This window comes from Maylandia zebra, linkage group LG10, assembly GCF_041146795.1.
Source record: "Maylandia zebra isolate NMK-2024a linkage group LG10, Mzebra_GT3a, whole genome shotgun sequence".
Classification (NCBI taxonomy): domain Eukaryota; kingdom Metazoa; phylum Chordata; class Actinopteri; order Cichliformes; family Cichlidae; genus Maylandia; species Maylandia zebra.
The window spans coordinates 3,114,866-3,257,730 of record NC_135176.1 but is presented as its reverse complement, the minus strand read 5'-3'; the positions used below and the strand labels follow the sequence as shown (position 1 = coordinate 3,257,730).

The 142,865-nt window shown below is 40.9% G+C and overlaps 6 protein-coding genes across 11 annotated transcripts; 5 read left to right on the top strand and 1 right to left on the bottom strand.

The window, feature by feature from the left end:
* The first annotated feature begins 38,284 nt into the window (after window positions 1-38,284).
* Window positions 38,285-52,941, top strand: samsn1b (SAM domain, SH3 domain and nuclear localisation signals 1b). 3 transcript variants are annotated; one of them, XM_012921963.3, is made up of 16 exons: window positions 38,285-38,555; window positions 39,397-39,680; window positions 40,762-40,896; window positions 41,059-41,102; window positions 41,192-41,232; window positions 41,349-41,429; window positions 41,758-41,834; window positions 45,258-45,375; window positions 45,459-45,844; window positions 49,321-49,398; window positions 49,525-49,650; window positions 51,026-51,158; window positions 51,405-51,556; window positions 51,855-52,043; window positions 52,151-52,301; window positions 52,622-52,941. In XM_012921963.3, exons 2-16 carry the CDS (start codon window positions 39,657-39,659, stop codon window positions 52,810-52,812), a joined length of 1,926 nt encoding a protein of 641 aa, XP_012777417.3. In that variant the 5' UTR covers window positions 38,285-38,555; window positions 39,397-39,656; the 3' UTR covers window positions 52,813-52,941. The 3 variants fall into 3 exon arrangements, with proteins under 3 accessions (XP_012777417.3, XP_076745017.1, XP_012777416.3); XM_076888902.1 differs by having other exon boundaries at window positions 45,456-45,844; XM_012921962.3 differs by lacking the exon at window positions 38,285-38,555 and having other exon boundaries at window positions 39,246-39,680; window positions 45,456-45,844.
* Window positions 52,942-53,325: 384 nt separating this feature from the next.
* gdpd5a (glycerophosphodiester phosphodiesterase domain containing 5a) lies at window positions 53,326-94,322 on the bottom strand. Of its 4 annotated transcripts, none has more exons than XM_012921964.4 (17): window positions 94,014-94,322; window positions 84,599-84,772; window positions 67,043-67,146; window positions 66,586-66,679; window positions 66,447-66,506; window positions 66,257-66,355; window positions 65,327-65,420; window positions 64,902-65,047; window positions 61,510-61,592; window positions 61,123-61,273; window positions 60,611-60,841; window positions 60,167-60,312; window positions 59,072-59,219; window positions 58,748-58,830; window positions 57,335-57,349; window positions 55,791-55,903; window positions 53,326-55,066 (listed from the first exon to the last, which is right to left on the bottom strand). In XM_012921964.4, the coding sequence occupies exons 2-17, from the start codon at window positions 84,713-84,715 to the stop codon at window positions 54,975-54,977; spliced, it is 1,776 nt and encodes a 591-aa protein (XP_012777418.2). In that variant the 5' UTR covers window positions 84,716-84,772; window positions 94,014-94,322; the 3' UTR covers window positions 53,326-54,974. The 4 variants fall into 4 exon arrangements, with proteins under 4 accessions (XP_012777418.2, XP_012777419.2, XP_012777420.2 ...); XM_012921965.4 differs by having other exon boundaries at window positions 60,620-60,841; XM_012921966.4 differs by lacking the exon at window positions 57,335-57,349.
* Window positions 94,323-97,761: 3,439 nt separating this feature from the next.
* On the top strand, window positions 97,762-101,647 carry serpinh1a (serpin peptidase inhibitor, clade H (heat shock protein 47), member 1a). Its single transcript, XM_004561601.4, has 5 exons — window positions 97,762-97,950; window positions 98,789-99,412; window positions 99,500-99,598; window positions 100,474-100,706; window positions 100,787-101,647. Exons 2-5 carry the CDS (start codon window positions 98,815-98,817, stop codon window positions 101,087-101,089), a joined length of 1,233 nt encoding a protein of 410 aa, XP_004561658.1. The 5' UTR covers window positions 97,762-97,950; window positions 98,789-98,814; the 3' UTR covers window positions 101,090-101,647.
* A 1,307-nt stretch (window positions 101,648-102,954) lies between these two features.
* On the top strand, window positions 102,955-112,006 carry acer3 (alkaline ceramidase 3). Its single transcript, XM_004561602.4, has 11 exons — window positions 102,955-103,079; window positions 105,036-105,146; window positions 105,306-105,358; window positions 105,496-105,548; window positions 105,795-105,876; window positions 105,975-106,010; window positions 108,273-108,331; window positions 108,462-108,563; window positions 108,873-108,977; window positions 109,060-109,105; window positions 109,219-112,006. The coding sequence occupies exons 1-11, from the start codon at window positions 102,977-102,979 to the stop codon at window positions 109,270-109,272; spliced, it is 804 nt and encodes a 267-aa protein (XP_004561659.1). The 5' UTR covers window positions 102,955-102,976; the 3' UTR covers window positions 109,273-112,006.
* A 16,758-nt stretch (window positions 112,007-128,764) lies between these two features.
* On the top strand, window positions 128,765-130,877 carry LOC143420757 (matrix metalloproteinase-18-like). Its single transcript, XM_076888905.1, has 4 exons — window positions 128,765-128,830; window positions 128,940-129,099; window positions 130,025-130,125; window positions 130,498-130,877. Exons 2-4 carry the CDS (start codon window positions 128,954-128,956, stop codon window positions 130,635-130,637), a joined length of 387 nt encoding a protein of 128 aa, XP_076745020.1. The 5' UTR covers window positions 128,765-128,830; window positions 128,940-128,953; the 3' UTR covers window positions 130,638-130,877.
* A 1,528-nt stretch (window positions 130,878-132,405) lies between these two features.
* Window positions 132,406-135,288, top strand: LOC106674904 (collagenase 3). The gene is made up of 10 exons (XM_024804021.2): window positions 132,406-132,536; window positions 132,700-132,947; window positions 133,036-133,184; window positions 133,340-133,468; window positions 133,579-133,740; window positions 133,870-133,993; window positions 134,085-134,218; window positions 134,322-134,481; window positions 134,590-134,693; window positions 134,867-135,288. The coding sequence occupies exons 1-10, from the start codon at window positions 132,438-132,440 to the stop codon at window positions 134,974-134,976; spliced, it is 1,419 nt and encodes a 472-aa protein (XP_024659789.2). The 5' UTR covers window positions 132,406-132,437; the 3' UTR covers window positions 134,977-135,288.
* The last annotated feature ends 7,577 nt before the right edge of the window (window positions 135,289-142,865 follow it).

Here is a 142,865-nt window from a genome sequence, read left to right as displayed (position 1 = left end):
CTGACATGCTGTCTTTTTCTATATGTGGGTGATCCAATTACTCATTGGCTCTTCTCACACACTCATTCACTCAGTATGGGCCATTTGCAACAGTAATGAGTCACAGATATGCTATCAGTCCACACACTTTCAGAATGATCTCAAGCCAGGAGTGAAAGTGCAAAAAAAGGCCTAATTTTAATGCCAGGACAAAGTTCCTGCCACTGTTTTATGATATGTATGTATGTGTATGTTTGCTAACATTTGTGTGACAAATGTAGCAGCAGAGCTGCCACTAATCCTTAGTCAAAGCTGCTGCGATGATGTTAGTTTTGGGCTGGACAAGCTGCTTTGTTTGAATGAGGCTTTGCTGGGAAGGCACAGTGGGGGCAGAGCTAAAGAGTCAGATATCAGGGACAGAGGCACCTTACTGTCCCCGCCGCACTCGCGCACACAGATGGTGGCGAGTGAGGACAGTGAAAACAGCTCTGTGTCCCTGGGCCCTCGTCCTTGCTCCACCCATCCACCACCAGCCAGTTGTTCCCACGGGGCTGTTAACATCCTATTGACCCTGCTCACTCATTATCAGATCAGCACAGAACACACTGGGGCGCTTTAGCCGCCCCATACGCGCACACACAAACACCCTCAAACTCCACGCTGGTCTCACGACGTTATTTGGGCCCGCTGCTTCGCAGCAACCCTATCGTCAAGCCCGCAGCAGGACCCTGAGCTGGTTTCAGTGATCGTTCCTTCTTGTTGTTGTGTTTCTACAGAGCGATCCACCAGGAGCTCAACACCCACCGGTAAGTCTCCTCCACAGATGCTGGCAGGCCCCGTGGGATGGCCACTGTTTCCCTCCATACCACGCTGATTGTCAGTTAATGTGTCGACATAAATGTAGTGTGGCTACTAATGAGCTGGCAACCAGCAGCCACTGTCAGCTTCTTAAGACCTGTCAATACAAAACGGAGGCTGATTTTAGCTCATTACACAAGGATGTCTAACAATAGATTAAAGCTCACAGTATTGTATTCATCTGAAGGCCACATCATTAGCTAGGAAACCATCTTAAAGGCATTAGAATGCAGTGTGGTCGTGTGGAGTCTGTGACGGCCCCCTTCCAGCAATTGAAATTCATGACAGGTCCGAGGTAGTGTGATACTCATGTAGGCACAAAGCCTGCACATGTTTATTGATAGCAAAGCCTACATAGGCTGTTATTATTTCAAGGCAAGTATGGGAAGGCTTAGTGTCAGTGTCTGCATGCATGCATGTGTGTGTGCGTGTGTCTATGTACGTGTACACGGGCTCAGTGTTTGTTTGTGTCACACAAAAAACAGATTAGTGAAAACACTGAGGTAAAATAAGCAGCCTGACCTTGCTCTGAAACTGAAAGGCAATCCTCTGAATGATCCGCGGGTCAGTAGCTTTGTCCTTCAGACAGTTAAAGTCTATCCTTCCCATCCCCTCCCTCCCTCCCTCACTCCCACCTGCCTGCCTCACTCTTTCCTTCCTCTCTCCCTCTCTTTCTTTCCCTTTCTTCTACAACACTTGTATTCACATTAAATCCCTTATTTTCTGCACCTTATGCAGAACTTATTCTCTATATTGTCTGTGCCTGCACATCTGCTCGTCTTAAAGTGACACACACACACATATAGGCACGCTCTCTTTCTCTCTCTCTTGCTCACACACACACACACACACACACACACACACACACACACACACACACACACACACACACACACACACACACACACACACAAAGGCATTCAGAACTCTTGATATGCATGTCATCTTTTCATGTCTGCTCTTTGAACATGGCTGTTTGTGTTTTTTCAAGACGTGATTGTTCCTCATGACAAGCAACGATGGCACTGATGTGTCTGATCCGCCGCTACGCCTCAAAGGCAGACGAGCAAGACGCAAAGGCGGCAGCAGCAGATACTACCAGCCATATTAAAGACTTCCCCCGCAAACTCTTTGAGCTGTGAAATGTTTGACGCTTTAAGAGAGCAGCCAAAGCAGGTTGCCAGGTGAGAGCTGGCAACCCCCTCTCATCCCTATCTGCGCCCCCTCCCGTTTCTTATATAGGATGCTTCGCTCGCTGCTGCAGTCACTGGAAATTGCAACTGTGTCAGCAAGTTCCAGATGTCAGTTATGCAATGATGTTTAATTACAGCAAGCGTTACGTAGATGATGCGTGTGCTCCCGTGTGCACATGTGCTCCTTTAAATGGCGGGTCACTGAAGTTTGCATTTCAAATAGACAGGGTGCCTTTTGAATTCTGTTGGTCTCTTTTGCATTTTAAATCTGCTACAAGTACACATTGAATTCACGAGAATTTTGGAAGTCATTGTCTCAGCCCACAGCTTCGTTCACTCTAAAAGTAAAGCGCGCATTTTACCGATTATGTTCTGGAACTGCAAAAACCCAACGAGGGATTCATGATGGTGAATTTGCACTGATATTTTCACACTTTTAACATTTGTCAGGGCCATAAAACTGAATGGAAAGATTTGCAAGCCAACCAGCAGCTGTGCAACAGTTATTTTTCTCTGAGCTGCTGAATAAATAACAGGATATACGGTGCAAGATTTATCACAGCATCTGAGGTTAACTGGGGTGAATAAAGCAGTGAGAGGTTAATCCCCAGATCTCTAAGGCCTATTAGCATACCTTACTTATAGCTTATCGGTATCTTGTTATAAAGCCTATTAGATAAAAAGATACAGTACTGTACACTTTTTCAAAGGTAGATAATCTCTATTTACCGTTTTCCTTAGGAAGATGACAGTCGGTTGTATTTGTATTAACAGTTACTCCTAACAGCACAGAGCATGTCACATTGTAGATCTCTTTAAAACTGAACGGGCGAGTAATATTTAGAAAGTATATGACAACAATGGCAAGGGGTATTTGAAGTTTAATAGCATTGCCATTAGGACTAAAACAAAAAGTACGCCTCCTGTCATAAAAGGCACTTCCTGATTTAAAGAACTGCAGTTGTTGAGACATTAAAATATTCCTGTGATGCATTTTTACTTTGATCTTCTGATTTCTTTATCTGTCAAAATGTGCAATCAGCCTAAAAATGTCTCAGCAACCACTGCGTGAACTGAGCTATAATTTTAAGCAGACATGTTTCATATAATTAGTCAAATAAATATATGTATTTTTGCATTTACATAGAAGCAAAGCACACTGAATAAAGATGCTAAGCATTAGCATGCTAGCGGTATTGTAAGCACTTTGCTTGACATCTAGCTTTAAAAATGTCTGAGTACGCAGCTGTAGACTCTTGGTCTTGATCCACATTAAGAATAAGAATTAATTGTATTTTAAGCTTACTAGTGTATCACAAGCACTCTGAGGGAGTACTGATACAAATTTAACTTATTTTGTAAAATTGTTTTTACCTTCTCATGAAAGGACCAATGAGCTCACGCTGTTGTGAGGTGTTGGTTCGTCCAGCTGTGGTTCACCAGAATCATTACTCAGAATTTAACCAGTCTTAAAAACACTGATCACCTAATGAGCCTTCATCCAAAATCTGCTTAAGACCAAGGTCAAAGTCACTTTTATGAATTTAGTGGCTAACCTAACATGCTTCATAGTGATACATTTTGTATACACAAAATGACACAAAAGAAAAATCTTCATTAAATGTGGAAAAATTTAAAAGCTTGGGCTATCGCTCTGACAAACATGTTGCATGCCACTTATATCCTGTTACATGGTGATAAATGATTAAATGGTCATGATCATGGAAGCAGAGATTGTGCTGTCTGCCTCCCACATTACAAAGGTGTAATTAGGGCCTCCTATCACCATTATTTTAATATCAGTAATACGCTGTGACACCCTGACATGTTCAAATATTTTCATGCCATTTTTATTCATGGGTACTACTGACCATGTGATCATACTACTCCTAAACTTAAATACCTTCATATGCTGTTGATTAATTTGCCCTGAATGTGACTGTTTGTGAGCCTTCTTGACTCCTCGTTGGGATTTGGTTCTCATTAGTTCGTGGAATACAGCCAACCGCTGAGTCACTTTCCTTCTGTACTTTACACACTACACTAACCTGCGGAGTGTGATTAATGGTGAACCGGATGAGTTACTATGCCACTGTCGTTCTGGTTTCTGTGAACCACATCGCTTCACTTTAAATAGTTGAATCAACACAAGCACAAAGCAGAAAGTGAAATTGTTGATGAAAAACAAATTTGAATCCAATTTTTTTTTAAAAGGAACCCCGACTATTATGACAAATTACTCTAAATATGTAACAAATGATCTCCACTACATAAAAACATACTTGAGAATAACTACAATTTTTTGGAGCCGTGGGAGTGGCCATGTTTTTTTGCACACAATGCATTCTGGGACGATGACATGTATTTGTTGTCAGCAGTATAGGTGCTTTCGTTCAGCTAACCTGTTTTGTTTTTTATAGTGTAGCAACGATATTAATTAATTTGCCTATTAGTGACCTGGTTACGACTTGGTAGACCAGCACTATACCGGTCATGGAGGCTAACAAGGGCTGCCCGAAGAACATCTGGATTAAGACATACGGCTTCAAAGTTTGGTGCACTGTGTTGCATGGAGAATCTGTAAAAATGACGATATCGTAATTTCACTGTATAATAAAAATCAGAATTCTATTAATGTTGTTATCATGCGGTTATGTGATACCATGGATAGCTGCTGCCATAAAATTGAGCTCTTTACAACAGATGCTCTCAGTAGCCGCATAGACACCAGTAGTTTTCCCTCACTCTCGCGTCCTCGTGTGACGGATTGTTTTCATCTTTATCTAAACTAAGTACTGGTTGACTATTTTCATCCTTTCCCTCAGATTGCTCTGGTTCAAACTGGAACGGTTCAACAGAAGCCAACTGTGAACTCGATGCGGTGCAACCGTATGACGTCACTACCCAGAGTGCATTGAGAAGTAAAAACAAAAAAGTGCTTAAAAGGAAAACATTTGGCGTATTTTAATACCACATATATATTACTGAAAGCACAGTGCATATTTTAGCGCAAACATGTCTTAATAGGCGGGGTTCCTTTTAAATTCTTGGCAAAAAATGAAAAGTTAAACAAAATCACAAGACCTTTACTGATATAGCTGATAACAAAGTTTGATTAGGTCATCACTTCAGACACGTGGTGTCACAAAGTTCATTCAAGCTGAAAAGCAGTGTGGTCCGTTCTAATTTTATTTGGTGTGTGTGTGTACATGTTTAGACATCTTTGTGAGGACAGAAAATTGGCATGCTACTATACTTGTGGGGACCAACAGTCACTTATGCCGTCCCCACGGCTTTGAAGGCTCAATATGTGGTTTTAGTGTCAGGGTTACTTTTAGGTTATGGTTAGGGCTAGGCATTTATTTTTGATGGTTAGGGTAAGCGGCTAGGGAAAGATGTGAAAACGTGTGTGTGTGTGTGTGTGTGTGTGTGTGTGTGTGTGTGTGTGTGTGTGTGTGTGTGAGCGTGCACTTGCACATTTATTTTAAAGAGTTGACCTTTTTGACCTCGATTGGCTCAAATATGCCATCACAGGTTTGCACTCGGTGTCACTGAGCCACTCACTGGCTGTAGACCTGTTTTACTAGCTAAAGCTGTCTTGGTTGCAGTAGTCTGTGTACTACTACTTCTGTTAGATCTAAGCATCGAATTTATTTCCAGTGCATATGCACATGTCCACTACTGCCAGGGGGGTATCACAGGATCATTTCCATGTAAATATAAAATCTAGAAGATATTCCTGATATTTACAGAGAACGGGGCTTTTTTAAAAACAGATTTGCAGTATTTTTGAATTCTATGATGTCACCGATTAAACATCAGCACACTCTTTTTGTAGCCTTGCAATCGAGGCATTTATTTTTCAAGCTGTGACCTTTACATGTGTCATATTGGCACATATACCACAAAAAGAAGACTCCTGTCACTCTGAAATGCATAAAACAAACTAGAATTATCACATTGCAGTTGCATGTGTGTGCCATGTGTATGTGTATGACTTGAATTGTGCTGTGTGCCCATTGTACTAGCGTTTAGGATCACTAAGACTTGAAGAGCAAAACAAGCTAAATTGCTTGGATGTGCTCACATACTTAGCCAGTAAAGCTGGTTCTAACGAATACAAGGTTGTAGTTATGGCAGTACAGGAAACACTGTAAAACATGACTGCTTCACACAAACCTTGAGTGGCAGAGAAGATCTACACAATCAGCACATTTTCAAGGTGGGTGCACAAGATTAGCGATTCAGTATCGAGCCTTACATGAAATATGGCCACAGTCTCTGTTTCGGAGTTATATCATCGTAGGACGGCCAGATTTGTTTTGTTTGGGAACACGATGATGTCACAGTGTGTCACAAGATGACCTTTACCTTTTGAATATGAAACGTCCTCATTTTTTATTTATTATTGTGAAATGTCATTATAATTAACAAAAATGTACTTTGTGAATCCCAACAATCAACGACCTTTGACCAACAAATTTAAGCAACATATGCTCAGCTGGAGGATCCAGATGAGCATTCTACTGGTAGCTATGTCCATCTTTTCTAACCGCTGTGGTTCCACCGTGACTTCAACAGGGCATATGTGCCAGACATAATTACATTCCTTCCATGTGTGCTTGATAAATATTTTAACCACAACAAAAGAGAGATGAAATTTGTAACATTTAACTTAAAGTTGCTCCATGACAGCAGCAACCACTAAAACGTGATCAGTTCATCCTTGAGTCAAATGAATATTTATGCTAAATTTAAAGAAATTCCTACTAGGCATTCTTGACATCTTGCAGTCATGAGCTGCGATCAACAGTCTGTAAATATAATGCCTGTGGCCACAGATATAGACGGTGCAGACACATAAAAAACAAAGCAACACCTCAGCAGAGATGAGATACTTTTTCTTTCTTATTTTCTGGAGGGCTCTTCTGACTAAACTAAAGTAAGCAAAGGGCCACAGGCTGGACTGATTTAATCACTAATAAAACACACTCTATGTTTTGAAATAGACAAATAGCCAAAATGTCTACTGTTTTATAGTAAAACATAATAATAATGTTACATTCATGAATATATTCTATTATTGCTTCAGAGACTATGTTTACTTGTATAGCTAAATCAAACTGTCAGGGCCACTATTATTGTTATTGTTATTATTATTATTATTGTTATTGTTATTGTTATTGTTATTGTTATTATTATTATTATTATTATTATTATTGTTATTGTTATTATTATTATTATTATTATCATTATTATTATTATTATTATTATTATTATTATTATCATTATTATTATTATTATTATTATTATTATTATTATTATTATTATTATTATCATTATTCCATTGCTATAATGGTCCTGCGATACCAGCAATTTTTGAAGAAACCCTGGAAAGGTACACATAATACAACAGAAGTTGAATAAAACATAAGAAATGTCACTAAAACACACAATAAATAGTTTTTTTAAAATCAACTTTGTGCTGTGGCCATTGGCTGAATAGCAAAGGTGGACCCAAAAGCAGAACCAGTGGAGACAAAAAAGGTGGAGGTGAGTACAGGGAGGTTGCTTGGGTTTTTTTTTTCCAAGTAAGATATCTACTGAAAGGAGACAAGTGTTAAATCCAGATCTATAGTAATCACAGAGGTTGGTTAGTGAGGAACAGAATTACTTTACTTTGAGAAGGGGAAGGCTTTCCAGAGAGGGAAACGTGTTACTTTAAGAGGGTAAGCAGGCAGGTGGAGAAGTTGTGGAGGATGATCCAGGTTGGTTTGATGGGTGAAGCAGCTTGCTTGCTCGCAATGGCAAAGACTGAAGACAGGAGGCATTTGAGCCGGGAGGAGGAACACTAAGAACAGGGAGAGGCACATAAGAGCAAAAACACAAGGTAGCCAGAACAAGCTTTTGGCTGTTTACCACTCACTGGAAGCAGACTATCTGGCAGAGACTGGCTGATAAAGCTGATACTTTCATATTGACATTGATGAAGTGGAGGACAATGAGATGTGTGCTGCTGAAGAGCTCGACTGAAAGGAGAGGAAGGAGCAGAGAGAGAGTAGGATGGTCAAGTTGGAGGAGAGAGGAACTCAAAACAAACCAATGCCCACTATGATACTTCCACTCTGGTTTGTGTGCTTTTGCAGCAGATTTCTTTTTGCCAGTGGGTTTTTAAGAAAAAGTTGTAATGCATTTGAGCTCTCGGAGCCACCGTGCATTACAGTGCAGACCTACATCACAATTAAATAAAGTTCTTAAGTATTTACTGTGTTGAATGTCTTAATGAGACTATAAATGACTGTTTGCAAGAGCTTCAAAGTCTAGTGTAAAGTCTGATGTTAAGATCTTAAATTAAGCAGCACAGTACAGAGGATACACTTCTATCCATCAGGTTTTGTAGGAACTCCGTCTTTTGGAATCAACCCATGTAGCCATACAGACTAATTACAGTCCTTCTCCTTGAGAGTCACTAACATAATGCTGCCTTTTATTGATTTTTCAGGGCTTGTCTCGGTACTTTGTAGGTGGACTGAGGTGTTCATCCCAGTTTTGGCCTCAGGTCACATTATGCTCGAGTGTGATCATGCTACACTGATGGCCAGATTTTGTAGTCAGAAATATTCAGCCTCATCTCTTGGCCACATACAGGTTTTTCAATTATTGAAATAAAATTTGTGGAAAATAAAGGTTTTGGATATTTTGAATTGCCAAAACTAAAACACTGATGTCAGGATGTCATAGTTATACAGCTTCAGTGGAACCACCTCTAAGCTCCTGTGTTGATCGTTACATGTTCTTCATAACATCTTTTAGCCACTTGTTAGCAAATGTCTTTGTTGGACTCTAAAAAACAGTCCGGATTCCCAAGGGAGCTATTTACTTAGGTTTTTTGACAAACAACTTTGTGTATACATGAAGCCAGATAACACACACCTATTAGTTAAACTGCAGACAAAGACATAAAGACCTGGATGACCTCCTAAATTCCTGCTTCTAAATTCAGATACAATGAGGTTATTGTACTCGGCCCTGAAAATCTTAGAAATATGCTATCTAAGCAGATTCTTACTCTTACCTTGGCCTCCAATAACACTGTGAGGAACCTTGGAGTCCTTTCTGACAGACATCATCGCTACTTTTAAGATCAGGCTTCAAACTTTCCTCTTTGCTTATACATATAGTTCAGGCTGGATCAGGTGACCCTGAATCCTCCCTTAGTTAAGCAGCAATAGGTGTAGGCTGCTGGGGGATTCCCATGATGCATTGAGTGTTTCTTCTTCAGTCACCTTTCTCACTCACTATGTGTTAACAGACCTCTCTGCACTGAATCATATCTGTTATTAACCTCTGTCTCTCTTCCACAGCATGTCTTATCCTGTCTTCCTTCTCTCACCCCAACCGGTCGCAGCAGATGGCCCCGCCCCTCCCTGAGCCTGGTTCTGCTGGAGGTTTCTTCCTGTCAAAAGGGAGTTTTTCCTTCCCACTGTCGCCAAAGTGCTTGCTCATAGGGGGTCATATAATTGTTGGTTTTTGTCTGTATGTATTATTGTAGATACAGGAGCCAGAAGTGCAAAAATACTAACTCATTTCCAGGTTTTACCTCATGCACCACTGTGAAAAGCTGCATGAGGTGTATGTTGAGCAGGAAATAGCATTGGATAGCCAAACAGCTTTTCCCTATAGATTTCTGCAGACATGGTTAAAGCAAAGATCAATTAGCTACAGATTTTCAGTGTGGTTATAAATAGAGCGCTGTGTGTTATGTTAAAAAAGCCCATCATATTATTAGACATCACTGACCCCCCACTAACTCCTGGCCAACCCCCACCAGCTCTCCCACTGCCACAGAATGACGGATCGATTGAAGAGTGACAGCAGTGAGGAAATAGAGAGAGATTCGGGATTTACATTGTCCTCTGACACGCTCATATAAACGCCCCCCATGATAAAGAGACTAGACTCTGACAAGGACAGCGGTCCTCGTTTAGCTGCTCACAAGTTAAAAGATTTGCCATCTCCCCTCCCTCTTCCCCTCTTTCTCTCTGTCTCTCTCTTTTAGCAGATTTCAGTGCAAAGCATATAACCTTTGTGAATTATTTAGTTTATTGACCTCTGTGGGGATTTAATATGAAGGTCGTTTCCTGCTGGCAGAGCAAGTGCCGGCGGGGTCCTCAGGTGACACGGCCAAGGTCACTCGTCTCCCTCCAGTTAATAATATATTTGTCACACGCAGTGTGTTAGCCCCCGACACAGCACTACTGCCTTCCACTTGATTAGTGCAACCAATAAGGACTGCCAAAGATAATAAAGTAGACATTGGCTTAAGGAGATGTGTCAAATGTCCACAGCATCTCTCCCTATCTCCTCCCACACATTCTCTGAGCACGAACACACACACACACAAATTCACACCCTCTCTTTCCCTCCTCCTCTTCCTCCTCCACTCTGTTCTTGTTTTATTGTTTCCTAGATGAAGGTTAAAGGGAGATGCTGAACAGACAGAACAGCCTCAGGGCCTTGGAGGGCCTGGCTGTAGCAGGCAGTGCATTGGGCACCAGTAGCAGCCAACCTCTGCACCTCTTCTGCCCCTACACAAGCCTATGTGGTGCACTGGTGTGTCAGGCAAGAGGCAAGAGGGTGAGTAGGCCAGAGCCAAAGGGGCAAGTGGCCTACAGCGTCTGATGTAGATCGGGGGCAGTAGAGAGCTGCTGTAGCCTGGCCGTGCCTGTCACTGATAATAATCACAGAGAGCTATGGAGCCTTATTAGCGCTGCCGTTTGGCTGAGACAAAATGGCGCCCCATAGGTGAAACCCAGGTGAATTACGGCAGGAGGACAGAAAGCATTACAGCAGTGGTCGCAGATATATTCTGGCATGGTGCTGTAATGAAGCTGCCAGAGTCTGTGTGAATAAAAAGCACAGAATTTAAATCTTCAAGGGCTGAAGAAGCCTTAAGTGCAGAATTATTGATTGGATTGTATGTGTGCTGGTGATAATGGAGAATCCAGGAGGCAAAGCAATGACAGGCAGATGAGGGTGGCAGAAAAGGTGCCGTAGTCAAGGGTGAGCTGCAGTCTGTTTCACGCTTATCCTTTTCCTGGAATAGTTTGCATGAGGAGGGTCACTACAAGGTGAGTCTGAAAACCACACAGGGCCTACGCTTGTCAGACGCTGGAGACAGCTAATGACAGGGTTATCAGTCATGTATTACAGGTCCGATATCCATGTAGATATTCAGTGGTTGCAAAATATATCATCCTTCTACAAAATAATGCAAAAATGGCATTATTAACAAACAAACACCAAGTGTTCAATAGATAACACACTAGCCTTTATTAAAGAAATAACTACTAGAAAACTAAGAAATAGATATCAATGTCACATGTGTTCATTTTGAACTAAAATGTGAGTTATCCACATGCTGTGTGACCAGTTATATTACCAGCTGTCATCTTCAGAATCTGTTAAAAATATCAAACACCTGAAAAACTTCCAATATGCTGCATTTTACCATTTAGGCCCCAAAATGACAAAAATGTTTGAATGTGCATTTTTACGTTTGTACAGTGTTTTCAATCATCAATTAACAATCAAACTTAGATGGGACAGTGTTAGACTTCAGCATGTGGCGCAGCCTCTCCTCCACACAGTCCTCATTTATAAAGTACTCTGCAAACTCAAGCATTATGGCGAACAAGTGTATCTTCCCTTTCAGTTTCCTTGTTTTCCACTGGGTTATTGGCTCTATCACTAGCTAACCAACCAGTAAACACAGTGACATCACATTCTGCACTGAAACGTACAGGGTTGGTGCTACGCATGCTCTAATAAGATAAGATAAGATAAGATAAGATAAGATAACCTTTATTAGTCCCACACGTGGGAAATTTGTTTTGTCACAGCAGGTAGTGGACAGTGCAAAAGTTATGACGCAAAAATTAGAATACAATAAGAATAAATACAGTACACAGCTGTACAGAATAGCATAAAATAATATACTATATACAGTAGAATAAAATAGAATAAAAATATACAATAAGATAAAAGTAGAATACGAATGCTTTAAAGTTAATCAGGTTAACTTTAAACACTTATTTCTTAAATCCAGTTTTAGAGTAGGGTTCCATGGTTAAACTTAGCTTTAATACAAGCAGACTGGTACATTGGCCGTGATGGAAAAATTCCCCATAACAAAACTTTTGGTGGTTGGCAGGCGCTCTAATGCAGACAGCTGTAACTAATATTTTTTCTGCTAGGCCTCCCCTCCACTAGGAGGTGCTAAACAGGAGTTCTCCACCGTGAATACTACTGGTGCCTTTAAGAAGAGTATTTCTAATGGAATTACCTTAGACATGGGCTGGTGTGTGGTGTGGTCCAAACACGTTTTTACTTTATTTTTTGTTAGTGAAATTCTAGTATTATTAGCCTGTTATGTAGCACTAAATGGCAGCTATGTTTGTCTATGCATTGCACCCACAAAGTTTACTGATGGCTCTTGTTAGTCAAGCTAACGTTGGCTGATAACTTGGCACTTCCCGCTTTGGTCTTATTGTGGCTCCAAAACAATATAAGGGCAGCAGTCAAAGCACAAACACTTCGAAATTTAGAGCCAAACGACGTGTTGACATAATCATGGCTGCATCTGTGCTTTGTACACAGGTTATGTGTCATACAACCATCAACCTACTTAGCCATTAAGCTAGGGTTCGGATTAAGCTATAGTTCTAAGATTACAGCAACGTGCGCTCAGCCTTGATGGCGAAGAAGACCATTATCTCACATTATTTTATTAAAGTAAGTTTTACTATTGTTTCGATTCAGAGACCCCTAGTGGATTAAATATTGCAGTTTAAAAAAAATAATTCTGCATTTCCACCAAGTCCAAACAAACAAACCAGGAAAAAAACACTTTTAAATCAGATTCTTAGGTTAGCACACAATGATAATAACATACGCACTGACACAGTTTTTGTGATATTGCTCAGGCACTGCCCATGAAAGAAGCTTCCGCCACCATTTAATTGTAGCTGAATGAGAAAAAACCCACAGAAACAATGTTGCTTTGAAATCAGCATATGTAAGAGTGCGTCAGGGGGAGCTGATGAAGCTGATATCATCCAAAATTAAACAGCAGAGAGCAAATCATGAAAGGAGGTGAAATCTGCCAGGGCATTAGCATGATCTATGATTGGACTGGTGGAAGGACACGGCACTTTTTCTCTGAATGAACAGATTTGTTGAGTCTGTTAATGACCTTCTATTCTAGACCTCTTTCCCTATTATCTGAACTGTCCAGAGCCATCCATAACCTGGCTGATTCCTATCTTATAAATCATTGTTCCTCTCTTTCATCTTTGCACTATCGTGACAATTAGGTTCAATGCTAGGATCCATGTTTGCTTAATCCAGATTAACTCACATATAGCACATATGAGGAGGATTAATGGTTACAATACCATCCATTACTTGAGACTGTGTTGTGGTGCTTTTTCATCCCTGACATTACACAAATGGGACTTCCTGCTCCTCTATATGTGTTGCACAGATGCCATAAAATGCAAAAAGTGACTATGTGCAAGGATACAATGCTTTGCAAGTCTCATAAACCCATAGTAGTTATTATACAATATAGTACAAAACATAGCAACTAGCTCTAATAAAACAAATGGCACTAATATATAAATATACCATTATATTATACAAAACTGAAATATGAAATAAAGCTGATAGAGGTTCCCCTCTTGTCACACTGACACCAGATGTTTATTAATTCAAAAATTATTTTGAATTTGATGGCGGCAACGATGGAAAAAGATGGCTTGTGGCCAACTAAAGGCTGGAAAAATAAGAGGTACCAAAAAGGAACAAGTGGAGAAACAAGGTTCTAGACAACAGGTCAGTAACATGATTGGGTATGAAAAGAGCATCTTAGAGAGGCAGAGTTAGGAGTAAAGACGAGGAGGGTTTTACGAATCTGCAAAAAACTGTGAGGACCATTGAGCTTGTTATCAGCACCTGCTTAAAAAGCCTGCATTTACAGTGGGATGAGGCCTATGGGACTCCCAGGAAATGCTTTCTGTGTTTTGTTTGTAATAAAAAATGCGTTTATGAGCAAATCATTGCATTTAGTTTTTTATTTATTTATTTTTACCGTTTTTGAGCTGAGGTTTGTGTGTGTACAGATGATGACATCCTCCTTGGTGGATTTCTCCTTTAGGACTTCACCCATGCATATGACCGAAGAGGTCACCAGTGCAGCCTTTTATTGGCCTATTCATTAAGGAGCACTGGGCCAGAAGTCTAGGGTAAGGTCTCCATTTCCAAAGTAACTCTGCGGCTCAGAGCTCATTTGCAACCAGACAAGCCCATTGTAACAGCAAATAAAACAATATTGATTTTGCAAGTGGCAACGGGGCTGTGCATCTTATTGATCAGGATCAAGCACTTATCACTCTCCAGACCCAGAGTGTGGCAGTGTTAAGCGCAGGTCTCAGGTCTTAATTACGATAGTGGCCTTTACATGGTTCCTTGTCTAATGATGCTCCAATAACATTGCTACGTTTGACCTTCCCTGTGAGCTGGTGTGGAAAAGGTGCCGTTCTTGCAACAAAATTAAATTTTCTGTTCAGCGATTCCAGTCTTTGTTATACTTTTCATATTTGTGCCCTCTCTACTTCTGCTGTGTACACCCAGATCCAAAACACCTGAGAACACGGAGCGTTTACACACATGATCTGCTGTTATAAATGATCATTTGTTACCAATAGACTACATTGTCCACTGCTTAATAACGTCACTACAATAAACTCCAAAATAATTGTAATAAGTGTTAATGTACTGCTAACAATATTCAAATAAAGTGACATGTACTACAGTTAAAAAGGCAGTTCCATATAAACCAAACTTTAGATATTTCAGGCATATTTTAACGATAAAAGCTTTGCACATGTATTTATCAAGCTATTTTTAATCTATTTTAATTGTAACTTTTATTTTATTAATCTTTACATTGCATATGGGAAAATAAGGAACATATTAGAGGTAAGAGTGAAGGCAGACTGTTTGTGATTAAGCCTTGATCCACCATAGTATACATTATATTCATTATTGCAAAATTCCACAAACTAAAGAAACTAAAAAGTTGATCAAATCCTGAAGTGACACCTTTATATTAATAAGTAATATATTTCAGTGCAAGTGTTTAATAAAACTAATATGCATCTTCAAACACTCAATGATGTATATACAGTAGAAGCAGTTCAATCATTTCATAATCATTGTCGTCTTTTGTGTTGGTGTTGGTTGACTAGGAGAATATTACAGAATGTTACCGGACAAGCAGACTTGCAGATTTTAGAAACAGTAAGATGTAATTAAAGTGGCTCATAGCCTCACACTGCACATTGCACTCCCTAGAAAAGTGTTTTTGACTCTGTCTGCTTTGTCTGCTGTGTCAACCTGTGTCAACATTACAGACTCTTCAACTTCACCTCTGCTCAGACTGATACCTTGGCAGAAGATGCCCCTCCCCCTAGACTCAATTAAACACAATTATCAAATTAAATGCATCCATCTTTTAATGCACACAAAGTTTATTTATTGCACTTTTATCTTTATTTCTTTTCTGACTGTCAAAAGAACTTCGCTGCACTAATTTTCCTACTTTTTTATAACCTTGCCTGTGTAATTGCCAATTAACAAACTAACAGTTAACGCTTTGTCTTCTTCGATATGAGCACGACTTCCAAACCAGCTAAACGGGGCACAGGTTTATTACCACAAACCTGCCTGGAAAGTGAGTAAGACACAGCCCAAAGTTTATGTTTCACATAAAATGTATTTATTTATGTTAATCCCTCAAGCTTCTTCATGTTTCATGCATCTTTAGTTGCATTCAGAGGGGCTTGTAGAACTTTGGTCCTGTTACTTGGTACTGGACTCATCACATGATTGCTGTCACATCACTTAGTGCACTAAATTAGAACAAATGTACATATTGTCACTCCTTAAACGTTGGCGATTATTCTCCAGTATGAACTGAGATCTCAGGATGTTTGTGCATGAAACGAGCCATTTTTAAATGCATTCCAAGAGCATTTAAAAGAAGGTATTTACATTTTTTAAAGAAAAGTAGCCCCTGACAAACATTAAAAGCATTGGGAAGTGACCGCATGGAAACCAATACATAATGAACCAGATATAAGCATAAATGTGGCTCTGCAGATGTTCCACACTGAAGTCTAACTGCATTCGTTTCTTCTTCACTCATCTCTTTTTACTCTCAGCATGTTTACACACCACTGCTGTATTTAATCATTAGTGATGATTAAGACGCTTGCCACTCCCTGAGCCTCGTTCTGCTGGCGATTCCTTCTTCCTGTTAAAAGGGAGTTTTTCCTTCCCACTGTTGCCAAGTGCTTACTCATAGCTGGTCATGCGATTGTTGGGGCTTCTTTCTATTATTGCAGGGGTTTTACCTTACAAAGTGCCTTGAGGCAACTGTTGCTGTGATTTGGTGTTATATAAAGAAAAGTAAATTGAATTGAATTAAATTGAAAGACTGCATGTAGTCTAAGCCATGTGACTTTAATTGAATTTAGTAAAATATGTTTTATTAACGCATATGTGATTACAGTGACGCAGTTATGTAATGTTTATACCCATCACTGGCCATCACATGGCCTGACATGCTCATTTTGCATATATGTTCATGCTATCTGTCTTATGTGAAAATGAAGAATGGTTTAGATACCTGGAGATGACGTGCTGTCTCAGAGATGCACTGCAAGATGAAAATAAAATAAACATTTCAAAAACTCATGAATATATTTCCTCAGTGCTGTCAGGTCAACACAGATAAGACTGTGAAAGAAAGAAACTATAATGTGCAGTAAATGCAACCTTCTCCCAAGACCATGTGATGGAGATGCGTTTATCAAATACAGCTTCATTTTTCTGCACCTCAACATGTTTGGATATGAAAGGTTTGGCCTCCATCTGTAAGGATTTCCAAACACGACTTGTGAGTGCAGCAGGGATCTCAGGTTCTGCTCTCAGTCGTTGAATTTTGCTACTAGGTCACTCAGTCCCCCCCCCCCCCCCCCCCCCCCCTCCCATCCCGTCTCTCTGCCTAACTCTCTTTCCAGTGATCTTCTCAGATCAGTGGAGGAGGAAGAAAAATCAATGGAGTAAAGTAATCACTTGGCGGAAGATACAGCGAAGGCCCGAGGCCCGCCCAGCTACCTGAGTTCCATTTCACGCATCAGCAGCTGCAACACAAACACACAGTACTAGCCTGTACTCCCATCTTAAACAACATGAGCAGCCTGAAGCTCTGTACCCCATGTGACCTATTCCTCCCCAGAGGAAACTCCCAGATTGCACCACAGTGCACTGCCACTGTCTACCCAATAGCTGTGCTATTGATCCGCAGTCCCACGCACTCGGGCCGTGACAGCATTAGCCGTACGGCGTTTCCAAAATGCCAAGTGGCAAAAACACGTTTCCCTGTCCGTGACATCATCGCCCAATGTGTCATGTCAAACCCACACGGCCCCTGCTCGATACTGCAATAGTTTAACAGGTCCATGTCTGCAGTGCTGCAGTGAGCTCTTTAATAAATGAAACAACATGACTCCATGTCATTTGAGTCATTTGCTGTCAAGTTGAGGACTCTGGCAAGTTGGTGATGCTGGATAGCTTCTTCAACCCTTCCCTTATGTTGAGTATTTCTTTCTTTTACCGGTACTCATACAAATTATTCAGCCGCTGACTCCACTCCCTCTGACTAACATTTGGAGCAGCCCTCCCTCATCTCACAGCACCATATGATTGCATTACCTTTGGCCGGCTTGAGAAGAGTGTGGGTGGAGGGTCACAGTGGGTGACAGGGAGAAGGAGCCATGGGTGGGTATTTGTTTAACAACTCTAAAATGCAAATGACTGTATACACTCAAGAGCTGCTGTACTAACAAAGGACCTAAGGGAGAGGTCAGCAGTGTTTCAGAGAGGTCAGGCAAAGGAGGGATGGCCGCCGCATTAAATCCTAACTAGACAGATTTCAGCATGTCCCCAGGTCTCAGCACCCATGTTGTTTATGTATCAGGTCAGTATGGGCCAGTCATTTCTGCTGGGGTTATCCGTTTTAAGCCGCCCTTGTTTGGCTTTAGCAGCTTTATTAGTTTGCATAGGAGCAGAGGGAGGGTACTGCAGAGGTGAACTATGAAGTATATGAGATTATGTTTTGGAAGACAGTCAGCTTTTAATCCATTTATCAGACATTGTGTAAAAAAAAACTTTAAAGAGCAGCATAAATATGCAACAGTTCGAAGAAGTGGGCTAAAAGAGCATTTCAAATAATCAGATGCAACTTCAAATACTGAATTTAAATTAAAAGAGATCTGACAGGGAGAGGTAAGGACTATGGGATGTTCACAATGCAGTGGAAAGGATAGACAGCTGGATGCTTTATAGCTTAAAACAGCATGCCAAGATTCCAGTTTCAATCTTAGATATGCTTCTATTTATAGAAAACAAAATGTCCAATCCAACATCGACTGTATATATAACAGACTTGTGTAGTGACGGAGGGCATGGAACCTAATTAGGATTACGTCATCAGATTAGAAAAATACAAGTAACTATAATCATCATTTACAATCAGGTTAGAGCTGAAAAGACTGTATTTAATAACACCCAGTGGTATTAACTCATGAAAATCACTTATTGGAATGATTTTTTAAAATGTGTGATTTATAGAAGTCTTTTTTTAGTATAATCTTCAATCATTTCAGCTCTTTAAAAACACAGTGGAGGAAATCCAAATGTATCAGGATGAAAGTACATATTTAAAAAATGTTGTCAGTAACTATAGGTGATTGAATGATCGACTGATTTGATTACTGTGCCATGCATAAAACATCACCTTACAAAACATCATTAAAAAGAAACAAGTTTTAAATTATAATACTGAAGAATCCAACCTGAAGTCCTTTAAGCTTTGAAAAACAAAGGCAGCTCATCAAAATCACTAAAACGGTTTGGAATTTTTAAAAGACATTTTAGAAAATATTCTTATTTCATCACAATAAGGAAAATAAAAGAAAATCTGACTATTTTTCTCCTTTTTTTGTTCACATAATTCACACAACCTGATGTCCTTGATGTTTGCAAGTCTGCCTGTTTCCAGGGCATCAGGAAGGGTTTCACATTTATTCAACTCCTCGATACAATTTGGCTCTAACAAGGTTCAAGATTAAAGACTCGATTTGATTATGTGTTCATAATATTGGTTTTATTAAAACATGTTTCAAACACTTTTCTTTGTAATCTTCTTGTAATTCTGTCCATCTTGCATAATGTCGTAGTTCAGCTTCCTCCAGAGCAGCATGAAGGTCTGCACCCCTGAAGAATTTTAGATTTTGCTTTACAGACAAATCATCATATTTAACCTGTTTTCTTACATTAAGCAAATGATTCCAGTCTTGTCATGTCAAATTTTCACCTTCGTCTTTAGGCCATGAATCCATCCCATAACAGCCAAAGTATGTCTTTTTTCTCTGTGTTATAGAGATCCGTCGTGGTCCAAACACAATTCCAGACTTTTTAAATTTTATTTTAATATAGCCATACAGTCTCTCCTTATGTGGTTAATCGTGAAACTAAAGGTAGCACCTATAAAAATGATACAAAATCAAACAAACCACAGCGTTTGCAAAATGGGAAAGGATGAACCCATCATCTGAAACATGTAAACATCACTCAAAGTGAACTCTGAATGTTACTTTAGGCTGAATTTCTTCATAATTTGTTAACACTGCTATTGTGACCATATACAGCTCCCTCCCTGTAGATCTTGGTGAGGTATATTCAACCTGGCAGATAGACTTTATTAAACCTGACACACCTATATACAAGCAAACATTGTTTGCAGTGATGTTGTGTAGGCTTCTTAATCTCCCTGTGCTCTGACACCACCATAGAAATATTAGTTTTGAGATATCGTCAGCCTGTGGTGACTTTAATAACACCCTTATGTATGTGTGTCTAGTCTCTCCTGTCAGGTCACAGAGACGTGACTAAACATTTCTGCCAAAACATGCTTCACTCATGGCAGGAAGAGTTTTGAGAGGAGTGTGGCCCTGTGCTGCTGGGACACTGTCAAGGCCGAATCTCCGGGACACTGACAGTGGAGAGATTACTCGGTGGCAAACTTCGGGCCTCTCCCTTAGCTTATAGGCAGAACATGTTCCTGAGTGGCGCAGGGTCACCCTGATCTCTGATGACTCTCCTCCTCCTCCTCCTGCTCTTGCCTGCGTTCTCCCTCTTCTTGTCTGTATTTTTTTTTTTTTTTTTTGTGATGTTATCTTGTCACTCTCCCCCCACTCACTGCTGTTCCCTGAAGCTGTCTCGGGGATGAACGCCTCATTGTTTTTGTCCTTGCACCGCTTTCCAAAAGTGCGTTCCTGGATGTGAACTTTGAGCAGCTTTGCACTCTGTTTGACCTTTTTGTTTTCAAGGGAGGGGAGGTCGTGTCTAGGCCAATTACACTTTATGCAATTATATATTTGCCTGTAAACATGGATAAATTCACTTACAGTCATGAGGCTTATTACTGGAGACTGGTTGTCCCATGTTCCCAGTTGTTTTTCCTTCTTTTTTTAACCAGCTGTCCAAATGTAATTATACAGAATTTTAAATGGTGTCAAAAACTCACTTTTTTTACTTAAAGTTTAGCTTTACGCAGTGCAGCTGGGGACTGGCTTATCTGTGTTTCCCCCTCAGGGCTTCCTGTAGCTGTACGAGCTGCCTGCTTGTACTGCAAACCCTTACAAACAAGTGTACTTGACTTGACACAGCTGATGCTGATACAAGCTCGTACTACACCAAAACCCACTGCAAATATTAAAAGTAATTTAATTAGTTTTGACTCAGTCGTTATATATAACACCCTGGCAGTGCTCAACAAACCTTTTTGCTGTTTTGCCGTCTTTTTGTCTCGATGACATAAAGACTTAAACACGCTTTTGTTCTGATAACTGAACTATCGCTCAGTGGGAGTATCTGGCAGAGAAAAGTTCAACTGTTCAGCTACATCCCTTGCTGACTTTTAAACACACGTATATGCAGCTGTCTCCACACGTATTATATTTTGCAAGTACGAAAGGTCCATATTGCTTTTGACAACTGCCAAGTTGCTAATCAGCCACCATCCAGTTGTTGCAAGCCGTGTAGCACCGGATGTTGGGGTGTATCCATCTGTTTACCTCGGTTGTGCCTGTTTATTCTTCATTCTGATCATGCACGCTTCTGGGATCCACACAAATCAAGTGCACCTTCAGATGTCGTTTCTCCACGGGGGGCTGAGTGATCGAGGAGGAGACGCGGTGCCTCCTCGTGAGGGCTCTAAAATTGATGTGCCCTTTTGGCTTTAGTGAGGGTGACCTTAAAAAATCTGAGACACTCAGCGAGCGGCACAACCACTGTCTCAATGCTGATCAATCTCAGTCCTCCATTCAGCTCTCCTCCAGCCTATTCAGACTCCAAAGCAGTCAAATACCAAGCGCTCATATGCTTAAATTCTTATTATGTTCTGGGGCGGGCAGGTTGAGAGAATGCCACACAGTGTTTTGTTGAATATTGAGTGGGCGTCTTCTGTAAAACTACACTGTGTCAGATAGTGAGACAGCCCTGATGGAAAAGGGAAAGCTATTAGTGGGGATGTATGAATTAGCAGATGGTCTCAGAATTCCAATGTGGCGAGCCATAACAAGCTGCGAGTGTGTGACATCCACGCAGACTTGGTTGAGAAAGAATTTGGGGGGGAAAGTGGGGATACAATAGATCTTTTTCAAGGGTAAACTCGGGAATAATTATCACAATTTGACTGGCTTAGCACTTCGTTATTTGATAATTACAGGCGTCCTTAGAGATTTCTCATTAGGGTGGTGACCTTGGGGAGGTGCACGCACCACTGACATCTTAACTAAAGAGCGGAACATGCTTACACAATGCACACGCAGGGACACTCTGATCGCATTGTCCGCTGAGAGCCAACTGGAGCGGAAAAAGGCAGTGGAAGTTCAGAAAGCGTGGCTAAAAAACTGAATGTGATGAAGTGCTGCAAGGGCAAGACGTCTTCTACGACCCCCTCCACCACCGTCACCACCCATCCGCGCCTAACCTCCGAGTAGAGCTCACGCGCACAGTGGAATTTCAAAACATCAGGACACACATACACACTTCTTATAGCCCATTACCTCAGCCTGCCTCCCTACCTCCTCCTGACCCTGTCATCCCCCCCCCACCCCGACTCATTACTCCCTCACCACCTATCTGCTGCCGCGCTCCGGCCCTCCACCTGTTCTCTCCTCCTCTCATTCTCACTCGCTCCCTGCAGGTCAGCTCTCTGTCGATGTCAAGGTAGGCAGCGTGGTGAGTAATTCTCCCAGTGATACCGGGCTTCTGACCTTTTGTTGCACCTTAAGGAAAGAGGGATTTTTCTCCCTCCTCACGGACATCACTCCTCATCGGTCATGACGGCTCACGGTGCATTCTGGGGGCTGCGGCCTTGCCCTGGACTGCGAGAAGACGGGTGGGGGAGGGATGACGCTTGTGCTGTCATGGTGCAGAGTGTCAGGACTGACCTCCTAGGTGGCCTACAGGCTGACAGCAGACAGACCTGCTATTTGTTGCCTGAAACACCTCTGAGGAAGATGTCAGGTGGCATCACAGTGGCACATCACCTGCCCCTGAGGCCTCTCTATGTAGTTGCTTTTTTATGAACAACCTCTATCCAAAGACTTCCCAAGTGACATACATCACATGCATTGTGTCCATACTGTCTCCACCAGGCTTTGAGCGATGGCCTTATTTGGAGTGTGATCGAACACCTTTTCTAAACCCTGACTGCAGCATCATCACTTTAAAGAAATCAGTTTGTAACTCCTGTACAGAAAGCCAAATCGTGACGCGATCAGAAATCTGTGCATTGCTCTTCAGCAGTTAGCAGTGGGGGAGGTGGGGCTCCAGTTTTCTGTGGTTTGCCAGGAGAGAAAGGTGTTTGATTTCCCCCTTGCCAGCAGCATAACCGCCTAAAAAAAAGAAAAAGAAAAAACACAAAGCCAGCAAACACATTTGATAACAAGCAATCACATGGAACTAGGCGATGACTCGAGACCCGAAACCTGGCGGTGTTTAGGGAGCACAGGACGCTGCAGCACAGCTCACACAGGAGTTAGGGGGACTCGATGGAGCTCGAGTGTAAGCCACAGTAATAATAAAATGAACCAGGATTTAATTTGAGATCCTGTCTATGTCTTCCCCTCCTTCTTCTAGCCTTCAAAGCCTCTTTTCTGGAGCTTTTCCTAATTTACACTGAGCTAGAAGAATGGCTAATTGCTGACCAGAAAACAGGTTTATTTTGCTATCCTATTAAAAACACACATGGTGACAATGTCCTTCCTGTGCCAGTGCACAATCAGAGAAGCAGCACTAATGCTCTCGGCTTCACACTCTTGGATGCACACGTAGGGGTGGGAATCTCAAAATTAGAAGTGGGATCACACTGGTGGTATAATAAGTGACAGTTCTTCTCTTTTATCTTTTTTTTATGAGGGGTGTTGGTTGCTGAACAAGCCTCTCGCGCAGGAGTCCTCATTTCCACACAGTCCCACAGTGGCAAACTCTTTGTCTGCTCTGAGGGCTTTGTACATATTTAGGTGCCTGGGGAAGGAAATTTTTTAATTTTTAATTTTTATGATTCCAAACAATGGCGCTCACACAGGGACAGAAATAGGTCACAAATGGATTATCTATTTTGTGTTTGTTTGTTTTTTGACACCACTTTCATTGCGTTCTATATTTAGATGTAAGGATGCATTTCATTATTGCGCCTTTGATAAAGCGCTAGCTGAGCTGAGCGGCCCAGTTGCTTTAAGTGGTGAAATAAAAACACAGACACTCTTATGACATGAATTTTACAGTAAAACGTAAACACCCTTAAGTCACATCACTCTGCTTGGGGAAAAGTATTGATTGATTATTTTGTGCTACGAAAAGTTATCTGCTCCAGCCGATGCCTTCAATTATGCATTAGTTCTGAAAATTGCATGCATGCATTATTCATCATACATGATACATGAGCCGTTGGCTTTGTTAGGTTAAACTGTCTGTATTTTGGGCTTTAAATCATATTTATACATTTGGTACAGATATCTGCTTACTTAAACTTGCAGCAGGTAACTTTGTTATGAAGCAAAATTAGCATTCTCCAATCGTATTTGTGGTCACATGATCAAGAAAAATCACTCTTTAGAATTGTACTCTTACACTATTTTTTGGTTGAGGGGTCTAAACAACCGCTTGAGGTTGTAGCCAAATAGTTGCATATAATGGTTACCTGCTAATTGCTAACTTTATGCCTTCGTGCTCCTTTGTTCTGATCAGAGCATTGCTAGCTAGCTGCCTGCTAGCAATACAAAGTGTTCTTACCAGCTCTGACAGCCATCACTCTCTCGCACTCTCCCTGGGAGAAAATGAAGACCACCTTGTTATGTTGTGCTAATCGTTGTTGTTTTGTATAGCTTTTGAAATATTTTGTACTGATCCTCATCTTCTTAATCTTTGTATTTTCAGTCTTAAAATGCATTTTCATTTTCTATTTGAAAATTAATTTGACTACGAGAAGTGTGTGATGTCCCACCCAGATTTATTGTGTCAGTCTGCCCTGGTTACTTATTACACAAATTTAACTGCTGACTTCATTAGGGTTACAAGAGTCTTTTAGGATGAGTGAACCACATTTTTAATATTTATATTTATATGACTTAAAGCCTTAATACAGTTTATGTCTATCTATACTATCTATCTATCTAGTTTGTAGTTTTGCGTAGAGTGTGTTTGTGAGCAGACAGCTCTTACTGTTTTAAACATAACAATTTTTCCAGCTTTGATTCAGTCTGTACTGTCACACACTACACAGTGGAAAGAGTGTGGAGCCTGATGATGGCTCTTGTGTTCAAAATCTAAAGAAAACACATTTCCTGTGTGCAAACCTTTACCATACTTCTCCTTCTTAACCATACCCCATATCTTAACCATATCTTTACCTAACCCCAACCCTAATCCAAACCTTTAACACGTTCTCAACATAAAATTTCTCATGTCATGGGGATTTTTTGTTTTTGGTCTCATAGGGTGGACATGCCACATTCATGAGGCTACACCTTCATGTGCAGTCTGCTCATTTGTAATATTACAGTTCCTCACACTGTGATCATTCTTATAGGTCCTACATATAGCACATCAATGTGTTCAGGAGTTGCACACTATAAATTCAGTCAAACGTCCTTTCTTTACTAAAAAAAAAAGAAAGAAAAAAAGCCAAGGACAGTGCATATCAAGATCATCATCAAGCATCATTCCTGCAGACAATGAAAATAGGTCCATCAGAGCCCAACAGCCAGCCTGCAGGGTTAAACAATGATACAACTCACCAAATTCTGTTTTCACGACAGTCGACCTGAACCACATTTACAAAGACAGTTGTACAGAGAGCCTCGTGCTTCTGCATATTGAAAACCATATCTGTTATGAATAACACACACAAATAGCTAGGAAATATCCATCCAATCACAGCCAACTTACAACAGGAGGGAATATTGATAAATTGATCACTGGTGTTATTCAGGAATTGATGCAATGTGAATGTAGGAGCAGCCCTTTGTAGAGGACAAATAAAAGTGTGAATGTGGAACGGACTGCTTAACTAACGTGAAAGCTCATAGTTCTGAATGTTTAGGGATTTACATAATGTTTTACATCTTCTTTTTTAGATTGCCATAACAAGCTGTAAAATAATTATAATTTGATGTATTATCGTGAGCTAGCAAACAGCTGTGTTAAGTTTGATACAGATCAATGTGATGCTCATATAAAACTACATTCTCAAAAATAAGGGGACAGTAAAATTCACTTTCCATGCACACAGCTTCAATCTATATGAATGCACCTCAAAGGGCACATTATTGGACCTAGAGGTAACTTTTCAAGTGTCTATCTAAAAGTATAAAAGGTACTTATACTATATGCTCACACTTAGCGTGCTTTCATGTTTATTATCTTCACATTGGAGTCTTATTTTGGCGAGCTTGTGTAAAGTGTAGGTTTAGTTTAAATCACGTTACCTCCTCATTCTTGACCACGTCTACATGTCTAAATCCATCGAGTTAGAGTGTGTAAAACATTGAACAGCACCACATCCCAAGCCTGGATACATCGCATTGCGTCATCCGGAGTAATCTGTGTGAAATCATAAATGCAAATCCATCTGCTGTGGTGACATCCTGACAAGTTTCACTGTATTTCTGCCCCGTGTGCTGACGGGTGCTGCAAAGTTCTGCACTTTTGTCTGCAAGCAGGAAGGTTCCGGGTTCAAGGTCCTTTGTTCTCTCTGGTGGGTTTTCTCTGCGTGTTCCAGTTCTAAGAGGTGCATGTAAGGATTTTGGGCAGAAAGTGACCATCTGTTACCAAGTACGCCATTACATTAAAGTGAAAAATTGTCACACGAGATTCCACACATATAACCAGAAACATGTAATCATGGACCTTAGAAACATGTAATCAGCTGTTCTTTGCAGTATCACCCATATTAGAAGCTGTCTATTGTTATGGCTACAAGTTTGTGTTATATAACAGTCAACTCTACATGCCAGGAATGTGAGCATATATGAAGAATTTTATTTCTCAATGAATTTAGACGCCTCAAAGTCCTCATGAGATACAGCACATTTAATGAGATGTGCGTAGATTTAAACTACAACTTGGTTTCTTCATAAAAGCATAAACATGTAAAAGGTTCCTGTTTGTCTTCTACTGGTTCTTTAGCTAGGCAGCACGGTGGTTAGCACTGTTGCCGCACAGCAAGAAGGTCCTGAGTTCAATTCCACCATCAGGCCGGGGTCTTTCTGTGTGGAGTTTGCATGTTCTCCCCGTGTTTGCGTGGGTTCCCTCCCACGCAAACACCTTTGTCATCTTACAGCCATAACTGCTTTTATGGCTCTCACAGACGCACAGTGTAGGTAATTAGCCCTGCTGTCACCATATAAAGGCCCTGCATGACCCCTGGGTCACTCTGGATCAAGGGTCACTTTAGGGCTAACAGTATGAGTGGTGAGCAAACATCAAGTGTCCACCTAATTTCACACTGTATGGATGTCTTAGGTCTGCTGTACCTCATTATATTTTTCTCAGTGTATCTCTCAGTTTACTGTCCTACAGTGACACGATGAATTATGTAAAAGAGCAGTAAACAGCGATCTTAAGAGAGCCGGAGAGGAGTTCTGGCTGCCCTCTCCTCTGCTCGAATACTGTAAGGTTGATGGGTGAACGTGGCCCCAGGGACGCGAGCCAATAGATGGTGATGGGCTTACTGAGAGTGACATTTAAGATAGAAATGACATCAAGTACGGTACTGCTGTGCCCTGCGGCAAGCCACCACATGGAGACAATGTCAGCGTGATCTGACTTAGCCCCAAAATGCTATGGACTCCCACCCCCTGTGATGCCGTGAACACACCCACACACACACACACACATGCACATTTCTCTTACACATGTCAGCTGCTTCTCATGTCAAGTGACACTTAACAAGATGTGCCACCTTCCAGATGTTTATGTGCCGCTCTCCCCTTGAGGCGGATTTAGCTGCATGATATTTACATGAAGTATGCTTTTTGGGCTTTTTTCTTATATTTGTTATTTTTTAAATATTTGGAGCATTAAAGTAAAGCTCAGACTGTTGTGTTTAACAGCACATACGCGACCGCTGTATTCAGCTAAACTTAAGCTAAATAGGCTGAGTATGAGCAGAGGTGTTACTGTAACAGCCGTGCTCAGGAAAACAGATTTTATATCATGTGAGATCAAAACGGCAGGAAATGAGTTACAGTTGTCGGGGTGAATAGCTGCATCACCGGGTAAGCTTGGAGTATCAGCAAACCACAAAATCCAATTATCTTATTCATACGTGACACAACGACCTTTGACCTAACATTCAAATGGTCCATTTCTGCAGAACTCGCAGCGCCACGGGAGGCTGGAGAAATTGTTTTGCCTTGTGCCGAAAGCTTATCTTGAACAGGGGTTACATTTTGTAAGAGATCTGTTTTGTGTCCTATATAAGTCATCAGAACTACAACTCCCAAGGAGAATAGAGATCAGATAGGGAGGTCCGGCATCAAGGACAGGGAAGCCATTTAAAGGTGACATTTCAGTCAACCCAGCAGATGCTGCCAATCTGTCATAGCTGGGCTCTATCTCCTGCTCTCATTTTGCATCCCTATCTCGTCCTCTCTGCCTCTCGCTGTCTCTGCATTACTTTTTCTTTTTTTTGCCACTGTTCTTCTGCTTTCCTCCTCTTTCTCATTTTGCTCCCCCTCCACCTCTCCCTCCTTCCGCCATCCCCCGCTCTGCTGATGAGGCAGCAGGGAGGAAGCGGCGTAATAAAAGGAAGCGCTAATGAAAGGTTGAGCGAGGTCAGCAAACTCGCATACCTTTGCCAGGCAAAGGGATGAGAGGTCATTTATTCCAAGGGGAACAGAGTGTTTCGCTTTTTGGCTGTGGGGTGTTGAAAGTTCAAAAGGTCACAATAAAGAGCACAAGGTCGTAGCCTCTGGGCTGCGATTCTATGCATCCTGGGGTCAGAGGTCGGCGCAGGAATGCCGGGAAAACCAGAAGCTGTGAGCCGGGTCAGAGCTGTGGTCTCCATTCCCCGTTTGGATGAACATGTCTGAGTGAGTGAGAACTGAACTCGGTGTTATTCTTGCAAGTGGAGATCAAACTTTACCTACAGCAGCAGCAGGTTTAGGCTGAAGGTGTAACTGGGATTTAATCTTTAATAATTACACACAGTGGAAGGTATATTATGGGAATTGATGGATCACATTATATTTAATCTGTCAAAAGAAGAATTACAGTGTTTAATTAAACCTTTCAGGATTAACTGTTGCTGCATTGGATAAAATTTATGCAGTTAATATAAGATCCCTCGACAGCCATTCTTACAAGATTCTAGTGGGTTGCATAACTTATTGCAAGACCAAGGCTATTCAATAATTCAGAAAACATGTAAAAGGTTTAAGATAGTGGACAATAAAGTAGATAGATACACTCCTCAGATGTTCTCTGAACATCACTTATAACAGCAGAAGGCTGTGAGATCCATCTCGCTGAGACGGGCTCAAAGCTGCAGTGGAATGAGTAGGTGTGATACTGCCACCTGCAGGAGCAACATGAAACAGCCAGGGTGGTGCCAGCTTTGTTACACACTGTACCAGTGAGCTCTACAGAACATTACTTTTCTAGAAGAGTTTAATGTGGTGACACAAAACAAGAAGGCTGCAGCAGAGTGACTGAAAATGTGAATCGCGGTGATTTAACGTGTTAATTAGACCCTGCTTTCAGATGTAGATCTCTCTGTTCTCGCTATAAGAAAACCCAGACACCAAACTGCTCCTTATTCACTCAGCTACAGTCAATAATGGCTAAAATGTTACATTTAACACTTATAACTGCTGATAGATTGTGCTCTAAAACCCAGAGGCTGATCTCAAATCTGTGCTCGAGCCTCATCCGGACAGAAAAAAACAACAAAGGCTATTTTTGTCATTGCTGATTATTAGGTTGGAAGATTCAAGGATTAAAGCTACTGAGGTTGGGAATTTTTGAAGTTGCATTCCCAACTTGTTCCACTAGAGGGCAATACACAAATATTCAACATGAGATGAAAATGGCTAAAAGCTGCATTTTGATGTGTTTAGGCTTTAATATTCATATAAGAGTCCATATAAAACAACATCAAAGCATTACAAATCATAGCTCACACCATTGTGCAAAAATAGTAACACTATACAAGAACAGCTTAAAAAAAGTTGTTGTTTCTCACTCTCTGGGCAGTATTTCTGTTTATGGGAAGAATATTGTATTCAGTAAACTTGATTTTGTTTTCTTTGTTCTTTATAAATGTACTTTAATAAGTTTATAGTGCCGTACAAATCAGATAAGTGTAGCATGACAGATGTTTGCTTTGAATACACAAACTTTATGCAGGAGTAGGTAATGGATAATAGCTTTGTAAATACCTGAACATGAATAACTTCAAGCTCATTATATAATATTATACTACGGTATCTTTCTAACTAACCAGGCAGCTCATTCTCTTTTTCTTGACAATACTTTTTTAAAGACAGAACACATTTTGTGTCAGCTTGAAAAGAAAGGCAGATGAGATCAGAGGTCAAATGTGATATTTAAAATTCCCACATATACCAGCATCATTTTCTAAATGTTGCCAATACAAACAAAAGCAGTAGAATTTTAAACATAGTTTTAAAGATAAAAGACATTTTATGAAAGTTTGACCTTTTTCAACCTCAAAGAAGAGGTCAGAGGTCCAAAGTAAGGCGATATTTAGAATCCCCATATATCATCTCCTATATGTTGTCAATACAAACAATGGCTATAAGAGACATAGTTTTAACATAGCTGTATATAGGATTATTAAATCAGATCAATCTATTGGCCCTGAAGGAGAGGTCAGAGGTCAAATGTTACATGATATTTTAAATCTTTATAAGCTACTATACGCCAGATTTTAATTGATTGTTAACATGATCCCACTCTACACCCTTACGAGGTTTTCTCGGAATTTATTCTAAACTTTTTACGTTATCATTTTTACAGACAGAAAGAATAACATGTGTACAAACATAACCTCCTTTCTGGAGGTAATAAATCTGATATAAAGGTCAAATGAAAAAGTCATGAAGATTAAAAAAATGTTTGTTTGTAAATACAGATTTTTAGCAATCAGATAGAAAATCTCTATTATGCAGTAATATTTGGTTTTGATACGATACAATTTAATTTCAGTTACACCAACAATTCATCAGACATTTGGAGAGGTGCTCATTTACGTCGCTGTACTCAGTAAACTTTGTGATTCTATTTTGTTTACTGACTCAATTCCAAAACTTTGGGACACTGAAAAAACAAACAAACAAAAAGAAAAAAAACAGAATGTAATGATTTGCAAATCTTATAACTTTTTTTTTTTGTAATAGAACACAGAAAACACATCCGATGTCAAAACTAGCAAGTTTTAAAACTTTGAATTTGATGGCAGCAGCTCACCTCAGAAAACTGTGTTTACCACTGTGGCCATAAACATCTGGGAACTGGTTAGTTGCTGGAGTTTGGGGACAGTCTTCTCTGATAGAGGATTCTTGCAGTCCTGCGACTTTTATGTCATCTATTTTATTTCATGACACAGCAAATGTTTCACCTGGTCACAGGTCAGAGAGGTAAAGTACAAAGTTCAACGCGGCTTATCTGATCTGATCTCAGAGTGCTGAGACTCTGCAACATCACCAAGAGAACTTCAACATTAGATGAGCCCCTTTGAACAAACACTTGGTGACAATGGAGAGGAAGAAATTCCAGACTTCTTTTTAACAGGAGCTCTAGCAGAATCTGAGAGGGGCAGTCATCTGCCTCAGCTGGCTGGTAAGTCAGGAGAAAGAGAAGAGAATAAAAAAGCAAGGCAAGGCAAGTTTATTTGTATAGCACAATTCAACAACAAGGTGATTCAAAGTGCTTTACAGAGACATTAGAAACAAAAACAAATAAAAGGCATGATTTAAAATTGATTAAAACAAGCAAACAAACAAACAAACAAACAAACAAACAAACAAACAAACAAACAAACAAACAAACAAACAAACAAACATACAAAACAGTTTATAAAATCAAAAATCAAAACAGATAAAATCAGAACAGTAGATAAAATTAGTAGTTAAAATGTAAGTTTTGAAATTTAAGCTTAAAGTGTGGATTTGGTGCTTTATTTAAATGCAGCTGAGAACAGGTGAGTCTTCAACCTGGATTTAAATAAACTGAGTGTTTCAGCTGATCTGAGGCTTTCTGGGAGTTTGTTCCAGATATAAGGAGCATAAAAGCTGAATGCAGCAAAATAGATCAGTGACACAGTTTAAATTCAAGACTCTAAACCACGATTTCTACACCAAATGTCCTTCTGCCTGTGGCAGGTGTTCTGTAGCAAGCATCCAAATCCAGGTGCAAGGCACATGTTGTAATCTGCGCATGCTACAGAAACCAGATTGTTGCTGAATGGGTGCTCCCAGGTGTGAGTGTGTTCAGCTGGGTGAGTGTGAAGTAGGATGGAAAACAGCTTTCATGCTCACTGAGCTGACCCTTACAACAGCAAGGAAAAAGTGAGGAATATATCTGTGTGTGTGTGTGTGTGTGTGTGTGTGTGTGTGTGTGTGTGTGTGTGTGTGTGTGTGTACATGTTTAGACATCTTTGTGAGGACAGAAAATTGGCATGGTATTATACTTATGGGGACAAAATGCCGTCCCCATAAGTTTGAAGGCTTTTTTGAGGCTCAAAATGTGATTTTAGTTTAGGGGTATAACTAGGTTATGGTTAGGTTATGGTAGATAATATGGTTAGGATTAGGCATTCATTTTTGATGGTTTCTAACCAGGCTTTCATTAACGTGATCCAGCGAGGAGTACCGTGCTTCTTCCCTTTAAATAGTGGCAGGCAAATGAGGTACAGGTGAACATCATCCTTCTCAGGTGTGTAGGCCAAAGGCAGGAACCCGTAACGAGTTCCGCCCAGGCGACAGGGGGAGAGAGAAAAACACAAACAAACCCTGCTGCCAGTGTGGGCCAGCCAGAGAGACACGGGACCGTGATATTATAAACAGTTTGCGAGAGCCTGAATGGCAGAATGAGGAAAGAGCACTGAGATTTAAACCATGCAGAATGGATGCTGATTGGCTTGGAGAAGGTGGGCAAGGCAATTATTGCACTAGAGCAATGAGTGTGGGAAAGTTGAAGTAATGTGAAGAATACACTAACAGAAAAAAATCCAGGAACACCCAGCTTACACATAAGCTTCATTAAAAGCAGGACACAATACAGGTGTGTAAATAAGAGGGAAACAGTTATACAGTTAAACAGCAGTAACAATAAAGATGTAGTGAGGGCAGACGATTTTAACCCTGGTGAAGGAGAAGGTTTGGAGACGGTGGTGCTGACAAAAAAGACAGGACGCTGACCTGAACATGTTCTGCTCTTCATTGAGAGTGACAGAGATGGGCAAGATTAGAAACTAGTACTTCAGAGGGACAGCTCAGGTTGAGCAGTTTGGAGAAAGAGTTAGAGAGGCGAGGCTGAGGTGGTTTGGACATGTGCAGAGAAGAGAAAGTCAATATATTGGAAAAAAGATGCTGAGTATGGAGACACGAGACAGGAGGAAGACAGGAAGACTACAGAGAAGATTCATGGATGTAGTGAAGGAGGACATGCAGAGGCTTGGTGTGAAAGAAGATGATGCTGGGCATCAGGAAAAGCCATTATTGCAGTCTGTGAACTGTAACTAAAAGAATGACACTGATCTGATTTGCGTTACTATCTGTATAAAATAAATGGTTTTAAAATGTAAATGTTCTACAAGATTCTTCAGTATTCTTTCTGAAAAGAGAACAAACTGTGAGTAGCATCGTTGTTTCTTATTAGCAGAGAAATATTGTCCTCATTTTCTGACCTAATTTTCAGCCCAGCCCCGATCACAGCAACATGAAAGCTCTTCTTTATCTCTGGATGAGAGACAAAAAGACAGCAGGGTAGGAGAAGTCGCAGACAACTGTACCGTGGAGCAACGGGGGACGGGGCTTTAAATCCAGACATCAGTAGTAATTGTAACAACGTCATTGTTAGAAGCTGATTCCATGGGACAGCCACCTGCAGAGAATGAGACCAACCTCAAGATCTGAAACGATGTTTATCCTCAGAATAGATGAGAAGGAGTGACAGGAATAAGAGGTTTATATTTAAGGATTTATGGGATTTGTCAGAGTGAAGCATAGTTATTTTGCAAGTGGCACAGTTATGAAAATAGGTTCATGCCAGTGAAGCTCCCCCGTCTCATACAGTATGATAAACTACTGAAATTATGCTTTTTTCCTCCTGATTTTCTTTCTCTTCGACATTTCTAATTCATTCGTTTTCACCTTTTTTGTATTTCTGTTCTGTTAAATGGAGCCCTGTTCCATTCAAAATCACAGAAATATTTTTAGAAAAGTAAAAGTAGTAGTGTTGTAGAAAAAAAATACATATTCCTGGCTGGTTGATACAGTCCTGTGAAAAACAAAGTGTATACCCAATGATTCAGTAACACGTAAAACCACCTTTACCAGCAACTTGGAGTAATCCCTTTCTGTATGACTTTATCTATTCATATTAATTTTTTTCTATGTTATTTTCAGGCATTCGTTTATTCTTAAGATCCTGCCACAGCATTTTAATTGGATTGAGGTCTGCACTGGGCCAGTGCGACACCTTCTTTCTTTTCTTTTTTTATAGATTCGGTCCTCTGCTTGGGATAATTGTCCCAAACATGAGCCAGTTTGGCTTTAGCTGTCAGACAGATGGCCTTACATTTGACTCTAAAATATTTTGGTATGAAGAGGAATTCATGGTGACTGCAAGATGCCCAGGTCCTGTGTGTCATGTGAGGGCTGTGTGCAGGCAGGAGTGGTAGAAAGGAGGACCCAATGTGCAGACTAGGGATGGGTATCGTTTAGGTTTTATCCGATACCAGTACCAAACCGGTACTTTTGAAACGGTGCCGGTGCTCAAACGGTGCTTAAACCGGTGCTTAAAGAATGGAGAACACAAAATTGGTCCAAAAACCTCTCATGTTCAGCTGTTTTTTGTAAAAATATAACAATGTTAGCCTTTTCTGCAGCTATGGGGCATATATGGCATCACTCTTGGCTGGAAGCAGTGCTTAAACAATGGAAAAAACACAAACTTTGTCCAAAAACCTCTCATGTTTAACTGTTTTCCACTTTTTCTTTGGTCATTTTAGCCTTTTTAGCCAGGGTGAAGGGAGTATCTGCCATCAAACAAGAAGACAGCCGCATGTAGCTATGATGATGTTTGCTAGTTCACCTTACATGCATTAATGTAATAACGTGGTTAGCCTACTCAACGTAAATTAGCTACTCACGCAGAGAAGAACGGCTGCTGCCATCATCATCCTCATCATTTCTGCTACACTGGCAGGGCTAGGGGCCAGGACTCTCCTCTTCGTGTTTTTGGGGGATGTTGCATAACAGCCAACCCACCCGCAGTAGATGCGCTCGGTGTGAGGTCTCGCAGCAAGCTATCAAATACGGCGCATTTCTGGGCTTTTAAAAAAAACGCTATGCGTCGCCAGGTGTTTCATCGGATTCTTGGTGTTACCTCCTTTGACAGTATCACAGTATCAGCTTAAAGCACTTGTTGCTGCTGAGTTTGCATCTTTTGCTGTGAAGTACAGCCAGACTTTTGACCGCTTCGCCTTGGACATTTTTAATCTGTAGCTCTGCTCTAACAGAACGTACGTACCTGGCCCCGCCTACTATCCTGGGAAACGTAAAATTATTGGCTAGAATCTAAAGTGTATCACAGCTCAGGAAAAAAAAGCACCGAAATAAAGCACCGAAATGTGCGCTGCTTTTCGGTCTGGTTACTACCGTTTATGTCAGAACCGGTGCCATCATGGCACCGGACACCGGTACCCATCCCTAGTGCAGACACTTGGAGGCAAAAACATGAACTGAAAACAACTTTAATGCTGAACTCAAATATAACCACACTGAGAATACAAATAAACTTACACAGGCAGACAGAACATACAGCATAGGATGAGGGTAGATCGCAACACGGACAGAGGAAAACACAGGGCTTCAATACACAGAGGGAGCAGTCAGGGAATGAGAGACAGGAGGGAAACAAATGGGACAAATCAGGCCTAACAAGACAAGGGAGGCAAAACCAGATACTTTAACATAGGACACAGACTTTCAAAGTAAAACAGGAAACAGAACACAGAGACGCGGACTTGACAAGGGGATACAGCAGACAGGGGAGACAGAGCAACTAAGGAACACAGACAGAAACCAGAAGGCAGAAAAGAAACCAAAAGACTAGAAATGATAAATAATGGCCAAATCAAAGTTCAACAATAATGACAACTCGAAACTCTGGGGCGACGACCCAGGTTTCCTAACTCTGTGGCTACAAGAACACATTATTATTCCTTTACCGTTATGTTTAATACTGTATATGAGGTGTTTTTTGTTGTTGTTGTTGTTGTTGATTTTTTTTGCCAAATATCCCTCTGTACTTTATGGCCAAACATCTCCACTTTGGTCTGTCCAAAGAACACTGTTCAGAAGACAAATCAAACTTTGCACACCTTAGATATGTAATTAGTTTTACATAGGCCTGTATAGAGTCCTGTGAAAAGTGTCTTTTTCACTTGCCTGTATATGACTGTAAATATGCATCAGCACTGTTGTTTAAGGTGGCACTGTTTTGCGTGAGGCCATTCCTACAGATTTATATCTCCAAGGTCCAGGCAGTAAACACACTCTATACTGGAACAACTCTGTATTCAAACATGCTGCCAGACTGTAGTCTCTCCATCAGTCACCATTTCTGATTGCTGCCAATCTCTTGTCTGCTGGCAATCCACAGCCCTTTCAGTAGAAATCAATAATAAATCAGTTAGGTCTTTCTCCTCTGTGACGGTGTTTTCATGCACCTGGGTTCACCTGTTTGTGTGTGTAGGTGTAATCCAGGCCTGATGTGTCTGTCTATTCCATTTCTTCCAAATGTATTAAGAAAGTGAAAAAAAAAATCTTTAATGAACCCTCACTTATATTCCGTATCATAGCTCAATTATCTGGAAAATGACTTAGTCTAGTGTCTAATTTGTGAAGACAGCAGTACCTTTGATTTATCACATACTTGTGTAATATGCTTTGCAGCTATTTAATTTGCAGTGAACAGCATTAGGCCTGTTTGGGTTTTATTGAAGTCCAAGCTGTTTTATTATAGACCGATTTCATTCAGTGACACTGTGAGAAAGAAGAAGAGCTGCAGTGATATTTGTCAGTTTTGGGGGTCTTTGAAAAAAAAGAACTGTTAGCTGAGAGCAGTGAGCGAGTGCCCACCAGATGATAGATTAGCAAAAGAAGACTGAGTGTTTTTTGATATTCAGAGGGGAAGTAGTGCATTTTCCACCAGCCTGGTAAGAAACACCACTTTCACTAATATTTCTTTTCACCACGTCACCAGGTGATGGCACAGACAGAAAGACAAACTGCAAAAGTTATACTAATACTGTTAGTTAAGGACATACAATGAAACAACAAAGTACAAAAGTAACCCGGGAAAAGAAATAAAATAATTTTAAAAAACAATCAAAATTTAAAAATCACTTTAGTGACAGGAAGCAAATGCAAGAGGAAAGAAAAGTGTCAAAGTCTGTGACCCCGTGATTTCAGTTGGTTTTGATCTCTTATGTTATATTTTGAAGATAATGTGGAGTTTGGGATTATTATTCATTGAATTTAAATTTAGTCTGTTTCACCCAGGCCTTCTGTGCTAGTTGTTATGTATTTCTCATCCGCTCGTTTTATGTTGTCAAGCCTGTGTTGTCATGTCTACGTCTCTCCATGTTTCCTGTTTTATTTTGAAAGTCTTGTGCTTCTTTGTTCAAGTTTTACTCCCATCATTTGTTTCATTTGTTTCAGCTGTTTCCCAACGTGTTTCCACTTCCCCTGTGTGTATTGAGTCTGTGTGTTTCATTCAGTCTTAGGCTACGTTCACACTGCAGGTCTTAATGCTCAACTCCGATTTTTTGATCAAATCCGATTTTTTTGTCTGCTCGTTCACACTACAAATAAAATGCGACAGCAAACACGCTCTAGTGTGAACGCTCAAAGCGGCCGCATGCGCAAAAGAAGACGTCACACACGACACGCTCTGTTTAGACCCAGAGCAAACAGTATTGTTTGACCGATGGCCTTAATATAAAGACTTCGGACTTTACGTTTCCCGATTTTTGCTTTAAGTTATTTTGTTATTTACATAATAATGTAAATAACCTAATAATGATCCTTATTGCTGTTTTAGAGGAGCGCTGCTTCAAAGGATAGCTGCAGATTTCTGCCAGAATCTGCAGATTATACAGTACAAATAAAATGTTCACATTCTCCAACGTTGTCTTCCCAACAGTTTCACTGACATCTACACTGGATGGCCAGGAAGCGTTCACGATGTCTTCTCCGGCGCTTCTCCGGCGCTGATAATTGGCGTCTGTCTTGTGTCAGTGACGTAAAAGACGGATTTAATGCGACTTGACCATCAAACAGCAGTCGCTTTCTAAAACATCGGATATGTATCGGATTCAGGACCACATACGAAAGTGACCCAGATCGGATTTGAAAATATTGGATTTGTGCCGTTCACACTGTCACACCATGATCGGATAGATGGGTCGCAAAGGGTCAAAAAAATCGGATTTGATGCGCTTTCGCCTGCAGTGTGAACGTAGCCATTGTCAGGCTGTCTGTGTTCTTCCCTTCATATCATGTCAAGTTTCAGGTAATTCATGATTCTGTTCAGGTCATGTTCATGTTTATTCTCATAGTTTCCCGCATGCACCTGTTATGAATCATGTTCATGTTTTTGTCACAGTTATCATAGTTGAGTTTTTCCAGTTTAGGTTCTAGTTTAGTTGTCGCCCCGCTCGCCTTTGCTTTGTTTATGTACTCTTGTTATCAGCCACAACAAACGGCTCACTTTTTGTTCTAGTCACGTTTCACGCCCTGTTTTTGGTCTGCATTTGAGTCTAGTATTCTCTCCACAAAGAATCAGCTCCTGCTGATTGTGACAAAAAGCAAAGCTGTTGTTTGGTTTTACCAAAATCTGCTGTATTTATTTGCTTATTTATGTATTGTTACATAAGTAGCATATTAAAAATCTCTGATGGACAAATGACAACAAACTGGACTGAAATTTCACAGAAACACACAGCTCCCAGTATTGCACATGTGCGCTTCCATAAAAAATGCCATATTTCTGATGTCTATGAGAGTAAGTAGTTTCTCATTGTCTAATAAACAGAGTACAATAAAATCAAAATAAAATTGTAGCTGCGTACTTGAGTAACACAAGGTTAAAGTATTACCTAAGTGATTATCATCTGTGTAAAGCATGCATGACTTCAGCATGTGTGCAGACATAAAGACACATTTGATAATGCGATAAATCCTGATATTCTCCCTGAATTACATCCAAAACACTTTTTAACTGAGTAAAAAAGGTCACTGGAAGTTTAACCTCACTCAGCGATTACATAATCTCCATGAAGTCATTATCATAATCATTTTAGACACGAGCAAAACAAAGGCAGCCTGTGTGGTTTATTGTCTTCTTGCTATAGGTGTCCTGATGCTTTCTGAGGCCAGCGTTGGACAGCAACGGCTCACTGCATCTATTGGATTAGGTGAGGGATTTGACTCTAGGAATAGGCCACAGGCTGGAGACAGCACAGGGGCTGCGTGAGCCTTTGCATCACGGGGGTGTGGTAGGGTGCTTGTGTGGGTTTGAGATGGAGGATGGCGCGTGAAAGTGCGCTTACGTGACCCGGAGGCTAAGCCTGTCTCCACTTGGTTTCGTTGTCTTCGACCCAGACCATCAGCCATGAACCTGTTCTGCTTCACACTGGTAAGATTCATCTTTTGAACTGCTCTAAACTTGAGGTTAGCCTGTGAGGAGACACTTAAAGGAACTGGTGAACAGAGGAAAGTCATGGTACTCTTATGGGAGACACTGCTGATGTTATTATTGTTGACAGGTCTCTCTGCGGGATGAGACAATACAGCAAACAACTTTCCTCCAAGATTCGTTCCGATTTCTTTGATGCAGTCTTTTTCTTCTTTACTATCCTTCTATTTCCTGCATTTTGTGCATTTTGTTGGATAAATGATTCCATTATTACAACAGCGTTAGAGAATTGATTATCATATCAACAGATGAGCTTATAGTTGGTCTTGATGTTTCATATAAAATAAATATTAATATTAAGGAGCAGGGAAATCATCATGTGTCAAATTTTATTTGTTGTTGGAAGTGAGACCTTCATGAGTGGGAACATTATATGGTGTAGCTGATCTCACACACTGAGGGGGCAGTAACTCTATCTGTAGATGACTTTTTTCAAATGTTGTATTATCTTATTATAATGAATGATTAGTGCGTATATGTCTGCATATATCCTATTGTTGCCTTAACAGGTGGGTCAGTCTGAACTAAACAGACATCAGCACACAGGGAGCAGCTGTTTGATTTTCCAATATAATATTTTCATTTCATCATCTCTCTGGGAATGTAATGTCGTGTTCCCCATTTATTTATTTTTATTTTTTAAGTGAGCCCGTACATAACTTAACGGCCACCAACATTTGTATCCACGACTGAATTTTGTTTGAATTAATACGAGTGGTTTTTGCATAGCCTGTAGCAAAAAGAGGAAGCCCCGTGCTAACCTGCGTACACAAAAAAGGTTCAAATCCCGCCTGGGGCCTGTATTCTCTCTCTCTGGGTTTCCAGTTTCCTCCTACAATCCAAAGACAATGACTGAGACAGGTTAACTGGTGATTCTAAACTGACTGTGAGTGGGAATGGTTGTCTGTCTCTATTTGTTAGCCTTGTGACTGATTATGAACTTGTCCTGATTATTATTAAAGTTCTTAGGTGGGTCAAATACTACAGTACTTAACAACATGCGTGCTGGCTTTCTGTTTAGGAGGGCTCCACAGAAAGCATGTATGAACCAGCAAACAACCAAAAGCTCAAGGAAGTCCTGCCCAAGTACCACTGCAGTCCTGTTCTTCTGAGGCGCAATGCTGACTGGGGCGGCTCAGATCCTTCAATTACTTCCGTAAGTCTGCTGCCTCTGAGCTTTTATAGACGTAATCAAATACTCAAACGTTCACTGTTACATTTAACTTATAAACACACAATGCAAAACACATGGAATAAGTGTGTTCACAATTTTTGTGCACATTTGCTTACTAAAAGTTGTGTTCTTTGTTTTACCAAGAACCGACCCCTGGGAAAGATGAAGTTTAAAAGAGAGAGCAAAAGGTGAGTTTTACATATATTTTTATTATCATCTTGAGTTTATCTCAATTTTCAATTTCATTCAGGCAATAATTATTTACTTGTGATTTTAGATCATGCGTGCCAAAATCAGCCTTGGACAATGAAATGTTAGGTTGGTGCAAAAGGATCACGTCTCAGATGTTCACATTTCTATTTCTAATCGTAGCTGTACCTTTCTATACGGCTACAATGTGACAGCTTCTTCCCTCTCCACCCCGTGTGTTGCAGAAACAGACATTCATCATACCTGCTGGTTGTCATGTGGTGACAAGAAGGACTTGTTTCATCAAATGAAAGTCCAAGAAAAAGGTACAAAAAAAGAAAAAAAAAATGTATATATGTGTGTGTGTGTGCGTGTGTGTGTGTGTGTGTGTGTGTGTGTGTGCACATCGCCTAAAACATAGCACTTAGCAGAAACCAGAAGTCCAGTGAGGTTTACCAAACAGCTGATGCATTACAGGAGAATTTACCACTGGCAGCAATGGCTGGGGTAAAATAGCAAAGTAAGGAGAATCAGCTCCTCTTCGATATGTATGATGAAAAGCAATTTGTTAAACTGCATTACTCACTTGATTGTTGGACTTCATACAAATTAAGGTGAATAAATTATTATGCAATATGTGGATTGATCCTGCAGAGATGTGTGACAGCAGCAAACTGACAACAGAAGACAAAGTGAAGGATGTGAGGTCTGACAGGACACAGACTACTCAGGTACAACCACATCACTTTACAGCACATTTATGATGAGTATAAGACAAAAGCCATGAAAACACAACTCTGTAGTCTCTCTATAATGATTACATTTTGAAATGGAGCCAGAGCACACAGGGCAGTACGTTGTATAATAGGGACTCTCACACTCGTCTTCTGATAAGGAGGCAATCACTTTAGCACCACAAATGATAGTTATTTGCAAAGCCGTGCAGATGGCAGAGTTAAAGGTCTCGTAATCCTGTACCCACATGGATGCGAGTGCCAGACAGGCTTACAAATACCTGGCATTCCTGGATGTTTGTGCACTTGCCATGTGTGCATGTGAGCAAAACGACTGTGCATGTTTATCCTTGCTCACGATCCACGCTCTGCTTATGTAACCAAGGAAAAAGGGGGATTCGATAAAAACAGTGTCAAGTACCAATAAAGATATAAGAATATAATACATCTGTCAGATAATAATTAAATTATAACAAAAGATACGCTTCGTAGGTTCGGATGGAGGTAAGAACTCAACATCTCAAAAAAATCTCTGAGAGGTCAAATGTATGTCAACCAAATCAGATACAGAGTCCACTGTAATCTGCTCTGTAATCTTTAATCTCCTTTATAAGGACCTTTTATATCTTCCCCGAGGTCTTTAGAACACCTGAATTTGATACCGTTTACCGCATTTCATGCCAGCTGCTGATAAAGTAGTGGAGCATGGAACATTGCTAACATCACAGAAAAAACAAATACACAATGAGGCAGCATATGCATCAAAAGAGACCTGTGTACACCACGGCTACACTTTTTGAATGATATAACTGGAACGTAGGCAGGAAATGCTCGGATCTTTTACTTTAGCAGTTGTTCCAGTGGTTACCAACCTATGGAGTTTTTGTCCCTTCAGTGCTTTAAGTGACTGTAACTGCAACATGACAAAGTAGTCTTTAGATTTAATTAATCCAGAAGATTGTAACACCTTATAATAAAGATCCCCACCTATGAGCACGTACCTGGTGACAGAAGGAAGGAAAGACTCCCTTTGAACAGGAAGAAACCTCCGGCAGAACCAGGCTCAGGCAGATGACCCCCAACCAGTCATCTTTATAAACCAGTTGTAAATTTACAATATCATCCAAATAATACCTTACATTTTGTGTAATTAGTACCAGTAAAAAATATACACATATTTATAACGGTTATTAAAGAGTGTCACCCCGAGGTTTAATGGGACAAAGTCTAATGAATGAGCCTCAGTTAGATCTCACTTTCACATAAGCAGTAGCGAGTCAAAATATCACATTTTGCAAAAATTGAAAACCTGGAAACGGGACATGCAGTTGGTGCAGTCACACCTGCACACTAGTCTGACCAGCTCTGACTGTTTTTTCCTTGTTTTGGGCAGATGTGAGGAAGCAGCAGTTTGGCTGCGGTATAAAATGAGCATACCAAGATCACTGGAATGATCTCAAGCCCTGTAGTTGTTTGTGGGAATGAGATGTAGCCTCAAACTGAATGTCAGGTGTACCAGCAATTCAATGCAAAAAAGGTGCTTTAACACAGATGTCGCTTTCATTTGGAGGAACAGTAGTGGTTTATGGTACAGTAGGTTTCTAGACATATTCCACGATGCAGCTGATAGTGTTTCTACAAACTAGAAACACTACCAGCCACGCTGTCATGTCTTATAATCATAGTGCTGGGGAACAGCTGAGAAAATCCTGAGGCTGTCAGGAAAGCCAGGCAGGTGGGACCCATTGATCCAGTGTAGAGATATGATATATATTACCTATATGTGCTATAAATATAGTTGACTAAACTGTATATAGTGGATTCAAATCAAAGCTGTACTGAAACAAATTACAATGTGGGCCACAGATTTTAATCTTCTTAGTATGATTCGAAAATTAACATGAATAGATTCGGCAGCAGTCGTTTAGCATGAAGTAAATCATTGTTAAACATCCATCCATCCATCCATCCATCCATCTTCATCCGCTTTGTCCGGGGCCGGGTCGCGGGGGCAGCAGCCTAAGCAAAGAGGCCCAGACCTCCCTCTCCCCAGCCACCTCCTCCAGCTTATCCGGGGGAATACCAAGGCGTTCCCAGGCCAGCCGAGAGATATAATCTCTCCAGCGTGTCCTGGGTCTGCCCCGGGGCCTCCTCCCGGTGGGACATGCCTGGAACACCTCACCCAGGAGGCGCCCAGGGGGCATCCTTGTCAGATGCCCGAACCACCTCAGCTGGCTCCTTTCGATGTGGAGCAGCAGCTGCTCTACTCTGAGCCCCTCCCGGATGGCCGAACTTCTCACCCTATCTCTAAGGGAGAGGCCAGCCACCCTTCGGAGGAAGCTCATTTCTGCCGCTTGTATCCGCGATCTCATTCTTTCGGTCACTACCCACAGCTCGTGGCCATAGGTGAGGGTAGGGACGTAGATCGACCGGTAAATTGAGAGCTTCGCTTTTACACTCAGCTCCCTCTTTACCACGACGGACCGGTGCAGCGTCCGCATTACTGCAGCTGCAGCGCCAATCCGTCTGTCAATCTCCGGCTCCCTTCTCCCATCACTCGAGAACAAGACCCCGAGATACTTGAACTCCTCCACTTGGGGCAGGAACTCATCCCCGACCCGGAGTGGGCACTCCACCCTTTTCCGGCTGAGAACCATGGCCTCAGATTTGGAGGTGCTGATCCTCATTCCCGCTGCTTCACACTCGGCTGCGAACCGCTCCAGTGCGAGCTGGAGGCCCTCACCCGATGAAGCCAACAGAACCACATCATCTGCAAAAATCAGAGATGAGATTCTGAGGCCACCAAAGCGAAAGCCCTCCGCCACTTGGCTGCACCTAGAAATCCTGTCCATAAAAATTATGAACAGAACCGGAGACAAAGGGCAGCCCTGGCGGAGCCCATCACCCACCGGGAACGAGTCCGACTTATTGCCGGCAATGCGAACCAAGCTCTTGCAACGGTTATATAGGGATCGAATGGCCCGTAGCAATGGGCCAGACACCCCATATTCCCCCAACACCTCCCACAGGACACCCCGAGGGACACGGTCGAATGCCTTCTCCAAGTCCACAAAACACATGTAGACTGGTTGGGCAAACTCCCATGCACCCTCAAGTATCCTGGAGAGGATAAAGAGCTGGTCCAGTGTTCCGCGACCAGGACGAAAACCGCATTGTTCCTCCTGTATCCGAGGTTCGACTAACGGACGAACTCTCCTTTCCAGCACCCTGGCATAGACTTTATGTTAAACATAGAAAGTATTATACTTTACTGGCAGTAAGGTGGAAGACCTCATAAAACTAAAAACCCTATTACTCTAGTATTTAGTGTTGTTCTATCTGTTCTGGAGACATGGTTGGTGTTGAATATTTGTACACTGCACTGAATGTATGCATTTGTTTTTATTTGCTTTAATCTAGGAGAGTAAGACATCAGCTGATGCATCGGAATCAATAAAAACTACAGCAAGACTAAGGAAATTACAAAATTTTGTGCAAGCAAGAAGTGGAAAGGGAAAGAGCACATCTAAGAGTAACGGTGAGCTACTCGTGAGGATGCTTTCCAGTTTTTCAATGAATCTGTTTATAATACATGCAATATTTGGTGATCTCATGTAGCAGATGCAGAAATTGTGAGCAACAACAACTCAGTCCTAACCTGCATCGGCCGGAGGAGGAAGACTGAGAGGAGGCTCTCCAAAACTGCTCCGCTGCCACAGCAGCTGTTACAGCAACACGCCAGGAATCTCCATAAAGATCCAGAGGAGGATGAAGCTTGGAGCACAAGGGTTGGAAATTACCTGTGGAGCCCTTTTGACTATCCACAGACTTTCTTCTCTCAGACTTGCTACCAACCTCGACATGGACTTTGTGAGCTGCCACAGACCACAGAATGGGATCGTTTTGAGACCCTCGTACACTGGACAGAGCTGGATAGAAAACAGTCGGGTCTGTCTCCTCCCCAAATGATCCGCTCCATCACAGATTTGCATCTCTACCAAAACACTGTAAGTTATAACCTTGTCATTATTACCATCCATCAGTGAAGCTTCTAAGCAAATGAGAGAAAACAAAGCTGTAAATCAGGAACTAACAACATTTGATTGGGAGTATCTGTGATATGGGCCAGGATATTACGGCTCGTAGTCAAATGCCATGTCCTAAATTATATACTATCATATCCAGACCATAATTTACACAATGAACATCAACTTGCATTTAATAAGACTTGAAACTTGACCAAAAGCTCTTTAGGAAAGTCTAGAGTAATTTATCCAATTCAATGCAACACTTTAGAAGGTCGGCTTATTTACCTCCTGGCAACTCGTTAGCTGAGAACATTGGTGCATCATTAACTTTATTAATAATTTGTAATAATTGTTAACTTAAAGCATAATGTGTTTTTTTTTTAAATTAAATCCATAAAAATAACAACAAGTTGTGTTTTAAAGTCCTTATACCAGATTATTTGGGAGCATATGGTATAATAAAGCAGTTTCCCTGTTCCATTACTTTATGCTAAACTAACTAGTAGCTTACAGTGGTACAAGTATTTACCAGACTGGCAGAATTTTTTTTATCAAATGTAATTTTCCCCAAATGATTATGAATTTAAATCTCTTTTTCTTTTTTATATTTTTGGAAACCCCCCAAATCCCCATAATTGTGATGTCCTTACCTGGATGATTGAGCATGCATCAAGATACACTGATGGAGTTATGTCTTCCTGTCAGCCAATGAAGCTTTCTGTTTGAATGAGCAAACCAATCCAAGATACCTACTTCCTCCTCCCAGCTCTCCTAAGTATCATTATTCTGTGCTTTGCAGGGCTCGCCATCAGTGTTGCCAACTTAGCGACTTTGTCGCTATATTTAGCGAGTTTTCAGACCCCTTAGCGACTTTTTTTCTAAAGAAAGTCGCTAAAAAAAGACATGAAAGCTCGTATCGCTTTTACTCTCAACAAGCAGCGGGTGCTGTAACGCAGTCAGTTCTTCTTTTACTCTTATGCTGTTTTGTGGATCACAAGGTTTAAAACTACTTATAAACACACACACACACACAGTAACTCCACCAGAGTGTCTATTTCGGGTCACTTGCCGGTCCAAGCCCGGGTAAAGGAGCAGGGTTGGAATTGTGACATTAAAAAAAACAATAATTGCTAAAAGAAATTTAATTTGTAGTTCTAAATAAACTCTAAATGCATTTAGGACGTTTTTTACTCACTTTATGTCTCTTCCACAATGTTATTTCTCTCTCCAAAAACAAAGGTTACAATTAGATTAGCATGATCAATTATGCAAATTAGGCGATGACGTCATTTGGCAACTTCTAGCGACTTTTAGGACAACCAATAGCGATTTTCCTTACTGAGGAGTTGGCAACACTGCTCACCGTTCTAAATGTGCTTCAGGGCTCTTTTGGGAACATTTAAGCTAACTGAACTGTAACTGAAATTAGCGCTTAGCACTTGTGTTTCATCATTGTTTTAATGAAATCAGGAGGTTTTTAAGTACTGGTTTTAATTTCCAGCCTCAGTTATCATTAATGTTTCGTTAGCTCTTCAAAACATCATAATCATAATTTTTTAAAATAAATCAATAATGGACTGTTTCTATGAAGGGATTCCACACAGTGTTGAAAGTGGCTGGTTCAGAATGTAATGTTTACACATTTAGGCTACGTCCACACGTACCCGGGTATTTTTGAAAACGCAGATTTTTCTATGGGTTTGCACCTTTCGTCCACACGTAAACGGCGTTTTTGGTCACTGAAAACTGAGATTTTTAAAAACTCCAGCCAGGGTGGATATTTTTGAAAACTCCGTTTTTGCATTTACGTGTGGATGAGAAAAACGCAGAAAACGCAGCGTCAAAGGTGTGCGCATTTTTTGACGTCACACAGTGCGCCACGTTATTGTTTCGGTGAAATGAATTTCTACAATACTGTTACTGTTAATTCTACTCTCTGCAGTGTTTAAATGCTTACATATACACACAGTTACTGTCCCTCCACACATATGACTCGGTTCTGCTTCTATGCCCCAGCTTTGCTTACTTTTTCCCACCGAGGCTTCTAAACTTCTGATTGGCCAACATTTCTGCACGGTTAGGAATATATCGCCACCTGCTGCTTTGGCATGTTCCTAGCAGTGTTTTCCTTCATTTCTGCCTTTATGTGTGGACGGGATTTTTTTTTAAAACGAAAACAGAAAATCTCCGTTTTCAAAAATACCCGTGTACGTGTGGACATAGCCTAAGTTTGTAATCAGGAAAAAGCTGCACTGCATTGTGGGTAGGGTAGATTTGCCATTTGACTCCCACTGAAGCCTAAACCTGCAAATCTTGCTGCTATTTTGATTTCCACAATTCATTTTTGTTGTTGTTAATGTGCATGTTGTGATTGATGTGATAGTAGCATTACATACAATTTTATCAGTAGTGTACACTGAAACGCTTAATTTCACAATATCAAAGTAATATTATCACTCTGCAGTTTATACAGTCTGTTGTCATTTAAGTAAACCTAATCTATTCTAATACTGCAACATATTAGCCTGTGCTCGTTTTAGACATCGACTGTGTAGACTTAATTTGTCCGTATAATTTGGCAACTTAGTGGAGTTTTTTGAACAGCTTCAACTTGCATCCAGACTTACAAACATTCTCAGATATCTTTCAGTTCCCTCTGTGCCAACACCAAAAATCTATAATGGTAAATGACACATTCATTGAAGACTCGAGATCGTGATGCAATCAAGTAACTAGTAATGAATTATTTTTAAAGTCTACCACACAGCACCTCAGGCTGTGACAGTAACCACAAATCTTGTTCAGTGGCTTCAGCCTACATTTAAATTATCAAGTGGTTCTTTAGAATTGAGTTAGAGTGACTCTCGAGACTACAGCAATATAATTTTGCCAATGTGGCCAAATTACTGACTGAAATCAGACTCAACATCATACATCAGAGCACATAGTTCAGAGAGCAGTACTGATGAAGCAGCAGGACAGTCAGGAGAGGCAGATATTTACTTTTCAGAAACATCTGCCTTATTATACTTGTTTCCTGTATGTGGTATTAAGAGGTGCTTATCCAACCACTCAGTGCATGACAGCGAGGGCTCAGTTTACGTCCTTGTTGGGAAATTAGCCAACACACACTGTAACAGATTTCTGAGAGCAGCACCGAATTACTGCTAAGCTGATGCTAATGGGCAACCTGTATAAGAAAGGATGCTTTGCTTCATGCTTCACCAGCTTCAGTGACACTTTAGAAAATATATGCAGCTGATCAAAAATAAGCACATGTAATTAATAACTTGTAAAATGTATATTTAAGAAACTCCAACCACAACAAAAATAGCATTTCTGCAAGCTGTGTAGCTTCCAGGGTTTAGCCTAATTCAGAACACAGGTTTTATATTGTTGGTGTTCATGTTGCCCACCAGAAAACACACATTTTAATCTGTCTTTTATTCAAACAGTTGACCAGATTTGAGAGATTTGAAGCCTTAAGACAGCACTCGCCTTTAATGAAACCACAGGATAATGAAAGTTGTCTGGTAAGAGAGCCCAGCCTCCTCGTCCTGCCAGCTCGTTCGTCTACGGATTCAAACTTTCTTTCTTAAATGTTTATTTTCAGGAGCTGTGTTGGATCCTTCTGTTTACAGTGTGCTTTGTTATTCAAGCGAACGCGGGAGCAGAACGGTGAGCTGACCACATCGAGAGTGCGGAGGACAGAGCTGGAACATCTATCTCAGAGTGACAGGAAACACATCGAGGACTCACCAGAGGGAACACAAACTATCATCTCTGTAAGTCATGCATCTGCAAATGTTGTGTTAATGCAGAAATTTGTTCATGGCTTCATGTAATGAAATAACAAACAATAGTAGGAGAGGGACCAAAATGATCTAGTTATCCAGGCTCAGCTGTGAAACACATCTTCACACTCCAATATGAAAATAATTTTTCTGTTTAAATGCATTAAATGACATCCTATCATCAGCTAGCATTACTAACATTTTCAGCTCAGTATGATTGGACAATGCTGGGCCAGGTTAGCCTTCTGAGGGAACTTAAATTCTTGTTAGCGCCCCAGAATTTTTCTTTGCATTGATCATAGACACACGATGAATGCATAGTGATCAGTACTTATAGGTAGTTTCTTTAGGATTACCTTCACAGCACTTATTTAACTGACCAAAACTCAGGACAGTGTGAAAGAGAATTGTAGATTTGCACATGTTGGGAGCCAGATACTTATAAGACGTATATTTGGAGGTGTAAAGATGAGGCTTTGTCCCCACTGTCAAGCATTATGCTGTGTTTGGCTGCCAGTAGTACAGGTATAATGCACAAAGTAAATGAAATAATAAAGGACAAGGAGTACCTCAAAATTTTTCAACTTCACCACAAATTGCAGCTACATGGTTGAAACTTGACACAACTGGGTTTTCTAACAGACAGTGATCCCAAACTCACATCAGAACTGGTTAAAGGCTAAAGTTAAGCTTCTGCAATGACTTTCCCCAAGCCCCGACCACAACCTCAAATATCCAGCCAAATTATTTCAGACGCTTGTTGATGGCTACCAAAAGCATCTGGTGGAACTTGCTAAAGGTTACTAACTGACTATTAGTGGGGTTGTATGGATATGTATTTTTGACCATGTGTATTAAGATAAAATCCCCCAAAATGTACACTTGTGTACCCAATTCTTGTTGTTTTTTTAATCATTTTGACATGTATGCAGTACAACCATTGCACCCTGTAAAAAGTTCAGTTTAAAGAAATCACTTAAAGATGATGTGCAGTATACAGTTTAGCCAAACTCATTTAGATTTCAGACTAAGAGAAGCAGGATGTTAAAAGCTGAGCACAGGAAGTTGGGGATTAAGCTCACCGCACAGCTCCTGGACTTCTGCTATAAAAAGCAAAGCAGTGTTTGCAGGATTAGGTATTTTGCTTGCCAGAGGAGCTGACGTGTCTGGGATACTGAGCTGTTCAGTCACATGAGGAATCAAACACAGCAGCCTAGGGCCCTGACTCAGCTTTCTGCTTGGTTAGCTTTGTCTTTTATTTATCCTAAAATTCCTGTGGCACAAAATCGACAGAGAACATGACAGAGAACCAAAAGCATATACTGCATTGGAGATAACAACACGAATGAATGTTTTTACTGTGCAGAGCAGAGACATGCAGAAAGGTGAAGCAGAGAAGACGGATGCTGACCATGGGAGACCAATTACTAAAGCGCACCATAGGTCCAGTATCTCTCTGGAAAGCCTCTACAGCCTCAACAGCAGACAAAGCTCCTCAAGTAAGCACCTCTGGGCACAGACCCAAGCACATCCTTCACACCACAACCCAATGAATTATGCAATCCTTGTGTTCTGAGTATCCTATTACCCCTCTTCTGATGCACTAATTTGTCCAGCTACACTGACCGCTGACATATCAAAAACAGAATCCCCATCTCACACTTGTGCTGCTGTGTTACTGAAATGTGGATGAGCATTTTAATTCTGCTGCCCTTTGCTGAAGCCTCTTGTGTTCTGTTTCCCAGGTGGAGTCACCAGTGGGTCAGACTATTCCAGTAACAGAAACAGTCTGAAGCTAGAGGACGATCTGCTATGCACAAGACAGTTTTGTGGCAGAGCCAGAGTCCATACAGAGTATGTGCCAAGTCCATACGACACCGAGTCCCTCAAACTCAAGGTAAACAAGTACGGCAAGCAAATGGAAAATTATTTTATTACTATATTATCTTTGATATTTGTGGATTTAAGTTATGACTGATATTCAGATGCTAATTTTAGGGCAATCTCTGCTGGATTTTGAGCCATGCTGGCTACAGTTTTATCACCTTGGTCCTTTCTGAAATATCTCAACAATGATTGGCCCAAAACGTGTACTTGCTCCCTTATCTTTGAGATTAAAGTTTGAATCTTTATCAATGTTCTATACGTACTATTATCTATTAAGAAATGTAATAAAATGGAATGATTTTACTCAGGTGGGAGATGTCATTGACATCATAACCAAGCCTTCCATGGGAATATGGACAGGCATGCTGAATGGGAGAATAGGAAATTTCAAGTTCATCTACGTGGACATACTGAGGAAGGAGAACTTGGAAACACAAATCCACAGAGTGAGACACAAATCAACTGTCCAGGAAGTGCTGAAGCGTCTCAGTCTTGAGGTATTTTGCTCTTATTTGAACTGATTTCAGTGGTAACCCAACCATCCTTCCAACAGGAAGCTGTTCCTTCAGCTTTCTTCTGAACGGTACCATTTTTTCTTTTTCAGGAATATTACACATGTTTGCAGCTGGGTGGTTACCAAACTGTAGACGACTTGATGAGGCTGAGGGAGAATCATCTGATGGAGCTGAATGTGACTGATCCAGAGCACAGGCAGCGTCTGCTCGCTGCTGTCAACTCCCTGCAGCAACTGCGCTGTGAGTAATGAACCCCAGACAAGGTCATTGAAGGACAGATGTGCTATAATAGAACCACAAAGAAATATGCTGGGATGTTTGGATCCAGAAAGGAAAAAGAACAAGACACATTAATCCTTTCCTAGACGAGACTGGAAAGGTACCAAAGTTAAAGAGATTAAAGACAACAGGTCTTTGAGTAGTAGCGCTAAGAATAAAGGAGACAGATAACCTGTTCGATCCTAATTCACAGAAATAAAAGTGACTGAATGATTACCGACTGCTCGTCAATTGAGCTCTGCAGCAGTACGTGCGACCAAGCAGTCTTCTCTACTTTGCAGCTGATTGTCAGTTGGAGAATGAAGCTGATCAAAAGGCCGAGAGCTCCACTGAGAACATGAAGGCAGATGTGAGTAACTGCCCCAGAGACTCTGGCTGCCCCATGCCATCTGACAGCCCTGACAGCATCACAGAGGAAGCAGACCTTCATTTTCTCTCTGACCATGCTTTACCAGCCAACATGACGGCTTAATAAGAGAAAACTATTCCTTGACATGCTTGTTTTATTTCTTCTGTTGCTGTTGACTTGTTTTTCCCACAGCTGTGAAACATGGAAACATACAATAAAAGGCACACTCTGACCCAATACCTCCGCTATGTGTTGGCTTGATTTCTAAAGTAAGACATTTTATAAACCATTTAATTTTTTTCACCATAGTTACCATTTTTATGGAAATGACTCAGAATCAGAGAGAAACACTCCATGAAATGTGCAAATGGCAAAAACGAACAAACTGAGCGGCTATTGGTCTGTGAATCAAGGTAAACAACTATGTGAAATTTAGCCTGGTAAGTGTATATATGCATGTAAAATGTGCCTTCCTCCTATACTGGTAACTCTAACCAGTAGGCAGCAGAAAACAAATCCAGAATTATCACACGATATTAACGTAATGACTATCATATAAAAATAAAAGTTGCAGTCAAGCACCCAAATCACACGAATGGAAGTTTGTTGTCTCACTCAAGAAGAATCCACAAAACATCATTTTTCAAGAATTTCTCACTTTTATTGAACAGTCAACTCACCTGTAGCTAAATCTGTAGTTGTCACTTCAACATTTTGCCCTATTATAAAACTAAGATGAAAATATTCTAACAAAAAGGCAGCCATGTGAAAGTTATAATACTTGATATGTCTAGAAAAAAAACCAATCATGGCGTAACAGAAGAGGCAGAGGCAGATTGGATTAGCAAGGAAACAGGTTTCCACATGTGCCTTATTCTGTCTGTCACACAAGGATAAAATATACAATTTCAAATAAGTCCGAGTCCTCTCAGAGGGGGAATTACAATAGAAACATGTAAAGACCACTCTCCAGTCTGTGTCCTCTTATAAAACCAGAGTAAGGTAAGTGTCGTGGAACAATCCAGCTGTACAGCTTTATAAGTATGAGTGAGACTAATCAGGGATTTTTTTTTCAAATCTTTTCTTTTTTTTAAAAACCAATTTTGACATAACTGGCTAAAATTAAACAAATAAATAAAATAAGAATTCCTTTCTAACTCCATACCATAATGTTTTGAGAGCTTTTGCCCATTAATTAACCCCACAGGCACATATCAGCCAATGATAAACTCGTGTTCTATTTTAACTTTTGTAAACAGATTTTAAATACCGTATTTTCTGCACAATAAGGCGCACTTAAAATCCTTTAATTTTCACAAAAATCCACAGTGATCTGGTGCACCTTATGTATGAATTCTGGTTGTGCTTACTAACCCTCGAACTGATTTTATGTGCTGCACAGCGCTCAAAAATCTGTCAAAAAATGTTTTAGTACGACTTTGCTAAGCTACGAAGCCGCACCGCTTGATGGATTGTTGGAACATTACGGCTACCGTAGTCAGGAGCCTCGCGGAGTAATCTGGGTCCTAAACTCCATCCATTTCAGGTCTCAAAGTCAAATGATCACTGAGAGTTAAAAACTGTCTAAATTCTTTCATCTTTAATAAAATGATCAGCGTTGCTGCTTTACCAGGTGTAACAATTAAGTTTAACATCCAGGCAGTTAGCTTGCTAGTTTCCACCTAAACATGATATAGCATGATCTGACTGAGAGATTTCTGAAAATTAAACGTACAGCTCTGCTATCACTTCCAACATAAATGAAGACAGAAAACTAAACAGCAGTGACGTTTGTAGGGTTACTGATGTTGGGCTAGCTTGTTTAACGAATCAATGGTACGGAAGTGGAGGAAGCAAGAAGAATGAGTAAAGTTTGACTTATCTGACTGTTTTGTTTCGCTTAATGCGCCTTATAATCCGGTGCGCCGTATGGTCCGAAAAATACGGTAATTTAAGCCAAACAAATATCTTCTTAGAACATAAATGTTAATGGCTAACCATATCAGAAGAATTTGGCTGAAACTGGTAATAGTACATAGAACAACTGAGAAAACCCCCAAATACATGATATTAAAACACTCCCAAGTTTGTCATCATGGAGAAATCACTACCCAGTGGACAATTATGATGGAAGATTAAGAAAAGTAAGCAACAGGCCATAAATGGAAAACTTTTAATTGTCAGGACTTAAACGTGATATGTGCTCAGCAGATCAGTACCCTGATGAAAGAAGACGTGTCAGATCTCTGACGTCAAACTCAAGTTTGCAGCTGTGGCTGTTCTGGTCAGCGACTGAGGCCTCCATGAGAATATCTGACGTAGCCATTCTCGGGATACAGAGAAAGTTCCTCTGTACTGCTGAGCCCATTGTTAAGCTCTGGAAATAACAACAACAAATAGGATTCATACACACTGCAAAGTCACCTTCAGTCAGGCCACAGCATGAACACGCATTGGCAAAGCGTGTTAGCTGGATTTGTACTTAATAGGTGTACTAGGGGTGGCAAACTCCAGGCCTCAAAGGCCGCTGTCCTGCAGGTTTTAGATCTCACCCTGGGTCAACACACCTGAATCAAATGAGTAGTTCATTACCAGGCCTCTGGAGAACTTCAAGACATGTTGAGGAGGTCATTTAGCCATTTAAATCAGCTGTGTTGGATCAAAGACACATCTAAAACCTGCAGGACACCGGCTCTTGAGGCCTGGAGTTCCTCACCCCTGGTCTAGAATTAAGTTTAGGTCATCACATATCCAAAGACTTTTGGTCAATATGGGCCAAATTAATACCAACAACAGTATCCACAAACAAAAAGTGTTTTTTTTTTAATCCACCAGGTTCAAAGGCTACGATACAAAAACTCTGAAGTTCATTCTTGGGCTTCTATGAAAATTAAACGAACAGCTTACAAAAACATAGCCCACTTAAACCCAGACAAACAGAGTTACAGCTCATTCTTTTGCTGCTGCTCTTGCCTTGCTATTGAAGGTGTGTTTTCGCATTATAAACAAATCTCTACAGGCTATAATAAAAACAGTGTGTGCCTCCCACAGGAGCTGACTCGATAAGTTGTGATGATGTGCGACTGCTATCTAAGCTTCACCTGAGAATATGAGCTTCTCCTTCATGATGTTGACGTCACGACTGGACCTTCGTGCTACAGCGCTCAGCATGATGTGTTCTGGGTTATAGTTTTGCATCCCGCTCATCCTCCACCTGTTACAGCACACACACAGATAGATTCTTACATCGCATGAAAGGCAGCAACTGCAGCTGTTATCAAGACCAGAGATGGGCAGTAACGCGTTACTGTAATCCGATTACTTTTTTCAAGTAACGAGTAAAGTACGGGATTACTATTGTAGAAACGGTAATTAGATTACCGAAAGAGTGAGTGTAAACACAAAAAAAATATTTTATTTTATGTGCTGGAATGTGCAGAAAATAAGTTAAAAGGTTAAAACTAATAAAACAAGTTTTAAAAAGAGACTTTTCCATTTGATTACATTTTCTATGATGGATTACGCAGAAAAAGTAGAATTGGGCTGAAAGATCTATCGCTTTATTACCTATTCAGGTTGTAAATCGTGTTAGTAACTAAGTAATTAATTACTTTTGAAAATAAGTAATCAGTAAAGTAACGGGATTACTTTTTGGGGGAAGTAATCAGTAATTAGTTACTGATTACTTTTTTCAAGTAACTTGACCAACACTGATCAAGACATCCTTTAATTCAGTAATATTTTTACACATAATATATACACTTAGAATAATTACTGAAGCCCTGCTGAATTTGTAAGTTCGCTCAGTTACAAAGAAATGCACTTGTGTTGGTCTGTGCTCGATCATCCAGGTAAAGAAATCCCACTCTCATCCGAATGTCTTCTTCAGTCAGTCACTCGCACGAGTGATAAGCGTTTCTCTCACTGAAAGCTCCACATCCAGATGAACAGAATCAACTTTTAAAGAAATGAACAGTTTCTAATTTTTATGGCAGTTTTTTTTTAATTGAGAGAGACAGAATATCAAACAACAATCAAGAAAAAAAAACCACATAAAAGTCATAAATTGACCTGCATGTCACTTAAGTATTTTATCCCCAAGCAAAACAACACTTAGTATTTGGCTGAGAAACCCTTGTTGGCAAGCAAAAGCAGTAAGTTTGTTGTAGTTGGAGACTGAAGCCACCCCATGACCGTAATGCGCTTCTTCTTTAGTCACTTGCCTTGGACTTGTTTTTGATGCTGGAAAGACTCATCATCATGACCCATCTTAGTGTTGTGGCTGAGGGAAGGACGTGTGCACACATGTGCACACAGCCAGTCAGTGCGAGCCAAAGCTCCAGATGCGTTGTAGGATGTTTCACTCAGTGATATGTAAATCCATTTATAACTTTCTGTTTTTGATTGCTATTCTCTCTCTCTCCGTTAAAATGAAACTACTACAAAATTAAAGACTGAATTTCTTTGCAAGTGAGCAAATGTACAAATCTAGCAGGGGATCAAATAATTACTTCCCCCAGTGTAAAAGGCAAGGCAGTGCAGTGAAAGATAGGAAGGGGACCAGCTTTGGGGTGTTGGGCGCAAAAAGCACAAGGAGGACAGACAAGGAGGCAGAAACAAAGGCCAAGGCAGACATAGCAGTTACCTGATCATATGATAGCTGACAGATGCCAGAAGGCAGCAGAGGAAGGTTGCATGCAGATCAGGTAGAGCACAGGACAAAGAAAGAATGTCAGAGGAGAAAGAGAGGACAGTAAGACAGGGAGAGGTTGTAGAAAGGAGAAGAAACATGGAAATACCCAGAGGACAAGGAGAAAAAAGAAAGAAAAGAAAGAGTAGAATGAACAGTCAGTGTCGAAGCAGCAGACCAGACAAAGCCACGACTCAACCCGGCTGATGTTAACACGGTGAATGCATTCACAACACCGACAAACATTTAGACACACCGAATCGTTCAGAGGTTTGAATTTTACATTTCAAAACTGCAAAGTAAATGAAGTGATTATTATGAACAACTATACTCCCACACACAACACTGATCTAATGATGTCACATATCCAGTTTACCCAAATGTATGTTTTCTCAGGGCCCTCTACTAATGCCTCTTTAGTTTCATTTCAAACTCTGCACTGCAAATAAAATTGTATTAATCTCCATTTTGGGGGCAGAAAAACCAAAAAAAGCTGTATAATTTTTAACAACCATGAGTCATTTTAGATAGTGACCTTAAAATAAAATAATACTATTATTAAAATAATTCAGTACAGCGGTCCCTCATTTATCGCGGGAGTTACATCCTAAAAATAACCTGCTATAGGTGAAATCCGCGAAGTAGTCAACTTTATTTTTTACAATTATTATAGATGCTTTAAGGCTGGAAAACCTCTCACTACACACTTTATACACTTTTCTCTTTTGTTTAAACTCTCAAAGTTCAAACCTTGTAGAAACATAAGTCCAGTATTATAGAATGAAACCAAAGGCAGGAGCCTCTGACGGTGCAAAACGTTTCATCGGCGTCGTTGTGTTTGATGGGAGAAAACGTACAACATACAGTACAGCACAGAGTCACACTGCTAGCGATTGCAGATGTATGTAAATTTGACAAGCTGACATTCTGTACTGTACAGGAGACACGGCACGAGATTGATTGACAATGGTCTACAGCCAATCAGGACGCAGAACACAATGCGCTGTAAGAAAAAAAAAAAAAACATGGAAAATTGCACAAAAAAAATATCCGTGAAACAGCAAGGCCACGAAAGGTGAACCGCGTTATAGCGAGGGACCGCTGTATTGGGAATTCTGTACTCCTTTCCCACCCAGTTGTTTCAATCATTCATTTATAGGACTGACAGAATAGCAGTAATATTTCTTGTCCCGTAAATCATCTGCTGTCATCACCCAGACATCTATGTCTTTGTAAAGAACCATTCTTAGGCTGGTATCTCATGTATTATGGAGCATGCATGAGTCACTTGGCTGGTATTCATTAAATTATTATTGCGTTATACTGTGTTTAAAGTCCCTGTTCATTACATGTATGTGTTGTACTTACTTCTGAAAAAAGAAAACCCCTATGACTATGGCGACGGACACTAGATCTGAAGTCATCCAGATGAAGTTGTAAGCGCTCTGGCTCTGCAAGACAGGAGAAGAAGAGTAGTTTCTGCTCATTGCCATCAGAGGTCCCCATAAACACTGTCATCAAAGCCCGCTGCTGGGCTCATATTTCTCTGCGCCTTAGCCCTCAAGTCTTGCTGGGCCATCGTCAGTCTCTGTCCGCTCTCCTGCTGTCCTTTCATCTCGATGTGTGACCTTGTTTGCTTGTGCACTGTGCGTGTGTGTGTTGCATCTATTGAAAGAACGGAGAGCTGTTTACCATGAGCCAGATGGGATAAGGCACCTTTCGGAGGACATGGGGGGCATCAGAAGACACAGAAGGCACCCCACTACACCACAGAATAGAGTAGAGCCAGGGCTCATTCACCGGGTAGACAGTCACACTCACATTATTGGCCAGGTACTCCCTGGGGGAAAGAAAAATACAAGTCAGCACTGAAAAGAGAGAAAGAGAGGTCCACTTCATTTCACCTCTTTACTCCCTTGTCAACATTCACCTCTTATCATTCTGCAGCCACTGGAAAATATTGTGTGCATCGTGAAGCTGACTTTGTTTCATCTAAAGCTGCAACAGAGGTCCCAGAGGAGGGTAGAGCTTGTGTTCAAGGACCATAACAGTGTAATTCTGCAATTAGAAGTGTGCTGGGCTTACTTGGGTATTGTAGCTCATTGACCAGACTGTCCTGTTTTTATAAAACAAGTTTTTGCTAATTCAAAGAAAACTGTCTTTTTTTTCTTAGGTGCTGTGTAGAATCCATCCTCCAAGTTTAACATTGTAGAGCAAATGTAATGCGAAGTAACCAGTGTCTTGGTAGTTGGCAGTTTAACTCTCCTGTTTAATGTGTAGAAGACACAGCACCCAGTAGACTGCAACACTGCTACAGCTGTCAATGAACGGGGCACTAACTCTACCACTTTTTAATGATGACATGAGAGTCTCTGAGGACTGACTCACCTTTGGAGCCAGCTTAACGTTAACCACTAGAGGAAGTTCAGATTTTAGCACTTTTAGGTCATTCTTGGTGTAATTCTTCAGCCCTGGAGCCCTGAGCTTGGTACTGATAAATGTCACTTGAAGCAGCTAACCTGGAGCAGAAATAGTGAGCTTTTTAAATCCAAAACCAGTCAGAAGATATTCCCTTTAGTGTTAACTATATTTAACTGTTTCAGGGATTAGTTCCCCTTTTAAATACACTTTATCAAGCTACAGAACAAGTTAAGCAAACAATTAGGTTTGTAAATTGTTGTTGTTTTTTTATTTTGCTTAAAATAACACAAAACGCCTCCTTTGACATGTCTTTAGAGTTCTTCTGAGCCTTTTTTCCTTTGCTTAGTAGCAGCTGCTTGCTCTTACTGTAGCTCTTTGTGGCTAGCCTTGCTGTAGTGGAGGGTCAGACTTGTAATTCCTCTCTGCCTTATCGCTTCCACTGACAGCTTCTCACTTGTGGTCTGGTGAAGCCCTCGCACCCTCCCCCTGTCTGTGTCGGGGGTCCACGTCACCTGGGACAAACACATATCACATGGAAAGACTCAGATCAGATAAAATGTAGTTTTAATTGCTTTGCGAGAAGGTGCTTATTATAATATCGTAAGCTGTCATACACTGGTATACAGTATTTAAGGAAAACAATTAAAATATTTGTCACACTTGCTAAGGACGAAAGATTTGTCACAACAATTCACAGAATCAATTCCTCATTGGAATATTTATAATATTTAATATTTAGTGTGTTTAAAGGGGGAACACTACTACAGGCAACAGCTAAATTCATTTAAGGATTATTGTGGAGGGACCTACAGTCCTCACCCTCTTCAGGGGAATCCCCGCTTTCTGCACAGCCCGCAGCGTGTCCATGAACCAGCTGCGGTAGCGTGGGTGCTCTGGTGGAGGTTTGTGAATGTTGAGCAGCGCGGAGCTGTTGGCCTTGGCTGCCAGACGAAGCATTTCCACCAGACTGCAAACCGTCTGGTTGCCTATTCTGCTCCGCTCCTTCGCTGTCAGTGATGCTGCTGTCCAGTAGGGGTCACTCTACAAGCAGAGGAAAGAAACAAGAGCGAGGTAGACACTGAGGTGGAGCATATTTGTTTATCTTTCCACATTATATGCAGCTTATTGTAGCAGTTTGAAATCGGCATTAAATTATGTTTGATAAAATGTTCTAGAAAATTTTTAAAGCGTCTGCAGATTTTAGATCTCAATCCCTTAAATTCTAAAAGGAAAATGAGACACACAGTTTTGCTATTTGAGGGAAAAATTTATTTTAGAGCTGATGGACTTGAGGTGGCTTTAGATGAAGTGGATTTTAGTACCTCCAAAAACCACTGGCCTGCATTGAGAGAGCGTATCTCTGTCCAGTTGAAAAAGGAGGCATCTTCATACTGTCTGGCTGGAAACACCTTAGTGACATCTGTGGTCCGCCTCAGAGTGTGGTCTCGCATGAGGAAGGGAACCCCATCGACACTGGAAGAAGTAAAGCACTTTAAAATTTATAGGAAAACTAAACATAACATAGTTTAAATGAAAAAGCAGCAGCGAAATGTGTTAATAATCACCAAACACTGAAGGGCAACAGATCTGAATCACACATTTCTCTCGTAATTTCCCATTAACTGTAATTATTTCTACCACACAACCTGCGTGACACGCTTCAGCTACATGCATTAAATGCAAACAAAAGTGAATGTGTGATTTATAACCTTATGGTGACATCAGCCTCCAAGGAGCTGGCACCATGCTGCAGGGCTCTGTTAAAGGACACCACGGTGTTCTCTGGAGCCAGCTAGAGCAAAGAGATCACAGAAAGACTACTGTCAGTCACTTGATGTCAGTCACTGTCAGTCACAAAACACACACCAAGAGGAAATAATAGAATTATAAGAACATTATGTTCGACTTGTGCAAAAGGCTTCCTTCCCTTCAAATTAAAAAAAACAAAAAAAAACAAAACAAATTTCCCACGTGTGGGACTAATAAAGGTTATCTTATCTTATCTTAAATCTAGTCATCAAACATTCTTTATGAGCCAAGCAGCTCATTATTTTCACAATCCTATGTTTAAATGTTAATATCACAACTTTCTCACATTCTTCTCATATGTAGAGATAATACTTTTTCTTCACAGGATAAAAACCACAAAGTGCTTCACAAGAATATAAAACATAAACATAAAACAGCACAAATCTAATTAAAAGCTAGTCTAAATAAATAAGTCTTAAGATGATGCTTAAAAGAATAAATACAATCCAGGCAACGTAAAGATGGAGGGAGAGAATTCCACAACCTGGGGGCCACTGCTCTAAAAGATCTGTTACCTCTGGTTTTAAAACATGTTCGGGGGATGACCAACAGCCTTTGATTAGATGATCTTAGGCTGCGAGAGGGAGCGTGAGGTTCTAAAACATCAGAAATATAGACAGGAGCGTCACGATTCAAAGCTTTAAAGGTCTGTGTTAAGTGAAAATGAATTCTAAAATGTACTGGAAGCCAGTGTAATGAGCGTAACACTGGTGTAATGTGCTCTCTTTTTCGTGTCTTTATTAAAAGCCTTGCAGGAGCATTCTGGACTGACTGGCAAAGAAAAAGACTGTTACAATAATCTAAACGAGAAGAAATAAAAGCATGAATAATCATTTCTAACTCAGATTTAGACAAAAAAGTTTCCAGTTTGGAGATATTTCTAAGCTGAAAAAGGCAGTTCCTAATTAACTGTTGAGAGTATTGCTCTAGAGACATGGCAGAATCAAAAACAACACCGAGATACCTGAGGCTCATGTGAACAGATGATCCAAGAGAACCAAGATGCTGTTTGATTATAGATATCTGGCTGTCAGGGGCAATAATTAATGTTTCTGACTTCTCAGAGTTCAACTGCAAGTAGTTGTCTCCAAGCCACTGTTTAATGGAAGCTAAACATTTTATTCAAGAAGACAGTTTATGGACTTCCATCGGCTTAAAAGAGCAGTAAAGCTGAATATCAACAGCATAGAAGTGATAAGACACATTAGGGCAGGGGTGGGCAACTCCAGGCCTCGAGGGCTGGTGTCCCTGCAGGTTTTAGATGTGTCCTTGAACCAACACAGCTGATTTAAATGGCTAAATTAGCTCCTGCAGTTCTCCAGAGGCCTGGTAACGAACTAATCATGTGATTCAGGTGTGTTGACCCAAGGTGAGATCTAAAACCTGCAGGACACCGGCCCTCGGGGCCTGGAGTTGCCCACCCCTGCATTAGGGAATTGCCTAATGGTAAGTCCTAGGGGTAACATGTACAGGAGAAAAAGGTCCCAGAACTGAACTGCTGGGTCTGCGCTTCCACAGGCTCCGCTAGTTTAGAGACTTATTCTCGTGAAGGACAAAAACAAGACAGAACATCTTCAACCGGTCTTTTACTTGCTAGCGATGGAAGACTGGTCGGAACCAGGCTCTTGGGGCTCAACGCTCCTCACCTGTCTTTAAACCAGCTTCTTCAAAGAGCAGCCCTCCTCGTAGCCTTTTATTCCCATGACAGTTACAGTTTGCACAACACAAGCACCTCCCCTCATAAAACCCCCCTATGGTTCTAAAAGATAAGGCAGTATGTGTGTGTATGTGTAAGCACCTGTATGCATGTGCAAGAACGTGTGTGTGTATGTGAGAATGTGTGTGTCATAGGTGTGACCTCCTGCTCACCAAAAGGATCATAACTACAGGAAGCTTACAACACAAGAAACAGATCTTTCATATAGGATGTGCCTAAAACGAAGCCTCTTCAGCCTCCCCCAGCTCCAGAGTAGCTGGAGAGGTGGTCAGAGACAAAGGAATGTCTTTGATCCTGCTGCTCGCACTAAGACTTTACAAATTTAAGAAACACAATGACAACATTCAACAAATTGACTCCAACATGAACCCTGTGGGACCCCCCTCAGGTCCTTAGAGTGCGACATAAACTCATTTGCAAAAACACTAAAAGATTTAAGTATGAAATACAAATAACATAACAAATTATAGCGCTCCATGAGCACAAACCGAATCATAGTTTAATAATAGTTCTAAGGCTTTTTGTAAATTTTTGACCAATAAATCATCAAGTAGACATTGAAGACCTTGGAGGATCTAAGCCAAGTTTGAATGGATTGTTACCATGACCCAACTCAAAGTTTTACCAGTATTCATTCAAAGCTTTTCAAGCTATCATGTTTACAGACAGAATGACACGCACACACACAAACGTGATGGAGATAATAACACTGAGATGTACAGTACAGTATGTGGTGTAGTTGAGCTAAACCTGAATCACACACTAATGTTTTTACTGTATTTTGTTTCTATATAAATGATGACAGGCTCAGACATACACCTTGCAAAACTGATACATTATTTAGTCTGTAAACAGTCCTGTGAATTATGAATTGTTAAGGCTGTTTCAAACAGATGTGTGCAAATGGTATGTCAGCAACATTGCCTTGGTTTTACTATGACACCTACACAACACATCATAGTTTAGTTCCATAAATTACATTACAATTGGAGTAAGGGACAGGCAGAAGAAATATAAGAGTTCTTCATTATCATATCAACGCATGCTGTTCGTTACATACGAGGGTTATGTGCAGCAGCACGATCAATGTGAGCGTCCACTTACAGAGAGAGAGATGCATTTTATATTAGTCTGTGTTGATTTATCTAAAACCTACGTGCAGTTTTGGTACACTGCACTGAGGTGAAAGCAAGGCATATCTGTGAATATCACTGTTTGTAGAGCGCGTGTGCCTCGAGAAGGAAAGCAAACACAGCTCTGAACGTCTCTGTGCATCTCTTATCTACCTGCCCAGCTGTGAAATGACAGTATGTTGCTGACGCACTCTCACACTGAGCCTGACACTATCACTTGTGTTCTGTAGCTATACACCGCATTTGTTGTACAGAGTGTACAGAAAAATTCTTGCATCTTCTTCTTTCTGTTTTTTCCTTTCTTTGTTATTACCCAAACAGCTTTGTGGAACCCAGCAAAAACCGAACACTTGGTACTCCTGGCAGCCACGCCTCTCCACAAAGAGCCGATTTGAACAATTAAGTGGATCAGGTAGTAAAGTCTGGCAAAGCCCCAACTTACCATAGGAGCTCCTCTTCGGCCAATGACGCTTGGTCGCGGTTTGAGGCTATGACGGTCCATGATGCAGGGGCAGGTGAATGTGAGCGGTGCCAAACAGAGAGCAAGGAGGACTACAATGTAGATAAACAACACCATCACCTGGATATCTAAGAGAGTGCAAAAAGGGTTGTTAGTGTCATAATGCAACTTTAGCTCATTCCATCTACTCCTAATAACAAACAGTAGTTAGCTTTGTGTGCTTTGATGGGTGGTAAGAGTGCAGGCAGCTGCTTGAATAAGGAAAAACAATCCACTAAAGCAGGGTAAATTAGACAATGACATACGTGTACAGACAAATAATACTGAATGCAACTTTACGTTTCAAATAGGAACATCAAAAGCAATCCCCAACATGATATTTACTTGAAACACAAGGCAGCACTTACTGGATTTCTCTCTGCGGACAACATATCCAGCTACCAGCCAGCTGATAGCTGTCACTGTTACCAGGGCGCCAAGATGCAGGAAAGGTGCTGTGTACTGATAACAAAGCGTAAATGTGAAATGCTGGCCTTAAAAGATGGTTAGTCATTACACAGCATCAGAGCAAAGCTTTGCCACATTGTTATGATAAATACACACACAGTATAATGATTGAACAGGAGAATATATCAAATGTTACGTTCCATAGAACAAATAACTTTGCATTGTAAGGTGAAGGCCCTACAATAACAGAGAGAAAACACCAACAATCAAATGAACACTTACGAGCAAACACTTGGCAACAGTGGGAAGGAAAAACTCCCTTTTAACAGGAAAGAAACCTCCGACAGAACCAGGCTCAGGGGGACTAACGAAATAACAAATAGTAGGGGAGGAGTTGATATGGATTCTAAACACTTGGACAGGACATCTGTAACACACTTGACATCATATCAATGCCTCAAAGTCACCGATCAGAGAACAATTGAGAAGATGTTTATGAAACCTACATGTTTATATTTTTGTAATGAAAGTTATCTGATCCAGAAAACTGCATAGAATTAATTGAGCATATTTGCATATTTGGCCATATTTGACCCACCTCACCCTAACACCACTTGCCTGTAGACCTGGCAGAGCTTGAAACATGAATCCAGTGCAGAGATTTTTTATTTGGAAATTCTTTTTTTGCAATAATGTTTTTGAAAATGCAGACCTCACCATCCCAGTATAAATTCCAAATAATATATGCTGAAGCAGTTCAACTCAGTTTATTGTTTATTTACAATTGAATTATTTTCATGGAGCATTAAATATATAATTTTAGCCAATTGGATCGGAAAAGTAGAGAATATAATCAACTTTTAGTACAGTGTTGTTAACTGTAGACGAACCTGCAGTGACGCAAGCAGAATGTCCCACTCGTCTCCCCATAAGTCATCGACAAAAATGACACCAGAGATAGTGGTGAGGAGTGTAGCCAGCACCCCCATCTGTGGAGAACAGACACCTCGATGAACCTGACTTTGCTTTGAAAGCATCAGAGGAGCAAATCAATGGCAGGATTGTTTTTTCACACCGTACCTTGTGAACCCAATAGAGATTCAGCTGCTGGCCCAAAGATATGTGGAAAAGTGCTAAGATCTGCAAAAAGAGTAAGATTCGTTAAGTTGTATGTCTTAACTGATCAATGAACAAGTCTGCTAACATTTGCGAGTTTTACCAATAAGAATGTGACGTAGCTGAATCCCACGGTGGTGGAAGCGAGGATGGGCATTGTCTCATCTCTCCATTCTCCAGAACGGTTGTACACCAGCCTGGAATGAACAGAACGAATGTTGGTGGTATGACTAATTCAGTTTTGTCAAATAGAGTAATTTGCCTTAATTGCACATGACATCGTGACACTCATGATGCTCCCTGTCCAGGATGTGTACATCCTCATCCTTGAAAGTGTCCACGTGGACACTCCTCATCACTGAAAGACTGTGGGATTTACTTACCTGCATGCATCAACCTATTTGTCCGTGGTATTTATTTAAAATACACATGCTGAAGGGGCTTGCTGCCACCCCACTGTGGTAAGGTCACCACTCTGCTGTCCTTGATCAACCATTACCAAACATGCAAGTCTTAAACAGCTTTTCAGCGAAAGTAATATAATGAAAAATACGACTCACCAATTGAAGTCATTAAAATCATTTCGAGCCATCAACCAGAAGTAACCCCAAAAGAGAAGCAGAAGAAAGGAGCTGCACAGGATGACGAACCACGTACACTCCCACTGGAAGAGGACACAAACAGCTGATTGTGGACTATGTGGACATAATTTCTCTTCAATTTGTTCTTTTATTCATTGTTTCTGGGAAACATTTGTAACATTGGTTTTGAAAAGTGCTACACAAATAAATCTGAAGAGTTAAAATTGACAGATGTTTTTCTTTCTAACTATCAAAGTCTTGCTTAGACGAAATCATGTTCATCCAGTCGCCATATATGCAACTCCAAAAGATACTTCTTTTTTATTATTATTAATTTTCAATCTTTTGCATTTTTTGCACACCTTTTTGTGAACCTGAATAGATCTTAAACTAACTAATGGCCCATTTGGAAACTGCAGTGGTTAAAGACATAAGTAGACCCAAATATTTCAGGGTTTCCACAGTAGTAGGAAAAACCCCCCTTTAACAGGAAGAACATCTGGCAGAACCAAGCTCAGCATGGGGCAGCAATCTGCTGTGACCGATTGAGGGTGAGGGGAGGGAGACAGGACAAAGACACACCGTGGACGAGAGCCAGAGATTAAATGCAAATGGTTTATGAGCACATAAAGAGTAAAAAGAGGTGAATGAAGAAGACACACTCATCATGGGAAGCCCCCAGCAGACAAGGCATATTGCAGTGTAACTAAGTGAGGGTTCAGGGTCACCTGATCCAGCACTAACTGTAAGCTTTATCAGAAAGGAACGTTTTAAGCCTAATCTTAATCTACATGCTTGCTGGGGCATGTGGGGCAAAAACAGAGAGGAGAGCCTGAGCAGCCAGTCAAGGACTCTTCCCTTCACTAGTTAACAGGCTAAGGAGCTAATTCCATATAAGGGGAGGTGTAGAGTATGATAGGCCAGTCAACAGATCCTATTGAGCACTGATCAGCTTTGCATCACACCGTGCCTGGACTCACCATTTCCAGTGGCTTATGTAAGAGGTTCAGAGATTATTACATGGGCGTGCAGGTAAAGACCAAATGGCCGCACTAATGAATGTGTTGAGCCATCAGTGAAAAGCCTGTGAAAGGTTTTAGCCAGGGGAAGAGAGGCCATCCATCAGTGAAAATCTTCTTGGCCACAAAAACATGACAGCAAGGCGGAAATATCACAACAGCCAGAGGATCTTTTTAGTTTGTGTAGCAGCTACCGGGATCTTAAAGTAGTGAGCATATAATAAAGAACTATGTGACACTGAGCCAACGTCACATTTACCTCGTGCTCCCGTGGAAACGCAGTCCAAGCTATGAGTCATTGTTATGGAGTCAAAATGATCTCTTTACAAAAATACAGCATCCAAAGCAATATCCAGTCCTCACCTCTATAAAAAACAACCATATATTTGCTGGACAAGGGTTCTAGTTCCTTAATCTACCACCCGCTGTTGGTAGGATTAAGGGGTCACTCATGGGGTCAGAAAAGGGTTGTGACCAGCAGCTGAAGTAATCTCCGGCTGAGAAAAGTCCTTGGTAATGAAAATGGTAATAGAGACAAGCGTGGCAAAATTGCCCTAGGTAAGGGCCTAAGCCAAGTGTACCATCAGTGTACAACAGACAACATATAACAGTATTTTATGTAAAGTTAATGGACAAAGTAATGAAGATGATGGAATTTGTTTTATTTATATGTAAACAAAACTGAACTGAACTGAATAAATAAAATAGAGAGACCTTCTTTGTTATATAGCTTCTATTAAACATATTTCTTTTCATCCACTCTTCCAAAGCCTGGTTGTTGTTTTCACTTTGTAACCTTTAACAAGTCATTCTCATTGTGCAGTTTCAATTTACTTTGAAGTCTAGCTGTCCAGCACATGGTGCTTTCTCCTGAGTGATATATGGCTTTCAAAGATCCCTCCAAGTCTCCATTTAGCACTGCTGGTACCCATCCACTGACAGTGCTTATAGGTCCTGATCTTCTTACTCCACTTGACTTCACAACACCACAAACCTCTGTTTTTAAGGTAATTCATATTGGGAAACCTAAATGTACAACAACATACAAACTAGGTGGAGTGAGAGCTATCGCTTATCGATTGAATGGAATCAAAGTATTGATCTGAGTGGGTCAGATCAGCTCCAAACGTATGGAACGCCAGGACTGCCATAATGAATTAATTAAATACACCATTAAATAATTAATTAAATGTGGCAATAATTAATTAAAATTGGAATTAATTAATTAAATAAATAGTTATGACACATGTAATTAATTAATTATTGACACATTTAATTAATTATTTATGTATTTCACATTTTAATTAATTATTGACACATGTAATTAATTAATTATTGACACATTTAATTAATTATTTATGTATTTCACATTTTAATTAATTATTGACACATTTAATTAATTATTGACACATTTAATTAATTATTTAATGATATATTTATTTATTTCATTTTGGCAGTCCTGACGCCTGGCTCTCGTCATGAAATAATTTTATCTGTCAGCCTCACCCATCAAACTCAGGGGGCGGGGTTAACGCTGCCCATGCAGCTTCTCTAACATTTGATTGGTTGCCGTGCAAAGTAAGTCAAAACAGGTCGATCCTAGAAAATCGATTGCTTGTGTAGACTTGGGGCAGCCAGTTATCCCAGAATGCAGATCAAATCACAAGCAGCAATGGTGGTGGTGTAGTTTTAAAATGCCCCGTTTTTCTGTCACCAGCTACACTTTTAACAGTGTTTTAGCCGCGAATGTCGCGCCGTATGTCTGGTCAGGTTGTCAACATAGAACATGTTTGCAAAAGTGCTCAGATGTTTTCAGAGATTTCACTAGCTCTGCTAACAGTTAGCATGCAGAGCGCACCGAGGGGGTTACGTTAACCGGTTTGTTTACATATTCCACTCTCCGTGTTCCACATGTTGCATTCGCAGATTCTCACCGAACGATCGTCTCTTTCCGCCTGGTCTTGTGTCTCTGTGCTTCTGTAACATAAAGAACGAGCTGACATTTTTCTCACGAAACCAGCGATCAGCTCAGCAGACCCTCAGTTTACCTGCATGCATCCTCCTCCTCATCTGTCAGCTGTTTAACACCTGCTGCTAATTCAAGAAACACGCCTAGTTACCTGGTGATAGTCACAGTTTAACCGGGCAGCCGGTGCTCGATATAAAGCAATGTCAGCGCATTTTTCTGCACAAGATAAGTAAATATAGTGTTTTCCCCGAGCGCAGAGCTGCTGGAGCTTGTTTCCTTACAGAGCACTTTATAGGCGAACAGCTTTATCAGCGGCTGATGTCCAATCACCGGCACACAGCTTTCAAACCTCAGCTGAGTTTTAGCTCTCAGTGGTTAAACGCTGGACTTCATTCACTCAGGTTCTGTCTGTCGGGTCACGTTTACTTCGCTGTTTTATTTACAACTGAGCAAATCGGTTTGGCTGAGGTTAAAGTTACGTTTCATAACTGCATAGTTTCACAGACGTTTAATGGCTCACTGGCACATGTGTTAGACTGAACTATCATCTAAATATCATCTGTTTTTTAATAGTTATTCAACTGTATTCTAAGCACCAGCTGTCTGTTAGAATGTGATTTTTTTTCTCTCTCTGTTGGCAGAGGTATAAAAATGCGCAGGAAAATCTGACATGCATGGCGAACTTCACCGACGATATTTAGGGAGGAATAAACACACATCAAACATAAATGAACCATTTGTCTGTCTCCATAATTGAGAGAATTTTCTCTTCTTATGTCAACACACTCTCTCTCTTTTTTTTTCTTTTTTTTTGCTTTTTCGGTCATGTTATGTTTACCTGTCAAAGGCTTGTTACAAACTATGAAACACATTGTGCAGACTTCTGGATGTTAGAAGAAAACGAATACTGCTCATGAATGAGACTAAAGGCAGGAAGGTGTCCTTTAAAACTAAACATGTTAATAGGACCTCCCTGTTTATATCATAGTTTATGATATAGCACGTGTATTTCAGTAATAGCCTGCTGAGGCCACTATACGTGCTGGCCTCATATCAAATGTGAAGGCAGACTGAGTCTATGTTTGACGTTTGTTTATATCTAATCTTCCTTTTCAAACATTTAAACAGCAGCGAGTCTGCAGCTGAGGGAATACAAATTCAAATTGTCGGAACAGGTTTGCTCGTTTCTTGGATTCATTTGGTGATTTATTAAATGTATAACTGTTATTCTAATCTGCTGCTGAGTCTCTTACACTTTTCTTTATGCTGTATATTTTCACGTCTCTGGAATAGTTGGCAGTTAGATAGTCAGCTGGGAAACTTTGTGTTAACTCATGGAGCTGAGGATATCGTGGATATGCTGACCTCGCTGCGTGGTGTACAGAGCGAGGTCAGCATGATTAATATTCACAATAAAAATATTAGCCGAACATCATGAAGTCTGTATGTGTTTCATAGTGTCGAACAACCTTTGTACAGTTAAAGCCAGCAGTTACTACATGACGGAAACACCAACGTTATCTCTTTTATGTGTTTATACACAGGTCACGCTGATTACTGAACAAAAACCCAAAGATCAGATGTTAAACAGATTTATTTGCTCTCTCTCCTCCTTAAACATGTTTTTAATGTTAGTTATAATTCAGAATTGGCGACTGAAACACGTAGGACACATAAGAACATCAGGAAATAAAACATCGATAAATATAACCTCAGTAAAAGAAGTCAGCGGGGGTTACTACAGCTGTGTACCGGGGCCTGCGCTTTGTCGGTGGGATTGCTTGCGAGGCGAGCGGGTCTATCCCACGCTTTGCCGTGAGACTGGGCAGACATCTCCGAAATCATCGAAACACTTTTGCAAAGAGGCTGTATCTTGACAAACCGACCAGACACATGAAGATTAAACCACTACATTCTCGGCTAAAAAAATATTAAAACGGTATTTGGTGACACACAAACAGGGTTTTTCAAAGCTCAGTTCTGTTAGCTTCCACATGCCAGTTGTTGTGTGCTAGAAACAATGGCCACCAGGCCAAAGCAATGGTTTTGACTCGATCAGCGTTAACCCCGCCCCCTGAGTTTGATGGGTGAGGCTGACAGATAAAATTATTTCATGATGAGAGCCAGGCGTCAGGACTGCCAAAATGAAATAAATAAATATATCATTAAATAATTAATTAAATGTGTCAATAATTAATTAAATGTGTCAATAATTAATGAAATGTGTCAATAATTAATTAAAATGTGAGATACATAAATAATTAATTAAATGTGTCAATAATTAATTATTAGTTAAGTCATAACTATTTATTTAATTAATTAATTCCAATTTTAATTAATTATTGCCACATTTAATTAATTATTTAATGGTGTATTTAATTAATTCATTATGGCAGTCCTGGCGTTCCATACAAACGAAAGGGTTAAGGAAGGAAATCGAGAAGCAGTTCTTGTGGAAGTGGCAGTGCGGTCATGGGAGTGTTACCTAAACGTTGCAACGCAGCCAGTTAAAGAATGTTAGCTACCGCTCACCGCTCGTCTGCAGGCTTTATTTAAATGGAAAACTTCCACAACAGGCAAAAAAAAGCTTTTTGCTAAAAAAAAAGATTTAGAGCAGAAGTTTTTTTGCACTGAATTTTAAAATGAAAACATATTGCATTTATTTACAATTAAAGACACAGAGCAGAAAGTGTGTTACTGTTTTACATCCACAGACACACAAGAAAAGAAGCAGGCAACATGAGGTCAAGTTATGGCAATTTTATTTTTGTATTTCAGTACATGTAGATTAGAGTTTTTAAGAAACAAACAAATGTCACAAGAAGAAGGATGGGGAGAAAGAAAAGTGGAGAGAGGAGGAAGAAACTATTGATCTCCTCAAACTTGATGCTGCTGGGTCAGTTCTTTCTCAGCAGTCTGCTCCAGAATCCCCTCCTGTCCTCGGCTTTCTTTTCTTTTTCTTTTGCCTTCAGTTCATTTAAGGTTTTGTTGAGCTGCTCCTCGGCATCTTTAAATTTTTCTTTCAGCTGCTGTTTGGCCAGTTTCCCTTTGTGTTTGAGGAGCTCTTTAGCTTCCTTTTTGTGCTTTCGCATTTCTTTCAGTGCGTCTTTGCAGTCTTTCTTGGTCACCGTCATTTCTTTCTTCAATACCTTCACCTCAATTTTCTCTTCTGCAAGTTCTTCTTGCACTTTCATCAGTTCCTTCTTCATGTTTTCATTGTGACTCTTTGTATCTTCCATTTCTTTCTTTGCTTCCTGTATTTTAATTTTCTCTTCCTCCAACACTTTTTGAGCTTCCAACAATTCCTTCTTCAAATTTTCAATCTCATTTTCTGCCTCGTGTTTACGTTTTTTCTCCTCTTCAAGTTGTTGCTTCACATGCAGTAATTCCTTCCTTAGTGTTTCAGCTTCAGCCGTTACATTTACAGCTTCTTGTGTTGCCAACTGCATTTTCCTTTTTCCCTCTTCAAAAGCTTCCTGCACCTCCTGTAATTCCTGAATCACATTTCCTGCCTCCTTCTTTGCAGCTTGATATTTATTTTTGGCTTCTTGTGCTGTGCTTTTCTCTTCCTCCAATGCTTTTTGAGCTTCCAACAGTTCTTTCTTCATCTTTTCATTCTCATTTTCTGCCTGTTGTTTTCCCATTTTCTCTCCTTTAAGTTTGAGACCCACATGCAGTAATTCCTGCAATACTACATCAGTTTCAAACTGTGAATTTTTAGCTTCTCCTCTTGATTTTTCTGCCTCTTCTTTTAATTTGACATTTTCAGCCTGTATCATTTGAAGTTCTTCTTGCAGGTTAATCAGCTGTACTGAATTGTGAGGTGAAGCACTCGCCGATCCTCTTCTTGTTCTCCCTCGATTCATTTTGGCCTTTTAAACAAAGGAGCCAACGTTTTGTAGAGGAGTGAAGTGAAGTTTTCGATGTTTTCTTCGTCAACTGTCGTTTGTCCTGCACAGAGATGCTGCTGTAGATGTGTCTCTAGCTGTGTCTGGATACAATGAAACATGCTGGAACTAAGTGCTTGTGTTGCACAGTTCTACTAAACATTCCATTTCATGCATGCTCCGCCCACATGGTCAGGAATGTCAGGTGCTGCATCGCCAAAGGCTGCTCCCGTTGCCTAGCAATAACAGCTGTTTACTTTTGGGGTCTGGTTCATTATTTAATAAAGAAAACATGTCCAAGTATTGGGTGCTGAGGCTCAGCGCATATTCTAGCCTGCTGTGTGGGTGGGCAGCTAGAAATCACTGGTGGGCAACATGAGTGAGGAGAAAACTGGAGCAGCCAAGCAGGGAGCTGCAGGTTGCTGGTTTGAGTCTCTGTTCAGATGCTGGTGTCTCCTCTCTCTGAGATGTCTGCAAACAGTCCCAGATAAAACAATAAGGATAATAAACAAACACGTGACTAAAATAACAGTTATGACTCTGATGTGTTTCATGTGTAGCAGGATGGCCTCTATACAGCAGTCGCTGCAAGCATCCACATCGCCACACTCACTTTTCTTTAAGCAGGCGTGCTGGGCTCCTCCTAAGGAAAGTTTGAAACTTCATTTCCTTCATGCTGGTGAACTTTTTACCAAATATTTCCATCAAAGCTTCTCCATCACTGACAGGGATTGTTTGGATCTTCACACTCATCTCCACCAACCCTAAAAAATGAGTCTCACTTTGCTCATATAATGCCAGGAGTGTCTCCATATTTCACAAAAGTCTGTGCAAACATGTAACAGTATCCCATATTCATATGAATATTATTGATATTATAACAAAAGCTGTCACCAACACAATTGTCCCAAGTGCTTTTTTTATTAGTTATTGCAAATGCTTGATCGCAGTTCTTGCTAGATGACAAAACCACTTATTAGGTTTAGAAGGAAATGACTTTTTCTACATGAGGTAAAGTTGGAGCTGTTTCCCCAAACTAAATGAAATCATCATTTAAAAAACTACAATCTGTATTTACTCTGAACATCTGTGTTAACATTTGAAATTGGAAACATGTAAGTGTAACAAACATGTTAAAACATAAGAAATCAGGAAGGGGCATGTATAGGAATTTCTTTTACTTATGTATTAATCACATTATTTTATTGTATGATGCCTTGGTGCCACTGGATTTTAACATGTCTCGCACTCATACAGTAAGACAAATGGCGGGGGTCTAGTAGGGAACTTTAAGATCCCGGTAGCTGCTACACAAACTAAAAAGATCCTCTGGCTGTTGTGATATTTCCGCCTTGCTGTCATGTTTTTGTGGCCAAGAAGATTTTCACTGATGGATGGCCTCTCTTCTCCTGGCTAAAACCTTTCACAGGCTTTTCACTGATGGCTCAACACATTCATTAGTGCGGCCATTTGGTCTTTACCTGCACGCCCATGTAATAATCTCTGAACCTCTTACAGTTGGAAGTTGGAGAAGGTATTTATATACACTACAGACTGGTCTATATCAGACCAGTATGAGCTGAACATAGTCACTGACAATGCAAGGACACATATACCCTCAAAAAAAATTTAAAAAAAAGGAAAACTGAACAATTTGTATACAAATAAAGAACAGGTTTTATTTTTTTCCCCTCAATTTAAAGCAGTTGTTTCATTCTGAGGAGTCAACGATTTTTGGTAAAATGTGAAAAAGTGAGCAAACAAAAAGAAGCAGTAAGCAAATTATATAAACTATTATAATTTATTATTCTGATCAAAAGTCAAGAACTCTTTTGGCCAAAGACAGTATAGCAAACTGTAAACATACCACTGACCTTGCTCAATTAAAAGCTACCATTCAATATCAGCTTTTCAGCCAAGTCCAGACACCATCCGGTGTGCATGATTTTGGTAGATTGTTCCAGCTCTGATCACTTACTCTGCGTGCTCTGTAATTTCACCATGAACCTTAAATTTGTACAATTCTTCTCTTACAAACTGACACAAATTTCACGTGGACATCCATTCAGCTACCAAACAGTCTTTAGCCTAAACGTCCCGTTTCCGACATCAAAGGCAACATTAAATCAAACTGAAGGATAAACCGTGGAGGAGTTTCAGCGTCCACTATAGAGGCAGAAGTGCAAGAGGACATAATGAGACTTCCACAGATGGAGCTTAAAATAGCTAACAGGCTGAAAAATGATCCTTAATGGGATGTCAGCCAGATTAACTCAGATAAGGTTTTTGATTTTTATCATCCAGCACCATCATTTTCAGCTACCAGATACATAGCTATGTTTATTTGTATGTGGCTGTCTGGGCAGGGTAGACCTAATATTTATTCTCATATTAGATGTGGTTTGGTCTCAGGTTCATTAGCTAAATGTTCGGGCGATCGTGGCTCAAGAGTTGGGTGTTCGTCTTGTAATCAGAAGGTTGCCGGTTCGAGCCCCGGCTCAGACAGTCTCGGTCGTTGTGTCCTTGGGCAACACACTTCACCTACCGCCTACTGATGATGGCCAGAGGGGCCGATGGCGCGATATGGCAGCCTCGCCTCTGTCAGTCTGCCCCAGGGCAGCTGTGGCTACAACTGTAGCTGCCTCCACCAGTGTGTGAATTAATAGTGGTATTGTAAAGCGCTTTGAGGGGTCCCAAAAAGCGCTATATAAATGCAATCCACTATTATTAATATGTTAACTGTTCTACTTTTTAACAAACCTTGCTGTATGTTAATGGGCAGGTATGAGAGCTTTTACACTGAAACACAGGCCTTCTGAGGCTAATGAGAACAGAAAGACTCCACCAATATGATTTAATACCTACTATTACATTTTTGCTTCACACACCTTTAACCATGTCAAATTGTAAAACTCAGAGAGCCCATAGTAAAAAAACTAAACAAAACAGAAGTTCATGAATCGAAAGACTGTCTACCAACAAAATACAATCAAAGCGTGTGTAGCAGACTAAGCAGACAGCCTTAAACTTAATAAATTCAAACTTCTCTAGTTATATTCAAGCACAGTGTGTGTCACTACATGAAGCTTTGTAAATGAGACAGAGCGGGGAGAGAGGCAGCTGTGGGCTTGTTTTTTATCCTCTTGCTCAGCACATCATCAGTGCCCGGCTCACACATTCAGTAAATAGACTAATTTATGGGTGAGCCACTGGCTCTTTGTGATAAAGACGACATCCAGCAGCAGGAGCTGTGGCTGCCCAGTGGGTATCCAATACAGCTGGGTGTCTGACTCTGCTCTTCACATTCCAACACTGCACTGATTCTATCACTTGCTTTGCAGTGAAGATTGTTTTCCCCAGTTACTAGGGCTTGGTCTAGAAGTCTCTTAGGAATTCAACTGAAAAGAGTGGAATGACTAATAGATTTATCTTCAACCTTTAGGAATAAAAAACTGTAATTGTAATTGAATTGTAAAGCTGTTACAATATTAGATGGAAATTCCAACAATCACACAACTCCCTGTGAGCAAGCACTTGGTCACAGCTGGGAGAAAAAACTGCTTTCTAACAGAAAGAAACCTCTGGCAAAATCAGGCTCAGAGAGGTGCACCCATCTGAAATGACCTTTTCGAGGTGAGGGGACCAAGATGAGAGCAAATGAAAGGCAAACTATGGGAGAGACAGCCACAGTTTAATCATTGCTAATGATTCAACACAGTCCTGTTGAATAAATATAGAAAGTTAAAAGAGATGAGTGAATGAGAAATACTCAGTGGATCATGGAAAACCCCACAAAAGCCTGTTGCAGTTTAACAAGTAAGCCTGTCATGGCGCTGGATCTTAGTTTAGGGGCGATCGTGGCTCAAGAGTTGGGAGTTCGCTTTGTAATCGGAAGGTTGCCGGTTTGAGCCCCGGCTTGGACAGTCTCAGTCGTTGTGTCCTTGGGCAAGACACTTCACCCGTTGCCTACTGGTGGAGGTCAGGGGCCGATGGTGCCAGTGTCCGGCAGCCTCGCCTCTGTCAGTGCGCCCCAGGGTGGCTGTGGCTACAACGTAGCTGCCATCACCAGTGTGTGAATGTGTGTGTGAATGGGTGGATGACTTGATGTGTAAAGTGCTTTGGGGTCCTTAGGGACTAGTAAAGCGCTATACAAATACAGGCCATTTACCATTTATCTGTGACCCCATGTTTTCTAGTTTTTGGACATTTTAGGTTCTCTTAGGTTCTTGTTTCTGTTCCCTGGATTCAGTCAATGTCTCATGAATGTGTGTCTCATGTTTCCTGTTTAATTTTGATAGTTTCTTGTCCTGTGTTCAGCGTATCCAGTGTTGCTTCCTCACCGTCTCGTTACATCGGATTCGTTTCAGCTGTGTTTCCCTCCTGTTTCCCATCCCCTCGTTATGTGTATTTAGTCCACTGTCTTGTCTTGCTTGTTCTCAAGTCCTCGACATTAGCTGTGTGTTAAAGGGAGTGGTTCATGGTCTCTCGTTTACATCAAGTCATAAGCTCCTTAGTTGGAAGAGTCTTTGTTTCTATTTTATCTTTTGTTTGCTTCTTTTAGTGTTTCTTTGTACTTTGTAGTTTGTTTACACCAGCGGTCCCCAACCCCCGGGCCTCGGACCAGTACCGGTCCGTGAGTCGTTTGGTACCGGGCCGCGAGAGTTGAGGCTCAGGTGTTAAATGTCTGGTTTTCAGGGGTTTTATCGGTTTTCAGCGTTATTTTGTTATCGTTTTTATCGTTAACTCGGTTTTCCTGGGTCTTTTCACGTGTGTTATGAATAAATCTTCTTTTTTTCGGTACCGGTACTAGTTTTATTTTGTTGTATTTATCCGCGACACCTTAAAGGCCGGTCCGTGAAAATATTGTCGGGCATAAACCGGTCCGTGGCACAAAAAAGGTTGGGGACCGCTGGTTTACACAACAAATAAAGCTGCTGCTTTGGGTTCATTTCTTCCCTTTATGAGTTCTGCATTTGGGTCCTACTCTTGCCTGCCACACAGCCAAACCTGACAAAACTGAGTGGAAATGTAAACGATTCCATGAAATACGCCTCCTCACTCTGGACGACACGCTGAGGGACAGCTAACGGGTACAAAGCTACTGGTTTTGGCTACAATGGCTACTGGGGTCAGGCTAGTTACAGGATTATTTGCAGCGGTGTAGACCTGGGTCTCTAATTCACTGAGCCTGGTGTCCAAAGGTACAAACAAACTCCCGTTTGACACACTGAGCAGGAAGATGCCAGTGAGACAAATAAGAATACATGCTAGTTTAAGATTGTGTTAGTTTTTAGTAATATATAACAATGAATAATTATTATCATTTTAAGTGGCAACTAATTCGACATACACCATACTTTGGATGAGAGTGTATGGATTGTACAGTATAATGCACTTGATAATTCATCCATACAAGATATAAGAGTCACTGAGCCTGAAAGATCTTCAGCAGATGCTATTCAGTCTGCATAAAAACTCTATACTGCTTCCATCAGTGTGCTTTTGCACATTTATAGAAAATACACATTATGTATTTGTACGCATGTGGTTTGTATGTACAAACCATGATTTGAACTTCATATTCAAAGAACTTCCTGGAATTTCAAAAAAGAATTACATTGCCTGTAAAGTTGTCAAAAATTATATTGTTTTTTAACAATGACTAATGCCTAAAGATAAAGGGTGATAAGGGTATAAATACAACAGGACCCTAGATGAACATTACATATTAGGCTCCCGTTGTGTAGTCACCTTTTTGACAGCCTGATCTACTTATCTGGCCTTAGAAACCACAACATTGAAAATAGTTCATTTATGCCTGAGGTGTGCTCAGTGTCAGTGCAGCCTAGGCAGGACTGTGTTATGTGATTACCAGTCTGTTATGTGATAATTGGCATATTAGAATAAGGTTACATAAAGGTTTGCACACAGTGTTGCCAACTCCTCAGTAAGGAAAATCGCTATCGGCTGTCCTAAAAGTCGCTAGAAGTCGCCAAATGACGTCATCGCCTAATTTGCATAATTGGTCATGCTAATGGAATTGTAACCTACGCTGTTGGAGAGAGAAATAACATCGTGGAAGAGACATAAAGTGAGTAAAAAACGTCCTAAATGCAGTTTGAATTTATTTAGAACTACAAATTAAATTTCTTTTAGCAATTATTGTTTTTGTCATGGTCCTGGGCCATGTTGGCCCAGTGTTCTTAGTTTTCTTGTATGTTTGTATTTTGTTCCTTGCTTAGGCCATGTTTTCTGAGTTGCCCTGTTGTGTTGTTCCCTAAGTGTTTTCCCTTCATGGCTTTTACCCCCTGTGTGCCCCTCTGTGTATCTGTGAGCCCTCGTCTCTCCTTATGTTTTATTCCATGTTTCCCCTGCCCATTATGTCTAAGTTCTCCCCGTGCTCTCTCTTCCCCCTGTGTGCCCTCTATGTATTTATGAGCCCTCGTCTCCCTTTGTGGTTGTTTCATGTTTCCCCAGCCCGTTATGTCTGTGTTTTCCCCGTGCTCTCTCTCCTCCTGTCTGAACCTCTGTGCACTTCCTGTTTACTTTGTGACTCTCACGCCCGTACATGTCATGTTCAGTTCACCCCGCCCTGTCTCGTTATGATTATCAGTGTCACCTGTGTTCCCCGTGTGTTCCCACTTTCCTCGTTAACCCTCTGTGTATTTCTGTCTGCGTCTCCCTCTGTTCAGCGTGACGTCGTCCCTCATGCTGTGTGGATCTCCCTGTGTCTCTCTGTGAGTTCTTAGTTTGTGGTTTCCCAGTTTAGTTTAGTTTGTATATTTGTTCTGCCAGCAAATAAAGCTGAGTTTTGAGTTCATTCCCTCGTGCTTGTGAGTCCTGCATTTTGGGTCCTACTCCTGCCTGCCGCACAGCGATTCCTGACAGTACGACGTCACCAGACATGGACCCAGCAGGCTCCTCCCGGGAAAGCGATTTGGCCCGCATCTTCAGCCTGTGGGAGCGAGTTTCCCACGCCTCGGACATTAAAGCGATGTCCATTGGGATAAACGCCATCGAGGCAATTCTCAAGGGGAATCCCAATCTTCACGAGCTCTCAGGATTTTCGGGCCTACTGTCCAATCTGCAGAAAGCCAAGGAGACAGTACAAGTTCGCGAGCTCGTCATACCGCAACAGCGACCGCCACAATCAGGAAACGTTTCCACGCTGCTGCCACTGGACTCCTCTCCATCCACCCTCCACTCTGACTGTCACTCACCCGCTGCTTTTCTCGCAGCAATGTGGTCGGAGGATGAGGAGCCGGCCGTGATCTCTCCGTCGTTGCCGGTTTCCTCCATCACCGCACCTCCGGCTTCCCGAAGAAAACGGCATTCACGCCGCCGACGCGCCACCCCACAGCCGGACATTCGGCCTTCTAATTCACCCGCTGTGGTGAGTGAGGACTCTGTGTCTTTTCCAGACATTATGACTGTTCATTCAGGGGCTGTGTTTAGTGTGGCGGATGTCAATGCGAGCTGCTTATCGCCTGCGCAGCCCTTCCCAGCTCAGTCAGCTCCCTCGCAGCCCTTCACAGCTCAGTTAGCTCCCTCGCAGCCCTTCACAGCTCAGTTAGCTCCCTCGCAGCCACCCTCAGTTCAGTCAGCTCCCTCGCAGCCCTTCCCAGCTCAGTCAGCTCCCTCGCAGCCCTTCCCAGCTCAGTCAGCTCCCTCGCAGCCCTTCACAGCTCAGTTAGCTCCCTCGCAGCCCTTCACAGCTCAGTTAGCTCCCTCGCAGCCACCCTCAGTTCAGTTTCCAGTGTCCCCAGTGCAGTCTCCAGTGTCCCCAGTGCAGTCTCCAGTGTCCCCAGTGCAGCATCCCTTAGCACAGTCATCCACTCAATCACCAGCTCCACTTTCCCCTCAACTATCACTACCACCTCTAGCTCAGTCTCCTGTGCACTCACCTCTGGTTCATTCTCCTGTGAAGTCATCAACTCCACTGCCTACTCCACTCTCACCACCTCCGTTACGACAGACATCAGTTCAGTCCCCTGTGCCAGTGCAGACGCCCTCAGTTCAGTCTCCCGTGCAGTTATCTACTTCACCACCATCAGTAGCTCAGCTCCCACTCTCATCCGCATCTCCAGTAGCTCAGCTCGCACCTGAACCATTGGCCCAGTCCCCGATAGCAATACGGTCTTCTGTTCGGCTTAACATTCAGCCAGGGGTCCCAAACCTCTCTGGCTCTACATCAGCTCCTGCTGGAAGCTCGGATGAGCTCATCCAGGACTCCGCGGCTCCCACGCCGCCATCTACCTCGTCCGCTGGGGGTTCCAGTGAGCCCGGCCAGCACCTCCTCGTCTCCGCTGGAGGGTCCGAGGGGCCCGTTCAGCCTCCTGTCTCCGCTGGAGGGTCCGAGGGACCCGTTCAGCCTCCTGTCTCCGCTGGAGGGTCCGAGGGGCCCGTTCAGCCTCCTGTCTCCGCTGGAGGGTCCGAGGGGCCCGTTCAGCCTCCTGTCTCCGCTGGAGGGTCCGAGGGGCCCGTTCAGCCTCCTGTCTCCGCTGAAGGGTCCGAGGGGCCCGTTCAGCCTCACGCCGCATCAGCTGGAGGGCCCGAGGAGCCTGTCCAGCCGCCATCTGCGACCGCCTCGTCGTCGCCTGGTCCGGCTGCATCCGCCTGTGCTTCTGCTACGCCTGGGCCAGCCTCTGCCTGTGCTTCTGCTACGCCTGGGCCAGCCTCTGCCTGTGCTTCTGCTACGCCTGGGCCAGCCTCAGCCTCTGCAGCTCCGCCTGGGCCAGCCTCAGCCTCTGCAGCTCCGCCTGGTCCGGCCTCAGCCTCTGCAGCTCCGCCTGGTCCGGCCTCAGCCTCTGCAGCTCCGCCTGGTCCGGCCTCAGCCTCTTCGTCCTCGTCTGGTCCTGCCTCCGAGTCTTCGTCCTCGTCTGGTCCTGCCTCCGAGTCTTCGTCCTCGTCTGGTCCTGCCTCCGAGTCTTCGTCCTCATCTGGTCCTGCCTCGTCTGGTCCTGCCTCGTCTGGTCCTGTGCCCACCAGGCCATGGCCAGCACGCCTGGGACTGGAGGGCCGCCGCCGCCTTCCGCGCGGTCGGCCTCCTGAACTGCTCCGTTGTCTCCTTCGCCGCCGCCGTTGCCTTGCGCACGGCCGGCCTCCTGAACTGTTTCCACGTCTCCGCCGTTGCCTTCCGCATGGTCAGCCCCCTGAACTGCTCTGTGTTTGGGTTGTTTCTTGGGCTCCGGTGTTTGCTGTGCTCTTCTTTTGTTTTCTGTTCCGAGCCCTCCGTCCTGGGCCCCCGCCGCCCGCCCTGGGTTGTTTTCTGTTTGGTTTTGTTTTTCTGTGTTTGGGCTGTCTGGAGCCAGCCCTTGAGGGGGGGGTACTGTCATGGTCCTGGGCCATGTTGGCCCAGTGTTCTTAGTTTTCTTGTATGTTTGTATTTTGTTCCTTGCTTAGGCCATGTTTTCTGAGTTGCCCTGTTGTGTTGTTCCCTAAGTGTTTTCCCTTCATGGCTTTTACCCCCTGTGTGCCCCTCTGTGTATCTGTGAGCCCTCGTCTCTCCTTATGTTTTATTCCATGTTTCCCCTGCCCATTATGTCTAAGTTCTCCCCGTGCTCTCTCTTCCCCCTGTGTGCCCTCTATGTATTTATGAGCCCTCGTCTCCCTTTGTGGTTGTTTCATGTTTCCCCAGCCCGTTATGTCTGTGTTTTCCCCGTGCTCTCTCTCCTCCTGTCTGAACCTCTGAGCACTTCCTGTTTACTTTGTGACTCTCACGCCCGTACATGTCATGTTCAGTTCACCCCGCCCTGTCTCGTTATGATTATCAGTGTCACCTGTGTTCCCCGTGTGTTCCCACTTTCCTCGTTAACCCTCTGTGTATTTCTGTCTGCGTCTCCCTCTGTTCAGCGTGACGTCGTCCCTCATGCTGTGTGGATCTCCCTGTGTCTCTCTGTGAGTTCTTAGTTTGTGGTTTCCCAGTTTAGTTTAGTTTGTATATTTGTTCTGCCAGCAAATAAAGCTGAGTTTTGAGTTCATTCCCTCGTGCCTGTGAGTCCTGCATTTTGGGTCCTACTCCTGCCTGCCGCACAGCGATTCCTGACAGTTTTTTAATGTCACAATTCCAACCCTGTTCCTTTATCCAGGCCTGGACCGGCAAAAGTGACCCGAAATTGGCACTCTGGTGGAGTTACTTTGTGTGTGTGTGTTTATAAGTAGTTTTAAACCTTGTGATCCACAAAACAGCATAACAGTAAAGGAAGAACTGACTGCGTTATAGTCAGTGCGGAGCAGCGGCTTCGCTCATGCACGATTCATTTGCCGTTTGGATGCACAGGTGTGAACGTCTCCTGCTCTGATAGCAGCTGGGGGAGGACTGTCCTCCGCCTGTGAGCGCTTTGGCACGGGTGAGGTGCCCAAGGCACCACCGCTGCTTGTTGAGAGTAAGAGCGATACGCGTTTTCACGTCAAAAAGTCGTCATAAATAAGTCTCCAATAATACCAGAAAAAGTCGCCAGATTTGTCGCTAGTCGCTTTTTAGAAAAAAGAGTCGCTAAGGGGGTCTGAAAACTCGCTAAATATTGCGACAAAGTCGCTAAGTTGGCAACACTGTTTGCACAAAGGTCATGTTGTTGATAGCACACTTCGAAGACAGCATTTGCAATGTTCTAACTATTATTATAGCATCCATACTTTATGGTTAGAGCTATATTCTTACCCTGGAGCTTTCATCCTGGGAACGCTGGTATCGCTTCCAGCGGCAACCATAGATCCCAGTGACAAAGGAGACAAAGACTTGCTTCTCATAGACCTGTAAGGGTTGGTGCTTCACCATGCTCCTTCAGCCTTAACGTGACACCAGTCTGTTAACATCCCACACAGGACTGGGAACCTGAAGAAGAATAAGAACTGTTACTAAACAATACAAGCCTTCGAACATTAGCTCAGACTTCACATATGTAATTACCCTTTTCAGCAACATGCCGTGTCATGTCATGTCGCTGAGGTATATTTTCACAAAACAACAAGAAGATGTTGACAGCCCTGCACCCTGTTTGGAGTCACAACACCTGTGAGAGACCGTCAATACACCAGTCAATAGTAAGCCTTGTCTCAAACAGCCATAATAATATGGTGCATGAATTACATGTGAGGATTTATGGTTGTTTAAGAGTGGCAAATAGAACTGAGAAGGCTGGTACCACATGTTTGTGTGGTATAGTCTGAGCCCTTGAACATCTGTAAAAAAAAAGAGTCAGAAGGAGACAGCGTGTTGCACTCAACTCACGTCTGGTTCAGAGAACATCTTTCTGCTTTGGTGCTAGCTAAAAATGCTGCCATAGAAAGCACTGTTTTTTTAAGGCTCTCGAGGAGTTGGTCTCTTTGTCGCATTTTTCCGGGATTTTTTAATTAGAATTTTCAGATGGTTTCTCCATGGAATAACCTCCATTTACTATAATGAATCAGGTAACCTAAGGTGTGTCAATTCTATCTATAATTAAACCTGGATCCTGGGAATAGGTTTATGTTCTAAGCATGTGATCTTAGGCCCTTTAGGTTTATAAAACACCTAACATTGGTGCTCTAGAGAATGAAATGTCTTCAGATGGTTTGTCACAGCAGAGAGAAAGAAAAATATAAATTTTCCCAGGAGAGCAATAAGTGGTTGTGAAGTAGTACCGGTAAGTCTTTTTTGTAACGATAAAGAGGTAAGTGCTTAAATCTAATAACAAAGTCTCCAAGTGAGCAACTATAAAGTGAATATCTGACGCCCAAACCTTCAAACCAAATACTCAATAAATATCCAAATAATACAGGATTTGGGTCCTAAATGACCCCATTCTTCAAAAGGTGTACAGCCCAATGGATAGGGTCATTCTCCTGCTTTATAAAACAACGAATTCAGTCATTTCAGTCTTAGAAAAGATTCCTAGAAAGTGCGACTGTAGAGCAGAGCCCTCTGCATTCATCAGCTTTATCAGTGGCCTCGCAAAAGACTTACAAGATTCTCACACTGCCTATAAATCTCAAGCCAGATGTCCCACTGATAACTGCTTAACGATAACAAGGGGCTAATGTGGCTAACTGGTAATTGCTAATAGTGGAACAGCTAATGGTGACATGTGCGCTGGTCAGGTCAAAATATATAATTTAACTCCTTAATACTTCGATGTATCTGAATATGGAGCTTCACAGACCTTTTTGTAGTCCTCCTAAGTGTTGCTCAGTGTTATGAATGCAGTTTTATGCTGTTTTTGTCACGGTCCGGGGCAGCGGCCGTGTGGAGAGTGGAAGGAGGACTCAAAACGCAGCACTTATTCAGGTGTGAGGGTGATTTATTGATAATATCAAATATAAAGTGGGGATGGTAAAACAGAACTAAGGATGAACTAACTGGGAGAAACTACACAAAGAAATAGCAAACCTGAGCATGAAGGGAGAACAGCAGGGAGAGCACGCAGGGGATTACACCAGGTATGAACACAGACGACGCGACGAGGAACAGAGGCAAACACACACTATAAGTACACAGAGAGACACTGGGAAATCACACACAGGTGGGAGACACAGCTGGACCTGATTAACCTGACGAGACAGGGGAACACTAACACCAGGGACCAATAGAGGGAGCACAAACCCAAAACCCAGTATCTAAAATCCCAAAACACAAACCATCCCAAAACAGCCCATGAATAATAAAGAGAATAATAACAATAAGGGACACAAACACAAAGTCACTCAGTCATGGGAAGGCAACGGCGGCCGCTCAGGCGAAGGCGGTCCGGGGGCCGGCCGTGCGGAAGGCAACGGCGGCCGCTCAGGCGATGATGCAGACACGAAGGCCAGTCAGGCGATGATGCAGACACGAAGGCTGGACCAGACGAGGATGCAGACACGAAGGCTGGACCAGACGAGGGTGAAGCCGGGCCGGGCGAGGCTGAAGCAGAAGCTGAAGCTGGGCCAGGCGAGGATGAAGCTGAAGCTGGACCAGGCGAGGATGAAGTTGGACCAGGCGAGGCTGAAGCCGGGCTGGGCGAGGCTGAAGCAGAAGCTGAAGCTGGGCCAGGCGAGGATGAAGCTGAAGCTGGACCAGGCGAAGCTGAAGAGGACGCTGAAGCGGAGGCTGGACCAGGCGCTGCGGGTGAAGATGAGGATGCTGTGGCCGAGGATGCGGGCACGAAGGCTGGACCAGACGAGGATGAAGCCGGACCAGGCAGGGACGAAGCCGGACCAGGACCGGGCGAGACCGAAGCTGGACCAGACGAGGATGCAGACACGAAGGCTGGACCAGACGAGGCTGAAGCCGGACCAGAATCAGGCGAGGATGAAGCTGAGGATGAAACCGGGCCAGGCGTGGATGAGGCCGGGCCAGGCGTGGATGAGGCCGGGCCAGGCGAGGATGAAGCCGGGCCAGGCGAGGATGAAGCTGCAGCTGGACCAGGCGAGGATGAAGCCGGGCCAGGCGAGGATGAAACTGAAGCTGGACCAGGCGAGGATGAAGCCGGGCCAGGTGAGGATGAAACTGAAGCTGGACCAGGCGAGGATGAAGCCGGGCCAGGTGAGGATGCGTCCTCAGGCTGAGGTGTGGCCGTAGCAGGCGGTAGCACTGCCGGTGGTGGTACTGCAGGAGGCGGCGCTGCAGTCACAGGTGGAGAAGCAGCCACAGGTGGAGAAGCAGCCACAGGTGGAGAAGCAGGAGGCTGGACGGGCTCCTCGGGCCCCCCAGCAGGCGAAACAGGAGGCTGGACAGGCTCCTCGGGCCCCCAGCAGGCAAAGCAGGAGGCTGGACGGGCTCCTCGGGCCCCCCAGCAGGCGAAACAGGAGGCTGGACGGGCTCCTCGGGCCCCCCAGCAGGCAAAGCAGGAGGCTGGACGGGCTCCTCGGGCCCCCCAGCAGGCGAAGCAGGAGGCCGGACCGGGTCCTTGGGCCCCCCAGCGAAAACAGCCGCAGAACCAGCGGGCACGTGGGCCTCCGGCACACACGAAACAAAACCAGTAGGCACGTGGGCCTCCGGCACACACGAAACAAAACCAGTAGGCACATGGGCCTCTGGCACCCATGAAACAAAACCAGTAGGCACGTGGGCCTCTGGCGCACGTACGGAGGGCTGCAGCTGCGCAGAGCACTGACCCTGCTCAGGCAGTGACAGCCCGGTGCAGTTCACAGCCGGCATCTTGGCCTCCAGGGGTCCAGAGTAAGCTGAGGGCAGTAACCCAGCCTCTGGGGAAGCCCCGGAGTGAGTAACAGTCACTAATGTTGCCAGCTGTTGAGGAACAGGTCCGTAGCGAAACAGTTTGTCTCCCTGCCCAGAAACAGCGGTGGAAAAACAGTGCGAAAATTGTGGCTCAGCCATTACCGGAACTGTGGGCTGTAGCGATGCTAGCGGTGGTGGTGGCTGAGTGGCTAACCGGAGCGGCGGCAGAACGGGTAATTGAGCCCTTAGGGAGGCTAACGGTTGAGCCACAGACCTGAGAGCTTGTGGCCGGACACAGAACTGAGCCGGAGAATGGTGATAAAGTCCTGGCTCAGAAGGAGCGGCAGAGAAAAAGTCTCTCGGTTTTACAGAGGGTTTGTAGACGCCCACTTGCGAAGGATCCGTTACCACGAAGGTAGGTAAGCTATCTACACTGTCTCTCATCCCGCTCTGAATAGCCCCAGAAAACAGAGTCCCGGAATCTGGGGAAGCCAGAACATGTCGCTCGCTCACCGCCTCAGGCTGCTCGAAAGTAAAAGCAGACGGGGGGTGAAGTCCGAGGTCCAAAAGGAGGAACTCCCGCTCCCACGAACAAAGCGAGCCCAGAAGCCATGGGAGACCGGTCACCAGACGCTGTAGCCGCCTCTCTATAGCGCGCTGGGACGTGCCACCCGGGTTTTCCAGCCACCGGTCGATGAGCTCCTGTGTGGCATCGATGAGATTTTCCCGTAGCTCCCTGGACGGGTTAAGCGCTGCTGGGTCCATGTTGTGGTCGCGTCGTACTGTCACGGTCCGGGGCAGCGGCCGTGTGGAGAGTGGAAGGAGGACTCAAAACGCAGCACTTATTCAGGTGTGAGGGTGATTTATTGATAATATCAAATATAAAGTGGGGATGGTAAAACAGAACTAAGGATGAACTAACTGGGAGAAACTACACAAAGAAATAGCAAACCTGAGCATGAAGGGAGAACAGCAGGGAGAGCACGCAGGGGATTACACCAGGTATGAACACAGACGACGCGACGAGGAACAGAGGCAAACACACACTATAAGTACACAGAGAGACACTGGGAAATCACACACAGGTGGGAGACACAGCTGGACCTGATTAACCTGACGAGACAGGGGAACACTAACACCAGGGACCAATAGAGGGAGCACAAACCCAAAACCCAGTATCTAAAATCCCAAAACACAAACCATCCCAAAACAGCCATGAATAATAAAGAGAATAATAACAATAAGGGACACAAACACAAAGTCACTCAGTCATGGCCGCAGGACCATGACAGTTTTAGTAATCAGTTGATTTCAACATAGATTTTTTTAGAAGACTACTTTCAAACAAGTCATACTTTTTTATTGTACTTTTGACAGCCACCAAAAAGCTTTGGGCATAATTCTGCCAGGTTAATTAACCAGTCTTCTTGGCAGAATTGGTAGAGTTCATTTAACTGGGGTTCCTGGGATGGAACTAAGTTTTAAACACAGTCCTCTTTTTAACAGAGTTTAAGTGGCTTTAGGAAGAATCCAGAATCTTAATGTTAGCCTTCTTTATCTATTTCAAAACTAGTTTTGAAGTGTGTTTGGGATCATTGTCCCAAACGCAGTTGTGTCTAAGTGTGTGCATTTTGTCTGTCTCCTCTGTAGAAAGCACCAGTACCACTAGCAAGAAAACAGTCCCAGATTATACTGATGCTTCTTTCGTGGTTGGCACACATAGCAATGTAAAACTCAGAGTTCACAGTGGACAGTTACACTGGTGTTCAGACAGTTTCCGGTCCATTGCATGCATAAACTAATTGCTTCTCATCTGAGGAGATGGTTTGGGTCTTTTTCCAGGCCTTAGCAAAGCTATGGCACATCTGAATGTCTTGCACTTATGTATAATTGTCTGTCTGATGGAGCCATTATTTAGAAATGGCTCCGTCAGACCTTCCAAACTTGTGTAGATCTTCACTGAGTTTCTTGGACTTTCCCTTTGCTCTGAGTATTGGTCAGTTCAATAAGTTCAAAAGACCAAAACCAATTCTTTTTATGATGACAAAGAGCATTAACTACTATTAACCAGTAGGTTAATAGGCGTTGTGGAGAAATTAAGAGATTAGATTAGAGATTATATTATAGATTCATGCTTTACAGTCATTCCAGGAAAGAGCTGTTCAACAAAGCCGCAAATTACCATGACATTCATGTCCATGATGAGTCTGTGTAAACTTCTCAGCAACTGTATGTGGAGCTGGAGCCAGCATAATACCCCCCCCATTAAACTATACTTGTTGAGTAATGAAAGTGTCTTACGCTAAGGACTGTGAGCTGTGTATTCAGGGCTTCTCAGTGTTTAAGTGTGAATATTTGTCTACCATTTACTGCTAATTTAAAACTATAAACAGTATTTAAAGAGGAAATTGTTCACATATCTCTGTCCTTTTATTGCTGCCTGGCTATTACATGGAAACTCCCAGGCCTGAAGAAGGCTTGCGCTGGCAGATTTCCAGCATTCATAATCTCACCCTGTCCTCAGACAAGGGCCAACTGGAGCTGAAATCACAGTGGGCTTATTCCAGCCAGGTTAGCCTATTGTCTGTCTGCGTCACCGTGGTGCTATCATCACAGAGCTGTGGTCATTATGAAGTAAACTAAGGACGGCCTACATCGGTCAGATTCTGGGTGCAGTTTCTCAGTGAGTTCACCCTCCTTTAGAGAGAAAATATTTCCTCATAGTTTTGGACACCATTCAGACACCTCTCACAGTTATCAGGAATATGGGGGAAAATTATATAATAATTTGTAACTGACGTTCAAAAATTTTCCATAACTCCTTGCATTTTATTTATGGTTTAGGGTTTCCACCCATGATGGCTTGGACCTCTGAGGGTTGAAGGACAGAATTACTATACTTTCTCTTCTCATATTCACCCACATACTGTATGTGACATAGGCATAAACGGGGCATAAGTAAATAAAACTTTGCTGGCAAGAAGTGGTGCCTCAGTACGTGCGCTAAAAGGGAAAACTGTTTCTGACACAAGCAGCAGTGATGTGGGAACAGAAAACTAAGCCACGGTGAAAGCAACAAAAACTGCACATCTTCTAATGTCCACTTACAGCTCAGTTATTCAATACTGCTTTTTTTTTTTTTTACAGCTGTCTCCACTAATTCAAATCACCGCGCTGGGCCTCTCTACTTAGTTTGTGGTGTTGGTGCCATTTGGAACATTTTTAATGTAATTATATAACAAATAATATATCAAAGGGGTTTACTTTGGAAAAGTTAAGTAACCAAAAGTAGTGATTAGTCTGTTACTTAGCACTAATTAGCAGGTACCTTCATCTTATGAATTCAGGTCACGAGCCGTTTGTGATAACTCAGCCCTCCAACATCTTTTTTTTTTAAATTATCAAATAAAAAGAAAAAGAAAAGCTGATAACACCGAGGCTTCAAAACCTGTAATAAAAAAACGTCCCATGTCACAGTCCAACGTTTATAAAGAGTCTATGGGCTGATGTCTGGCTTAAAGCACTGTGGTCTGATATTTCTGACCAAGCTAATCATTACAAAGAACAAATGCCATGCTCAGCAGAACAAAAGATATCCTAACAGAGCTCCAACAAAAGGTAGAGTCGGTGCAACCAAAGTAAAGTAGCCTGATGACAGACAGAATTGTGAGCATATCACATGCAGTTCACTCTGACACTGCATACGTGGAAACACATTTTCACTCGATTTAAAACAGAGACCAACACTGATGAGCAGCCTCACCTGAATTCTGCTATTACTCTGTTTTCAGGGGTGTTTCACCGTTTGCTTTGACACTTATTGGACAGACTTTTTATTTTATATTTTATGTATTTATCTATTCATCTATTTTTTTAAAACCTAAAAATTGCTGTTTTGTGACACGACACAAGATAAAAGCAGTAATCTCAATAGATATGAAACGTTCAAAGGTCTGGAGCCAGGCAACAGGTAACGTAGTCCCGCAATAATGACTTTAACCATCGTTCAAGGGGAAACAAAAGACAGCTTTGAATACTCCTTCAGTTAAATGTTTGCAGTGAAAGTTTGACTAAAGTTTGAGTAAAAACAGTGTGAACAAGCACACAACAACAGTCCTGACTAGTAAATGTAAATTCTGATGAAACTGCATTGACTCACTACTAGTTATTTTCACTAGTTAAATGATAATTAGGAGTGCAGTGTGGTTTATGACATTGTCTATAGAAAATGGGCTGTAATGAGTCATCAGTATTAGCTCATTACAGCAGCTGCATCCTGCTGATACTTACAGCAGCAGGTGCTGTGCTGCTGGACTCGCTGGTCTAATATGTTATTAAATATTAATGAAACTTCTCTTGTTTCTTTTAACTTCTGTTACATATTACAGTGTGTCCATTGTTTCAGGACAGCACAAGCCTGGAAACGTCTCATTTTAAATCTGTAATGCACCCGGGTCCTTCTATCATCAGCTCTCCTTCTCGCCAGCCTTTCAGATGGCTTTGGGCGAATTTTCTCCCATGCACATTTGCTTCACCTGAGAGGACTTTACTCCTCTCTTTGCTTTGTTGCCAGCTTCTAGAAGTAGCTTGGTTACTTTCTGGAAGCCTATGAGGCCACAGGTTGTCTGTTGAGTTGGACACATGCGCTCATTGAATAACAATACAATAATCCACTAAATCTCAATCCACCAACTGCCACAGAGCCACTACCATATCTGCCTATTATTAGCCCTTTATCTCGGTCACTGTTTCCTTTTTTTAAGCTTCCATTCTTCACTCCTTCATGAAATTTATATATGCATTCATTAATAATACTCTAATCTTTCAGTGGGTTTTGCCCAAAATAGAATTTCCATTAGTGTCACATACATGTTATGCACTCAAAAGGAGGAGGAGTGGGGCAAGGGCTAGAAACAAAGCCTCTCTGGTAACCAGTGAGCTCTGATCATCAGGTGATCAGAAAAAACATCTTTTAGAGTGAGATCTAGTTCTCCTATCCAAGCAGCACCTGCTAGTCTCACGAGGCAGTCTTTAATTTGTTAAATGTGATTTAAATGTGACAAATAACGGAGGTAATGCTGCAGGATGGCCAGGATACACCGACAGATAAAAACTGATGGTCAGATATGTCTTCCACTCACATTTGGAAGCACAAAGAGAAAGAAACAGGTGCAATTAAAGTTTATGAAGTTCGATAGATGATGATGTTGTAACTTTAAAGCTTCACTTGGGAAAAATTAGCTTAACAGTTTTGTAATTTACAGTCTCACAACATTTACTAAACCTGGTCCAATGGCTTTCAAGAATTCAATTCAATTCAGAATGTAGCCCCAAATCACAACAACAGTCGCCTCACATTTTAAAGTCGCCTTATATTCGAAGGTAAAGACAGCACAACAACACAATTCAATGTTTCATACCTAATTCAATGTCAGTTAGACATGAATCTATTATTTTCACTGTTTATTAATCTGACATTCAGATCATTTAATCATTTTGTCCATGAAAGTCTTTAAAAGGCTATAATACTTCCAGTTCTATTAAAGTAATGCGCCATAACTGGGACGCTGGGCTCAGCATTCAAAGAAAGAAAGTAATTATTCAGTTATCCAAATAGTTTGAAAGTATTCACCTGTGGACTTCTGGCTCTAGCCTGTCAATTCATTACAGTTTACTCGATTAATATCACGCACAGACTGTATGTTCATCTTTAGCTGCCTCATCTGCCATTTATCTGTGCCTATGTCGAAATTACACGAAATTAACATAAGCATGTATTGGAAAAATAGATTATTTGTGGGGGACAAACGGGACAGATCACTCAATTTAGTGTCACCAACTGATCGCACAACAGAAACAAAGCGATGCAAGTGACAGTTCTGAGGAGCAGTCACTTGGCTTACACGACAATAATCCCATAAAGCGCACAAACACTCACCTCGTCTTCACTACAGGCTGTTTTTCACTGGCACTGCTGGAAAAGTCTCAGTCCCTCTGTTAGTTAGTCAGTATTTCCATGGATGCTGACATAACGCCGTCTCTTCGCAGTTTATGGATCCACACAAGACTTTCAGGTTACTTTGAGTGGCAGTGTGAGAGACGCAGCGGCATCAGTGTGTTTTATATCCGGACAAGAGAGCTAATGGAGAAAGGAGAGGGGAAAAAACAACCCTTGTAATAAATGGAAGGCTTGCCTCTGCTTGGATACAGATGCACCTACATTAGCGTTCATAGCAGAGTGAATACTAACTGTAATCCCTGTGACACTCGTGGGCGGAACTGTGGCCCACACTGCAAGAAACATCCTGTCTCCGCAGTTTTTACACCTGACCAATGCACGGCAGCACCTGTTGAAATGTGGGGTATTTCTTGCAGTGGGGTAACTTCTCTCTCTCTGTCGGGTAAGTGGACCTGAGCAGCACTTTCACTCTGAGTGGGTCTGGAGATCCCGGTCAGTGGATCCCAGTGAGAAATTTGCTGCACATTTTTGGGCAACTGATAGCCCAAAATGCTAATGCTAAAAGCCAAATGTGCTGGATATAAAAATCCTCTTATCTGAACAACAATTAGGTCCATAATCTGTTGGACAAAGTTTTACAGTGTCTGTAGTTTTCCCTCTGTGCATCACTGCTGTGGATTTTAAATGAAACAATCAAGATGCGAATAAAGTTCAGGTTTTCGGTTTTAATTCAAGGGGGTTTACTGAAATAATACCTTATATGTAATATAAATATATAGTGTATGTCTTATATATAAAACACCTTTGGAATTTACATTTTACAAATGAAATAAATCTGAGATTTTTAAATCCACAGTAATGAATTTAATTTTTTATTTCTCTCAAAATTTAAACTGAAAACTATCCAAATAGTCCTTCGTTCCAAGCTGAGAAGGCTTCAGATTGAGTTTTCTTTTAGTGCAGACTTTCCATAAATATGACAAGAAATACTTTGTAATGATGCAAAAATCAAACTATGTAAAAATATTCTCTTCAATAATTTCAGAGGACTTTAAGACTACAAGCTTTAGGATTATTGTTCACAATGTGTGGCTACAAATGTGCATCTTTACTTCTTCTCTGCACACAAAAACAAAGCAAAATGTAACACATTAGAATTTGCTGAGGGCAGAGGGAGATGCAGAAGGGGACGACAAGGTATCTTGAATCAACCAAGATGCACACATTTGGTTACTGGGAGAGATCATCGGACAAAGAGGAAAAATGTGACAGGAATTATCTCACATTTCTCAGGGAGTTGAGGGACATTTGCACATTTAAAGTGTGGGTGGAGATCTCAGGAAAGGAGGCTCAAGATAAGAGCTCATAGTGAGAGAAATGACTTAATTAAACCTCTGCAGGGGAGGGTTCTGAGGTTGCCAAGGAGGGAAGCGTGACATCAGGCTCATGGAAATGTCCACGTTTCCTGGAATTTACCAGACAACAGGGTCAGGGTCGGGCGGCCGCCAGATCTCAGGCTCAAAGGATGACATGCAGGTGCAGAAGTAGGGAGTCATAATCATTCTTGTAATTGTACCATTTTTCCCCATCCCTGCTATTTTACCATTTGTAAAATTCCTGCTAAGACTGACTGTAAAACACACTGATAAAATGAGTTATCAGCAAAAACTAGAAAGTAACACGACATTTGCATCTGCATTACATTTCTCACATCATTCAGTTCCTTTTAAAGCCTTTTGTAAGTTTAAGTGTTCAGAAAAAGCTCTCAGCATAAAGAGACGCATGGAATGAAACACACCAGTACTCCTCTCTCCATTCTCCTTTCAGACTGTTCAAGCAATTGAAACGATTGTTGTAATATGAACATAATTATGTACACGGCCACAGAGGACTATGGCAGCAGTGCCTTACCTCAACACCTGGCAAAGCGGGAGAGGAGATGAGTAAAGTCTTGTAAGAGATCTGGCTATTCCAGGCCCAGCAGTCAGAGATTAACCCTTGGCTTTGGATAATTACATAAGATCCCTTTAATCCTTGGCAATTTAGCAGTGGCAATGAAGGTACCTCAGCTAGAACTTCTTTGCACATGAAATGCACGCTCAGGTGCAGCGTTTTTAACCAAATGTTGAGGACGACAAGAACTTTATTGGAATGTGAACAAATGCCATGAGAGGGATTTTGTAAAGCCTGATATTTGTGATGCTTAAAACACACACATGAACACACACAAAAGAAAACCTACTACACGTTTTTGTGTATAGAAATGAATTAACAAAACTGTGCTGAGTAAGTGGTTGTAGTGGCAGTGACAGCAGGAACGCTTAATAAGAGGATTTATTTTCATCTCCTATCTATAACTAGCTCTTTGTTGGCCTCTAGTGGCCATGGAAAGTACAAGGACTGTCAATTTGAAATCTTTCTGCCGCCATTAGTCGTAACACATTCAATCCACAAGCGGAAGGTCACTGGTTTGATTCAAGCCAGAGACACAAATCCCCTTTAGGTTTGCATCAGTAACAGCATCTGGTGTACAACTCTGCCAACTCAGAGTTTTGTCGTTATTATTATTATTATTACATTATTATTTCAACAGCTGTAACAAGAGAGTCTCTCAAACACGAGAAAGATACAGTTACTGTTATCCTGTCTTATTTGAATGGTAATAAAAATGATAGTTGCAAGGACTTTCTCAGCTTATGTATTTAAAATAGCAATGTTTTAATGAGAGTGATCTACCTATTGATATGACCGCGTCTCTCTGCAAACCATTCATATCGAAAAACGCTGCCAAGAAAGAACAGCGTGCTGTAAAAGCACAAGGAGAGTGTTATACCGGACGTGCTTCCACTGCTTCTGTAACTTCCTGCTGTCTGATCCACTTCTAAACACAGAAGTGGGAGTGTGAGAGTGCACATGACACGAGGAAGAAGGAAGGATTCATGGGGGAAAAAGCTACTCAGACAGTATGGGGCCTAAATACTGTTTTGACTACTGACACAGCTATCAGAAAGAATCAGATATGGTATTTAGTGAAGCTTGTTCTGAAAATCAGACCATCTCTGCAGATTTAATCTGACGGTATTGTGTACAGAGTTCACCACTTACAGCAATACTAAAGTGCAAACGCCTGCCAAACTACTTTCTGGACAGTCAGTCTTCTTATTGTGTAATATGTACCCGGCAGTTATATCTAGTTAATGTTGATTTTAGTTGCAGTTGTACTGCTTCACAGAACTTCCTGTTGTATTCAGTGGTGTTCTCCACATTCCGCTGCCCAGTGGTCTGTGCGGCTTTCAAATCATGCAACAGAGGAGGAAAGAACAGGATGAGGAAGAGAGAGAAAAAAAGTTTAGGGCGGGCAAATACTGAGATAATTATAAAGACAGTTAATTGCCACTATGGCAAAAACACCTGCGCTGGCAGGCATGTCGTTTTATCGTGAAGAAGAACAGTAATGAAGCTACCACATAAACAGGACTATATTTATGCATACTGGTTTCTTCAGCCAGACGCCTCTCTGTTACTGAAAGTACAACATACATTATGCAGATTTTGTTAATGATTGGGAGGTCTTATACAGTTAGTCACGGGGAGTAACTTTAGTAGAGGTCATGAGATGGTAAGTTGAGTATTTAAGTGTTAACTGTTTGATTACTCTCCGTGAAATAAAGTTTTAGGCTTTAGGACCTGGGAGGGTGAGGATTCTTCACCCACTCATCCACATGGGCGGGACTGGCCTGGAAATCTGATTCCAGGGCAGAGATTTTCATGCTCTGGGGCCTGGGAAATCGTCTCATACACTTCTGTCTTTGCCATCAGATACTTTCACTTAATACCGGTCAGGTCAGTGCTGGGGGGATCTTTTTGTAAGCAGCTTGACGATAAACCTGCCGAGTTATTCAAAGGACCCAATAAGGTAAGATGAATGTGCTCGGAGCACGGGAAGCATGGAGAGGGAGGGAGAGAGTAGAGGGCGTCCATCAACTGGTGGGAAATGTCCAGGCATGTAAAAAGAGGCCAAAAAGTCTGTCTATCTTTAACATGGTTAAAGATTCCTTTACAGCCATGTAGTTCCTCCAAGTAGTGCGAAAGCAAAGCAACTGCTGCACATAACTAGAACTGCATGACAGTCCAGACTTTCAGGGAGTTGGCTACACCTTTTGACCTGATTTAATCTGTAACAAGGGACGCCTCTCCTTCTTTTATCTACATGTTTTAAATGCCAGTGTCATTCATACTAAGTCACATGTCCAGAAAAATGAACTGCTTGTGACCTGCTCAATTAGACTGATGTAAACATCTCTGAACTACATCTCTAAGTGGTGATATGCATAAAGCCTGTCCTCCCTAAAGTACACGTTCGCTCTATGTACATGAACTGCTCTAAAAAACGCGTCTTTTGCTGTAGGGGTGTGTCATGCGTCAGTGAGTGGCCACTTTTCCCTCACCACAAGTAACCAATGAGCATCAACCAGACTTAGTCCTCCATTAGAGAATGTTATGTATGTTAAGTTTTTTCCCACTCCCAAGTCATGAACAACTCAAATCTTGCTGACCAATGTTTTGGCTTAGACACAGTGCACCCTGAAGCTGCCTACGTGGCTGTTATACAAGTCATTGCTTGAGGTTTGCACAGAGAGCTGCTTTAAATGGCATGGGCTAAACCACACTTACTAGCCTACCACAGCTTGCATCTTCTAAATCTCAAGAGTAAACCCTAAGTATGTACTGTTTGTCTTCATGTCTTCTCTTAGGTTTTGTCTTTTAGTAACATTACACCATGTGGGCAACAAACCTCGTATCTCTCGTCCTTCTGACAACTGCAGCCTCGGCAGCAACCTCCACATCAAAAGACAAAGTGTTGAGTAACCATGCCACCATCCTGGCTGACAGCACTGCCAATTTGGCTTTCAGTGTCTACCAGAGCATGGTAAAAGACAAAAATGTAGAGAACATTATCATTTCCCCTGTCGTCGTGGCCTCCTCTCTGGGTCTTGTGGCTCTTGGGGGAAAGGCCTCCACTGCCTCTCAGGTAAAAACCATCCTGAATGTAGCTAAAGTTAAAGATGAGCATCTCCACCCCAGTTTGGCTGAGCTGCTCATAGAGTTGAGCGACCCAAAGACTCGCAACATCACCTGGAAGATTAGCAACCGCCTGTATGGACCCAGCTCTGTCACTTTTGTGGAAGACTTTGTCAAAAGCAGCAAAAAGCACTATAATTGTGAGCACTCAAAGATCAATTTCCGAGACAAGAAGAATGCTGTGAACTCCATCAACGAATGGGCAGCCAAGTCTACTGATGGCAAACTGCCTGAGGTGACCAAGAATGTAGAAAAGACTGATGGGGCGATGATCATCAGTGCCATGTTTTTCAAATGTGAGTGGATAAGGCTGTGTATACATGTAGTATTCTATACTGTTCCCTAAAAGACACCTAAAATTAACTGAATGTTTTTTCTCTCAGGTCACTGGGATGAGCAGTTCCATCATAAGATGGTGGATAACCGTGGATTCATGGTGTCACGTAGCTACACTGTTTCAGTACAGATGATGCATCGCACAGGTAGCTGGAGACATTCCTATCAGCTTGTTCAGAAACACAGTTTGAGACTAGGAATGGTAGAACATTTTGGGAAAATCGAAAAGTTACTGCTCCAGAGGATCACAGGGCTTGAAAAAGTAGCACCCGCAAACCCACAAACAATATAACTCCACTCTTTACATGTGCATGTTTCACTAGTGAATGAGGGAGTGACTAGGGACTCATTGCCTTGAATAGAGACATCAAGTCTCTGCCACAAAACTTCCGGTAGAAGGATTTTTAGCTAGCATAGCTAAGCTAGCTTTCTGTTTAGTCTTTATGCCAAATTCAGCTAAAACATAAGTGCAGTGACCTATAAAATCAGTCTTTTTCGAAAAATGTGAAAGTATTTATAGGTACTACCATTACTGATACTACTACAACTTTAAGATCACAACACATGTTAATTAAACATAGATATTGATGAGTAAATCTGATATTTCTCACTACTGTTTACTGGGGAGATGAGTCCAAATAACTGCAATAATGTCTGGGGAAATATTATTATCATACTGTATCTGTAGGTAGGAACTTGATTCACAAAAAAAAAAAAAAGATCATAACTCGCTGAATTTTCAACTCACTAGTAAATGGTTTGAGTAGTTACAAATGCCGGGCACAGTAAGATTATTTCTTCCCATTTATACAGAAACAATTTCCAGTATATACTATCTAGGGAGTTTGTAAAAACTGTGGTTAACAGCTGTGCATTTACCGGTTCAATATCCAACATTATGCAAAACTAAATATGAGTAATAAATGTAACACTTTCTTTTTTTGAAAACTGTAACCAGCAGAAATTTTAAGAGACTCTCATGGACAGATTGATGATATTTGTAATTAATTTGTTTCATCAGGTCTCTTTGGCTTCTATGATGACAAAGACAATAAGTTATCTATCCTGAGCATGCCTCTATCTCATAAGAAGTCCACTGTGGTATTCATCATGCCCTACCATGTGGAACCTTTGGATAGACTGGAAAAGATGCTGACCAAGAAGCAGGTGGATAAATGGATTGGTTTGCTACAGGAGACAGCTATAGCTGTGTCTCTGCCCAAAGTCAGCATGGAAGTCAGTCATGATCTGCAGGTAAACAATTTAAGAGTTTGTGCCTTACCACAGAACACTCTTTTACATTGTCACTATAAACATTTCATGTTACTCCTCAGAAACACCTCCAGGAGCTGGGCCTGACCGAGGCTGTGGACAAATCTAAAGCTGACTTTTCCAACATCTCTGGGAAGAAGGACCTCTACTTGTCAAGTGTGTTCCACGCCTCTGCTTTGGAATGGGACACTGATGGAAATGAAATTGATACCAGTATCTTTGGCACAGACAAGCTGAAAAACCCTAAACTGTTCTACGCTGACCACCCCTTTATTTTCCTAGTAAAGGACCAGAAAACAAGCTCCATCTTGTTCATTGGCAGGATGGTCCGACCAAAGGGTGAAAAGATGAGAGATGAACTGTAACCATGTGTGTAAGTTAGATGTTTGGCTGTTTTCATGAGTGTAGATTTTATACTGCAGCATGTTGAGAAATGAAGAGTACATCTGATACTATGTAAGAGCACTCTTTTATGTCACATGGCAACAACATTCCATAATACACAACTTAAACATTTGTCTTGTAATTACTGTATGAGGCGATGTGCACATCTTTGAATTTGGGACAGTTGTTAATATTTCAGTGTGTGTGTGTTTGTTTGTATGTTGGCATGTCACATTATGGACTGAATACTTACATTAAGTATGACATATTAAAGTTTTTGTTAAAGCACACTTTGTTTTAATAAAGTAGCAGTAACATCAGAATTTGTGCACGAAAAAGGTTTCTGGTGTCATTAAGTCTTAAAAAATTATGTAAAATGTGCACATCCTACAAGCTTCCTTACCTTTTTGTGTCCACTTGTCTTTGTTTGGAGTTACCCTGAATGCAGTTCGATTTGTGCGCACATGGTTTAGCAAAGCAAAATATGATTGAGCTATTGTAAATGTCCGGTTTTTGCAATAAAAGTATAAAAAAAAGAACTAGCAGGTTTTATCCTTATTTTAGGATGCTGCCCTTTACTTTGTGACCTAAATAACATCTGGTTTGCTTGTCAAGAGTAGGAATTTGGCCTTAGGCGAGCAGAGTTTTAGTAGGATATAACAACTGGAAAAATCCATTGGAGGTGATCATATAGCGTTTTGGACAGCTCTACCTTCAAAGGGGACGAGACCTGGCTTCTGAATGCACAAACTTAGGATATTTAGACCTCAACTAAATATTTGACAAAATATTCTGGTATAAACACGTGGCTGCTGCTCCAGGACATGGTTATCGTCACATCAGCAATTTCCTAATAACAACTGCTCCAAAACATAAAATTAATGGATGATCCATCATTTGATTGGCTAGAAAACCGGTTAGGTAAGTAAGTAGGGCCTAAGAAAGCATGCAAGAATCAATACTAAAGATAAACACTGTCATTGTCAACAGCACAGCACAGCTCAACACACCACCTAAAGGCCATCTGTATTTATGACACATGCACAAAGAAAAATAACAATTAGACAAAAGACATGTGTTTCCTTTCTGTTGCAGTGTGTGCATGCCATTTTTAATATATTGAACACAGTTCTTTAACATGGATTGCACTGTAGCTTACTTAAAGTCAATGGTGAACGGGTGGTTAATTGCTCTGCCTTTCATATAGAAACACACAGCTATGTAGAGATTTATATAACAGTGGAAGTATCAGTCCCCGCCCCGCCTATTGTTTTATCGTCACTGTACACACTGTTTACATTGTGTTACTGATTTGTTCAGACTGTGTCGTTCAGTGGTTCCTCTTTGCTTGAGCTGTGTGACACATTTCTGTCTAATTGTTGCTGACGTAGTAATAACGTCTTGATACTGTTTATTGTTGCTATGACTTAACATAGTCCACACTTTAATGTGTACGGGAAGAGAACAGCCCACCATGCCAACCCTAACCTTGTTTTGGTAGTAGAATGGTGGGATTGTGTATATTTATGGAGTGAACCAGCAATAGCATTTTGCCATTGCAATCTTTTTTAGGTTACAAGTCTAAAAAGTACTATGATGTTTACATATTTACAAAGAAAATATATAAAATATACACGAAATGTGCACTTATACGTTACATGAAACCTTCGTTTTTAATACCTTCAGGGTGTGCTTTCACTTTTGTGTATTTGTAGTGTGTATTTTCGTGTGTGTTTTTTTTTAGCAGCAGCTCAACTGGCTCTCGCTATCGCCCTCTCCATCGCGCGTGGAGGAGGGCTCGCGGAGCGCTCGTGCACTGTGATGGGACTACAAATCCGTTAGCGCCTACAGCCTCCTCCTCTTTCATCATGGCTCCCTCGATAGACAGGCAAGGATACTGGGGGCGGCCGACCTCAACACTGGACTGGTGTGAGGAAAATTATGTCGTGTCCTTTTACATCGCGGAATTCTGTAAGTAAAAATCTGCCCGCACCATCATTTACTCTAAAAACGGTGAATTTGGGGGTTCGTTTAATGAGGCTTTAGACTGGGAGAGTCGTAGTACTTCGCCCCTCTAAGGTAAACATAGGAAGAACTGGTGTAACTGTAATGTAGTGCATATCTATTATTGTGTTATCTCGGCTAATAACATGATTTTCTCCGTGTAGTGTAAACGTTAATCTGTACGGCTACCGGAGCTGTAAGTAAATGAGGAAAAAGATACGCTGTTTACAGCGGATATATTGTCAACCTGTTCTGTGCATCGTAACGCTAGCCAGCACTCGCTACACGTATCGAACAACCTTTAAACCTGTATGCAAAGCAGCTCAGCACAAACGGCTCACTTCATATTATTTCACGTTGCCAGCCATTTGTGTTACAAGTCCGCTGTTGAACGTGTTCTTCCTGTAAGACAGTACGTTAGTCAGTCACGGGCACCACTGGAAACTTGATAAAACATTCCCTTCACATTATCGGGGCGCCTCTCTGCCTTGTCCACCGATAAAAAAAAACCTGTTCCTCTGGAACCGTAATCTTAGATTAAACCGCTGTTTCCATCAGTCTTATCAAAAAGCTGTTGTATCAGCAGAAATGACAGGACAAAGGCTTGAACATTAAGGAGACAGTAAAACTCTTCGAAATAATTTACTCTAGCCAAACAAGCGAACAGAAGAATGACCCATTCCTGTGCAGCAAACAAAAATGTTTACCCAGCCTATTAATAGTTCATGGCGACAGTTCGTAACATAAAGTGATACAAATGACTGTCGTCATGTGTGACACAGTGCAAAATCCATGTGTCCAGCAAGTTCATTGTAATACATTGTAACTGTTACAGTACTTCTCCTTTGAAGGGAAAAGGTTCACTTGCTGTTGTCAGCGGTGTTCAGAGTTACTGTATGGTGCAACAGTTGATCCAAAGTTGGCTCAAAGTGATCTTAAGCGTTGCAGTTTGGACTCCTTTGTCATCTGTCTTCCTCTGTCTGACACACATCTGCCTAGCTGCAGGTTTTCTGCTATAGTTTCGTGTGTCCTTTATAGTAGACTGCACTTCTGGTATGGGTAATTTTTATCAGTAACCAAAATCTGCATATTTTGGTGGCTTTAATCAGGAATCTGCAGATAAAGGCATGCTGGTTTCTGGAGATTCTAGTAAGTTAGTTTTCAAACAATGCAATGTCCTGGTAAGTCTGATTGTTTTCCACGCCTCAGTGCATACATAGCCACACCCACAAAGTGCAAGGTTGTGTTCAGAGTTGAGCTCTGTTTTGTCAGGTTCCCTGTGGACTAGATGATGTGCAAGCAGTGCTCCATGCACACGTTAATGACCTATGGGGGGAGGGAGGTTCTCTGCCTGAACAGTGACACCGGTTCAGTCAGAGGACACATTTGTATATCAAGCGTAGTTTTGCTCGGCGTAATTGGTTGAATCATTTGAATCAGAACTGACCACTACAACCCTACTACAGGTCGCCCTCATCTGTCTGTGCCACACTGTAAAACATAGTGGGGAAAACACAGCCTATAAAATTAGGATCTAAAACACAAGATTGTAACATGCTGTGTGAAAAATGTGATTTCAGGTTTGAGTGTATAGGTGTCATATTAATTTGTCAGTAAAGGGGTCGGGTAGTTTTAGTTTTGACTAGCTAAGAAGCAAAAACCCAGATCAGTCTAAATTCAAACTATTTGCATATTTGAACAGTTTAAATAAACGAAACCTAGTGCTATTGCTTCTATATCGTATAATAGAGATTTTATAGCTGTGCACCCTTTGAATTTTATGCTGCAACCGTGGTAATGCGATACCATGCATAACACTCGTTGCGGCCATGTCACGTTTTCTCTGAGCTTGTCAGAGATGTGCAGTTATCTTAAAGGTCATGTCACCCGACTTTCATTTATCTATGCTGTCTTTGCTGACAGGGAACACTGTCAGCAACCTGATCATGATTCTCCCTCCCATTTACGGGGCCATCCAGACATTCCGTGACGGCCTCGAGTCCCGCTACATCTGCTCTTTTCTCGGACTGGCAGGTTGGTGCACTGGCTCTGCATTAATGCTGTGATTGTTGCGAGAACGTGCTTGTGACAGTTATTGAGAGTAGTGGCTCAGTATTTACAGCAAACGCCTCCGGCCGAATGTCCTAACTTTGAATTTTTGTGTCTTGTGTGTACTCTTCCCCCACACCCAAGCTGTTGGTGTTGGTTCCTGGTGCTTCCACATGACGCTGCTGTATGAGATGCAGGTGGGCTGCAAATCTGAACATGTCAGCAAAAGCGGGCATAAACTGAACTCATGAGCATTTGCTACTTGAACAAATGCTTGCTTGTACAGTGATGTAGTAATGCGTGTTTCTTTTCTTTTCTGTCTCGTCATTTGCAGTTACTGGATGAGTTGCCTATGATTTACAGTACCTGCGTTTTTGTCTACTGTATGTAAGTGCCTTCATCTTTTTGGATCAATTGTTGCAGCACTCACCTGAGAACAAATCCAGTATCACTGTAAAATGAACCAGTGAATCCTTTACTGATAACTTGATGCCTTAAAAAAAACCAGCCTGTTTTTGAAGATTTGTTTCTAGATTTCACTTTCATTTTAGCTCAGCTTATATTTGCCCTTTGCCCTTTGGTTCTCTTCTTATCAAGATCAATATAAAAGATAAATATTAATTTGTTTTTCAGATATGAGTGTTTCAAGCAGGAGAAAGGTGTCAGTTTATTTCCTATTGCAATATTATTTATCTTCAGTGTCTCAGTCACTGTGGTGAGTATACATGTTTTCATTACCAGTTTACTCTGAAACTGAACTCAGGAAGAAAGCATTAACGATCGTCCTGTCCCTGTTGACTGTTACTTGTGTAGGTATATTTGCAGTGGAAGGAGCCAGTGTTTCACCAGGTAAGGGAGTGTTTTGCATTATGTTCACCTGACTCATGTTGCTCATTGTTTGCAATTAGGGTGCCTTAGGTCTACTTTGGCTTGTGTAAACACTGAGCTTGCCAATGCGGCATGCAAACTCAGCTTGGTGCATTGTGGGTGTTAAATGTATGGCAGCATTTCATACCAAAGCAGAGGAATTTCAAGTGTACCATTAAGAAAAATGATCCAGAGCCCTGAAAAAGAAACAAACCTTTAACTGTGGCATTAAACACGTCAAACACTTGTTGCCAGGAAAGAGATAAATCTAATACGCCTAACCCTAAAAACCATTAAAGATAAGCATAGCCAAGTATGTAGGGCTGCTGTTAGTGTTTGTCTGTACCTGTTATAGTCTCAGGTAATGTGCTGTGTTACAGCAATAAAGACAATGTGACAAAGTGGCCTTTGTTTAGTCCTTGGAGCTGTATTTGTTTACTAATCACACTGGTCTGTAGTGGTTGTGATAACACTCCCTCTGTTCTAGCATGGTGAGCCAACACATCCATAAACATGCACAGAAACATGATGTCAGTTTAGTTAACAGTTGTGTGCTGCTTAGCTGAAGAATGTTTGCTTTATTTTTAAATCTTACTCAAAAATCAGACAGTGATATACTATTGCTACAACTACCGCTATTGCTAGTAATAGTAATAATAATAAATGGTAATTAACCCAGGCCTGCTACTGGCCCAGTTCCACTGGCAGCCATACACAGCCTCCACCAAATGTAACAGATGATGTAGTATGCTGTGGACTATGAGCTTTTCCTATCTGTCTGGTTTATTTAGTATTTCCAGCCTGATGCTGGCCTCTTTCACTTGCATCAGCATTTCTTTTGACCTCATATTAACCATTCCAGTGAAAACACTTGAACACTTTAAATCAACTTAATTCCTATATCTTTACCTGATACAGCTTGCTAGCCAGTTGTCAATATATTTTTGAGCCTTAGAGTTAAAGTTAAATTTTTGCATCTGAATCACATTAGGCTGTTTTGTTTTTAAATTCCACTGTGGAGGGTAAACAGAGCTCTGTATAACCTCCAACTAGAAAAAATAGAATTAGAATTGTCCAAATACTTATGGACCTAGCTGTATATACTGGTTCCTTTCTTTAGTTATATTCTAATTTGCTACCATATTGTTCCTTTTTATCTGTTGTTAAAAAAGAGCCAAGTCAATAATGCTACAGGTCAAACACAACACAGTCTAACAGGGATTAGTGAGTCCTGAATTATGGGCCTCAATTACCTGTTAGTTACAGTTCTGTCTAAAAGTCTTGAGCCACCCTTAATTTCTTTATATTTTGCTTTCAAGGAACCAGACGTATAACTTTTTGAACTGTTCTTCAGTAATTGTTCTCCAGGCTTTGTGAAGGTCTTTCAAATGTTTAACTTTGTCACCGACTTGTTGTCCCTGACCATTTTCAGGGAAATGTTTCTTTATCAGCTTAACAAAAAATGACCTATGATCATTCAAGTATAAAAAGACACCTGACACCTAAAGAACCTGTTTTAAATTGTATCTTTAGGCACTGTGTTACTAGCAGACTGTTGGAAAAACACAGAAGATGTTCCCATTTGTTTTTCAGTTAAATTAATGAAAAATGCTAAAATTACCTTTTTATGATTGGGTGTGTGACACATTTACAGACTTCTGTTTCCAACAGGCTTTTTCTGCCTTCTGGTGAGCAGCTGTTGCTCAGAGTTAGAGCGGAGGGTCGATCCCTGCACAAAGCTAGTGCACTGTTAGACCTTTTAATAAATGTGTCCATGCTTTTCACAGCTCAGCTAAAGCCAACATGAAACAGAACTTGAATATGATTATTGGGCTTGGCTAGATTTAGTATTAGAAATCTTTCTGGCTGCATGTTCTTTTTCGATTATAAGGAACTTCTCAGATATGCCACTTCCTGAGCAGAAATAAAACTGCTGACAATTCTGATTAGAAAGCTCAAATGATTTATATCACAAAAGGTTAGCAGTTGGCTACAATGTGCATGAAACACCAGAAAACAAAAATGTTAGATGAAAGGAGATTTTACATGACCAACATCATATGCTAATAAGCTGTGCTATTATTTGTTGTGCACAAGCTCGGGCTGTTTCCATCGGAGGAATTTCCTGTCAGTTGAACTCTGCTGACTCAGTGGAAATGTATAATTACTGAAAGATTGTATCTGTATCCATATCATGCATGATCCAACTCTGTTTCAAATCCAAACACCTGCCCTTGTTTCCAGGTCATGTATGGTGCTCTAGTAGCTTGCCTAGTATTGCGTTCTATCTTCATTGTTACATGGTAAGTTTGCCACAAGGTCCATTAAATAAGAAACATTAACATATCAAAAGACGTGTTATTCATTAATATTCAGTAAGGCAACAACATGCTGAAGGGTGTTTTTTGTTGTTGTTGTTTGATTTTCTTTCAGGGTGTACCCATGGCACAAGCCACTGTTCTACACCTCTTTAGCTATCTTTTTGTTGGGTTTCCTTCTTTGGAACATCGACAATATCTTCTGTGACTCTTTAAGGTGAGTAGTGGAAGTTAAGGTTAATTGTGAAATTCTGAGAACCAAGTTAATTATTCTCCACCTAACAGTTGCAATGGTAAAAGTGTTCACTTCAAAGTCATAAACTGTAACTCCGATGTTACTGCAATCAAACCAACCGACACTGTTTCTCTAAAAAAAAAAAATGCATGTTTAGGTTTAAATGTCCATGCAGGTGTTAAATCACGATCTTTGGGTCAATTTCTTATCATTTTTTGTTGTAGTTGATAAAAATGTTTCACTTTGTTAATGTCTCGAGTTGTTGGGTAAACACTTACTTTTGAATCCCAGAGCCAGTAGACAAACACTGCCCCCTGGTGTTGGAGTGGTAACACAGTTCCATGCGTGGTGGCACATATTTACAGGTCTGGGGTCTTACCTACACATACTTTTCAGGTAAGCTTCAGTCACAGGAGATTACAGCTGCAGTGCGGTTTATTGTCCACATGGATTCAAATCAATTGTTCTTGTTTTTTAGTTTGCAGATCAGATCAACCTACCTCAAGTACAGGCCAAAAGTAAAGGTACACCCAACTCTTTGTCTGCAGGATATTGTGTATGTTATGTAGTGTCACGTGTTTGTTTGAATATTTGTTATCTCACTGGTGACCTGTGGCTGTATCTTAACATTGTACAGTTTCTATGTGGAGTGTGGCCCACATTGCACATTGAACCACAGAGGACAAGCTGAATGAAGGAAAGGGGACCAACCGAAGGATTGTGACTGCCAAAGGCAGACATCCTCGGCACCGGGACCTGCCAATGTCACCCTGCAGCTGCTGGGGGGACCCAGCCAGGGGGAGGGTGGGCCCCAAGACACCACCCCAGGGACCCTTCAGCTCTGCACAGTGGGGATTAAGTACAGTATAGCACTGAGATCAGTTCTAAGAAATTATTATTTTTTAATCACCATAATTTATTAGACTAGTTTTTCTGTAATTTTATTGGAGTGTAGTATTTTATTTGGTTATTAATTTTGGATGCAATGAAGTGATCTAATGCTGAAAGGGTTTTGGACTTTAGCTTGGGTAGGGTTTGGGAATGGGGTAATGAGTGTCATTAATGCAAAAGTCACATGACATTGCCTTTGTATGTTCAGTCCTGTGAATGTTTAAATCCCCTTCAAATGCATCCCTGTTAGTAGCAAGTATAGATCAGAGTACTTTGCTTATCGGTAGCTGAGAGAACACTACTTACAGCACATCCTGTCCCTAATGTAGTTTCGGGATAGGCTTACTACAAATGGAGTAAATGCCAGCTAGAAATCTGATGCGGTGTAGCTCAGATGTCTCAACTCATCATAGTTGTTCACTCATTTGCTTGTTTGTTTTTTAATATTCTAACGTTTTAAGTTACACTGGGAATCAAAACACACGTGTGATGTGTGAGGTATTTTAATAGTTCAGTGCTCATACAAAACAAAAAAATTATTGACGAAGTTAAGATTTTTCCTGGTGCAAGGCGCAAGACAAATCACTTTCTACATCTCCAGTTTCTCTGAACAGACAGAAAGCTTCCTCTTCCTGCTAAAGCGATACTCTGAACTAATTTGTGCTTTATGAAGAACTACAGCCACCACGGGGGTAGGTGTAGTGGAACCATAATGAGACTACCTCAGGGTTGTTATACAGTACAGGACAGTCATACTTGAAACGTTGATAGTGAAACTAGTTAAAAGTCTGTCAGTAGAACTTTAGTTGTTGAAAGTGAATCAAAGGACCAAGTGAATGACTGGAACATGTCTGAGTTGTTACATCTTTATGAGCTGCGGTGAATGAAGAACTGGACTTGTCCACTTCTGGCTTGCTAAATATCTCCTTCTCCATTAGCTATCCGGTCTTTAAGCTTGAGTCTGAGTCATTAGCCATGCCTGGGCCCAAACTCCACTGCAGGTCTCAAAGTCACAAGATCACTGCGGCATCAGTGAGAGTTAAAACTGTCTAAATTCTTTCATCTTTAATAAAATAATCAGTGTTGCTGCTTTACCAGGTGTAACAAATAAGTTTAACATCCAGGCATCCATGAAAACAGAATTTATGAAATTTAACAGTTAGAAGTTAGCAGGAAGTTAGCTCGCTAGCTTCCATCTAAATATAATATAGCATGTTCTGAGTGAGGGATTTCAGAAACAAATTAAGACGTACAGCTCTGCTATCACTTTCAACATAAATGAAGACAGAAAACTAAACAGCAGTGACGTTTGTAGGGTTACTGAAGTTTGGCTAGCTGGTATATAATGATGTGCTACTTGATCGCTAGCGACACAGCTATGTTAGCATAACATAAACAGTAAAGCTAGAGGATAAATCAACTTTTTTCCACTCAATAAAAGTTAACGTGAGGGTTCCCGAAGGTTAGGGACAAATGCAATCTTTTGGCAGGATGCTGTAAACGGACTGAACTTCAGTCAGGAGAACAACTGAGATAAGCTTGTTGAGATTAAATAGAACAAGATACAAAGCATTAAAACATGTAAAAAGCACAAAAGCCTTATTAAACGCAGAGTAGTTTGGGCCCAGAAGCAGGATTCATCAGGCCATCACTTAAAGACCGGATAATCCCCTCAATGTTCATTGATCATTATGTTAAAGAACAGTAATATGGCTAAGTGTCCATAGTAATTCTGAGAAAACTTTCAAAGTCCCATCTTTTAAATTATAGCCAAACAATACATTTTATTTAAAAAACAACAACATGACTTTATAATGACGAGGCAAAGTGTGCAAATGCACATCTACAGACGCCTTGTGATACAGTTTCTCATGCAACCACTAGGTGGCTGTAAATTTCCAGCATATTTCAGACATTGCCAAGCTTGTCATTAAGTGTATGAAGAACTACCTATCTGCTCTAGATCTGGCTGTTAGGATCCATGCTTACATTTGTGTGGTGAAATGAAGGGCTTTTTTCTTTCCAATGTTTTTGTTTGGTTACTGTGAAACCATGGAGATGTATGTAAAACTGGAAGATGCACAACACTACAGTAGTGAGAGATTCTTTGGCATTTGCTGTGGCCTCAACTGCTGTGCACTGGATCTTGAGACAACATGTAGTATTTTCATTTTTTTGGTGTTGTTGTCATAATTAAACGCTGTGTCACCAACTCATGCTTGGGTCTAATAAGTACACAGACCCAGTCTCGGAAAAACATTCGCAAGCACAATGTACAAAAGAAAAGTATTACCGTTGTCCACATGCGTGTTTGGAAACATCACTGTATGATATAGCTTGAAAACGTTGCTCATCAGTATGGGTGATCAGGTGTCAAAGAAGGTGCCTTATCGTTTTCCTAGCAGTGTAATCCGAGTTGCCTTGATGTTTGTGATAAACCATTCAGTTTGTGTTCTGCAGTGTGCCCTTCCCCTGATTATGTGCCAGTCTTTTACGGTGTCATGTATTGTCAAATAAAAGAAATGTCAAACTTCCATCACCATATACCATGTGGATCGTGAGTATTGTGTGTTATTGGCATGTTGTTAGTCAGTCGGTTGGAGTCATTCAAACCTAGAGTAAAGCAGTAATTTACTGTGACGCATATACACTGGAAAATGTGGTAAATACATCCTCAGGTGAAGAATGCACAGCATATTAAACACTGTCATTAGGACAAAACACAATATGGAAGTACACCCCATTATTCAGTAGCTTGCACAACCACCTTTTGCAGCAATTTATTAACATATTTCAGTGAGGCTGAGTTTTGGACTTTGTCATTGCTACATTTAGTTTTTTTTGTGTTTTGGCTAAGCTTCGCTTGTCACTGTTTGACAACCTTTTTTGACTCTAGAATACTTTGTTATATAGCAGAGATCATGGTGGACTAAAAGACTGCAAGGTGCCCAAATCATGCCCACCCCATGTTTTTCTGTGCTATGTGGTCAGACATCTGATGTAACTTTGCAAACTTAGGCTGTGCCAAAAAGAGGCTTTCTGCTGGCAGCCTTTTCAAACAAGTTATTTTTGATCAGTCTTAGTGTGACATTCTAAACTTTAACATGTCGCTCATGTATTTTTTGACATTCAGTTTCACTTTGTCTGACTTTGGGATAATTTTTTTTCTGTAAAATGAAAGACTTAAAATGAAAACAATTTCCAAAAAAATGTTTGGAAATGACCCTTTCCAGATTAATGAGCACTGAGGGATTTGTTCTCTAAGATCATCACTGGTGTCTTTCCTGCTTGGCATTGTGGTAACACACAGCTGAATGCTTCAGACCAGCAAACTGCCAAAACGTTTGCTTTTGTAGTGCTTGTGATGAGAACCACCTGGCTGGAAGCAGTGCTTAAACAATGGAAAAAACACAAACTTTGTCCAAAAACCTCTCATGTTTAGCTGTGTTCCACTTTTTCTTTGGTCATTTTAGCCTTTTTGGCCAGGGTGAAGGGAGTATCTGCCATCAAACAAGAAGACAGCCGCATGTAGCTATGATGATGTTTGCTAGTTCACCTTACATGCATTAATGTAATAACGTGGTTAGCCTACTCAACGTAAATTACACACAAACAACATTAAGCTAACAACAACAACAACAATCTTTATTTATAGAGCACATACCAAAGTGCTTTACATAAAACAATAAAAGGTTCAAACATTGATAACGGATAAATAAAAATAACGAGTTATGTTCATAGATAAAAGCTACCAATAAGAATGACTACAGCACATTCCATAATAAAAGACACCAATAGAAAGATAGGAGGGAATTAATACAAGAGGTCAATAGGTCACAGCAACCAAACAAACAAACAAACAAACCAGCAATTAAAAGGTGGAGAAGGCAAGTTTAAAAAGATATGTTTTAAGCTGTGATTTAAAAGAATGAATAGAATCAGATGCCCGGATGCCAATCGGGAGATTGTTCCACAGCACAGGTGCGACAAGAGCAAACGATCGATCACCTCTAGTCTTAAGTCGAGATCTGGGCTGAGACAGCAGTAACTGTGACGATGACCTTAAAGCCCTAGCAGGAGCATAAGGGTTTAAAAGGTCCTTAAGGTAGCTGGGTGCAGTGTTGTTAGTAATTTTAAAAATAAACAACAAAATTTTAAATTGAATACGATATTTGACAGGCAACCAGTGCAGATCGGCAAGGACAGGAGTAATGTGGGCAAACTTGCTGGTTTTAGTTAGAATGCGAGCTGCAGCATTCTGAACTGTCTGTAATCTCTGTAAAAGGGAAGAGTGGAGACCACAATGAAGTGAATTACAATAGTCTAGCCTCGACGTTACAAAGGCGTGGATGAGCTTTTCGAGATCTTTATGCGGGATATAGCGCCTAGCCTTAGAGATAAGACGAAGCTGGTAAAAACTAGATCTGACAACAGCAGACACTTGTTTGTCAAGTGAAAAGGAGCTGTCAAATAAGACACCCAGATTCCTGACAGTATCAGAGAGAGAACAACTAAGAAAACCAAAGGCATCGCGGAGTTTGGCACGAAGGGCATTACTACCAAAAATCATAATCTCGGTTTTCTTCTCATTAAGGATAAGAGAATTCGACAACAACCACTTCTTGGCCTCAGACATGCATTCTCGGAGGCTATTCAGAGACAGAGCAAGATCGTCGTTTAGCTCAAAATAGAGCTGGATATCATCTGCATAATAGTGATAAGCAATATGGTATTTCTCAAAGATGGCACTTAAAGGAAGCAAATATAATGAGAAAAGGGTAGGGCCCAGCACAGATCCCTGGGGGACACCACAGCAAACAGGTACAGCCGAGGAAGAGGATGTAGCCAGATGTACCGTAGAGAGCCGATTGGAGAGATAGGATTTAAACCAATCCAGGGCAGCGCCCTTGATGCCTACAGTGTGCTCAAGTCTCGCTAATAAGATATTATGGTCAACCATGTCAAATGCCGATGATAGATCCAAAAGCACTAAGACTGAGGGGCGTCCGTTGTCAGCCATTAGTAGGAGATCATTGAAAACACGAAGCAATGCTGATTCTGTGCTGTGATGTTGTTTGAAGGCCGATTGAAATTTATCATTTATATTATTCTCATCAAGGTAGGTCTGCAGTTGGAGCAGAACCACCTTCTCAAGTATTTTAGCCAGAAAGGGAAGCTTAGAAATTGGCCTAAAATTGGCAAAATCACTAAGCTCAAGGTTCCTTTTTTTTAGAACAGGTTGGATTATGGCATGCTTGAGAGCTGAAGGTACGTAGCCAGAAAGCAAGGAGAAGTTCAATATGGACAATAAACAAGGTCCAATTACACTGAAACAATCCTTAACAATACGGGATGGGAGAGCATCATGTACACAGTTAGTATTGTTCAATTTATCAATTAGACGCTTCAGAGTGGAGAGAGAAACGGGTTCAAATTGATAAAAAGTGGCCGAACAATCAGGAGTAGACATACAATCAGTCACCAGAGGAAGAGTAGATCTAAGGGATAAAACTTTATCTAAAAAATTGTTTGAGAATTTTCCACAAAGACCCGGGGAAGACAGCAGTGGCATAGAGGGACGGGGGTTCACCACAGAGTTAAAAATTTTAAATAGAATTCGTGGATTATCACCATTAGTGGTAATAATTTTAGAGAGAAAAGCTACTCACGCAGAGAAGAACGGCTGCTGCTGCTGCCATCATCATCCGTCATCATTTCTGCTACACTGGCAGGGCTAGGGGCCAGGATGTGTTTTTGGGGGATGTTGCTAACTCCGGGTCCGATAACAGGCAACCCACCCGCAGTAGATGTGCACGGTGTGAGGTCTTGCAGCAAACTATCAAATACGGCGCATTTCTCGGCTTTTAAAAAAACGCTATGTGTCGCCAGGTGTTTCATCAGATTTGAGGTGTTACCTCCTTTGACAGTATCTGGCTGCAAGTGAAGTTAGTTTTTTACACACTTCTTCTGCATTTTGGCTTATTTTTTGTTAAATAATAACTGCATAGTGTAATAGGTCATGTGTTGTTGTACATCTGGAGTTGCACTGAGCTAATGTTAATACTTGGAAAGGACCTGATTATTTTTTTCAAATCATTTTTTGATACGTAAAACATGGCATATAAAAAATGGAACCTCGTAAAATAAAAGACATGTAATAGCTGACACAGCATAACCAAATGTTGACAGTCCAAACTATGCAGAAGCTGAGAAACCTTTCAGTACATTGAGGAAGAATGTTTGCTATTGTACCTCTGTGTAAGGCATAATAGTAAAAGAAGGCTTGGTCTGGGTTAAAGAAGGTGACAAATCTCAAAACGCGTCACCACTTTTCTGCGCTGATTGAGGTCACTGATTTGCTCCATTAGTCAACGAGTCCTTTGTTAGTCACTTGAGCCTGTTTCAGTGAAGTGCCAACAGGTTCCAGAAATCTAATAAAGGTGTGTGTCTGTGTTTGTATGTGGCAGAGCATGCGCCAAAAAAAAGCAGTTCAGCCACATGTCATAAAAATTTGGCATAGTTATAGTAATATAAATGTAAAACTGCATCTCTGAATAAAGTGTCTGAACTTAGTGTAAAGCTGGTTTCACCTTTTCTTTACTGCTCTGTACGCGCTAAGTGCTTGATCAGTAACACACAGCCCAAATGTGTCCATAAAAAACAAACAGCAACAACAAAACAAAACAGATACTTGTCTTTCTTCTCAGCGTAGTTTACACGGAGGAATTTGACTCTCAGTATCAATCAATCAATCTTTGATTGCTATAGCACATTTAAAAAGGACAGTGTCCATCAAAGTGCTTCACACAAGGTAGCAAAGCAGATTACAACAAAGGCAACAAGAACAGTTAAAAACATTTAAAAACAGTTATAGTTACAGTTACATAGCACATCTGCAGACCAGGTGGATGTCCAAACTAATTTGCTTCAAAGTCTAGATTCCAATTGAATGGAATCTGACATGCGGACATCGATAGGAAGATTATTCCAGAGTTTGGGTGCAGCAATTGCAAAAGCTCGGTCCCCTCTAGTCTTTCGTCGGGGCCTTTGTTGCACTAAGAGCAGTTGGTTAGAGGATCTGAGCGCTCTCTTGGGGCTCTACACGTTGAGAAGGCCTGTTAGGTAACTGGGTGCCAGGTTATTTAAAATTTTAAAGTATACAAAAGGATTTTAATATGGTATTTAACAGGGAGCCAGTGTAGATTGGCTAGAAGTGGGGGGATGGGATCATGCCTTCTGGTGCCAGTTAAGAGGCGTGCTGCGGCATTTTGAACTAATTGCAAACGTTGGAGGGGAGAGAATTGGAGGCCCGTGTACAGAGAATTGCAATAGTCTAGTCTCAAAGTAATGAAGGCATGGATAAGCTTTTCAAGGTCTTTATGTGGAATACAGGGCTTTGCTTTGGAGATTTGACGTAGCTGGTAAAAACTCGTTTTCACAACTGAGGCAACTTGTTTGTCTAACTTGAGTGAGCTGCCCAGGACCACGCCAAGATTTCTAACAGTATAAGAGAGATGGCTGGCATAGGACCCCAGTGTATTAGTTAGCTGGTCCAGGGGAATGGGACTGTCAAAAACAATAATTATCATTTAGAGTTAGAGAGTTTTGTAATAGCCAAGCTTTAACTTCCCGCAGATAGTTGAACAAAGGCACTAATGAGGACTGGACATCCTGATTCTGGGGGGAGTCAATTTGGATGTAGCAGTGAAACGAGATATTATGCTTTCTGAAAATGAGTCTCAAGGGCAGCATGTACAAAGAACATAATGTAGGACTTAGCACCGAGCCCTGGGGGACACCGCAACGGAAAGGGGCAGAAGAGGAAGAGTATTTCCTCATTGTGACGGAGAAAGACCTCTCAGATAAGTATGATTTAAACCATGAAAGGACATTACCTTTAAGTCCAGCTACATGTTCTAGCCTTGCCAGGAGAATATTGTGATCAACCGTTTCGAAAGCCGACGTTAAGTCTAATAAAACTAGGACCACTGAGCGCCCTGAATCAGCAGTTAAAAGCAGTTCATTAAAAACTCTTAATAGCGCTGTATCGGTACTGTGGCGCTGTTTAAACCCAGAATTTCTCACTGATTCCATTAGTCTCTAAAAAGGTCAGCAATTAATGAAGGACTATTTAGGATAGTACAGGATGTGTGATGTGGTGTTGCCATATATAATCATGTCCAAGGTGACAGTGACACAATTATTATAATTTTGACTGTGTAGCACACCACAATACATGGACTACTGCTCTATTGGCAGCTGTGTTGCAGATGAGTAATTGGAAAACTTTGGAAAACTTGTATGGGCAGTGTGATGATGTGATATCCTTTCCAATGGAACTGGCTCACAGGAGTTTATTTATGCTGTGTCTGCCATAGGAAGTAACACACTCAGTTTGGAAGTTTATGTTTTGCTCAAATTCAGGTTCAGAAAACACTTTACACTACAGATGGACAATAACCTAGAAACATACCTCAAAAGCAACCTTCTAGTTTTTGTGTTTACAGGTTGCCTCAGTCAGTCATCTGCCTTTATTTCAACCAATCCCTAGCATCTTCTGCATATCCTCCTTCACTACATCCATGAACCTCCTGTGAGGTCTATTTTTCAGCTGCCTGGCAGCTCCATAATCACCATCCTTTGTTCAGTGTATCCACTATCCCTCCTTTGCACATGTCCAAGTCATCTCAGCCTTGTCTGCTCACTCCCAGTGAAAATCTTATCTTATGCTTTGTGTAGATCCAAAAAGACAGTGCAACTACTCCTGACTTTCTCTATAGTCCATCAATGCTCATAAGGCAAACATCACATCTGTAGTGCTCTTTCTTGGCATTAGGCCATGCTGCTGCTTGCTGATTGTCACCTCTCTCCTTAACCTAGATTCAACAAGTCTTTCACATAGCTTCAGGATATGACTCATTAACTTTGTATCTGTAGTTAATAAAGCTCCGCACATTCCCCTTGATCTTTGCTATCGGGACACTTTTACAACCCATCCAGATATAAGCACAAACTGAGTGAGGATGTAGTTAAGGCCTGGCACAAAGTCTCCCTTTTTCTTTGATTTATAAACACACTAATGAGGAAACTCCAAAAATGTCCTTGTCCAAATACCGAGCCAGAAGAGTGTCTTCTTTGATGTTGTCTTTTGCCCAATATTTTAACTGTCTAAGACCTCTTACTGTTAAACTGGGTACATCTAATTCCATTTTCTTTAAATTACTTTTGCAAGGAAGATGAGTTAAATCCTGATATTTAACAGCACGTAAGTAGGTCAGTGTGCCCACATTTATTTGACTGCATTGTACTTGGAATGGACTGTTATATTCTATATTACAACATAACTATAACCTCAGCTTCATAATTACAACCTCAGCTTCACTGAATAAGTGTCAGGGTCCCTGTGCCTACCCGGTTGGCTCAGTATGGCTACATATGATTTTATTTTCATTTTTGTTCCTGCTCTCTCCCTTCCTCTCTCTCCCTCCTCCCTCTGCCTGGGCGGAGCTCACCTGTGGGCTCCTGCCCTTGGCCCACGCACCTGGTCGCAATCACGCACCTGTGGCTCATCACCTGAGAGTGTTCCAGCTCCTTTTTAAGATGGCAGCTCTGTGTTTCTCGTCGCTGGACCGTTGCCGACCCTCGTCAGTGTAACCCCAGCTCAGTTCACTCTAGAGTGTTTCTCAGCGATCTTCCTTTGTAATCCCTTCATGTCTCTGTGTCCAGATTCCCTGGACCAACCCTTGTGTTTCCCGAGCGATCGAGTGTGCGTGGAGTGTGAAGAGGAGCGTGAAGCGTGGATGGAGTGTGTGTGGACTTTCAGCATCTTTCCCCATTTGTGTGTGGACCCCCGGAGCCTAGCTTTCCCCTCACCTTTGTAAATAGATCACCTGGTGTTGCTGTAATAAAGACTCTTGTGTTTTCAAAACTTAGAGCCTGCGCGTGAGTCCGTGCAGTCCCGTTGTGACAATAAGTGTTTGGGTATCATCCACAAACACTGTGGTATTGAGGTATCCTTCTAGAGTCAGCTCATTTTCAGTAGGGTTGTGGTATGTGGGATGTTACTGAAGAAACTGTCATATTATCCTCATCATAAGCTGTAAAAAGACCCATAGGGGAATTCCACTAAGTTTTATGGATACATCTGGCACCACTAGTGTGGTGACAGAGAGGCGAAAACACCACTCAACTGAAGTGAGCAGTCTGTAAAAATTCCCACTCTTATCCTGTTGGCTGGGATGTATAATTTCTCTGTTTCTTTCAAGTTTCAAAGACTCTTTTTGATATTAATAGCTGACGTTAAATAAATACAGATAGTTCTAAATAGCTGGAGGAGGTAGCTGGGGAGAGGGAGGTCTGGGCCTCTTTGCTTAGGCTGCTGCCCCCGCGACCCAGCCTCGGATAAAGCGGATGAAGATGGATGGATGGATAGTTCTAAATAGTCTCTGTTATACTGTCAGAAAGAAAGAACTATAAATTATTTCCATATGTTCATCTTTCTCAAAGTCATGCACAACATAATGTGCACCATGCATTCGTAACACACGTTATATACTATCAGTTAGACAAAGGGCTAACTTTAAATCAGGATCAATCACCAGATATTTCCAAAGAACAACAAGAAGAGGTTTAAGCCTGTGCATGGGGACAGCAAGAAGATATCTGAGCCAGTATCATGATGTGTAATCGAGCCCTAATGAGCGTGATTTACAACTTTTCCCAAGTTTCCCATTCCCTCTGACTCAGTAATTGCTCCTCAAAAGCTGGCTGGCATGGTGGCTGTGGTGCCGGTTCAGGTGGGCGTCCCACAGATTACTTCTGGGTGAGGCATTGTCAAGCCAAGATGACTCATGTTGGGAATGCCTGAGTTGCTGTAAATGCCCAACAGCTAAAAAGAGCTGAGAGCACCTCCAGCATGTCTGCTGGCTTTGACGTCATCCAGGAACCTGACACACTTTTTATTACTGAATACATGTGCAGTTGTTCTTTGTCTGTTCATGAATAATATTTTAACTTTTCCTACTGGGCTTAAATAAAAAATAATGAGAAAAGAAGAAACACCGATAGTACTATTATTGTTATTTTTTTAGTTGTGGTTTCCAGTGTCCCTGTGTTAGGGTTTAACTGGTATTGTGCAAACATAGCCAAGATTACTGTAGTGATGAATCACATCCGGGCTGTGTTCACATTCAGCGTAGCTGTTAAAATGAATACAGCGGCAGTAGTATAATTATGGGATGCACATAGTGAAGCAGTTATGACAAAGCTGGTATGTTGTTACAGTTTAAAAAAACAAAGCAAGAACACTACAGTGACAACAATCAGCTGACAGTATCATACTGTGACACTTTACACTAGATACACTGTAAAATAACAACATTGTCAGTAATGTATTGTAAGTGCTGCTGCAGTCTTTCATTGTAATAACAGCACTATATCACTGCACATTAATTGCTTGCAAAATGTATTTAAATGATCAAAAGTAATAATCATAGCCCTACAATTATTGATTTTGTTGTTAGTATCGTATGGACTCTTTGAAGTACTTTGATGATTGTCGCTTTGTGTTTATACTGTGTTGCGTGGTTTCCAGTGTTTATGGGGCCAAGAACAATATTTAGCTGCTGTCAACAGTGGCAGTTTTAAAAATGAGTCGTGTGTGATGCAAGCAGTGACTGACTCATGCCAAACTCGCACACTCAAGAAAGCAAGAAACCTGAAATTGGGGATAAGACATGCAGTTATAATAAACTCTTGCTGGAGACTCCACTTTGAACACTGAAATAAAGTCAAATGAAAAGCAAATCGCTAAAAGCATTGTAACATAAAGTTACAATAAGGAACTATTGGATTGCAGTCACAGACACTGTGAAATAACACTTTAATGTGAGCAAATGGAGCTGCCAGGAAATTTTCGAATATTACAGGGGAACAGTTACGTATTTTTGTTGATGAAACTCAATTAAGTAAAAATTTGAGAAATGAACAAGTAAGTATAACAACTGAATTAGACGACTAATTTATTTCTGCTCTGTCTTGCCCTTTGAATGCTTACCTGAAGCAAAACATTTTTCATCCCTTCTCTCCTGTGAATCTCTGCCAGTTCAAGATTCAAGACTTTTATTTGCCATTGGCGCCTAGGATCAACAGTCCATGCACATTGGAATTCTTGTGCAACGCTCTCCAGGTCAAGTTACACTTGGCGCCCATTTCAGACTACACTACACTAATTTCTCAAGAAAGCAATTACTCTAAACGTATCTACATAGCCAGCGTTATCTTGTGGCAACACAATAACATCAGCAGATAACAGCAATCAAAATCAACCAAATACTGAGTCACTGTTGAAACATTTGTGCTGTCAGGGGCTGGGTCTGACCCAGCATTTTGAGTGTGTTTTGTAAATTGTGTTTTCTTATAAATATATGTGTAGTTCTGGTGTTGCATTATTAGTTAGGTTTTAGATGAGTCTATTCTAGTTTAGGTCCATCTATGTCCTCTACTGTAAGTCTGTTCTGGTCTTCTCTGGGTGGTCTGTCATGTATTTCGTGCCTGTGTGTTTAATGTTGTCTCGTTTGTGCTCCCATGCCTACGTCTCTGTGTTTTTTGTTTTATTTTGAAAGTCTAGCGTTCCCTTCTTGAATGTGCTTACTTTTACACTTCCCCTGTGGTGTCATTATGTTCATTTGTGTCAGCTGTTTCCTCTTGTGTTTCCACTTGCCCTGATCGCCCCTTGTGTGTATTTAGTCTGTGTTCTATTCTGTCTTTGTCACAACGTCTGTGTTACCACGTCGAGTCATTGTTATCACAGTTATGATGTTTAGTCACAGTTATCTTATTTATGTTTCCCAGTACTGGTTACAGGTTAGCTGTCGCTCCTGTGTTCACCTTTTTTCATGTTTACCGGCCTAAATAAAACAGTTTGCTTTTGGTCCAAGTCTGCTCCGCCTCCTTCTGTGTCCACACCTCTGTTTCACGCTCTCGCACAGTCGGCGCCCGTTGACAGTGACATGTGCATTTAAATTTGACTTTATTTTGGAATTGTTAATCCTTTTAAAATGTCAGCTTGATGTTCCAACAACATTAGCCAAAAATTTTAATATGACACATAATCTATACATGTCCTTACATTCACATCATTTTTTTTCCACTTCAGCTGATTTATTGTCTTATTTGTGACATCATTATCATTTTCTTTATTTAAAGGAGACATGCGCACAAAAATAAAAGCAATGCAGGATAACAGCATAGCTGTTTTTTTAACTGGCAGACATTTCAGTAAAGGTAAGTACTATCATTAATGCATGCCTCTGGGCTAGCTGTCGTAGTTGTTGACTCTCGGTTAACCGCGATGATTAAATGGATGTTCCATAGCGCTTCAAATATGCAAATTCATGCATAATGGATTAAGTAAACAAATAGAAAACACACAAATGATATTATAATATGTGTAAGGTTTTATGGACAAGAAAAACTGGATAATAATTTGCATTGTCCAATCATGATGCTTTGGTTCTCTGGCAAGTCAAGTAAAACCTATTCAGTGTGGTGATATCAGAATCAGAAAGACTTTATTTATCCCCAAGGGGCAGTTAACATACAACAGAGCAGCATGACGTTGAAGATAAGGACAGGGCATAAACAGGCAATAAGAGTGAGATAATAAATACACAGAATATACAGTATATACGCAAATTACACAGATATGAGATATGATATGAGAGTAGTAGCGTCTCAAATTTGAACAGCTTTAACTGGAACTTTATCCAACTCAGGAACTGAAAGGAGTTCTTCTTCGTAGCATGGACAGTGTTATTCAGATACCATAGCAAGATTATGCTTAATGGAGTCATTCTAAAGAATTTTGAATTTAATCTTTGTAGCATCCGTTGTGATTTTAATTTTGCAGGATGTGATAGGAGTAGCTACTATGGCAGGAATATTGATAAAAAAGCAGAATGAATACATAAGAATTTTGGGCCAGTTAGGACTGTTTTCCTACACTTTCCTGAGAAGCTTTATAAATAAGGGCTCTGGTGTTTCTTTGAAGAAACTTTCTGGAATACCATGCTGTGTACTGAAACACCTTCCTGTTCTTGTTGGGACAAGAGCACATAATTAACATGTGACCCATGCCACAGCTTTGCATACAGCACTGTATATCAGCAGCTGTGCATCTCAAACACATACTGACTTGCTGGGATACTTGACAGTTAAAGAAGATGCTCTGGTTTTATTTCCTGCCTCTTGTGATGTCCAGCCAAACTCTAATGATGGCTTTGCCTCTCTGGATAGCAGATCTGCCAAAGAAACCTCCTCCTGGACCATCTGCAGCTGACCAAGAGTTTGCAGAGGTATTGTGCATTTTTGGAAGGATATGATCCCTGTAACAAAAAAGAAAAAACAAAAGAGAAAAGAAGGCATGCTGCTATATTTGTAGGTCTTTGCACTGCGATATTGTTGTTTTATTCATAGAGGGGTTTAATCTGGAACCCCACTTTATTGTCTACTTCAAGTGCAATATTGACTGCTGCTTGTAGGAATTTGCTGTATGTGGGGCCTGGTCACTGTGTATTTCAAGGAGTAAAACATTATCAAACTGACATTTTGTGAAGAAAGCCAATAACCTAATTTCAGTGTGTATGGGTAGGACATGCAGTTATACCTGACTGACAATTTGTGCAGATTACACTATCAAAACACTTTTTTCAAGTAATACTATACTGTACATCTGTGCTCTACTATATATTTTTTATTATATTTTTTTCGTTAAGAAACTGTCGTTTTAGGTTGGAATTACAGACACTGGAAAATAAGAGTTAATATTGATAAATGGTCCTGCCTGGACTTGAATTTAAGTTTTTTTTTTATAAACTGCATAGAGTCGGCTTCATAAATATAATTAGATTATACTTTTAGATTATTGCACACAGTTAATTATTTTAATGACTTAAACCAACCAACTCTTCTCTCTCTCTTTTAATAAATAATAAGTTGTTAGAAATCTCTTTGATATAGTGACTTGATTGGATAACTAATTCATTTTTGGTTTGTCTTCTTCACCTTTGATGCCTCGCCTGAGGAAAAATGTGGTGCACTGATAATGATTCTTTATGAGGGTGCCCTGTGAATGCCTGTGAACCACTTCTGAAGAAAACATTGACTGCAAGATAACACAGCAGTCAGGAGACAGCAGCAGTGAATAAATAACACTGTTAGAACTCTTGTCATGTTCATGCTGAAGCTGATTTCAATAACAGAATTTTTACTATTTGATGAAGTGCATTTGAAAGTTTTACGCTTTATTTCAAACAAGCTTTAAAAGACATCTTTATCAAATCCTTTATGAACCATTTACTTACTACCAATTTTAAAGATAAATTTGATGTGTGCTCCTGGTGTCCTTCTATGGAGTTTTAATAATATTAATAACAATGATTCTACTGAGGGAGAGTATGAAACACAGCTACTTGTACACAGGTAAGTCTGAGTGTGTCTGATGTTGACACCTGCAGTTACATGAGTGCTAAAGTGTTTCTGCACGGTGCTATCATTAAAGGTCTGAGGACATTTCTGGAATTCTTACTGTAAAGTTACTTCAGGCCTGGTTGCGCATTTGTGTTCCTCCACAGCAACAATGGCAATGTGTGAACATTTGTACTTTATACAGTGCTATGGAAAAAAAGCATTTTCCCAGCCATCATTCCTTATTTTTTGTGTATTTGTCATATTTACATGTTTCAGATCATCAAATGAATTTTGATGTTAGACAAAAAAAATAACTGAATACAAAATGTAGTTTTTTAATGATAAACTCAGTTGTTAAAAATACAATACAGGTTGTTATACTCATAAATATTCATTGACTAGTGTGTAACTACCAGCAATACATTCTGAATTAACTCCTCCAGGAGTGGGCACCAGTTTGTGGAAGCCACCATGTTGCCCCACCATCTTGAATACAGTGGCAATGATTGACATCGTCATTCTTCCTAATCACATCCTATATATCTGGTTAGAGACTAGCCACATACTCCACATACAGTAATACCCCAAAGGTGGAGGAGAACAGAACTTCAACATATGAAGTGTATGGTTTATCAACTGAGAAGGGTCTGCTTCACCAAGTGACGCCACATTCTCACATCATATGAGAGTATATTTGCAAAGTTTCAGAGCACCGCAGTGTCAGATCCACTTCATAGAAAGTTTTGCTAACACTGGCTAGCAGCAGCTAAGGCGTGATGGGCAGGTGTGTTATAACTTTAAGTGTGTCAAAAATGCAAAAAAGGTAATGATGAAGGGGGGAAACACTTTTTCACAGCAAAGTAAAGATGTTTATTTCAACTGATTTACTTTAGCAATACCGGTTATTTTTCTTCAGGAATATCTGCGGCATTTCTATGGCTACCAGCCCAAGGCAGAAAGACAGAAGAGGACCACCGACATAAGTAAAGATGATGATTTGACAACCGGATCCTGTGATAAGAAGACAAAGGTGCAGGAGATGCAACGGTATTTTGGTTTGCTTCCAAGTGGAGAGCTCACAGAAGAGACTCTAGTAGTGATGAAGAAGCCACGCTGTGGACTGTCAGATGTGGAGCAAGTTGGAGAAACAGTTCGCTGGACGAAGAAGAGGATCAGCTACAGGTTAGAAACAATAAAACTGATTTCTGTAGTCAATATGGTAAATGCTACTTCACAAGATTAGCGTTCACAGCGTTAACTAGCTTAGCTGTTAACAAAGTACAGCTGAGGCTGATCAGAATGTTAGCCTCAAACATGAGTCTGATGCTGTTTTGGTTATAAATCTCAGTACTGGTTAAAAAATAGAGCAGGGTAATAAATGATCTACCAGGTTTCAGCTATGTTATGGCAGGAGACAGCAGATTGAAGTAGGGCTGAATGAATACCATGAATGACTGTTCAGAATTTTAAGGGTGTCAGTCTCTCAAAATAACATAAAAAACATTCAAATTCAATGTGTCACATCAGTAAAGGTGAATCCATTTAATGGTGATTTTTATCATTAGAACAGTTAGCAAGAAACTCCCCATCCCAGCACTGAAGGCTCAGAAAGTCTTTAGAAGAGCATGGAAGCTTTGGTCCAACGTCACACCTCTGAAATTTCGCAACCGGATCATGACCGTGGCTGACATTGACATCTTTTTCTATAGTGGAGGTAAGCTTTAAAGACTGTTCTCCTCATCCATGTATAATAATGAAGCAGATGGTAAAGCGAGGCGTAAAGGATTTACTAAATAATAAAATAATAGCACCCTGTGTTGTTGCAGATCATAATGATAGTTCACCTTTTGATGGCAGAGGAGGAGTCCTGGCTCACGCCTTTATGCCTGGGCTTCACATTGGTGGAGATGTCCACTTTGATTCTGATGAAGACTGGAGTTTTAATTCTACCGGTATTACCAGGGCAAAACCCCCCAAAAAGCAACAATTTAAAAACATGTGTCACAAATTTTTCTCTGAACATGAAGCTAGACAGAATCAACATGGTACCTGCATTCTTATGAACTTTTTGTAAGAAAGCAGCAGCAGGTGTGTTTTGTGTGTCATAATTGTTTGCTTATTGTCAAGATGCTGTATGACTGAAATACAGTGCACTTTACAGAAGTTACATATTTGGTGGACTGAATGAGAACATTAATTTGACCTAACCTGGAGTGATTTAGTGAAACATGGGTGGGACTTTTGTGTTACAGCCTTCCTGCATCACACGAGTACTAACATGATGTGCGCTCCTGCTCCAGGTATCAACCTGTTTGCTGTGGCAATCCATGAATTTGGCCATGCGCTTGGCTTGTCCCACTCATCTGATCCTGGAGCTATCATGTACCCAGCATATAAATTTGACCCCAACTATGAGCCCCAGCTCTCCTTTGATGATGTCAAAAACATCCAAAAACTGTATGGTGAGTTGCTGCTGGATACTTTCGATGCTTGAGCTCAGAAATGTTGCTTACCATTAGCCGCAGTTTCATTACAAGATATTAAGCAAAGCCCGCTAGCCTCAGAATAACTTTGAAGTTTTAAAATGGAAAGTTTGTACATAAAATAATAATAATACTGACAAAAGAACAGCCACAAGAATTTTGGCTGGTTTTGCATTAAACATCCAATCCAGCAATAATTCAATAACAAGAGGTCATTTAGAAGAATTGAACATAATTTATTGAAATAGAGAAATGAATATATTTGGCGATTAGACTAGATGTTAGGACAGGACCCCCCCGGCTTGAATGGAGGTCTGAGTAATGTGTCTGTGATGGAGATGGGGAGGAGGTGGGTTGTAAGAAAGAGGGTCTAAAAGCAGAGGTTGATTGGCTCGAAGGAGGCAGGCAAGAAGATGATTGGATTAGATTAAGAACATGAATATTGAGATTGACAGTGTGGGAAAGCTGTAGACATGTAAACAACAGAAAAGAAGCTCATCACCCAGTAAAGCAGCCAGATCAGTGATTACAGATCTTCCTTAGTGAAATCACACATAAGCTTAATTTTGTTATGTGTAACAAAAACTTGCAGTGATATTGATTTGCTCAAAACCATTATAAACTGGCCACCATCAGTTATTTAATATCCGTTCATATCTTATATTTCAGATTATTCTGTTTCTTTTCAATAGTTTAAGTATTTTTTAATCCTCATTATTATTATTATTGTTATTAGTTTTAGACATTATTAGACAATTACAACAATTGTTTTATTTTGTTTTCTTATAAGATTAAATACAATTTGGTTAAAGAACAACGGATTGAAATCATTATGGCAAAATGACATCATGGTGTAAAACATATGACAGAAACAGTAAAACAAACATTTCAAGTAATTTTCTTTTTATTCTTGTTTCCTTTTTCTTTGTTTTCTTTCTTCCTTTAAAAAAAGATATTTACAATATTTTATTTTCAGGGGTAATCAAGTGTCCTTTTCTATTCCTCTCTGCTGTGTACAGGAGTCAATCCCAATTTTACGTCACTGACCTCAAAAAGGCCTCCTCCAAAAACACCTACAAAATGTGATCCGTATTTGTCCTTTGATGCAGTAACAGAACTACACCAGGAAGTTTTGTTTTTCAAAGACAGGTATGTAAATCTGTGCAGTCTTGGACATAATTCTCTCAGTGTGTTTCTTTGGTCCGAGGATTACAGGAAAACTGAACTGAAAAACTGAATATTCATTTGAGATAGCCTTCCTGCTTTTCAGGTTTATGTGGCGCAAACATCCTGAATTTGAGGAAACGCGTGTCTCCTTGATTAGCAGTCTTTGGCCAGACACTGTACCGGCCAACTTGGATGCCGTTTACGAGAATACGTGGGAAAATGTTGTTGTGTTTTTTAAAGGTAAAGACACAAAAAGGGGTAAAAAAAAATCTACAAACCCATCGGTTTAGTGTCTGGCAGTAGATTAAAATACATGTGTACATGTGTTATTATAGTGTTTTTGTTTCAGGTAATCAGTACTGGATGCTGAGGCAGTTAAAGCTTGAGGAAGGATTCCCTAGAAGCATCTCAACCTTGGGCTTCCCTTCCAGAATAAAATCTGTAGATGCTGCTCTTCACTTCAGAGATGAGGGCTATACTGTGTTCTTCACTGGTGATGAGTGTTGGAGGTATGTAAGATCATAAAGCTCTTTAGTCCGGTTTTCAGTCTTTATGCTGACCACCTACCTACTTCAAAACGTGAAAGATCACCATACATAAAATAGTTAAAAACAATATACAGCCACGATCAAAAGTTTAAGACCACTTGTAAAATGGCAAAAAATCATATTTTGCACAGTTGGATCTTAATAAGGCTCCTAGTGGAGCTTCAGCATGCAGCAAGAAGAAATGGGAGTGAGACAAAACATTTTTTGAGCGTGTAATTTATTGAAAACAACGCTTAAACTGAAATATGCAAAGTATGATTTTTTTTGTCATTTCACAAGTGGTCTTAAACTTTTGATCGTGGCTGTAGCAAGACTTGTCTGATCTTTAACCATTTCATTTAATCTTTACTGACTGATGTAGATGGAGAGGTGTGAGACATGTTTATGTACTGGAATCACCTTTATGCAATGAGATGACAGGAAACTATTTCCACTGTTGGCATCTTACATAGATGGGTGTTCCTGATAGTAGATGAAAGAGCAATCAGATATATGAGATCCAGACTGTCCTCTTCTGTTGAAAACTTTAAAAAAAATAAGTAAAATTTACTTTAAAGAATTTTGTATGGCTATGTGTGAGTGCTGTTATTATTTCACACATAGAAACAGAACATCATTGCGTGAGAACCAGTCTAAACCAGACAGGCTTCCTGCTTACGCTTTGATGTAATACAAAATTACACATCTCTTGTACAAGTGGTTGCAGAATCAACTGTTGTCACCAACTTGACTATTTGTCATCAAAACGGTGCTTTAAGTAAAGTAGTCATGTAGTTTATCACACTTCCCATGGAAATGTTGTCATCCATAAACAAGAAAATACTGACATTAATCTCTGCTTTTCTAAAATCACTATTATATTTTATTATTATATGTGATAATGTAGATACAACGAGGAACAAAGGTTGATGGAGGGATCACCAATGTCTGTTGAGGAGCAGTGGCCAGAGATCCCAACGCCTATAGATGCTGCTGTCTTCTATGATGGTACTTACATCACTTTTCTTTTAGAGCCCTTTAAAATGTCAATTTCTCATAAAAAGAAATTCAATCCAACAAAATTTACAGTACATTTACACTAACACTTCATAGTTTTCTGCTCCTTTGCTGTTTGACTCTCAGATTAATAGAATATCTTCACTAACTGTGATTGGAAAATACTTGCATATAGACATAGAGTAAAATGTAAGGTATAAAGGTTTATAACCAAGGCAGTACTATCCAAGGTACTTAAACCTTTTCATTATGAATACTTTTGAATGCACTGTACACAGACAGTCCTTGCCCCATACAGCAAACACAGTTTGCCACAATACATTTTAAGTTTCAAATTCTAAATGAATATTGATTTCCCCACAGGATCTGTGCACTTCTTCAAAGGAAACGTGGACTACAAATACGACTCCAACTTCAAACGTGTGCACTCCATCAGTCGTGTTAATGAGCTGCTGGAATGTGAAGTGAAGGAAGGCAATGAAACAGTGACAGAGAGGAGATAAGTGAAGTAATGCTTTCCTTGGAGCTTGACGGTGCTGTGCATGCATACACAAACTTTTACGTCCAGTAATAACCACAATGTATCGAACAGAAAATAGAGAAGTGGTTAGTGTGTGGTTAGTCTTACCTCAGTGTGTAATACAGTGATGTAACATTGGAATTTGTACAGTTTTCATGATTTGAAATGTGTGTTTTAATCTAATTTTGCTGCTAATTTTAATTTTAAATCTCTCTATACAAACATCAACATGTGATATAGAGCTATTCAGCCAAACGTAACATTTATTTTAAGCTCGTGTCGTTCCATCAGAGGGATTTATTTTTTACTTAGCAAAGAAAATTTGATATTTTCCTGATTAAAAAACATCTTTGCTTTTATGTTGAAACATATTCACTGTGTGTGTGTGCGTGCGTGCGTGCGTGCGTGCGTGCGTGCGTGCGTGTGTGTGTTTGTGTGTGTGTGTGTGTGTGTGTGTGTGTGTGTGTGTGTGTGTGTGTGCGTGCGTGCGTGCGTGCGTGTGTGTGTGTGTTTGTGTGTGTGTGTGTGTGTGTGTGTGTGTGTGTGTGTGTGTCTTTTTACTGCTGTTGCCTAATTTACCTGAGGCTGAACGTTACTTTATAAAGTCAAAACTCTTCATCCCTGTGTCCAGTATTGTGTAACACTGACAGAAATGTAGTTTTCCTATAACACTGACACAAAGTGTTTGGAGATAATTACAGGTAAGGTGGAAAACACCCACCTGCAGTCGACTCACAGAAAAAAAAAGTTTCAGTTTCCAAAACTTTGTGCGGTTGGGCACTATTGAATGTGTAGAATAAACTGACTTGAATTTTTTTATAATAGAAATGTTGACAATGTCATGACCAGTTCCTGGCAAAATACTTCTTTTCATTTGGAATCATGTTGGATCGTGCAAAAACCAAAGTGTTCATAGTAAAAAAAACACTTTCAATTCCTCTATTGAGTCTTTGACAGAATATTAAATTTATGTTAACACATCCATTACAAGAAAACACAGGTGAAAGTGTTTAATGTGACAAGAACATCTAACTGTGATAACTGTTCTGAGCTTATTAAGTCCAGATACCAAATACCATGTGTGAATGTGTGTGTGTGTGAATGGGTGAATGACTGAATGTAGTGTAAAGGGCTTTGGGGTCCTTAGGGACTAAGTAAAGCGCTATACAAATACAGGCCATTTACCACTGAGAAAATAATTTTTAAATAATTACAGCTAAGAAGGAAACTAGCTCTGGAAACTAAATTACAATAAAGTGATAAAAATAGTAATAATTCTGGAACAAATACACACAAAGAAAATCCTCAAATATGTTTAAATCTGCTTTAAATCAGCTATAAAGTCAATTCTGCACAAGAGCTTGAAAATAGGAATAGTTTTAATTTTATTTCTAGAACTTTCATAAAGTTGAAAGCTGAGCTTCTGTGAGCTTCATAAAATCATTAAATCAATTTGATTTTCTTCACACTGTGGGATATGGAAGTCAGATCTGAATAAAAATCAAATGAACTAAAATCTGATAATTACAGATGTTGGGGCTGTTCTAATTATCTCATGAACAATTTCCTCTGCAAACTGCAACAATGATTCAACATCAGTGTTTTGGGGTTTTTTGTACATGTAACACCGTCATGAGCAATCAAAGCCAGAGTTCCCCTCTTCACCATAAAAGGAGCATTTCGTTAGTCACTGACGGCAGGTAGTTACTCAACACATCCAAACTCCAGCCTATATAACAGCTTCTCACAGCACTGAGACACAAGTTGCACACAACGAGGAAGCATGAAGACTTTGACTCTGAGCATTCTGCTTGGCCTGGCAGTGGCAGTTTACTGCATGCCAGTATCTCAGATTACTGGGCAAGATGAAAGTTTTGCAAAGGTATGTGTACTTGGCTGTTTTTTATTTTTTGGCATAGGCTAGAGTGGACAAACGTTGTGATTATTTTAATTGTCCATCCCATGTTGTTATTTGTCTTGTTTCTTGAGCTTAAACATGCTGACAGATATTTGAGTGTAAAGCTCTGAATATTTCTCTCTTCCAGAACTACCTGAAGAAATTCTTCAACCTCACAGAGGAGGAGGGTCCAGCTGTCAGAAGGGGCATCAGCCCGCTGAACAAGAAGCTGGCTGAGATGCAGAGATTCTTTGGTCTCCAGATCACCGGGTCTCTGGATGCTGACACTTTGGCCATGATGAAGAAGCCCCGCTGTGGGGTTCCCGATGAACAGGTCGCTCGTTTCTCCACTTTTGATAACAACGCTAAATGGCAGAAAAACAGCCTCACATACAGGTGAATGATCTAAAGACACAACATAACACACAACGTGAGAAAATGTGACCACACTAATGATTTTCTTGGATATTGTTGTGCTCTGCAGGATAGAGAACTACACACCTGACATGTCTGTGGCAGAGGTGGATGACTCCATAGACAAAGCTCTGCAGGTGTGGGCCAAAGTCACTCCACTGAGGTTCACAAGGATCTACAGCGGCATTGCTGATATTATGATCTCCTTTGGTCGCCGGGGTGAGTCTAAAAACACACTAAGTAATATAATCACTGAACGTTTTTATTGTATTATTGCACAAGACAGGATCATCCCACCTATCAGTCAGGAATACTAAGCTTTTTTAGTGTCTGTGTTTTGTTTGGCCAACCCTGAAACTACTATCTTCTAACAGCACATGGTGATTATTACCCCTTTGATGGCCCTGATGGCACTCTCGCCCACGCATTTGCTCCCGGTGATGGCATTGGAGGGGATGCCCATTTTGATGAAGATGAAACGTTCACGTTCCGCTCAAACACGGGTAAGTTTGTTTACTTTTATGAACTGTGGTGTCCAAATTATTACTCTGTAGTGTGCGACCTGAGTTATCCTTAGCTGTAACCAATTGTCATTCTGTGTTTTCTACTTCAGGCTACGTCCTCTTTATGGTTGCTGCCCATGAATTTGGTCACTCTCTGGGCTTGTCTCACTCCAATGACCCCGGTGCTCTCATGTACCCAGTGTACTCATACAGTAACCCTGACACCTATGTTCTTCCCCGGGATGACGTTAATGGCATCCAGTCCCTCTATGGTGAGTGCTAAATTCTTTTTTTGGTTTTATTCAATTAAAAATATTTGAGTTGACCAAAATCTTAGAAGAGCCTGTGCATAAATAATTTTACAACTTACAACAGTGTGATATTTATTAAATTACCTCCAGGTCCAAATGAGGATATCATTGTACCTGGACCTACAGCCCCCACTACTCCTGATGCCTGTGATTCAACGATGGTTTTGGATGCTGTTGCCACACTGCGAGGAGAGATGCTCTTCTTCAAGGACAGGTATCACAAAATAAATGCATGAATACCTGAGCTACTGAGATTTGCTGACTGATCATTTACATTAATGTACATTTTCTGTGTGTCTTCACAGATTCTTCTGGCGCAACCACCCTCAGAGCAACACACCTCAGCAAACTCTCATCACAAATTTCTGGCCCGATGCCCCTGTTGACATTGATGCTGCTTATGAGAGCCAACAATCAGACCGTGTCTTACTTTTTAAAGGTATGCTTTCTCAGTGTCCACCTAATGCAGCACTCCTTTGAAGTCAGCATTTTTGTGCCTTTACATAGCTTTACTATAAAGTCTACTTCTTATTTGTTCACAGATCAGCAGGTGTGGGCTTTCAGCGGCTATGATCTTGTAAGTGGCTATCCTAAATCAATATCCAGCTTTGGTCTGCCTAAAAAAGTGAAGAAAGTTGATGCGGCCCTCTATGACGAACAAAGTGGGAAGACTCTGTTCTTTGTAGGCAGTGAATACTACAGGTGTGTTCCACTAAGACCTGAGAAAATTAGGCAACTGATTTTCATACAGCAGCTTACAAGTTGTATTACAAATGTTAGATGAATCTAAATACATTTTTCTTTTCCCAGTTATAATGAGGCCACAAAGAAGATGGATAAGGGATTCCCCAAACAGGTGGATGAGACCTTCTTGGGAATGACCTCCAAAGTGACTGCAGCTCTGCAGCAAGGAGGTGAGCAGCAATTCAGGCTTGAAGACCATTGAAACGAGACAATGATTTCTGTTTTTGATATTTCTGTTTTTATCTTTTGAGTTTACATGTAATGAATGATTGCTATTTTAACATGTTTAAAAATCCCTCTGGTCTGTTATGCAGCACTAACATGTAGCATCTCTGTTCTGCAGGGTACACCTACCTCTACAGTGGACCACAAATGTTTGAGTACGCCATGTGGAGCGGGAGGCTGTACCGTGTGCTGAGGAACAGCTACTTCTTGCCCTGCACCAAATACTAGAAAAGATTTTGAATGCTAAGGCACAGTAAAAAAAAAGAAAAGAAAGAAGAGTAACTGTGTCAATATATTTTTGGATATTTAATTTTATTGTTAAAAAGTTAACAGCAGCGTATGTACTTAATACTGTTATTGTTATGTTAACTTTATTAAGCTTTACCATAACTTTTTATTTTGTTTTATTTATGTCACACTCATTATTTAATTTTTCCGTTCGCTAATTGTTGTTGTTGTGTTTTGACCTATTTATGTACACAAAAGGTCAAATGGAGTACAGTAAAAATAAATTGACATCATCAATAAGCACATTTTAAATGTGTTACTGTTGTGTTACAATGTTACAACCATAGGTGGATAAAGTACACACACTGGTAACTCAAGTATAAGTACAGATCTTCCTGCAAAAGTTGAAGAACTGCTTCTTTACTCAAGTAATAGTATCGTATTTTTCGGACCATAAAGCGCACCGGATTATAAGGTGCATTAAGCAAACAAAGCAGTCATATAAGTCAAACTTTACTCAACTCATTCTTCTTGCTTCCTCCACTTCCGTACCATTGAATCATTAATACTGAATTCTGTCGCAGCTGCTCTATTCCCGTGTTGTTGCAGTATATTAATGACTAACCTCGTATTGTGGATGGATTATCTCAGTTGTTCTCCTGACTGAAGTTTGGTCCGTTTACAGCATTCTGCCATGCGATTGCATTTGTCCCTAACCATCAGGAACCCTCACGTTAACTTTTATCGAGTGGAAAAAAGTTAGCGTTCATCCTCCAGCTTCACTGTGTTTATGTTATGCTAACATAGCTGTGTCGCTAGCGATCATGTTGCACATCATTATATACCAGCTAGCCCAACTTCAGTAACCCTACAAACGCCACTGCTGTTTAGTTTTCTGTCTTCATTTATGTTTGAAGTGATAGCAGAGCTGTACGTTTGAATTTTTTCAGAAATCTCTCATTCAGAACATGCTATATCATGTTTAGGTGGAAGCTAGCGAGCTAACTTCCTGCTAACTTCTAACTCCATTAAATTTACTAAATTCTGTTTTCATGGATGCCTGGATGTTAAACTTAATTGTTACACCTGGTAAAGCAGCAACACTGATCATTTTATTAAAGATGAAAGAATTTAGACAGTTTTTAACTCTCACTGATGCCGCAGTGTTTGTTTGACTTTGGGACCTGAAATGGACGGAGTTTAGGACCCAGATTACTCTGCGAGGCTCCTGACTACAGTAGTCATAATGCTCCGACAATCCATTAAGCCTGTGGCTTCGTAGTTTAGCAAAGTCGTACTAAAATGTTTTTTGACAGATTTTTGAGCGCTTTGTACCACATAAAATCGGTTTGAGGTCAGTAAGCACAACCAGAATTCATACATAAGGCGCACCGGATTATACGGAGCCCCGCAGGGGACATGGGAGAAAAAAAAAAATTAAGACGGACTTTTGCGAGATCTCGCAAAACAAACTCAGGATCTCGCAAAAGTTTTGCGAGATCTCGCCAAAGTTTTAGCCGCATTCTTCGGAGGCCGCCAGCTCGAAGCCAACCAACTACATTCACGCCTCAAAATATCTTAAAAGTGTATTTTGTGACCCAGAAAGAGTAATATTACAACTAAGTAGCTGCCGCCATTGTTGGAATTCAACTTTTGTGAGATCTCGCAAAAGTTTTGCGAGATCCCGAGTTTGTTTTGCGAGATCTCGCAAAAGTTTTGCGAGATCCCGAGTTTGTTTTGCGAGATCTCGCAAAAGTCCGTCTTAATCTTTTTTTTCTCCCATGTCCCCTGCGGGGCTCCGTAGGATTATATGGTGCACTGTCGATTTAAAAAAATAAAAAATAAAAAATTAAAGGACTTTAAATGGTAAATGGACTGGTTCTTATATAGCGCTTTTCTACTCTCACTGAGTACTCAAAGTGCTTTCTACATCTGGTGCATTCACCCGATCATACCCATTCACACAAGCACATTATCTAAGGTTTTTAGTGCTTCTATCTGACATTCACTCGAATTCACACTCCAATGGATGCATCAGGGGGCAACATGGGGTTAGTATCTTGCCCAAAGATATTTGGCATGTAGACTGGAGGAGCCTGGGATCAAACCACCAACCCTCTGGTGAGTAAATGACCCGTGATTTTTAGCTAACTGAAACACAGTTGGTCATATTATAATAAAATTCCACAACAGAAAAGAATACAATTTGTATTTTAACTTGGAATCAAATTCTTAGGAATGTAGGGTAGCAGAACAAGTAGAATAAAAGTAAAATACAAGAGATAAATGATTCTAAAAAAAGCCTGCACTAGAGTGCCTCTTTTGTTCAAGCAGCCTTTGAATAACACAACGTTAGCATACTTTGTTTTGTTTTAAATGTTGCTTCACAATATGCAAAAACAGAACTTCAGCAGTGACAGCACAGTGATATAGTGGTTAGAGCTATTGCCTCACAGCAAGAAGGTTATATTTTTAAATCCATCCTGGGATCTTTTCCCTTTGTAGGTACTTCAGATTTCTCCCAACAGCCCAAAGACATGCATGTAGTTGGGTTAATTGGTGATGCTAAATAGGTATGAATGACTCTGGTGAAGCCTGACACTGGACTAGATAAGTAGACAAAATACAGCAGCTGCACCTTCGACTTACAGATATATGTAGCAAACTACACTGAAAGAGTTGGTGTTTATAGATGCACAGTGACAGGAAACAACTCACCTCAAATATCTTAAACCTAAAGTAATGAGCTGTTTTGATAATGCAGTTATACAAATAGAGATATTTCTGTAAAAATGTAGGAAGTGATAGTCAGAAAATAAAGAAAAATGGTAATAGTAAAACTATCTGCGAGTTTTACACCTGAAACTATTACAGCTTTGTGCTAATGGATAATGGTGACTAGCATATTCTTATGCTTAATATTTAGCGTATATAAAAATAAAATAATTATCACATTTAACCCTATAGCTTTAGCTAGTACACAAGCATGCTAACGCTTGCTAATTTGCACAAAACACAAATGATATGTCAGCATTTTGATGTGATGAGGGAAGGTCACAGGATCACCAAAAATATTACAAGTCATTCTGAGTACTTTTATTCGAATTAAGTTCTAATTATTTCATAATGGAAGTGGCTGAACTACAGTAAAATCATATAAAAAATATCATATTAACTATTGAGAGAAAAATTCAGAAAATATCAGCTTTGATTTTGAATACCGTGATCATTAGTTCATTGGTCTCAGCTTACATAGTTCACAAGTAAAAACAAAGATTTATCAAAGATTTCTAGTTCTTAGGTTTTGTTCCTGTGCCCCTGATGTTAAGTGTAGGTTTAATTCTGTCATGTTTATTTTCTTGCTCCCTAGTTGTGTCTCATGTCGCAGTTTGTTACTCCTGTCCCTGTGCGCCGTGTTTGTCCTATTCAGTGTCAAGAGCGTGCCTCTGCGCCTGTCGTGTGTTTCCTCTTTTATTTTGATAGTCCCTGTCCTGTGTGCAGTGTGTCTGATTTTGCTTCCCTTGTCTCATTAGGTCTTATTTGTCCCAGCTGTGTTGCCACCTGTTCCCAATCGTCTCATTGTCCTGCTTGTGTATTTAAGTCCTTTGTTTCTCTGTTAGTTGTTCCATTGTACCCTTACTGTGCTGTGTTTTTTCCTCTGAGCTCCCTGTGATCCTCGTCCTTAGTCTCTAGTTTTCAGGTTTCTAGTTTTCTAGCTTCCTAGTGTTAGTGATGGCCAAATGAAGCTTTCTGAATCATTGAAGCTTGTGTTCATTACTCAAAGCTTTTCAACACAGTCGTCTTTGGTGACATCTGGTGGCCAAAAATATGAAGAGCAGCTTGAATCCACAAAATAAAATGAACTGCTTCATTATGACTGCCCATGCTACAGAGTGGAGTTCACAGTTGTTAGGTTTATGTTGGCACAAACCTGTTGCTGACTGAGACGAGCGCTGTTCCTGCCGCTCGAACCCCAGTCACTCTCAGTCAGCTCCCCTGTAGCACTGCCTTTTATTGTGGTTACATGAATATGCATAGGTTCCTTAACATATGACATCTTACACATTGTGAACAAAGAGTACCTCGTCTGTGTGTAGTGTAGGTATGTGTGTGTGTGTGTCAAGATGTGACCCTGTGAATGATCTGCTGGCGCCCGTGAGTCCAACAGTTCACCTAAACAGACACAGAGTAGGTGTCCTCCTATACTATAAATCAGAAAAAGAAGGTACGACCTCTCTCATGACCTTAGGATGTGTGTGTATACCAGAGTGCTCTGGAACGCACACAGAGTCTTTGTAGACTACTAAGGATCAGACATCCTGTCATTATACAATCGATTAAATACCTCTAAGCATATATGATTATATGTTTCTAAGCAAAAATAACAATCCAACAATATAACTCTGACAGCAGATCTATCTGATGTTGGGCCACCGTTGTGTTGCTTTGAACATGTATTTTTGGGGGTGAAGAAATTGTTATGTTTATTTGTTTAATAAATAATTTTCATCAATAAACTTTCCTTGTGCCACGGTGTGGTCTTCCTTTGCTTGTGACTTCTTGATGTTGGTAAATACAATAGATTAAAATTGCATATAATATACATATAAAAATGCACAACTCATTATGGAGTATGCTTCTGTTGTGACCAAAATCAACTCAAAATACTCCCACATGACAGAACCTCCTTCCACCCTGGCTGGCTGCATATCTCTCAACAGAATAATCACTGGTTTGCTGTCTCTCACCATCAAAAAACTCCACAAATCCCGCAAATGATTCACTTCCTTATAAACCACCGAATCAAGAACCAAAGCATTTAATGAAGCTTTTTAATGACGTCACTGATCACGTGACTCTGGCCAAATGAATCAACTGCATGGTCCTCGTCCAAGTCTCCGGTGATCAGAATGGGAGGCTCCCTGTCAACATTCACTACTCCTCCAATCTCCAGCTCACCACCTTCTCTGCTGTTTGAATCCCAGGCCTGCAGCGGCGGCTCGCGACGAACGAAGAAGGATGGTGAAGTGAACAATACAATACAACTTCATTTCTATAACACATTAGAAATCTTGCCTTTCCCTCTAGTTAATATTTCTTTTATGACTTTATATCATGCACTTTTATGCTCATTTAAATTCTTGTTTGCTCTGTACCTGTTGCTTTCCTATGTATCAGTGACAGTTATCTTCTTGCATACGTAGTACTTGCTTTGGTCCTATTTCTATTATCCTCCTCCTATACTCTCTTACTTGTTAAGCACCTTGGCATACCCTTGGTTTTTAAGTGTGCTTTATAAATAAAGTTTATTATTATTATTATTATTATTATTATTATTATTATTATTATTATTATTATTTAAAGACCAGAGGTACACCAAAGTGCTTCTAAATACAATAGTAGGAAATAAAAATAAAATTACATAAAATTAAAGGATAAATCAGCAGTCTAATGTAATGCAAATCAGTTTAACAAATGCAATAGTTATCAGCTTCTTCTAATTCAGGAGAATAATGCAAACTAAAACTACATAATAATTCACAATCTTTAGTTAGGGGTATAACATGGCATAAAATAATATTATAATCTAACAGATGCAATAGTAAAGTGCAAAAAACACTACCAGATGAAACAAAGCACTAATTAATCGGCAATGCTAAGTTAAATAAATAAGTTATTGATCGTAATTTAAAAGATCAAATAATTCAGACACGGGAATATCAACTGGAAGATTATTCCGGTAATATAATAATATAAGTTAAGATTGCATATAGGTGCAATTGCAAAGTACAATGAATACTACCTAATAAAAACTCTAACTAGCCAGGAATGCTAGATTAACCCTTTAAGACCTACCATAGAACCAAGTCCGCCAGAGCTTATATTATATTTTTACATGCTGTGGAGCCATTTTTGGGAGCATTTCAAGTTGCTGTACATCAATACAACCATTATAGCCCAAATTTTAATAATATGTCTGCATTAAGTGCATAGTAATTACATAAATTACAAAAAAGTGCAATAAACTACAAAAAGATTGAAAATCGTTTTTGTTTTTTTAACATATATTTCTAGTTAGAGAAATTTAAGAAGCTTATCTCTCAAAACTGTAAATACAAAAAAGTTGCACAAAATAGTTTCCCACCACAGGAAATTTATTTTGAGTGTCTTAATAGGTTTATTTTTGAAATACACCAATTTTTATACACTGCAGGAAAAATGAATATAAATATAAAAACTACAGGCAGACGTTGTTTTATTACAAGAGACAAACAGACCTGTCACAGCTATAAATGAACTTAAAGTACCTGAGTTTCCCACTGTGTTCTTCGCCTCCTACAGCTTTAGACAAAGGGGAGAAGCAATTTTAATACATAAAGATATTAATTTCTCAGTACTCACATTTATAGATCCAGAGGGTAGATTCCTAATCATTAAATTATCTATACTTAACAAAAAGCTATGTAAGTACATAGCTTCTTCCACTTTTTTTTAGTGCACTCTCTGAACACCCAGATTGCGCACTTCTTGGGGCAACCTCAACTTTGGACTACATGAAGAAATGGATAGGCTCAATACAGCAGGAACTCAGCACAATTTGCGGTCCACAAATATAATAATCAGACAGTAGATGAGCGACTTTGGTCTTGGCGACGCATGGCGCTCCCTTCACCCCAACTATAAGGAATATACTTTCTTCTCATATGTCCATCACTCCTACTCTCATCACGATTATTTTGTAGTGAGCAGCTCACTGTTGAGTGACATTTCAGACACTGAGATACACCCTATAGCTGTCAGCGATCATGCTCCTCTGTCGTTAACACTAATACATCAGAAGAACATTCCACCAAGTAAAAACTGGAGATTAATACATCATTGCTCAAAGATGAAGAATTTATTCAACATTTTATAAAAGGAGTGGACTTTATATTTAGACTATAATGACGTTGGAACATCAACATCTGTTCTCTGGGAAGCAGGGAAAGCTGTGATGAGATGTAAAATAATTTCTTTCTCATCACATAAAAAGAAAAAAAAAAAAGAATATTCAGGAATTAGAAAAAAAACCCAAAATCTTTAGAAGAAGCCTACGTGTCCCATCGGGAACAGGAAATGCTGAACAAAATACACAAAACAAAACTAGAATTAAATGAAATTATGAATAACAAAACCCTCAATTCTTAGTACAGAGACTTCGCTTGCAAAATTTTGAACACCAGGGCCGTGCAGAGATGTTGAAAGGGGTGGGTGCTCAAAGTTAAAAAGGGGCACATAGAACCAGGGTGAAGAACAACAACACACATTCATCAAGAATCTAATATGGAATCTCATCACACTATATCACTGTCATCAGGGCTGCCACGATTAGTCGACTATCAAAATCGTCGACGACTAATTTAATAGTCGACGCGTCGTTTGAAGCTTTGTAAGATCCCAAGAGACGCAGGAATAAGTAGCAGGATTTAAGAGTGTAATAACGGACTGAAACAGAAGATGGCAGCACTGCATGTACAAGGATGCCAGCTGCCGTTAAACCCCGAAGAAGAAGAAGCTGTGTCCCACAATTCATAGCGCAGCCCAGCTCAGTTTCCAACAATGGCGGCAGCTAGTTAGTTTTAATATTACTCTTATTATTCTTTCTGGGTCACAAAATAAACGTTTAACATATTTTCATAAACTTCACCGAAACTATCTGCAGATTTCATTAAAATTTAGTGAAATATCATCTTGTCTTTATTTTTAGTTAGCACAGACCTTAAACACTTAAAGATGTAAGCTAATGATAGTTATATAAGAGCAGATGCTGCTGGTGCAATAAGCTGTACGTTTTACGTCCATTTGATGCATGATCTGATTAGTCAACTAATCAAAAATAATCAGTGACT

What these genes read in the sequence shown, in the direction of transcription:
- samsn1b (XM_076888902.1), top strand. Translation starts at nt 39,657, where the DNA reads ATGAACCTGTTCTGCTTCACACTG. An exon ending in TTTAAAAGAGAGAGCAAAAG is followed by an intron (nt 41,103 to 41,191) that starts GTGAGTTTTACA and finishes TTGTGATTTTAG; the next exon opens with ATCATGCGTGCCAAAATCAG. An exon ending in CTTGGACAATGAAATGTTAG is followed by an intron (nt 41,233 to 41,348) that starts GTTGGTGCAAAA and finishes CGTGTGTTGCAG; the next exon opens with AAACAGACATTCATCATACC.
- gdpd5a (XM_012921964.4), bottom strand. Translation starts at nt 84,715, where the DNA reads ATGGTGAAGCACCAACCCTTACAGGTCTATGAGAAGCAAGTCTTTGTC. An exon ending in CAGGCCAGTGGTTTTTGGAG is followed by an intron (nt 60,842 to 61,122) that starts GTACTAAAATCC and finishes CTCTGCTTGTAG; the next exon opens with AGTGACCCCTACTGGACAGC. An exon ending in GCTAGCCACAAAGAGCTACA is followed by an intron (nt 59,220 to 60,166) that starts GTAAGAGCAAGC and finishes TCTTTCCCCCAG; the next exon opens with GGAGTACCTGGCCAATAATG.
- serpinh1a (XM_004561601.4), top strand. Translation starts at nt 98,815, where the DNA reads ATGTGGGCAACAAACCTCGTATCTCTCGTCCTTCTGACAACTGCAGCC. An exon ending in CAGTGCCATGTTTTTCAAAT is followed by an intron (nt 99,413 to 99,499) that starts GTGAGTGGATAA and finishes TTTTTCTCTCAG; the next exon opens with GTCACTGGGATGAGCAGTTC. An exon ending in AAGTCAGTCATGATCTGCAG is followed by an intron (nt 100,707 to 100,786) that starts GTAAACAATTTA and finishes GTTACTCCTCAG; the next exon opens with AAACACCTCCAGGAGCTGGG.
- acer3 (XM_004561602.4), top strand. Translation starts at nt 102,977, where the DNA reads ATGGCTCCCTCGATAGACAGGCAAGGATACTGGGGGCGGCCGACCTCA. An exon ending in CGCTGCTGTATGAGATGCAG is followed by an intron (nt 105,359 to 105,495) that starts GTGGGCTGCAAA and finishes CGTCATTTGCAG; the next exon opens with TTACTGGATGAGTTGCCTAT. An exon ending in AGGAGCCAGTGTTTCACCAG is followed by an intron (nt 106,011 to 108,272) that starts GTAAGGGAGTGT and finishes CCTTGTTTCCAG; the next exon opens with GTCATGTATGGTGCTCTAGT.
- LOC143420757 (XM_076888905.1), top strand. Translation starts at nt 128,954, where the DNA reads ATGCTGAGGCAGTTAAAGCTTGAGGAAGGATTCCCTAGAAGCATCTCA. An exon ending in ACTGGTGATGAGTGTTGGAG is followed by an intron (nt 129,100 to 130,024) that starts GTATGTAAGATC and finishes GTGATAATGTAG; the next exon opens with ATACAACGAGGAACAAAGGT. An exon ending in TGCTGCTGTCTTCTATGATG is followed by an intron (nt 130,126 to 130,497) that starts GTACTTACATCA and finishes ATTTCCCCACAG; the next exon opens with GATCTGTGCACTTCTTCAAA.
- LOC106674904 (XM_024804021.2), top strand. Translation starts at nt 132,438, where the DNA reads ATGAAGACTTTGACTCTGAGCATTCTGCTTGGCCTGGCAGTGGCAGTT. An exon ending in CACGTTCCGCTCAAACACGG is followed by an intron (nt 133,469 to 133,578) that starts GTAAGTTTGTTT and finishes TTTCTACTTCAG; the next exon opens with GCTACGTCCTCTTTATGGTT. An exon ending in TGGCATCCAGTCCCTCTATG is followed by an intron (nt 133,741 to 133,869) that starts GTGAGTGCTAAA and finishes AATTACCTCCAG; the next exon opens with GTCCAAATGAGGATATCATT.